This window comes from Rhinoderma darwinii, chromosome 4 (genome assembly GCF_050947455.1).
Source record: "Rhinoderma darwinii isolate aRhiDar2 chromosome 4, aRhiDar2.hap1, whole genome shotgun sequence".
Taxonomy (NCBI): Eukaryota; Metazoa; Chordata; class Amphibia; order Anura; family Rhinodermatidae; genus Rhinoderma; species Rhinoderma darwinii.
In genome coordinates, this window is record NC_134690.1 from 243,316,196 (window position 1) to 243,460,374 (window position 144,179).

The window sequence follows — 144,179 nt, forward strand, 5'->3', positions numbered from 1 at the left end:
TCAAAGTTATTAACCTTCTCTGTTGGCAAATGAACAGCTCTCATAATGGGCTCTCCAAATAGCAAGAATAATAACAATGAAAACATCAACCATATTAAAAAGATTTCTAGACAAACAGAAGGCACCGAGCACAGCCAGCATGCCTCCAAAGCCATCAGTCAAATTATGATTGGCTTTCAAACCCGTCTAGGTCATATTATGTCTCCTTTATTAGTGTTTAAGGTCACCAGGAGACATGCAAGTGCATCCTTTATCAGGAAGTGTAACATGTCTCTGGAGTGAAATATTTGGCTTTTAGCTGAGGCTGTGGTGGTGACTCGGAAATCCAGGGAAGTGAGTTAAATAGAGACAGGCTCCAGGCGCCACACAGCCTCACAGCAGATAGAATGCTTCAAATAATAGAGGTTTTCCTGCCATTCTCGATATTATGCTATATTATATCAGATTGGCCGAATGGACTTGTGTGGTGTTCCAATATTATCCTGAGTTCCGTAAAATGACTACACCCACGTCAGGGAAATTTGTAAGGGAGTAAATAAATGCACACCTACCTTCCTTTGGGAAGTACATCACTCTTATGTAACGAAACTACTTTTTTATTTTTTTAAATAAAGTGATATCTTGTACAAATGACAGCTATTTCAGTAATAAATCGGCTAAAAGTATTCACGCAAGTTCTGTATCCTGCTGGAAAGAATTATTGTCCTCAATACTAATAATGGTTGTTTCATGACTAGGAAGCCTACAGCTCCCAAGAAAACGCTGATGGGCATCCATTAAAGGTATTGTAATATGTCTCACATCATAGAGAAGCTCTTATTAATACACATGGCATTAGTGAAAGTTTGATGGCCCTGTTTGGCTTCTTACCCTGGGCTCTCCACACTATGACTTAGTCTGCTCCTTCAGAAAAAGGCTGTGGTTTTACCACTTATTTTGTGCAACTAATATTTTAGTTGATTGCCCATGGTGTAGCATACAACCAAGGCCCCTCTGCCTTATAGAGGGGCAGTAGTAAAGACTAGCTACCTACGAGACTCCACGCCTAGGATGCCCACTCTTAACACTAATGGTGCAGATGGTTCATACAGTATGTAACAGCCCTACCTACCTCTCTTATTTTTTATTATTATTATTATTATTATTATTTCATTATCTGTACTTTCAGTTCGGGTCATGCCACCATTGTTTCACCTGCCACCGGAGTGTGTTTCACTTTCTGTGTAGGTCTCGAGGCAAGCAAATGTAGTTTAAAGCGTACCTAACTTTTCAGGTGACTTTTCAGAATTTTCTGGCATATGTGTGTACATGAGGAATAACACTATTTCTGGCCATTGTATGACTTGTATTCTGCATTTCAAAGAATTTTTCTCTATCGCTAATTCTCTAATTCTTAGGTGTCTCTGAGATCATGGTCCAGGCCTAATGACTATCATGTCTTCCATATACAGCACACATAGAAGTTAAGAATCCTGCTCTGCTATTTCTATCTGCCAAATATTCTGTATATAGAAGTTGCAGTCGCATGGAGGAAATTATACAGAAGTAATGAGCAGTGTATCTAAGAATCCAGCACTGGGGTAACATATAACTTACCAGGAAGCTGCAGCATCTGTCTGTGTCCTTTTCACTCAGCTCTCTCCTTCTGCTACCCTCCCGCCTCCATAGACTTGTATTGGCAGCATGTCTGTGTCTTTATCTCTCTGCTCTCTCCTCCTGCTATCCCCTCCCCTCTCCATATAAAGTTATAGCAGGCAGTGAAGAGACACCCCCCACCTTCTGCAGCACGTCAATTCTACTCTGTAACTAGGGACGGATTTTGTTTGACAACAGGGGTTGTTCAGCAGAGTATAGGAAGGGAGACACCTAGTGGCAGTAACTTCACACAGTATTTGCATGGTTAAAACTAAACTTTAACAGTAAGTAAATTACAAAGTTGATCTATGAGAGATATACAATTAGATTAACACAGGACCGGTGTTAGGATAGATGGTGCCCCGTGTGAAATTAGCTTTCGGCGCCCCACCCCATCATAAAAAAAATGCGATAAAAAAGTATAATGCCCCCCCCCCCACAGTATAATGCCCCTTTAGTGCCCCCATATATAATAATTAATGTTTAATAATATATATTATAACCCCTTCAAGGACACAGTATTTTGTTCTCTAATTGTGCCCACACAGTATTATGCCCTGTAAGTACCACACACAGTATATTGCCCCCTGTAGTGCCCCTACACCATATAATGTCCGCTTAGTGGCTTCCACACAGTATATTGCCCACCTCCCCTGGCTGCCACACACAGCCCTCATTGCAGATAGTCCCCCCTGTAGATTGTGCCATATAGCCTCCCTGTAGACAGTGCCATAATTCCCCACCTCCTCCTTGTAGACAGTGCCATACATCCCCCACCTCCCCCTTGTAGATCGTGCCATACAGCCCCCATCTCCCTCATGTAGACAGTTCCATACAGCTCCCCACCTCCCCCTTGTAGATAGTGCCCCCAAACAAAACAAAAATCTTTATTCACCTAGTCCCCGTTCCCACGACAAACTGAGCTGCTCCACGATGGGATCCTTGCGTAGGCCGGCATGTAGCCTAGAGTTTGCCAACCTTTTCAGACTCGAGGCACCCCTGGAGAAAAAAAAAATTCCTCAGGGCACCCGTACCAAAAATTGTTTTGAGAAAGACATAGAACAGCTAAGAACAAGCACTACACTCTTAGGGTATGTTCACACAGCGTTTTTTGTAATGCAGAAAAAATCTGCCTCAAAATTCCTTCAGGAATTTGGAGGCAGATTTTGAATTGACAGCATTATTTGACTTTTGTTATTTGCGTTTTTTTTTAAGCAGTTGAAGCTAAGGCAAAAGACGCAGGCAAAAAAGCCTCCTATTAATTTTAATTGGAGGTCAGAGGTGTAAACCACTTGAAGACCATCAGCCCCCCCCACTCACAGTAAAATGACCATCATTGAAAATTACCATCATGACCAAACTGAAACAAATTGAAACCATAGGTTTCCATTTGCATCACCATTGATTTCAATGGTGACGGATCCAGTGCAAATGGTTTGCTTTTGTCCCCGTTGTGTAAGGGTTCCGTTGTTTTGACTAAATGAATAGCACAATCGACTAGGGTATGGAGTCCATTAAAATTACGGAACCCTTGCACCACGGTGACAAATGGAAACTATTTGCAAGGGATCCATCAACATTGAATTCAATGGTGATGCAAATGAACCTATGGTTTCCATATGTTTCAGTTTGGATTCCGTTCATGGTTTCCCTGACGGAAAGCTCAGACGGAAATCATTAATGGAGTCCCGACGCAGATGTGAACGAAGGCCGCTATCAAAGCAACCTGGGCTTCCATAACACCTCAGCAGTGCCACAGGCTGATCGCCTCCATGCCACGCCGCATTGATGCTGTAATTCATGCAAAGGGAGCCCCAACCAAGTATTGAGTGCATATACTGTACATACTTTTCAGTAGTACAACATTTCGGTATTAAAAATCATTTTTTAAATTTGACATACAGTGGAGGAAATAAGTATTTGATCCCTTGCTGTTTTTGTAAGTTTGCCCACTGTCAAAGTCATGAACAGCCTAGAATTTTTAAAACCATTGGTAACACATTACGCCATTGTAAAGGATCTGCCAGGCACAGCTTCGGGGTTAACTCCCAGAACTAATCAGTCAGCACCTGAGAATACATCCCTGAGACTGACTCCTGCTTCCACCATTCAGGCTGGCAGGCTTAGGAGTGGGAGAGCCTATCGTAACCTGGCCAGACTCAGCTAGCTCCCGCCCTCGGTCTATTTAAGCCTGCACTTCCTGTCCCTCGGTGCTTGTGATTCTTTCCTTGTGGTTTCCTGGCCCAGCTACAGCTCCTGCTATTTTTGATCCTGCTCCATACAGACCCTGGCTTACCGACTACTCTTCTGCTTTTCGTTTTGTACCTCGCACACTCCTGGCTTGACTCGGCTCGTTCACCACTCTGGTTGCTCACGGTGTTGCCGTGGGCAACGGCCCCTTTTCCTTGCTTGTGTTCCTTTGTATGTTTGTCGTGTTTGTCGTGCACTTACTGAGCGCAGGGACCGCCGCCCAGTTGTACCCCGTCGCCTAGGGCGGGTCGTTGCAAGTAGGCAGGGACAGAGTGGCGGGTAGATTAGGGCTCACTTGTCCGTCTCCCTACCCCCTGCCATTACAGCCGTAATGGATTAAAATCCTGCAGTGCCCGCAAGGTCCCCCTGCTCAAGAAGGCACATGTACAGGCCCGTCTGAAGTTTGCAAATGAACATCTGGATGATTCTGAGAGTGATTGGGAGAAGGGGCTGTGGTCAGATAAGACTAAAATTTAGCTCTTTGGCATTAACTCAACTCGCCGTGTTTGGAGGAAGAGAAATGCTGCCTATGACCCAAAGAACACCGACCCCACTGTCAAGCATGGAGGTGGAAACATTATGTTTTGGGGGTGTTTCTCTGCTAAGGGCACAGGACTACTTCACCGCATCAATGGGAGAATGGATGGAGCCATGTACCGTCAAATCCTGAGTGACAACCTCCTTCCCTCCACCAGGACATTAAAAATGGCTCGTGGCTGGGTCTTCCAGCACGACAATGACCCGAAACATACAGCCAAGGCAACAAAGGAGTGGCTCAAAAAGAAGCACATTAAGGTCATGGAGTGGCCTAGCCAGTCTCCAGACCTTAATCCCATCGAAAACTTATGGAGGGAGCTGAAGATCCGAGTTGCCAAGCTACAGCCTCGAAATCCTAATGATTTACAGATGATCTGCAAAGAGGAGTGGGCCAAAATTCCATCTAACATGTGTGCAAACCTCATCATCAACTACTAAAAACGTCTGACTGCTGTGCTTGACAACAAGGGTTTTGCCCCCAAGTATTAAGTCTTGTTTGCCAAAGGGATCAAATACTTATTTCTCTGTGCACAATGCAAATAAATATATATAATTTTGACAATGTGATTTTCTGTTTTTTTTTAAATATAATCTATCTCTCACTGGTAAAATCAACCTAGCCTAAAAATTCTAGACTGTTCATGTCTTTGACAGTGGGAAAACTTACAAAATCAGCAAGGGATCAAATACTTATTTCCTTCACTGTATATAATATTCTAATTTTCTGAGAGACTAAATTTTGGGTTTTCATTAACTGTTAGCCATAATCTTCAGCATTAAAGGAAAAAATGCTGGAAATAGAACACTCTGTGTGTAATGAATCTAAATAATATGAGTTTCACTTTTTGAATTATATTACTGAAATAAATTAACTTTTTGATGATATTCTAATTCATTAAGAAGGGCTAGTATGTGCTTGTGTCTGTATATATGGGTCTGTATGTGTATATGTGCTAGTGTGTGTATATATTTGCATGTATGGCTATATATTTAACTTTATGTATTTGTGTATGTCCCATTATGTGTGTGTGTGTGTGTGTGTGTGTGTGTGTATACATGCTTTGTATGTGTGTGAGTGTGTGTGTGTGTGTGTGTGTGTGTATGTGTATGTGTATGTATATATATATATATATATATATATAATTTGCCTGTATGTCTAAATATCTTCCATTATGTATGTACAGTCAGGGGCGTAGCTAGGGGGGGGGCAAGCGGGGCATGTGCCCCGGGCGCAGTTCATAGGGGGGCGCCAGCGCCCCCTCCTCCTGCACTATAATTGTACCTGTGTCGCAAGGACACAGGTACAATTAGAAGCAATGAATGACCGGGCACGTTGCGTGCCCGGCCATTCAGCGCCTCTCCACGAATGAAGCGACTGGTACCTTTTGTACCAGTGACGCTTCCATCGATGAAAGGCGCTGACTGACTGGCAGGGAAAGTCATCCTGCCCAGCCAATCAGCGCCTTTCATAGAAGCCGCGTTCAACCCCCAGGAGACCTGCGCAGAAGAGAGCAGGTCTCCATGGCTGCCGGACGGCGTGGGAGCGGGAATAAGGTGAGTTTGAATTTTATTTTATTTTTTTAATTGTAATAGAAGTGCGTGGCTGTATCTGCGGGGGGGACTTTGTCTACACGGGGGACTTTACGGGGGTGTCTATCTACAGGGGGACTATATCTACAGGGCTGGGCTATATACAGGGGGACTATATCTACAGGGCTGGGCTATATACAGGGGGACTATATCTGCTGGGCTATATACAGGGGGACTATATCTGCTGGGCTATATACAGGGGGACTATATCTACAGGGAGGCTATATACAGGGGAACTATATCTATAGGGGGGCTATATACAGGGGGACTATGTCTACAGGGGTGGGCTATATACAGGGGGTCTATATCTGCTGGGCTATATACAGGGGGACTATATCTACAGGGGGGCTATATACAGGGGGACTATATCTACAGGGGGCTATATACAGGGGGACTATATCTACAGGGGGACTATATCTACAGGGGGGCTATATACAGGGGGGCTATATTCTGGAGTGGGCTGTCTATAGAGCACCATATACAGCGGTGGGCTATATAGTATATAGCGCCCTGTAGATATAGCCCACCCGTGTATATGGTGCTCCATAGATAGCCCACCCCAGTATATAGCCTCCCCTGTAGATATAGTCGCCCTGTATATAGCCCAGCCCTGTAGATATAGCCCCCTGTAGATATATTCCCCCGGTATATAGCCCACCCCTGTATATAGCCCCCCTATGTATAGCCCACCCCTGTAGATATAGCCCAGCCCTGTGTATAGCCCAGCCCTGTAGATATGGTCCCCCTGTAGATATGGTCCCCCTGTAGATATAGTCCCTCTGTAGATATAGCCCACCCCTGTATATAGTCCCCCTGTAGATATAGCCCACCCCTGTATATAGTATCCCACAAATAGCTCCCCCCTATAGTGCTCCACAGAAAGCCCACCCCTGTATATAGCCCCCTTGTACATATAGTCCACCCCTGTATATAGTGCTCCACAGATAGCCCACCCTTGTATATAGTATATACAGGGGTGGGCTATCTGTGGAGCACTATATACAGGGGTGGACTATATAGACAAGGGGGGCTATATACAGGGGTGGGCTATCTGTGAAACACTATATACAGGGGTGGACTATATGTGGAGCACTATATACAGGGGTGGACTATATGTACAGGGGTGGACTATATGTGGAGCACTATCTACAGGGGTGGGCTATATCTACAGGGGGGCTACATACAGGGTTGGGCTATCTGTAGAGCTCTATATACAGGGGTGGGCTATATCTACAGGGGGCTATATACAGGGGTGGGCTATCTGTAGAGCACTATAGGGGGAGTTATTTGTGGGACACTATATACAGGGGTGGTCTATATGGGGGCACTATCTACAGGGGCTCTATGGCAGGCACTATCTACAGGGGGCTCTATGGCAGGCACTATCTACAGGGGGCACAGTGTGTGTGTGGGACACGGTGTATGGTGCTATTATAATTAGAGGTGCAGTGTATGGCGCTATTATATTTAGGGGCGTAGTGTGTGGTATAATGATAACTTTATATTGATTTATAGGTGCAGAAATGTTGGAAAAGTGAGAAGCTGAAGACATGTGAGTGGCAAACTGCAGAAATGGACCGGGAGAAGTCATCATAGAGGTCTTGACCGGATGGAGAAAAAGAACTAGAATCTGAGACGTCACCGGTGAGTCACTTAATGTAAATGTTTATTCTGCCTCTAATCAGCACTGTAGTCACTGTGTGATCTGCAGCGAGATGATGGGTGGTGTGATTATGATAGGATTTATTTTTTGTGAAATGGCATCTCCCAGCATATCCTTATCATTGTTTGGGCCATGCTGGGAGCTGTAGTTTTACGCCGTACACACCTATACGGCAGGGGTTGCACTAAATTGAGCTGTATTTGTGCTGGTGTTGCATATATGTAGTGAGCTTGCTTCTGGGGCTGTATATATGTAGTGAGCTTGGTTCTGGTGTTGTGTATAGAACCATATTGCTTGTGAAATGTACAAATAATTTTATGCTCGCGTTACATAAAAAGAAATGACACGTCAATTGGTAGAGAAAACAAACACGGCGAGGGGGAAGGAGATTTCGGGAAAGAGGTTGGGGGGGGGCGCCAAACTGAATCTTTGCCCCGGGTGCTGGAGAACCTAGCTACCCCTCTGGTACAGTATATATGTTCCAGTATGTGTGTGTCTATATATGTGATTCATTTTTGGTTAGTGGAGGGAGGCAATAGAGAGTCCCGCACAGGTCGCCATCCAACCTAAGACCTGCCCTGATTATATATGTAAAGTTTGTTTTACAATTTATAAAATTTAGAGGGGTACAAATAATAGCAGTATAATTCAAGCAATCTAAGCACAACAAATTCATGCTTTTAGGTCTGTAATCCTGACATATTATGGACTCACCAGTGGAAATAAATCTGAGGACCCACTTTCCACTTTTAACTGAATCACAATCTCTGTTATCATTGCACATACATGAAATATCATTGGAAAGAAGTAATAGGATATTGTATTTCAGCATAGTAATAAACTTGACCAGCAAGTTATCCAAATCACTTCTCAGCATCAAATGGCTTTTATGCTGCTGGACCTGTAGAAGCTTGGTCATAGCTGAGTTAATACCATGGCCGCCAGTCTATCCCCTTGCCTTCCGATAGACCAATCCGACTGTGCTGTTAGCCCTATAACTATACTATAAGGGATCCCTATTTCTAGAGCAGTGTTTTGCATTCATGCTATCATGAAAAGTTCCAGTTAATCTATACTACTTTCTAATAACCGCATAAGGTCCCATAATGCTGCATGTATATCACTACATGGCTGCATTCAAGCAGAATGATTCATGATATAAAAAGATTTCGGCCTCACAGACAAAAGGGGAATATGTTTGCTTGCTTCAGTTCTATCTAGTTTATCAGCATTTCTGAAAATCCCTGAAATAACATATCACTTTTCCATCTAATGTGGAACCGTGCCACAGCTTTATGACAGGAGGTTTTGAAGTGAATGAGTGGATAAAATAACTGCAAAAATTCTACTAGTTCACATCAGAGATAAAGATACTGATAATCTCAAACGTATTTAAAGATTGGTAATAACTAATTATCCTGTTTATTCCATTTATATATAATCATGATATACAGGGTGGGCTATTTATATGGATACACCTAAATAAAATGGGAATGGTTGGTGCTATTAACTTCCTGTTTGTGGCACATTAGTATATGGGAGGGGGGAAACTTTTCAAGCTGGGTGTTGACGATGGCGGCCATTTTGAAGTCGGCCATTTTGTATCCAACTTTAGTTTTTTCAATGGGAAGAGGGTCATGTGACACATCAAACTTATCGAGAATTTCACAAGAAAAACAATGGTGTGCTTGGTTTTAACGTTACTTTATTATTTCATGAGTTATTGACACGTTTCTGACCACTTACAAAATGTGTTCAAAGTGCTGCCCATTGTGTTGGAAAGTCAATGCAACCCTCTTCTCCCACTCTTCACACACTGATAGCAACACCGCAGAAGAAATGCCTCCCAATCTGACCCCCTTAGACTTTTATCTTTGGGGTCTGAAGGCAATTGTCTATGCTGTGAAGATACGAGATGTGCAGCAACTGAAACTACGGATACTGGAAGCCTGTGCTAGCATTTCTTCTGTGGTGTTGCTATCAGTGTGTGAAGAGTGGGAGAAGAGGGTTGCATTGACAATCCAACACAATGGGCAGCACTTTGAAGACATTTTATAAGTGGTCAGAAACTTGTAAATAACTCATGAAAGAGTACTGGAGGGAGCCTTGGACCATCTTGCTGTCCACAATCTTGGCCACCTCGAATTCCACCCCCTCAGGGGTGAGGACGGCAACAGGAGGTCTCCTCGAGGGAGACAAGGACGGGGAGCAGCGTTTAAGGAGGGAGGCATGAAACACGTCGTGTATACGAAAAGACGTGGGTAACTCCAGTCGGAAGGAGACAGGATTGAGGACCTCAATGACCTTATACGGCCCAATAAACCGGGGAGCAAACTTCTTGGACGGAACCTTGAGACGCAAGTTCCTAGACGACAACCACACCAGATCCCCGACCATAAACAGGGGGTTAGCAGAACGTTTTCTATCAGCCTGAGTTTTTGTACACTCTGGGACGCCTCTAGGTTCTTCTGAACCTGGGCCCAGACTGTGAACAGTTCCCGATGAACGACCTCTACCTCGGGACTGTTGGAACTACCAGGTGAAATGGAGGAGAACCGTGGATTAAACCCAAAATTACAGAAAAAGGGGGAGACCCCTGACGAGTTACTGACCCGGTTATTAAGGGAAAATTCGGCGAGGGGAATGAATGAGACCCAATCATATTGACAGTCAGAGACAAAACACCTTAAATATTGTTCTAGAGATTGATTAGTCCTCTCAGTTTGGCCATTGGTTTCAGGATGGAAGGCAGAGGAGAAGGACAGATCAATCTCCAACTTCATACAGAAGGCTCTCCAAAACAATGAAACAAATTGTACCCCTCTGTCCGAAACAATATTGACAGGGACCCCATGGAGACGCAGGATGTGTTTGACAAACAAGGTAGCCAACGTCTTGGCGTTGGGTAGTTTCTTGAGGGGCACAAAGTGGCACATCTTACTGAAGCGGTCTACTGCCACCCACACCACCGACTTGCCTTGGGATGGAGGCAAATCGGTGATAAAATCCATGGAGATATGTGTCCAAGGTCTCTGGGGAATGGGCAACGAATGCAGTAAGCCCACTGGTCGGGACCTGGGAGTCTTGGACCTAGCACAAACCTCACAAGCGGCGACGTAGGCCTTAACGTCTTTAGGCAACCCAGGCCACCAATAGTTTCTAGTAATGAGGTGTTTGGTACCCAGGATGCCTGGATGACCAGATAGTGCGGAGTCATGATTTTCCCTAAGTACCCTTAGCCGGAATTGCAGGGGAACAAACAGCTTGTTCTCAGGAAGGTTCCCGGGAGCTGAACCTTGATCAGCAGCAATTTCAGAGACTAAATCAGAATCGATCGAGGAAATGATTATACCTGGAGGCAAAATACAAGCAGGATCTTCCTCCGAAGGAGGGCTGGCCATGAAGCTACGCGACAGTGCATCAGCCTTAATATTTTTAGACCCAGCCCTATAGGTAACCAAAAAATTGAATCTGGTAAAAAATAACGCCCATCGAGCTTGTCTCGGGTTTAGCCTCCGGGCAGATTCTAGGAAAACCAGATTCTTGTGGTCGGTAAGGACCGTTACCTGGTGCCTAGCCCCCTCCAGGAAGTGGCGCCACTCTTCAAATGCCCATTTAATGGCTAAGAGTTCGCGGTTGCCAATATCATAGTTACTCTCAGTGGGCGAAAACTTCCTGGAGAAGTAGGCACAGGGGCGGAGATGGGTGAGGGACCTGGTACCCTGGGACAAGACAGCCCCCACTCCCACCTCAGATGCGTCAACTTCCATGATAAATGGCTCCATTTGGTTGGGCTGAACCAGCACCGGGGCCGAGATAAAGCACCTCTTAAGGACCTCAAAAGCCTGGACAGCCTCAGGAGGCCAGTGGAGGAGATCAGCTCCTTTGCGAGTGAGGTCCGTAAGAGGCTTAGCGATGACCGAGAAGTTAGCAATAAATCTCTTGTAATAATTAGCGAACCCCAAAAAACACTGTAACGCCTTCAGGGAGGCAGGTTGGACCCATTCCGCCACAGCCTGAACCTTGGCGGGGTCCATGCGGAATTCATGAGGAGTGAGGATTTGACCCAAAAATGGTATTTCCTGTACCCCAAACACACATTTTTCGGTTTTGGCAAACAGTTTGTTTTCCCGAAGGACCTGGAGCACCTTCCTGACATGCTCAATGTGGGAGGACCAGTCCTTGGAAAACACCAGTATGTCATCAAGGTACACTACAAGAAATATCCCCAGGTAATTTCTCAAAATCTCATTTATGAAATTCTGGAAGACCGCAGGGGCATTACACAACCCAAAGGGCATGACGAGGTATTCGAAATGGCCTTCGGGCGTGTTAAACGCAGTCTTCCACTCATCCCCCTCTTTGATGCGGATAAGGTTATACGCCCCCCGTAGATCCAACTTAGAGAACCATTGGGCCCCCTGAACCTGATTGAAGAGATCAGGAATCAAAGGAAGGGGATACTGGTTCCTTACCGTGACCTTATTCAGGCTACGGTAGTCAATGCATGGCCTAAGACCACCATCCTTCTTCCCTACGAAGAAGAAGCCAGCACCTACCGGAGAAGTAGAGGGACGAATGTAACCCTTGGCCAGGCATTCCTGGATATACTCTCTCATGGCTTCACGTTCGGGACAAGAAAGATTAAATATCCTACCCTTAGGAAGCTTAGCTCCTGGTACCAATTCGATAGCGCAATCGTATTCTCTATGAGGAGGTAACACTTCGGAGGCCTCCTTAGACAAAACATCAGCGAAGTCCTGAACAAACTCGGGTAGCGTGTTCGCCTCCTCAGGGGGAGAAATAGAATTAACAGAAAAACATGAGGTAAAACATTCATTACCCCATTTGGTTAGCTCCCCAGTATTCCAGTCAAACGTGGGATTATGCAACTGCAACCAGGGAAGGCCTAGAACCAAATCGTACGATAATCCCTGCATCAACAGTACAGAGCACTGCTCCAAATGCATGGAGCCAACAAGGAGTTCAAAAACAGGGGTATGCTGTGTAAAATAACCATTAGCAAGAGGAGTGGAGTCGATACCCACTACCGGGACAGGTTTAGGCAAATCAATCAGAGGCATAGCAAGAGACATAGCAAATTCCACAGACATGATATTAGTAGAGGACCCTGAATCCACGAAGGCACTGCCGGTAGCAGACCTACCACCAAAAGAGACCTGAAAGGGAAGCAAGATCTTAGTACGTTTCCTATTTAAGGGAAATACCTGTGCGCCCAAGTGACCTCCCCGATGATCACTTAGGCGCGGAAGTTCTCTGGCTGCATTCTTACGCTTAGGACAGTTGTTCACTTGATGCTTGTCATCCCCACAGTAGAAGCAGAGACCATTCTTCCTGCGGAATTCTCTACGTTGTTGGGGGGACACGGAGGCCCCGAGTTGCATAGGTATCTCTGAGTCTTTTGGGGAGGAACGAAGCAACGGAACTTCGGGAGGCATCATGGGGGAGTCGGAGGAGAAAACACATAAACGTTCACGTTGTCGTTCCCTGAGACGTCGGTCAAGTCGTACCGCTAAAGCCATAACCTGGTCTAGGGAGTCAGAAGAGGGATAGCTAACTAGCAGGTCTTTCAGGGCATTCGACAGACCCAACCTAAACTGGCACCTTAAGGCAGGGTCATTCCACCGAGAAGCTACGCACCACTTCCTAAAGTCAGAACAATACTCCTCAACAGGTCTCTTACCCTGACGTAAGGTCACCAGCTGACTCTCGGCAAAGGCAGTCCTGTCAGTCTCGTCATAAATAAGTCCGAGAGCAGAAAATAAACAATCAACGGAGGAAAGTTCAGGGGCGTCAGGAGCCAAGGAGAAGGCCCACTCTTGGGGCCCTTCCTGGAGCCGGGACATAATTATACCCACCCGCTGGCTCTCAGAACCTGAGGAATGAGGCTTTAAACGAAAGTAAAGCCTACAACTCTCCCGAAAGGAGAGAAAAGCCCTCCGGTCCCCTGAGAACCGGTCGGGCAACTTGAGGTGGGGTTCAAGAGGTGAGGTGAGGGGAACTACCAAGGTAGCATCAGGCTGGTTGACCCTCTGAGCCAGGGCCTGGACCTGTAGGGAGAGACCCTGCATTTGCTGAGCCAGGGTCTCACGGGGGTCCATAGTGGTGTCAGGGACCAGGGTAGACTAGGTATGGGCTTGTGATTATGTAATGACGGGGGGTAGGGAAACGGACAAGTGAGCCCTAGTCTACCCACCACTGTCCCTGCCTACTTGCAACGACCCGCCCTAGGCGACGGGGTACAACTGGGCGGCGGTGCCTGCGCTCAGTAAGTGCACGACAAACACGACAAACATACAAGGGAATACAAGCAAGGGAAAGGGGCAGTTGCCCACGGCAACACCGTGAGCAACCAGAGTGGTGAACGAGCCGAGTCAAGCCAGGAGTGTGCGAGGTACCAAACGAAGAGCAGAAGAGTAGTCAGTAAGCCAGGGTCTGTATGGAGCAGGATCAAAATAGAAGGAGCTGTAGCTGGGCCAGGAAACCACACGAAAAGAATCACAAGCACAGAGGGACAGGAAGGGCAGGCTTAAATAGACCGAGGGCGGGAGCTAGCTGAGTCTGGCCAGGTTGCGATAGGCTCTCCCACTCCTAAGCCTGCCAGCCTGAGTGGTGGAAGCTGGAGTCAGTCTCAGGGATGTAGATTCAGGTGCTGACTGATTAATTATGGAAGTTAACCCCGAAGCTGTGCCTGGCAGATCCTTTACATAGTATTTTGAAGCCTCCTGTACCTCCCTTTAAATCAAGGGTTACATTTTCAGATTGTTCAACTTGAAGGGGCCACAATAAAATTTTGATGCCATAGATATAACAAACCTATGTTGAGTATGTTTAGTGTTCAGTTCAATGGGCAATAGTAATACAGAACTTAAAGGGGTATTCCACCAAACACAGCCTTATCTCATTCAATCTTGTATGGAAAATAAATATTGATATTATTAATAATAGTAAAAGTTTCATGCCATTTAGACTTTGTTCACACCAGCGTTTTTTCTCACTATTCGGATTTATTGTTTTTCTGGAAACAGGTATTGAAATGTTTCCAATAACGGCCTCATTGATTTCAACAAGATTTTTCTAAAGGCAGACAAGATCGATTAACATCCATCCTGCCAAATTTACGGTAGTTTTTTGGTGGCTAAAATAGTGAAGTCTGCTAATTTTTTCTACAGGTGAGGAAAAACTACAAAAAAAGGGAAATCTCATATTACGTTATTCTTACCGTCTAAGTCAATGGAGTGAAAGATCCTAACAAAAGGCATCCATTGCCTTCCATATCATCTTTTTATGCTTTTCACTTGCCTGCATTGTGAAGCTTGGAAGTTTGATATGATACAACTTTCTAAAGGGTTTCCTCCTCGCCATTGTATGCTTAAGTACAGATGTTAGAAAACATATTTAACCCCTTCCTGCCGCAACCAATTGAAATTTTTTAATTTTTTGTTGTTTCCTCCCCGCTTTCTAAAAGCCATAACTTTTTTATCTTTTCATCGACATAGCCATATGCTTGCTTTTTGCGGGACAAGTTGTAGTTTTTCATGTCACAAATTATTGCACCATATAATGTACTGGAAAACTGAAACAAAAATCTTTGTGGGGTCAAATGGGCAAAAAACTCAGATTGAGACATATTTTGGGGAGTTTAGTTTTTGCGGCGTTCATTGTACGGTGAAAAAAATAGATATTCACTTTATTCTATTGGTTGATAGGGTTACGGTGATACAAAATTTCTATACCACTTTTATAAATAAAAAAACAATTTGTTAAAAAATAAAATTGTTTTGTGTCGCCACATTCCATTCTGAGAGTAATAACTTTTTAATTTTTCCACGGATTGAGCGGTGTGAGGGTTTATTTTTTCAGGTAGAGCTGTAGTATTTATTGATACTATTTTGGGGTACATGCAACTTCTTGATCACTTATTATTCTATTATTTAAAGGGACCTAAGGTCACCAAAAACAAGCAATTTGGGCTTTTTTTTTATTTTTACAGCGTTCACCGAGCGGGTTAATTAACATTATATTGTAATAGTTTCGACTTTTACGGATGCGGCGATACTAGTTATGTTAACTTTCATTACTTTAGGGAAAAAAATGTGAAAAGTTTTTTTTTATTTAACTTTTAATACTACTGAAAACTTTATTTAATCCCCCTAGGGGACTTTTAACAGCAATCGTAAGATTACTGGTACAATACACTGCAATATTAATGTATTGCAGTATATTGTCAATTTTACAGGCTTCTGTTAGGCCCCGCTGAGGCAGGGCTTAGCCTAGGCAGACAAAAGGCAGTCCTGGGGGTCTTCATTAGGCCCCCGGGCTGCCATGACAACTATCGGCACCCTGCCCCCTCCTTTTAACGCCTCAGATGCTGCGATCACGACTGACCACAGCATTTAAGGGGTTAAACGGCCAGGAGCAACGTGATCGCTCTTCCTGGCCTTCAGGCCTTATTCCCACGAACGTTGAACACGTCTATGTGACGGCCGTCAAACGGACCTATGCAATTCAATGGAGCCATTCAGACATGCAGTGTTATTCATGTAGCGTGTTTCCCTTGCGTGAATCTCACTGCATGTCCTATTCTTGTGCGTTTTTTGCGGATCACGTAACCTTTGAAGTCAACGGGTGTGTGAAAATCACGGACAGCACACAGATGCACGTCCGTGCGCTGTCTGTGATTCACACACCTGTTCCTCGAAATGCAGAGAAAAAATAAATAAATATGCACCAACACTGACATCAGCAACTGATGCCACACGGAACAAACACTGGCGGCACACGGAACTGAAACGCATGAAAATTTTTTCCGTTTTTTGTGGACGTAAAATGGAAACGCTCGTGTGAATCTAGCCCTAGTTTCGGGAGTCAGCTGTAATGTACAGCTGACACCCGGAGCGTATGGAGCGGGCTCAGAACGTGAGCCTGCTCCATACATCACACCCCCCCCCCCACACTATGACGTACCTGGCACGTCATTTTGAAGGAAAGGGTTACATTAATCTTGGGGCATTAGATAATAATGCTAATTATTTTTTTTGGTTGCTTTGAATTCTCAATTCTAACGCCTTTAGATCTATACTTTAGGCCCGAGTAAGGTTAGAGCTAGATTTCGACATGGGATGCAATACTGTAGCATTACATAGCAACTTTACATCCAACAACAAACACTTAAAATGCAGGGTGGCCACCAAACAGTGAGACATTGAAGCCCTGTTTCAGTATTCTGGTATCACAGTTGGGACAAGTGATAAACATAAGTAGGTTGTCCTAGGGCTGCACAAATGGAACTATGTACCCAAAAGATACATGCTACTGATGCTACTATGACAATACCATGCTGGTTCTATGTCTAATATTAAGATAATTCAAGACGTACACACTGTACACTGTGATCGACCTTTCTCCTTTGAGCTACAGAGAAGGGCTTCGTAGCCGCATGCCTGCTTTAAACCATGTTATATATGCATATAATGTCTTACCATTTAGAAACTTCTCTTATTACAGCGGCCCACTATGTACACCATAGTGATTACATGCAGGGTTTGAACATATCACAGACACCCTTTGGGATTACAGACATCTCATTGTACTTTCACCTTCTCCATATAGACCACAATGCTGTAATTCCCAAATTATACAGACTTCCTGTCTGTAATGTTAACTAAAGCATATGGCTTTTCAGAAGCTAGTGACTTTGATTAACTGTTTGAAGAAATAATAATTTAAAAAAAACATAAAACAAGCTGTTTCACATCATATCATTTTAATGGCGTTTGAAAGAAGAAAATCAGACTTCAGAACCCAAAATGTCTCAAGAGAGTGTTTGGTCAAATTAAATCGCTTGAATTCATCCCACCCATATGAGCTTGTTTGACATCCCATTCCAGAACCAGGGTTGTTAAATTGTTGTTGGGTCCTCTTTTACGACTATAAAGGCCTCCACTCTTATGGGAAGGTTTTCCTCAAGATTTAGGAGTGGGTCTGTGGGAATGTGTGCCCATTCAGCCAGAAAAGCATTTGTAAGGTCCGACACTGATGTTGAACAAGATGATCTGGCTCACAATCGGTATTCCAATTCGATGGGATTGAGGTCATGGCTCTGTGCAGGCCACTCAAGTTCCTCCACACCAAACTCATTAAACCCTGTCTTTATGGCTCTCACTTTGTGCACTGGGGCACAGTCATGCCCAGGAAAGAGCCTTCTCTAAACTGGAACAAAGTTGGAAAAATACAATTATCGAAAATCTCTTGGTACGCAGTAGCATAAACATGAACCTTTGCTGGAAATAAAGAGCCTAGACCTTTATCCCTCCTCCACCAAATTTTATAGAAGCCACTATGCATTCCGGTAGGTAGCATTCTCCTGGCATCTACTAAACCCAGATTCATGCATCATCCCAGTGATGGCGTGCTATACACCATTTCACCTGCCGCGTGGCAGTTTTTACCTGCCACACACTTTAGCACACGGCAGCCCCGTTTTGTGAGTTTGTGTGGTCTAAAGTTTCATGGCTGAGCTTTTGATACTCCTAAATGCTTCCACTTCACAATAATAGCACTTACATTCGACTGGGACGGATCCAGCAGATCAGAAATGAGGTTGAAATATTTGGAAAAGGTTTCTATATTTATATATTTACTGATAAGAGGTTTTTTTCGGGAATTATCTGCCGAAGTATTTAAAAAATACAGAAGAGCAGCCAGAGAAATTCAAACAGCATTGGTAGAGGAATAGTTTGGAATAAAAACTCATAACTGCTTTGATTAATTTTAAATAAAAAACAAAGAATTTTAAATGATGTTACAAGTGATTATGTATCAATAGAATCTAACTAAAAAAAAAGTATTTATTAAGAGTAATCCTAAAGATAAATTGCTAGAATATAAAAACATTTTAGTCTCATTTTAGTTTTTTGCTGATTTTGACATGGAAACCACGTTGGAATCAGCGCCATAAGGCTATGTTCACACTGAGTATTTTGCCGAGTTTTTTGACGCGGAAACCGCGTCGCAAAACTCGGCAAAAACGGCCCGAGAACGCCTCCCATTGATTTCAATGGGAGGCGTCGGCGTCTTTTTCCCGCGAGCAGTAAAACTGCCTCGCGGGAAAAAGAAGCGACATGCCCTATCTTCGGGCGCTTCCGCCTCTGACCTCCCATTGACTTCAATGGGAGGCAGAGAAAGCGTATTTCGCTCTGTTTTATGCCCGCGGCGCTCAATGGCCGCGGGCGAAAAACGGCGCGAAAATCGCTGCGAAAATCGGCGTGCAGGGAGAGGAAAATCTGCCTCAAAGTTCCAAACGGAATTTTGAGGCAGATATTCCTCCCCCAAAATACTCCGTGTGAACATAGCCTAAAACGTCCAAATCACCCCCCTTTGATTTCAATGGGAGGCAGAGGCGTTTTTTTCCTGGGTGGCTGTTAGCTGCTCACGGGATAAAAAGCAGCATGTCCTTTCTTGCTGCGATTTCCGCCTCTGACCTACCTTTGAAATCAATGGGAGGCAGAAAAAACCTACGAAGCTTGATTCAAAGCGTTTTTTCGCGCTGTTTTTTGGCTGCAGTCCTTGCATTAGCTTCAATGGAAATATGTAAAAAAAAAAAAAAAAACGCTGAAAAATACATGCAGGCAGGTCAAACTCTTGAATGAATTCTGAGGAAGATCTTTTCAGTGCAAAAAACTGTGTGGACAGGGCCTTAAGGTCTTATTCATGGCTGAATACAAATAGAATACTATGTTTTTTTCATGACGTGGTAATGCTTTTTTTCTGTATCATATATAAATGAATGTGATGAAGTATTATTAATCAAGTGGCATTGGACAGAGGCACTATTACACTATTTTTCCACATGTATCAGTGAACTATGGTGAAAATTAGCAAGCTATAAAGTGAGTGAAGCAGTTAAGAGTTTTTCTTAGAGGCTGAAAGAAGGAAAAACAGGCATAGAACAGCGTTGTGTTGGGAGGAGGGTAAGAAAATGAGACTGCTGCTGTTGTTTTCATTGTGCGCCTTCTAATCAGAGAGAGTAAGAACAATAATGCATGTAATGCTGATTTTGGAACGTGTCCATGCAGCTTTTCCCAGGCTAGGCAGCCTTGGGAACCACTGATAGTGTGGCACACCAGGGGCATAGCCTCAATCACCAAGCATAGGGCAGGGCAGCCTTTTCTGTGGGTAAAATATGTGAAGGATGACAAGAATCTTCCCAGCATGAGAAGTGCAAAGAAACCAAACACATTCTAACTATCATACTGCAATAAAATGTGTCTATAGAAAGATATCCTAAGGATCACAAGACAAGTCACCGAGACTTTAATAATCTTGTGAATAATCTGTGAAAAAACAGATTGCGTATGTAAGGACAACGTTGGTCTCATTTATTCATGTTCACTGATAGTGACTCATTTAATGTATTCAATACATAGATAATAACACGGACTATAAAACTTACAGCCAAATGTCTATTTTAGACTTTGTTATATTTTACTAACAATAAAGGGATCTGTTTTGGTTGGTACTACTTCTGTATTAACACTTCCCATCTCGTATTAATACTTCATCATTTATACAACTTCTTTTAGGGCTGATGCACATGTATGTGGTACAGATCTGTAAAACAACACTAATGCTATCCCATGAAGGTTTCCGTACCAGTCTGTATGGAAAAAAAAATATTTGGCATGCACCATCAGATGCCATATTTTCCACACTTAGAATTCAAATGCGTCAGACATATGGGATTTGTGTTTACTGATTTCTGAGAAACATTGTACTAGTTCTATATGAAAGCTGCTTTTATACCTAAACTACAGAAACATCAAAGGGGAAATCATCTTGTTAAAATTATTCCGTGCTCATACAGAACAAATGTGGTATGACATGGAATTGTAGTGGTGCAATTTGATAACCAGTACAAGCCCATATGGTACCGTATTATTCATACATTCATGTACAGGCCTTAAAGTGAAACCCCAGTTTGAGCTACTTTAAAGGTTATATTAGACTTCTACATAAATCGTAAGGCTGGGTTCACACTACCTATTTTCAGACGTAAACGAGGCGTATTATGCCTCGTTTTACGTCTGAAAATACGGCTACAATACGTCGGCAAACATCTGCCCATTCATTTGAATGGGTTTGCCGACGTACTGTGCCGACGACCTGTCATTTACGCGTCGTCGTTTGACAGCTGTCAAACGACGACGCGTAAATTGACTGCCTCAGCAAAGAAGTGCAGGACACTTCTTTGCAACGTAATTTGAGCCGTTCTTCATTGAAGTCAATGAAGAGCAGCTCAAGATTTACGAGCGTCACAGACGCCTAGCATAATACGAGGAGGAGCATTTACGTCTGAAACGAGGCAGCTGTTTTCTCCTGAAAACAGTCTGTCTTTTCAGACGTAAAAGACAGTTCTCGTGTGCACATACCCTTATTCTCAAAAAGCAATCTGATAATAACTAGCAGGTTAGCGGGAAATTACAGATTCCATATATTTTATCATTAGGAGCTATCAATATATAGTGCCTTGTGAAAGTATTCACCCCTATTGGTGTATTTTCTGTTGCTTTACAAGCTTGAATTAAAATATATTTTGGGGGGTTTGTACCGTTTGATTTACACAACATGCCTACCACTTTGAAGGTGCAAAATATTTTTTACTGTGAAACAGACAATAATTAAGACAAAAAACAGAGAACTTTAAGGATGGGTTCACACGACCTATTTTCAGGCGTAAACGAGGCTTTTTACGCCTCGAATTACGCCTGAAAACACAGCTCAAATACGTCAGCAAACATCTGCCCATTCATTTCAATGGGTTTGCCGATGTACTGTGCCGACGAACTGTAATTTTATGCGTCGCTGTCAAAAGATGGCGCGTAAAATAACAGCGTCGTCAAAGAACTGCAGGACACTTCTTGGGACGTAATTTGAGCAGTTTTTCATTGACTTCAATGAAGAACAGCTCCAAATTACGGCCGTTATTGACGCCTCGCAAAATGCGAGTACGAGCAATTACGTCTGAAATTCAGGAGCTGTTTTCTCCTGAAAACAGCTCCGTAATTTCAGCCGTAATTGTTGTTTTCGTGTGCACATACCCTAATGTGTATAAATATCTACCTCTTAAAAGGCTATATAAACCCTTGTAGAATTTTTAATTCAATTAAATGTATGTGTAATGTGTTATGTGTTATAAACATTTTTCAAATTGCCATTTATTTAAAATGTTATTTTCTTTTTAAGATGTAAGCTGAATCCGTCAGTCAGCTGGAACGACGGCTCAAGTGACAGCGGTTCCTGTGTGCCTCTAACATGAACACGTTGCGGCATTTGAGAAAATCTGCATCAAAATCGTAGATAAACGCAGGTAATTTTGCAGAAATTTTTTAAATTTTGATGCAGAAACAGGTGGGGATTATCTGCTGCGGATTTTGCTTCATTTTTCTTTTTATAAACTTCTCAGATACAGTTATGAGACGCAAGATAAATTGACATGCTGCAGATTTTAAAGTCTGCAATGCAAGTCAAATTATGTTCAGAAAAATGTAACAACATGTAGATGAGATTACTTGAAATCAAATGTTCTGTGCTGGTACTGTATTACGCTGCAAAATTGCTGCAAGAAAATCTGCGTGTCAAATTCACACGTAATAGGCATACCGATAGTGAACTTAGATGTGATCAGTATTAGGGTTATCCTGTGTGTTAGAGGCACACAGAAGCCGCTGTCAGCCGAGTTGTTCGTCCAGCTATCTCACTGATTTGGCTTGCAGCGCTGCTTTGCAGCTTCTAAATATAGTGCATACATAGAAGCTGCGTCGCATAATGTAAATACAATTTTTAATAAATGTAAATTTGTAATATGTTTAAAAACACATAACACATACATTTAATTTATAAAATGCTACAAAGGTTTACATAGCATCGAAAGTCAATACTTTGTGGAGCCACCTTGTGCTGCAATGCAGATGCAAGTCTCTAGGGGTATGTCTCCATTACTTAGCACATCTAGATACTGTGATTTTTGCCCATTCTTCCAGTCATAACTGCTCCAACTCCTTTAAGTTAGATGGGTTGTGTTGATGTACATCAGTCTTCAAGTCACACCACAAATTCTCAATTTGATTGAGGTTGAGGCTTTGACTAGGCCATTCCCAGACATTTACATGTCTCTCTTTAAAGGGAACCTGTCACCAGCATTTCACCTATTGAACTTTACTTCTCCCTCACTGGCCGCTGCTATAAAAAGTTCATTGCCGTTATCCCCGCTCCTAAACTCCTCTTCCGACTGTAAATATCGGTCTGCAAATGTTTTGCGCCTTTTATTGTAATTATGCGGTGTCCCTTTGTGCGCACACACCAAAAGAGGACATCAATGCACAAGCGCAGGATTTTGTGTGCTGGGGGAAGGCGAGGAGCTGTCAATCAAAAGTAAGGAGGCGAAGTAAACTTGGAAAGACTTGAGGAATGAAGATATGACTCTTTCCAAACGAAGATTTGACTCTTTTCAAATGAAGATCTGACTCTTTTCTGCTCATTAGCATACGGTGTGGGAACACTAAAAAGCTGAATACTAAAGCTACAGAGCCGACTAAGAAGACAATTTTAGGTTATATAGAAATGATTTTTCACCCACTACCACCAGGTATAGTCGGTTTAATAGGTGAAATGCTGGTGACAGGTTCCCTTTAAACCACTCCAGTAAAGCTTTAGCAGTGTGTTTAGGGTCATTGTCCTGCTGGAAGGTGAACCTCCATCCCAGTCTCAAATCTCTGGCAGACTGAAACAGGTTTTCTGCATTAATTGCCCTGCATTTACTGCCATTCATCTTTCTTTCAATCCCGACCAGTTTTCCAGTCCCTGCCATTGAAAAGCATTCCCACAGCATTATGCTGCCACCCAGGGCTGGCGTCAGCACCCGGCGAACCTGGGCAAGTGCCCTTGGGGGGCCCACCCGGGTGCTGTCGCTGCCGTCGTCACGGCATCACTGTCCATATATGTCGGGAGGAGAGAAGGAGTCCCAGGCAAAGCGCTAGCGGCTCTGCTCCGGGACTCTGTCTCTGGGGATGCCCCTGACATCACTGTCCATATATGGACAGTGATGTCAGGAAGAGAGAAGGAGTGGTGGAGACCCTGACATCACCGTCCATAGCTGGAGTACCGGAGCAGAGCCTTTACTAGCGCTTTGCCTGGGACTTCAGCTCTACTCCAGACATCACTATCCATATATGGACAGTGATGTCAGGAGCAGAGCAGGAGACCCAGGCAGAGTGCTAGTAGTTCTCTGCCCAAGACTATGGCTCTAGGGTTACCCCTGACAACACTGTCCATATATGGACAGTGACGTGAGGGGTTTCTCCTGAAGCGGAGTCCCCAGCCAGAACATCGGCAATGCTCTGTCTGGGGATTCCAGTCCTAGAGGGAACCCCAAAGGAGCTACCTACAGGTGAGAAGGAATACTTATCATACACTTGATCACTTTATAATATAGCCATTTATTCACTAGGCTACTTGCAATTTGTAACTGTCTTGCCTGCTTTCTGACTTCCAGTAAATGGGGCTGGGTTGTTGGAGGAAACAGAATTTCGGTGGAGATGGAATGTTCTGCTGATACAAGCACATGGGAAACACTGGCACTCCCATACATGATAATGTGAGGTGGCAGATATATTTTTGACATACAATTTATACACTTGCTTGCAACTTTCCTCCTTCTACTAAAGCTATTTCCTGTGCTTTTCATTCATTACATACAGCCATAAGTGTGATAAGGGCAGTGCCTCTATTTTCTTTCCTTCGCAAGTATGAACTACATGCAGGACAGAACCATTAATACCATATTTATATCATCATCCCAACGTTTACCAAGGTCATATAAAGACAATTAGACAACATTCATAAGGACTTATCCTATATTGACGGTAAAGATCACAGGAATTGTTTTCCTTTTCTTTGTCGCCGCATTCCAAGAACCATAACGGTTTTATTTTTCTTTGACGCTGCTGTATTAAGGCTAATTTTTTTGTGGGAGACGTTGTAATGTTCAATGGCACCACTATTGGATACACATAGCTTATTGATCAACTTTATTTTTTGGTGGTGAAATGGAAAAAAACATCAATTCCTGTAATTTTTTTCTTTAATTTATGCCATTCACCGTTCGGCATAAATAAAAGAAAATCTTTTTTCTATTGGTCGGTACGAATATGGCGATATTAAAGAGGCTCTGTCACAAGATTTTGCAACCCCTATCTGCTATTGCAGCAGATAGGCGCTGCAATGTAGATTACAGTAACGTTTTTATTTTTAAAAAAACGAGCATTTTTGGCCATTTTTGTATTTATGCAAATGAGGCTTGCAAAAGTACAACTGGGCGTGTTGAAAAGTAAAAGTACAACTGGGCGTGTATTATGTGCGTACATCGGGGCGTGTTTACTACTTTTACTAGCTGGGCGTTGTGTATAGAAGTACAAATACTAGGGTGACCCTAGCAGTTGGCAGATATGTATTAAATATAGAAAAAAGAAAAAAAGAAAAAAAGAAAAAAAGGCACATTTGGTTTTTTGTGTATAGAAGTGTCATCCACTTCTCTTCACAACGCCCAGCTTCTGGCAGTGCAGACACAGCCGTGTTCTCCAGAGATCACGCTGTGTCGTCACTCACAGGTCCTGCATCGTGTCAGACGAGCGAGGACACCGGCACCAGAGGCTACAGATGATTCTGCAGCAGCATCGGCGTTTGCAGGTAAGTCGATGTAGCTACTTACCTGCAAATGCTGATGCTGCTGCAGAATCAACTGTAGCCTCTGATGCCGACGCGATGCAGGACCTGTGAGTGACGTCAAAGATCTGCACTGCCAGAAGCTGGGCGTTCTGAAGAGAAGTGGATGATACTTCTCATCAGAACACCCAGCTAGTAAAAGTAGTAAACACGCCCTTGTACTTTTACTTTTCAACACGCCCAGTTGTACTTTTGCAAGCCTCATTTGCATAAATACGAAAATGGTCATAACTTGGCCAAAAATGCTCGTTTTAAAAAAATAAAAACGTTACTGTAATCTACATTGCAGCGCCGATCTGCTGCAATAGCAGATAGGGGTTGCAAAATCTGGTGACAGAGCCTCTTTAACCCCTTCCCTCTTTAGCCACTTTTGACCTTCCTGACAGAGCCTCATTTTTCAAATCTGACATGTGTCACTTTATGTGGTAATAACTCCGGAATGCTTTCACCTATCCAAGCGATTCTGAGATTGTTTTCTCGTGACACATTGGACTTTATGTTACTGGCAAAATTTGCTCGATATGTTCAGTATTTAATTGTGAAAAACACCAAAAATTAGCGAAAAATTGCAAAAATTAGCATTTTTCTCAATTTAAATGTATCTGCTTGTAAGACAGGCAGTTATACCACACAAAATTGTTGCTAATTAACATCACCCATATGTCTACTTTAGATTGGCATCGTTTTTTGAACATCCTTTTATTTTTCTATGACCTCACAAGGCTTAGAACTTTAGCAGCAATTTCTCACATTTTCAAGAAAATTTCAAAAGGCTATTTTTACAGGGGCCAGTTCAGTTGTGAAGTGGTTTTGAGGGCCTTATATATTAGAAACCCCAAAAAAGTCACCCCATTTTAAAAACTTCACCCCTCAAAGTATTCAAAACAGCATTTAGAAAATGTCTTAACCCTTTACACATTTCACAGGAATTAAAGCAAAGTAGAGGTGAAATTTACAAGTTTCATATTTTTCTGCAGAAATACATTTTTAATACAATTTTTTTTATAAAACAGAAGGTTTTACCAGAGAAATGCAACTCAATATTTGTTGCACAGTTTCTGCAGTTTTAGGAAATATCCCACATGTGGCCGTAGCGTGCTACTGGACTTAAGCACCGGCCTCAGAAGCAAAGGAGCACCTAGTGGATTTTGGGGCCTTATTTTTGTTAGAATAAATTTTAGGCACCATGTCAGGTTTGAAGGGCTCTTGCGGTGCCAAAACAGTCAAAATCAACCAAAAGTGACCCCATCTGGGAAACTAGACACCTCAAGGAAATTATCTAGGGGTGTAGTGAGCATTTTGACCGCACAGGTTTTTTACAGAAATTATTGGAAGTAGGCCGTGAAAATTAAAATCAACATTTCTTCAAAGAAAATGTAGGTTTAGCGATTTTTTTTCTCATTTCCACAAGGACTAAAGGAGAAAAAGCACCGCAAAATTTGTAAAGCAATTTCTCCCGAGTAAAACAATACCTCACATGTGGTAATAAACGGTTGTTTGGAGACACGGCGTGGCTGAGAAGGGAAAGAGCGCTATTTGGCTTTTGGAGTTCACATTTAGCAGGAATGGTTTGCGGAGGCCATGTCACATTTACAAAGCCCCTGAGGTGACAAAACAGTGGAAACCCCAAACAAGTGACCCCATTTTGGAAACTATACCCCTTGAGGAAATTATCTAGGGGTATAGTGAGCATTTTGACCCCACAGGTTTTTTGCAGAAATTTTTGCAAGTAGGCTGTGAAAATGAAAATCTACATTTTTTCAAATAAAATGTAGGTTTAGCTAATTTTTTTTCATTTCCACAAGGACTAAAGGAGAAAAAGCACCATAAAATTTGTAAAGAAATTTCTCCCGAGTAAAACAATACCCCACATGTGGTAATAAACGGCTGTTTGGACACACGGCGAGGCTGAGAAGGGAAAGAGCGCTATTTGGCTTTTGGAGTTCACATTTAGCAGGAATGGTTTTCGGAGGCCATGTCACATTTACAAAGCCCCTGAGGGGATAAAACAGTGGAAACCCCCCACAAGTGACCCCATTTTGGAAACTACACCCATTGAGGAAATTATCTAGGGGTATAGTGAGCGATTTGACACCACAGTTTTTTTGCAGAAATTATTGGAAGTAGGCCCTGAAAATAATAATCTACATTTTTTCAAAGAAAATGTAGGTTTAGCTAATTTTTTCTCATTTCCAGAAGGACTGAAGGAGAAAAAGCACCACAAAATTTGTAAAGCAATTTCTCCCGAGTAAAACAATACCCCACATGTGGTAATAAACGGCTGTTTAGACACACGGCAGGGCTTAGAAGGGAAAGAGCACTATTTGGCTTTTTGAGATCACATTTAGCAGGAATGGTTTGCGGAGGCCAGGTCACATTTGCAAAGCCCCTGAGGGGACAAAACAATGAAAACGCCCAAAAAGGGACTCCATTTAGGAAACTACACCTCTTGAGGAATGCATCTAGGGGTGTAGTGAGCATTTTGACCCCACAGATGTTTCATAGAATTTATTAGAATTAGGCAGTGAAAATAAAAACAATCCTTTTTCTTCAATAAGACGTAGCTTTAGCGCAAATTTTTTCATTTTCTCAACAAATAAAGGAAAAAAAGAACCCAACATTTGTAAAGCTATTTCTCCCGAGTACGGCAATACCCTATATGTGGTCATAAACTGCTGTTTGGGCAAACCGCAGGGCTCAGATGGGAAGGACCGCCATTTGGAGTGCAGATGTTGCTGGATTGGTTTCTGGGCACCTGTGGGCCCAAAACAGTGGAAACCCCCCAGAAGTGACCCCATTTTGGAAACTACACCCCTCAATGCATTTACCTAGGGGTGTAGTAAGCATTTTAACCCTGCAGGTGTTTTGTAGAAATTAGTGTGCGCTCAATGTTGCAGAGTGAAAATGGGATTTTTTTCCATAGATATGCCAATATGTGGTGCCCGGCTTGTGCCACCATAACAAGACAGCTCTCTAATTATTATGCGGTGTTTCCCGGTTTTAGAAACACCCTACATGGGGCACTAATCTTTTGTCTGGACATATGACAGGGCTCAGAAGTGAAGAGTACCATGCGGAGTGGAGGCCTAATTTGGCGATTTACAAAGTATTGGTTCACAACTGCAGAGGCTCAGATGTGAAATAATAAAAAGAAACCCCTGATAAGTGACCCCCACTATGGAACTGCACCCCTCAAGGCATTTATTAAGGGGTGTAGTGAGCATTTTCAACCCACAGGTCTTTTCCATAAATGAATGCGCTGTGGATGGTGCAAATTAAAAATGTATATTTTTCCCTACATATGCCATTCAGTGGCAAATATGTCATGCCCAGCTTATGACGCTGGAGACACACACCCCAAAAATTGTTAAAAGGGTTCTCCCGGGTATGACGATGCCATATATGTTGAAGGAAACTGCTGTTTGGGGACGCTGCAGGGTTCAGGGCCGAGGGAGCACCATTTGGCTTTTGGAGAGCGGATTTTGCTTGGTACTATATTTGTTTGAGTATTGCTGGTGTTTTATAATGTGGGGGTACATGTAAGCGGGGCGGAGTATATAAGGGGCATAGTCAGGTGGTATAAAAAAAAATAATAATCCATAGATGTGTGTTACGCTGTGAAGCAATCCTTTCTGCACAGGCCGGTGTCGCACTGATAAATGGTGTCATTTCTTATCCCCCTTTTGGTCCACACTCCGCGCCTTTGTAGTTTGGGGAATTTTGCTGGGAAGTGTTGTCCTGGTATAATACGGGCACCGTCGCTTCCAGCGGATATGTTTGGGCTCTCCCCTTCCTGGTTCCCTAATTTTAGGTCCTTGATAAATCGCCTCTTGAAACAGAAGAAATGTTCCCCTCGGGCACAACTGCATATTTTTTTATTTCCTGACTTATTGGAGCCATAACTAATTTTATATTTCATAGACGTAGCGGTATGAGGGCTGGTTTGTTGCGGGACGAGCTGTAGTTATTATTGGTACCATTTTGGGGTACATGTGACTTTTTGATCACCTTTTATCCTATTTTTTGGGATGCCAGGTAAACAAAAAAACGCAATTCTGGCACAGCTTTTTTCGGTTTTTTTACACAGCGTTCACCATGCGTTATAAATTACATGTTAACTTTATTCTGCGGGTCAGTACGATTCCGGCGATACCTAATTTATAGCACTTTTTTATGTTTTACAACTTTTTGCACAATAAAATTACTTTTGTAAAAAGAATGTATTTTTTCTGTCGCCAAGTTGTGAGAACCATAACTTTTTAATTTTTTTGTCAACAGAGCTGTATGAGGGCTTGTTTTTTGCGGGACGAGCTATAGTTTTTATAGGTACCATTTTTGGATACGTGCGACTTTTTGATCACTTTTTATTGTAATATTTGTAGGGCAAAGTGACCAAAAAACAGAAACTCTGGTAACGTTTTTTACGGGGTTTTTTTACGCTGTTCACCGCGTGCAATAAATAATATAATATTTTGATACCTCCGGTCGTTACGGTCGTGGCGATACTAAATACATATGGTTTATTATTATTTTTCAATAGTAAAGGACTTGATAAGAGTAAAAGGGGGATTGTGTTTTATTTGATTACTTGAAACTTTTATTGTTTTCAAACTTTTATTTTTTGCACTTTTTTTTACACTTTTTTATACTTTTTTTACACTTTTTCTCAAGTCCCACTAGGGGACTTGAAGGTCCAACGGTCAGATTTATTTTTTTCTAATACATTGCACTACCTATGTAGTGCAATGTATTAGATCTGTCAGTCATTCACTGACAGCAAGCCGTTTAGGCTTCGCCTCCCGGCGGGGCCTAAATCGGCTTCCGTAATGGCAGAGCAGGAGACCATTGTGTCTCCTGTTGCCATAACAGCAGTCGCCAGTCCCGATTGCCTGTCAGGGCTGGCGATCTGCTAGTAACCGCTACGATGCAGCAATCGCTTTCGATTGCTGCATCGAAGGGGTTAATGGCAGGGATCGGAGCTAGCTCCGGTTCCTGCCGTTACAGGTGGATGTCAGCTGTACAGTACAGCTGACCTCCACCGCTGATGACGCCGGATCAGCTCCTGACCCGGCGCCATCTTGCCGGCAGCTACGGAAGCCGATCAGGCTCCGCCGCCGGGCGGATCTTGACCGGCTTCGGTGCTAGGCAGACCGGGAGGCCAGTATTAGGCCTCCGGTTGCCATTGCAGCCACCGGAACCCCGGCAATTTCATTGCTGGGGCTCCGATGAGCTGCAAACACCTTAAGTGCAGCGATCGCGTTTGAGCGCTGCACTTAAGGGGTTAATGGCGGGGATCGAAGCTAATTTCGGTCCCCGCCGTTACAGTCGGATGTCAGCTGTAAGATACAGCTGAGATCCGGTGATGATGGCACCGGCTCAGCTTCTGAGCCGGTGCCAAACGTTTGACGTACATGTACGGCATTTTGCGGGAAGTCAATGCTTTCCATGACGTACATGTACGTCAAATGACACACACACACACACACACACACACACACACACACACACACACTTTTGATGCAGTTTGTTGCCAAACACAGGGGTGGACACAAAAGGAAGGAGATGCATCAGTATTTTCTTTATACATTTCATTCCCTTGAGTCCACTTCTGGCTTTGGTTAAAAAAACTGAGCCATAAAGACATATCTTTTTTTCAATGTATCGGTATAAATGCTTGTTTTTTGAAGGTCGAGTCATATTTTTAATGGAAAAATTTGGGCTGCATAGGACTTATTAGTGAAAGGAATTTTTTTAACACAAACAAACAACTTTTTATGAAAAATAATGTTTTGATTTTGGAAAGACCTATCACTTCCTGTGAAACCTCATGAATAAGGCCTCTTGCACACGGCCGTAGCCGTGTGTATGGTCCGTGGTTACGGCACGGACGGGCCGCAGACTGTCACCAGCATTTGCGGGCCATGCTCACATTAAAAAGTATAGGAGCACGGTCTGTAAATTCAAAAAATAGGACGTCCTGTTTTTTGCGGGTCATTTCTACGGCCTGGACACTTACCTGTAAATATACGGGAAGGTGTCCGTGGCCCATAGATATGAATAAATCAGTATTTTTATCTGCAACTACGGATCCGTAATTGCGGATAAAAATTACGGTTGTATGCAGGGGCGTAGCTAAAGGCTCAAAGGCCCTGGTGCAAGAATTCAGCTTGGGCCCCCCTACCCCTTCCCAACAGCACCAGACCCCTGCACACGCCTATGCCCAGCCGCCTTGCCTGACAGACCCCATGAATGCCTCCCCAGTATAATGCTCCCCATAGCGGAACCCACAGTATAATGCCCCATAGCTTCCCCCACGCAGTATAATGCCCCCATAGCTACCCCCACAGTATATTGCCACCCACAGCTGCCCCATACAGTATAATGCCCCCATACCGTATAATGCACTATATACAATATAATACCCCATACATTATAAAGCCCCCTAAAGCTGTCCCATACAGTATAAAGCCCCCCATAGCTGTCCCATACAGTATAATGCCCCACATACAGTATAATGCCCCCCATAGCTGCCCCATACAGTATAATGCCCTCCATAGCTGCCACATACAGTATAATGCCCCCATACAGTATAATGCCCCTATAGCTGCCCCATACAGTATAAGGCCCCCCATAGCTCTCCCATACAGTATAATGACCCTCTCAGCTGTCCTCTACAGTATAATGCCCCCCTATATAGTATAATGCCCTCTCAGCAGCTACCATATGAGCCCCCCTCCCATACCCAGTATAATGCCCCCATATGTACGTACCTCATAGAAAAATGATAACATAATTACTTACCTATCCCCATTCTTACGACGGGTGGAGAATCCTTCTCTTCCGGTCTGTGCTGTGAGTGACTCGGTGCAGACAGGCGCGATGAAGTCACTACATCGCATCTGCCTGCGCCGAGCCGCTTGCGGCACAGTGAATGCTGGAGCTTAGGGGCCCGGTCGCAATTGCGACCGTTGCGACCCCTATAGCTGTACCACTGGTCGTATGCATGAGGCCAAAGAGAGCAATATATAAAACCTTTCTCAAACTTTTAGGGAAAAAAATCTTCTCTGATTTATTGGTAAAAGCTTTGGCCCAGTCACAGGGGAGGATTTATGAAGGGCTTTACGCCGGTTTTCTGACATCAAAGGGTCGCAAATTACGACGTATGCCTTATTTGCACAATTATTTCTGACATTATGCCACTGTGACCTGCAACTCAGAAAAAAAATTTCCGCTAAAAAGTGGGTGGGGCTTAGCTCAATGGACGGGGTCATCCGCAGCTTGACAAATTTGCTATAATTTAAACTAGAAATTGCCACAAATTATAGTGAAAATCGACGCCAGCTTTTGCTGACATAGATTTCACTTTGTGGCATACGGACAGAGGTGTACAGTACACCACTTAAAAAAAATTGTCGCATCTTACTCCTGCAACCTTCAGACTAAGGGTAAATTCACACGCAGCATAAATACTGCAGATTATCCGCAACGGATTTAGTTGCGGAAAATCTGCAGCATAACACAGTAGCAGCAAAGTGGATGAGATTTGAATAAATCTCATTCACATGCTGCGTAAATGATGAGCAGAAAAAACGCTCAGGAATTGACCTGTGGTGCGTTTTTCTTAATCTGCAGCATGTCAATTGTATTTGCGTAATCGCTGCTAATTTTGTTGCAAGTTTTCCCCATTGAATTTAATGGGGAGGCAAACCCGCAACAAATAGCAGATGTTGCAATTCCGGCGCAAATATTGCTACTTAGAACTGAAATAAAATCTTATTCTTACCCAGAATTTTGTGCTTCGTCCAGGCCGGCCTTCTAGGATGACGTTTTATGCCAATTATAGGCTGCAGCGGCTCCATTGGATGAAATGTCAACCCAGGAGGCCGGCCTGCAGGATGGCAGAGGGACGCATCGCCATGGCTATGTAAGTATGAAACTTTTTGTTTATGTACAGTTTTCCGAAGCGGACATTCCATCTGAAAAACTGAACCACAATTTGGTGTGGTTTTTCGGACGGAATTTCCTGTGGCACCCAGGGCGGATAAGCTGTGTGCTTTTACGCAGCGTATCCGTCCTGTATGGAAGATTGGCCAGTAAAACGCCATTGGTGGTGGCAGCAGGGCCGGCTCCAGGTTTTTGTGGGCCCTTGGGCGACACAGACTTAGTTGGCCCCTTTGCGGTGGAACTCACGGCGGCAGTAAAATGGCAGAAAACGTCACTTTTTTGCCCCCCACCATGTTCGGTGCAGCTGTCAAATAGCCTGTTAGTGGCCGCACGTTAATGCGGGTAAACCGTCCCTTTATCTTCAAAATCGTGCGGCCATGAATTAATACACTCTTTATGCCCGCACGATTTTGCAAGTTACCCCCCTATTCATTCTCTATGGCAGTGCCGGAAAAAGCCGGAACTGCACTCGGCTATCTCTGTCGCTCCCATAGAGAATGAATGGAGTGGCAGTGCGCATGAGCAGCCTGCCGCTTGGTTCAAACGTGGGGTTCGGGCAACTTTGGGCTCCCTGTTCTCGTAGACGGTGGGGGTCCGAGCTGTCGGACACCCACCGATCAGCAAGTTACCCCTTAGCCTACGGATAGGTGGTAACTTGTTGTAACAGGAATACCCCTTAACAAGGTATTTGACAGCCACGCCTAACATAGAGCCAGCACGGTTGTTGGCCGCGTCACGACTGTGTCCGGGCCGCTCCGTGTGGCCCTACCCTTAGTACATTTTCCCCAAAGTCTCAGGAGATTAAGGGCTTGTCCACACGTAACAGAATTTCTGCAGAAAAATGCTACGGAATTAAAATTATGCAGATGAATTTCTGGACAGAATTTTTCTGCAGCGTGTGGATGACATTTGTTAAATCACACCCACTTTGCTGCTACTGTATTCCACTGCATATTTTCCGTACGGACAATATGCAGCAATTCTGTTCTGTGTGGACAAGCCCTTATATTGCTCTGTGGGACTTCCTACTCTATACTGGAAGAGTCCACTATGAGGGGAGGGGGACTGTGAGTGTGCAGCATTTGTGCACAGAGGACTGCTGCTATCTTACTTCATGCTGGATGTTAGCAGCATTGTAATATGGATTCCTATGTATTATGGAGGAGGAGAAGACTAGAAGAAGCCAGACCTCCCAACCGTCCCAAATTCATAGTCCTGGATTCCGGGCTGTGTCCCGCTGTCGGGGGCAGCCGGGGGTATCTCCGTCTGTCAACTGTATCTCCTCAGAACGCAGATACAGTTAAATCCAATTCTGAAGCAGGGAACCATTAGCTCCCTGCTTCAGAATTAGTTCATAGTGGAGGAGCAGATGGAGCTCTTCCGCTCGCCAAGGACTCCCCGGGCACAGCACTACTTTAAGCGGGGTGCTCGGGGAAGCCCTTAACATTACTCTCATATATGGACAGTAACTATTCCTTAAGTGGAATCCCCGTTGCCGATGATCTGGCAGGGGATTCCGCGCCTATGGGAAACCCCTGAAGTTACTGTCCATATATCAACATTGACATCAGGGGCTCCTGAAGCATAATCCCCAGCCAGAGTTGGCAATGGGGATTCCGCTCCACGAGTAGCCACTGACGTCACTGTCCATGTATGGACAGGGACATCAGGGCTTCCCTCAAGGTTCGGAATCCACGCCTTATGATCTGGCTGGGGATTCCGCTCCTAGAGGGAGTCCCTATGGTCCTATCTACAGGGGGGACTGGCACTGTCCACATGGACACTGTGGCACTATCTACAGGGGACACTGTGACGCTATGTACATGGGCACTATCTACATGGCCACTGTGTAACTATCTACAGGGGCACTGGCACTAGGGGCAGCTAAGGGGGCATTATACTGTATGAGGGCAGCTATGGGAGCATTATGCTGTATGCGGGAATTTGTTTGGCCATTAAACTGCATGGGGCATCTGTATTGGCATTATACTGCATGGGAGAATCTGTGTGGGCATTATACTGTATAGGGGCATCCGTGTGGTCATTATACTGTATGGGGGCATCTGTGTTGGCTTTATACTGTATGGGTGCATCTATGGGGCAGTATACTGTAAGGTGGCAGCTATGGGGGCATTATACCGTATGGTGGCAGCTAGAGGGCTTTATACTGTGTAGGGCAGCTATTTGGTATTATACTGTGTGGGAGGCACTATGGGAGCATGATACAGTGTGGGCTGAACCGGGTGTGTATGGGCGGGGATTGGATGGGATTAGAGGCATGGCTTAAAAGAAAAAAAAATTTACGCTACGCGTGTGCCGCATCGGTTGTCCCTTTTTGTGATACTTGAAAGTTGGGAGGTATGGAAGAAGCAGCACAAGCAAAAGAGGTAAATCCTGTCACAGATTTCATCTCAGTGATGGCTGCTCGTTCTGGGTGCATGCAGTGAGAGCAGGGGCGGATTAAGGGTACCATGGGCCCCGGGCCCTTTTTCAAGTCTGGGCCCCCCCCTCCCCCCGAACTCTGAAGACAGAGCTTTGAAGACGCTGTACCGTATATATTTGCATATTTCTGTTTAGGCGGCCGCAGATCTGCCACGGTTTTGAATTAGCTGTAAAAGCAGAATGAGCCATACAGAAGAGAAAAAGCTGAATATTTTGAGACATTAAAGAGGCTCTGTCACCAGATTTTGCAACCCCTATCTCCTATTGCAGCAGATCGGCGCTGCAATGTAGATAAGAGTAACGTTTTTGTTTTTTTAAAACGAGCATTTTTGGCCAAGTTATGACCATTTTTATATTTATGCAAATGAGGCTTTCTTAAGTACAACTGGGCGTGTTTAAAGTTATGTACAAGTGGGCGTTTATTGTGTATGTACATCTGGGCGTTTTTACTTCTTTTACTAGCTGGGCGTTGTGAATAGAAGTGTATGATGCTGACGAATCAGCATCATCCACTTCTCTTCGTTAACACCCAGCTTCTGGCAGTGCACAGACACACAGCGTGTTCTCGAGAGATCACGCTGTGACGTCACTTCCTGCCCCAGGTCCTGCATCGTGTCGGACGAGCGAGGACACATCGGCACCAGGCGACAGAGGCTACATCGACTTACCTGCAAACGCTGATGCTGCTGCAGAGTCAACTGTAGCCTCTGTCGCCTGGTGCCGATGTGTCCTCGCTCGTCCGACACGATGCAGGACCTGGGGCAGGAAGTGACGTCACAGCGTGATCTCTCGAGAACGCGCTGTGTGTCTGTGCACTGCCAGAAGCTGGGTGTTAACGAAGAGAAGTGGATGATGCTGATTCGTCAGCATCATACACTTCTATTCACAACGCCCAGCTAGTAAAAGAAGTAAAAACGCCCAGATGTACATACACAATACACGCCCACTTGTACATAACTTTAAACACGCCCAGTTGTACTTTAGAAAGCCTCATTTGCATAAATATAAAAATGGTCATAACTTGGCCAAAAATGCTCGTTTTTTAAAAAAAAACGTTACTCTTATTTACATTGCAGCGCCGATCTGCTGCAATAGGAGATAGGGGTTTCAAAATCTGGTGACAGAGCCTCTTTAAAGTGGTCAGGAGCTTTATAACTTTTTTATTTTTGCGTCAATGGAGTGGTGTGTGAAGGATTATTTTTTTGCAGGAGGAGTTGTCGTTTTTATTGCCACCATTTAGAATACTATATAATGGGTGAATTGGAAAAAACTGAGATTCCTCCATTGTTTGTTGGGTTTAGTTTTTACTGCATATTTACCTTCTCAGACCCAGAACCAAGCTCAGGACATATATGCAGCAACAGAACCGAGCCTAGTACATATATACCACACCAGAACAAAGCTCAATACATATGTACCACACAGAACAAAGCTCAGTACATATATACAGCCCCAGAACCAAGCTCAGTACAAATATACAGATCCAGAACCAAGCTCAGTATATATATGCAGCAAAAGAACCGAGCTCAGTACATATATACAGCACCAGAACAAATACAGTTCAGTACAGAGATCATTTGCAAATTCAGTTTAACCCCTGTTGTATAAATTTGGACGACATAAAACAACAGCTCCCAGTATAGCCTGAACAATGGTTAGGTTATGCTGGGAGTTTCTATTTAACAAAAAAGAATGCTACCATCCGTCATCTCACTGCAGATCATACAGTGACTACCGTACTGATCAGTCACAGGGAGAATAAACATTTACATTGACTGACTCACAGGTGATGTCTCAGATTATTTTTCGTTCTTTTTCTCTTTTTTTTCCATCCAGTCCAGACTTCTTACGGGCCTGGCCCATTGCTGCAGTTTACAGTTCAGATTTCTTCAGCTCCTCACTTTTCCAACATTTCCGCACCTATAAATTAAGATTACATTTCTCATGATGCCACACTCTATGCTTCTAAATATAATAGTATCATAAACTGTGTCCCTGAATATAATAGTACTATACACTGTACTCCTGAATATAATAGTACTATACACTGTACTCCTGAATATAATAGTACTATACACTGTGCTCCTGAATAAATATAATAGTACTCTACACTGTGCTCCTGTATATAATAGAACTATACACTGTGCTCCTGAATATAATAGTACTATACACTGTAATCCTGAATATAATAGTACTATACACTGTACTCCTGAATATAATAGTACTACACACTGTGCCCCTGAATATAATACTACCATACACTGTGCTCCTGAATATAATAGTACTATAGACTGTGCTCCTGAATATAATACTACCATACACTGTGCCCCTGAATTTAATAGTACTATACACTATACTCCTGAATATAATAGTACTATACACTGTGCTCCTGAATATAATAGTACTATAGACTGTGCTCCTGAATATAATACTACCATACACTGTGCCCCTGAATTTAATAGTACTATACACTATACTCCTGAATATAATAGTACTATACACTGTACTCCTGAATATAATAGTACTATACACTGTGCCCTGAATATAATATTACTATACACTGTGCTCCTGAATATAATACTACCATACACTGTGCCCCTGAATTTAATAGTACTATACACTATACTCCTGAATATAATAGTACTATACACTGTACTGCTGAATATAATAGTACTATACACTGTGCCCTGAATATAATACTGCCATACACTGCGCCCCTGAAAATAATAGTATTATACACTGTGCCCCTGAATTAAATTGTGTCAAACACTGTAAAGAAAAACACCACACACACTAACAATGCCCCTTGTAGATAGCGACAGTCACAATGCCCCCTGTAGATAGTGCCAGTTGCAATGCCCTCTGTAGAAAATGCCCTTTGTAGATGGCGCCAGTTACAATGCCCTTTTTAGATAATGTCCCCCGTAGATAGCGCTAGTTACAATGCCCTCTGTAGATAATGTCCCCTGTAGATTGTGCCAGTTACAATGCCTTATGTAGATAACGTCCCCTGTAGATTGTGCCAGTTACAATGCCCTATGTAGATAACGTCCCCTGTAGATTGTGCCAGTTGCAATGCCCTAAGTAGATAATGACCCCTGTAGATTGTGCCAATTACAATGCCCTCTGTAGATAATGCCTCCTGTAGATTGTACCAGTTACAATGCCGTAAGTAGATAATGACTCCTGTAGACAGCGCCACTTACAATGTCCTTTGTAGATAATGCCTCCAGCATCTATTACACCCAAAGCTGCCCTTCCTCTAGCGATGCAGGACTGGTCAGAGACCAGACGGCGTCATCCAGAGTAATGGCGCAGTCGGCGTGATGCGCCGACTATGTCATTAGTAAAGCGCCGAATGTGAGGAAGGGAACGGATAGTTCCCTGTCTCGCCAGCGCTACCTTAAGCAATTGTATCCGCATCCTAAATATGCGGATATAATTGGGTGAGAGGTCCCACTTCACTCCGGTTCTCTGAATCGGCTGTAAATTTAACAGCCAGTACGGGAGAACCAGGACGAACAGGGCCCCCTTCCAGCCTCGGGCCCCGGGCACTTGCCCAGATTACCCTCATTATAATCCACCCCTGAGTGAGAGACTCAGATTAACCCTTTAAAAGCAGCTGTCTCCTCCTCCTCCTGTAGCTGGTCTGCATAATACACAGGGAAATCTTATTACATGGCTGATAAAATAAAAAATAATTTGTATGAAGTTCAGGCTGCTGGCTGAAGGTGAGGAAACCTTTCAACCGATTTGCTTTTCGGCTGATTCGTCACCTATTACGATGCATCAGGGAAATTATTTTTCCAGGTTTCAGATTTGCTATTGGCGAATTTATGTGAAAAATAGAGGAATCGATTTTCCCATTATATTCTATGGACCAACAAACTGACAAAACAGGCAAATTAATTGCCTCACCTCGTATTCTGACCAGAGCTGAGCACACTGCTCCACATTGCCATTCATATTATACCGTATAGAATCAGCTCATCCCCCTCATAGTTGGTAACTTCCAGAGAAAGAGAGAATCTCATCAGATTTGGATCTCATTCTGTTAAAATGAAAGTAAAATCTGTGTCCTGTAATAATGAGAGAAGTCAGCTGTTCTGCTAATGATATGTATACAAAAAATTATTATCATTTTATTTACTGTCCCTTTTTGTGTTTTTCTCAGAAATTACATATCCTCTTTAACCCCTTTGTGACAAGCCTATTTTAGGCCTTAACCTTCAGGACACAGCCTGTTTTGGCCTTAAAGACGAAGCCGATTTTTTTAAATCTGACGTGTCACTTTATGTGGTAATAACTTTGGAATGCTTTTACCTATCCAAACGATTCTCAGATTGTTTTCTCGTGACATATTGTACTTTATGCTAGTGGAAACATTTGGTCGATAAATTCAATATTTATTTGTGAAAAACACCAAAATTTAGAGAAAATGTACAAAAAAAATTCTAGATTTAAATGTATCTGCTTGTAAAACAGATAGTAATACCGCACAAAATAGTTACTGTTTCACATATCCCATATGTCTACTTTATGTTGGCATAGTGGTTTTGAATGTTCTTTTCTATTTCTAGGACGTTACAAGGCTTAGAACTTTAGCAGCAATTTCTCACAAATGCAAGAAAATTTCAAAAGTCTATTTTTTCAGGGACCAGTTCAGTGGCTTAGAGGGGCCCATACAATACAAACCCCCATAAATCACCCTATTTTAAAGACTGACCCCCTCAAAGTATTCAAAACAGCATTAAGAAAGTTTCTTAACTCTTTAGGCGTTTCACAAGAATTAAAGCAAAGTAGGGGTGAAATTTCCAAATTTCATTTTTTTTGCAGAAATTCATATTTAAGCATTTTTTTCCCCTGTAACACAGAGCCTTTTACCAGAGAAACGCAACTCAATATTTATTGCCCAGATTCTGCAGTTTTTAGAACTATCCCACATGTGGCCCTAGTGTGCTACTGGACTGAAACACAGGCCTCAGGAGCAGGGGCGTAACTAGGAAAGACTGGGCCCCATAGCAAACTTTTGACTGGGGCCCCCCCCCCTCTGCTGGGTATCACACAACCCCCCCCCTTGTAGATAGTGCCTCCCTATAGATTCCACCACACAGCGCCCCCCTATAGATAGCACCATACACAGCCCCCTGTAGATAACGCCATACAGCCCCCTCTGTAGATAACGCCATACAGACCCCCTCTGTAGATAACGCCATACAGCCCCCTCTGTAGATTACACCATACAGACCCCCCCCCCAAAAAAAAACGGCCTATAGTTTGTCCTACAAAAGACATGCATCCCCTATCCACAGGATAGGGGATACATGTGTGATCGCTGGCAGCGATAAGGAGAACGGGGGACCGAAAGTCCCCCGAAGTTCTCCATGACTAACCTCGGACTTCCGGCGTCTGTGCAGTTCAATAAAAATGAAAGGAGCGCTGGTCACGCATGCGCACAAGCACGACCGGTGCGCAAGTCATTTCCATGGAGCTGCAGACAGACTACGGAAGTCCGAGGTTTGTCATGGAGAACTTAGGGGGGACTTTCGGTCCCCCGTTCTCCTCATCGCTGGGCGTCCCAGCGATCCCACATGTATCCCCTATCCTGTGGTTAGGGGATGCATGTCTTTTGTAGGAACAACCCCTTCAGTGGCGTCGTGCTGTAGCAGCCATATCGGCTGCTAGCGGAGCCTGCGGCCATGGGAGGGGCCGTGCCGGCGGGTGGCACGGGCCCCCTCATGCTGCAGGCCCCGTAGAAGTCGCTACGGCTGCTATAGCGGTAGTTACGCCACTGCGCATAGGTTTGTACGGCGTAAAACTACAGCTCCCAGCATGGCCGAAACAATGATAAGGATATGCTGGGAGATGCGGTTTCACCAAAAAAAATCATACCACCATCATCTCGCTGCAGATCATACAGTGACTACAATACTGATTAGAGGCAGAATAAACATTTACATTAAGTGACTCACCGGTGACGTCTCAGATTCTAGTTCTTTTCTTCTCCCTCCGGTTCAGACATCTATGATGGATTTCTCCCGGCCATGACCCATTTCTGCAGTTTTCCGATTAGATGTCTTCAGCTTCTCACTTTTAAAACATTTCTGCACCTGTAAACAAAGTTAAAATTCTCAACACATCTAAATATAACTGTCACACACACACACAGACACACCGTGCCCCCTGTAGATAGTGACCTACATAGAAGCCCCTGTAGATAGTGCCCACATATGGACTCCAGAGCTGCAAGGCAATAGTGCTAACCACTGAGCCACCGTGCTGCCCTACATATAGCTTCCCCTATAGTTAGTGCTCCACGTATAGCCCACCTCTGTAGATATTGTCCCACATATAGCCCACCCCTGTAGACTGTGCACTACATATAGCCCCCCCTGTAGACTGTGCACTACATATAGCCACCCTGTTGCTAGTGCCCCACAGGTAACCCACCCCTGTATATAGTGTCCCACACATAGCCCACCCCTATAGAAAGTACCCTAAAAAATAGCTCCCCTATAGATAGTGCTCTACATATAGCCCACCCCTGTATAGTGTCTCACATATACTGTCCCACATACAGACCTCCCCTGTAGCTAGTGCCACACATATAGACCCCCCCTGTATATAGTGGCCCACATATAGACCCCCCTGTAGCTACTGCCCCACATATAGACCCCCCTGTAGCTACTGCCCCACATATAGACCCCCCTATATATAATAGCCCACATAAAGACGACCCCCCCCTGTAGATAGACCCCCCACTATAGATAATGCCATTCACATTTTTATGAGGAAAAAAATATATAAAGTTGACATACTCACATTCTCCGGTTCCCACGCTGTTCACTGGCGATGCAGACATGCTCTCTTCTGAGCATGTCTGCAGGAGCTGAATGAGCGTCCTTCAATGACGCTGATTGGCGGGGCAGAATGACTTGCCCCGCCAATCAGCACCTTCCAAGCATGGAAGCGGCGCGATGATGTCATCGCGCCGCTAGCCAATCAGTGTCATTGTAAGGCACTGGATGGTCAGGCACGGAACATGCCCGGCCATTCAGTGCTAATACATGTATTTGGCTTCCGCTAGCACCGGGGCCCCCTCCGGTGCTAGCGACACCTACAGGCATGAGAGTGCCTGTGTAAGGCTCGGTGGCGCGGGCCCCACAGTAGCGGTGCTACCCCTGTAAGTAGCGGTGCTACCCCTGTAGCAGCCATAACGGCTGCTAGCGGCGCCACCGGGCATTTGGGAGGGCGTGTCGGCTGGCGGCACGGGCCCCCTCAAGCCCCGGGCCCCGTAGCAGCCGCTACTGCTGCTACCGCGGTAGTTACGCCACTGCTCAGAAGCAAAGGAGTACCTAGAGGATTTTGGGGCCTTCTTTTTATTAGAATATATTTTAGGCACCATGTCAGGTTTGAAGAGGTCTTGTGAAGCCAAAACAGTGAAAATACTCCCAAAAAGACACCATTTGGCAAACTACACCCCTCAAAGAATTTATCAAGGGGTATAGTGAGCATTTTGACTCACAGGTTTTTTGCTGAATTTAGTGGAATGAGGCCGTGAAAATGAAAATCAAATTTTTTTTCAATAAAACGTAGAAATGTAACATTTTTACAAAGTATGAAGGACAAAAAACACCACAACATTTGAAAAGCAATTTCTCCCAATTACGGGAATACCCCATATGTGGTAATAAACTGCTGTTTGGACACAAGACAGGGCTCAGAAGGGAAGGAGCGCCATTTGGCTTTTGGAGCTCGAGTTTTGCTGCAATGGTTTTCAGGTGAGATGTCACATTTGCAAAGCCCCTTGGGTCCAAAACAGTGGAAACCCCACAAAAGTGACCCCATTTGGGAAACTACACCCTCAAGGAATTTATTGAAGGGTATAGTAAGCTTTTTGATCGCACAGCTATTTTGCTGACTTTACTCGAATTAGGCAGTGAAAGTTGAAATCTATGTTTTTTTTCTAATAAAATGAAGTTTTAGCTCAGATTTTTCCATTTTCACAATAAATAATGTAGAAAAAGCACCCCAAAATTCGTAAAGCACACTCTTCTTAGCACAGAAATACCCCAGGTACGCTTTGAACCAATCCTTTATGCACAGGCCTGGTTTATTGGGTATTATACAAAATATCTGCGCTCCAGTATTGCCTAATCTTTAAAGAGGCTCTGTCACCAGATTCTCAAATCCCTATCTCCTATTGCATGTGATCGGCGCTGCAATGTAGATAACAGTAAAGTTTTTTGTTTTTTTTTAAACGTTCATTTTTGGCCAAGTTATGAGCTATTTTATATATATGCAAATGAGGTTTGAAATGGACAACTGGGCGTTTTTTTTTTCGTTATGTCCAACTGGGCGTGTATTGTGTTTTTAACTGGGCGTGTTTACGTGTATGACGCTAACCAATCAGTGACCAGCCAGCATCATACACTCATCTCCATTGATTTACACAGGAGCGATGTGCAGCCACATAAACAGAGATTAACGTTAATCAAGTGTCCTGATAATGAACACACATGATCATCCAGCCTGGACGTCATGTGTATTCAGAATCCTGACACTTCTGACTCTTTTCTTTGAGATTTCTAGCAAGGGAAACGAAATCTCGCGAGATTACGGAGGTAAACGAGATTTCGTTTCCCTTGCTAGAAATCTCAAAGAAAAGATTCAGAAGTGTCAGGATTCTGAATACACATGACGTCCAGGCTGGATGATCATGTGTATTCATTATCAGGACACTTGATTAACGTTAATCTCTGTTTATGTGGCTGCACATCGCTGCTGTGTAAATCAATGGAGATGAGTGTATGACGCTGACTGGTCACTGATTGGTCAGCGTCATACACGTAAACACGCCCAGTTAAAAATACAATACACGCCCAAAAATCAGCAATTCTAGCACTGTTTTGTTTCTTCTTTTTTTACAGTGTTCACCGTGCAGTATAAAAAACATATTAACTTTATTCTGAGAGTCAATACGATTACAGCAATACCAAATTTATATAATTTTTTTTACGTTTTACTACTTTCCCACAATAACAATACAATACTTTTGTAAAAAAAATGTAAAAAAATCATGTTTTAGTGTCGCCATATTCTGACAGCCATAACTTTTTTATTTTTCAGTTGGTATCGCTATGGGAGGGCTTGTTTTTTGCGTGAACTGTAGTTTCTGTGGCAACCATTTTGGGGTACTTGCGACTTTTTGATCACTTTTTATTACATTTTTTCTGAGATAAGGTGACCAAAAAAAGAAATTCTGTCAGTTTTTCATGTAATTTTTTTACGGTGTTCACCGTGCGGTAAAAATAAAGTGATCAGGGAAACAGGGCGATTATTGTTTTTATTACTTAAAACGTTTTATTTATTTATTTTTCTTAAAAAAAAATTGTTTTACACTTACTTGGGGACTTGAAGATTTGATCTTCTGATCCCCTGTACAATACACTGCACTACCTTGTATCCGCCATCGTTTTGCAGTTTTTTTTTTACGGCGTTCACCTTGCGGTTTAAATTACATATTAACTTTAATGTTTGGGTCATTACGGTCACGCCTATACCATATACCTGTACTTTTGTTTCTTTATTTTACACTTTTACTAAATAAAACCACTTATTAATGATTTTTTTTTTTACTGTAAACCTTATTAATAATTTTTATTTAACACTTATTACTTATTTTTTTTTGTTTCACTAGGGGACTTCACTATGCGATCTTTTGTTCGCAGCTATAATGCTTTGATATACCTAGTATACCAAAGCATTATTGCCTATCAGTATAAAGAAGACAGGCAATCTATTAGGCCCCATGCACACGAACATGCTTTTGCGGCTGCAATTCCCCTGAAAATCCACGGGAGAATTGCGGCCCCATTCATTCCTATGGGCCCATGCACACGACCGTGGTTTCCACGGTCCATGCATGGCCCAGGAGCCTGGACCGCAGAACACGGCCATAATAAGACATGTCCATGCTTTCTGCGGTCCAGGCTCATAGGAAATAATGGACGTGGCCATGTGCACGGCCCGCGATTTGTGGGCGGCTCGTGGGTGTCACTCCGCGGCCAGCTGACCCGAAAATCACGGCCGTGCACATGGCTACGGTCGTGTGCATGAGGCCTAAGGATGTGCCTCTGGCACGGCCTAATAGGTATATAGCCAGGGTAGGCCTGGAGGCCTTTGTTAGGCCCCCGGCTGCCATGGCACCCCATCATAGGTCCGCGATTGTATTTGCAGGCCGCCAATGAATGACAGAGGTAGCCCCCTCACTCTGTAAACTTCTTAAATGCTGCGGTCGCTATTGACCACAGCATTTAAGTGGTTAAACGGCCGCGATCGAAGTAAACTTCGATCGCTACCGTTGGAGCAGGAGCCTGGTTGTCAATAGACAGCCGAGCACCCGCTCCAGCCTGCACGGGGCACCCGTGCAGGACTTAGACTAGGCTGCCGTGAAAAGTTGGCGGCCTAGCCTAAGGGGTAAAAGCTCTCAAACCTATGTAGCATTAGTCAGAGATGTCTAACACAACATTGAAAGCAAAGAAACATTCACATCAATTTGCGAAGAATGTTGTGTCAGAGATTCTCATTGATGAAAACTCTGAGTGGTGCCAAAGGGGTTTGGGTGCTCTACAAGTTTACAGATCCAATGATGTGATCTTCTGGCGCGTCTCTAAAGTATGTAAAAAAAAAACAAAAAAACTGCATTTTCCCTTTTAGTTCTGACAAACACTCCCATTGTGTCTCTGCCCTCAGATCAGTGCCAAATCAGTACCAGTTTCACCCTTATCTGAAGACCTAAGTAATGAGATGCAGACTGGTTGCCTCTCTGACAACCACATTAAATAGGTTTTGGATGTTGGGTTAAGTATGCCTAGCCATTTATAGTACAGTATATGCTTTGCTTATTATTTCTGCAGCTCAATAAGCACAAACATCCAGGAATCAATGTACTAAACTCAGTTTTTGGCTGATTTGTCAGTGACTCTAGTGTATACTAGCATCTATACATTTTCATGTATACAATGATAGCTATTGCAAGTTAGAGGTCCGCAGTCTTTCTTATTTTTTGAGCCACATTAACTGGTTCAGGTCTGGGCTATTGTGATCCTTCAGGTCCAGACACCGTTTAGCCATTTTTAGCATGCGTTAGTTAAACACCTATAACTTTTTTATTTGTTGGGCTAGCGACGTGATTTTTGCGATGTTTTTTTCTGTAGACAATGCAGGTTTATTTTTTTATAATTTTTATACACATCTTTTTTTCTATTTTAGAATTTTGAGGCTTAAAGTTTGAAAATAATAGTAAAAAAATAAGCTTTTTTTACATTTTAGCTATGTTTTTCTGGTAATAACATAGTTTTACCCTAAAATAGACCTTTTATTTGTGATCTTCTTTGTCTACCGTAAATTTTAATATATTACACGTCTATTTTAGGGTAATTGGTCAGTGCTAGCGTAACGATAATGATTGGCGGGTGGAACATTTTTCTTGGGGAGGGTAGTTTATGTGTATTTATTATTAATTTTTTCTGCACTTTATTTTACTTTAATTTTTTTATTATTATGGTCTGTCCCTGAAAGGTCAGAAAAGACCTTTGAGGGACTTAATTGTATTTTTTACTTTCTTCTTTGGCACCATGTATTTCAACTGTAATTGGAGCTCCACAGAAAATCAGCCCTCTCATATTGACTGTTGTCAGTAATAGGGAAGTGCTGGGTCTAGTAAGACCCAGCAGCAGTCTGCCACTAACGGCACCTGGCGATCATGTGACCAGTCACATGATCACCGGGACCAATAGGGACAGCGGCGCTGCCTCCATTCATATACACAGCCGCTCAATGAGTGCTGTGTAGAAGAAATCAGAGAAGATAGAAGCAGCGAAAGCTGCTTCTATCTCCTCCTCAGGGTCCCCAGCAGTCACTGACTGTAGGACACCCAACATTCAGCTGCTCGATTGCTCGGGCAGCAAGCTAAAACCCGCGCCGTATATAGTCTACGGCGCAAGTTTTAAGGACCCCAACCGCCGGCCGTAAATATACAGCCAGCAGTTGGGAACCGGTTAAACTCAGGGACTTGATCAGGAGTCACATTATTATATGTAACAATTCAGCAAAGTCGGCCGTTTCTACAAGTGGATATTAGCATTCTTCAGTTGGCGAGGCCTGTAGTGTTTAATGACAACCACACTGCAAATTTCTTGCACTTTAAACCCTTAAGAACGCAGCCTAGTTTTGGCCTTAAGCCTCTTTTTTTTAGGTAGCAGTTCATTTCTGAAGTTGCTTTGAGGGGCCTATATATTAGAAACCCCCATAAAACACCACATTTTAGAAACTAGACACCTCAACGTATTAAAAACAACATTTATAAAGTTTATTAACTCTTTAGGTGTTTCACAGGAATTTAAAGCAAAGTAGAGGTGAAATTTACAAATGTGTTTTTGTCAGAAAATCTTTTTATTCAATTTTTTTCTGTAAAACAGAAAGTTTTACCAGAGAAACGCAACTCAATACTTATTGCCCAGATTCTGCCGTTTTTAGACATATTCCACATGTGGCCCTAGTGCGGTAATGGACTGAAGCACAGGCCTCCGAAGCAAACGAGCACCTAGAGGATTTTGAGGCCTCCTTTTTATTCGGCACCATGTCTGGTTTGAAGAGGTCTTGTGGTGCCAAAACAGTGGAAACTCCCCAACTGTGACCCTATTTGGCAAATAACACCCCTCAAGGAATTTGTCGAGGGGTATAGTAAGCATTTAGACCCCACAGGTTTTTTGTTGTATTTTGTGGAATTAGGCTGTGCAATTGAAAATCACATGTTTCCGATAAAAGGTACAAATTTTACATTTTTACAAGGAATAAAGGAGAAAAAGGACACCAACATTTGTAAAGCATTTTCTCCCGATTATGGCAATACCCCACATGTGGTCACAAATTTTTCTGGTTGGACACACGGCAGGGCTCAGAAAGGAAGGAGCGCTATATGGCATGTAGATTTTGCTGGATTGTTTTTTGGGCGCCATGTCGCATTTGCAGAGCTTCTGAGGTACCAGAACAGGGGAAACCCCTTAACCCCTTCCCGCTCCTGGACGTACTATTAGGTCATGATAGCTGTATTGTTCGCGCTCCATGACCTAATAGTACGCCTCGGGAGTAACGGCCGTTTCGGCCGTCCTCCCGACACATACAGGAGCTGTGACAGCTGCTGTCTCGTACAGCAGCTGTCACAGCTCTCCTACAGCGGGGACCGATCGCTGTGTCCCCGCTGATTAACCCCTTAAAAGCCGCGTTCTATAGAGATCGCGACTTTTTACGGGTTAAGCTGCCATCGCCGGCCTGCTACACGATAGCGGCCGGCGATGGTGACTATGGCAACCGGACACCAAACAATGGCGTCCGGCTATGCCATAGACGGAAGCCTAGTGGGTCCTGATAAAGTCAGGACCCACTATGCTTGCTGTCAGTGAGTAGCTGACAGTTCTAATACACTGCACTACGCATGTTTTAAAAGTATTAAAAGTAAAAATCCCCCTTTTTACCTTATCAGTCATTTATTATTAATAAAAATATATAAACAAACAAAAAACTATACATAATTGGTATTGCCGCGTCCGTAACGGCCTGAACTACAAAATTATTTCGTTATTTATCCCGCACGGTGAACGCCGTAAAAGAAAATAATAATAAACCGTACCACAATCACAATTGTTTGGTCACTTCACCTCGCAAAAAATGGAATAACAAGAGATCAAAAAGTCGCATGTACCTTTATTGATTGAGAAATAAAAAAGTTCTGGCGCTTAGAATAAGGTAACACAAAAAGTGAATGATTTTTTACAAAAAGTATTTTATTGTGCAAACGCCATAAGACATAAAAAAAAACTATAAACATAGGGTATCGCCATAATCGTATCGCCCCGCTGAATAAAGTGAACATGACATTTATAGCGCACGGTGAACGCTGTAAAAAAAATAGAATAAAAAAACAATAGTAGAATTGCTGTTTTTTAGTCACCACGCCACCTAAAACTAGAATAAAAACTGATCAAAAAGCAGAATGCACCCCAAGAAAACTACAATGGATTCCTCAAGGGGTCTACTTTCCAAATTGGGGTCACTTTTGGGGGGTTTCCAATGTTTTGGCACCACAAGACCTCTTCAAACCGGACATGGTGCCTAACAAAAAAGAGGCCTCAAAATTCACTAGGTGCTCCTTTGCTTCAGTCCATTACTGCACTAGGGCCACATGTGGGATATTTCTCAAAACTGCAGAATCTGGGCAATAAGTATTGAGTTGCGTTTCTCTGATAAATCCTTTTGTGTTATAAAAAAATGGTATAAAGAGGATTTTCTGACAAAAAAAAAAAATGTAAATTTCACCTCTACTTTGCTCTCAATTCCCGTGAAACACCTAAAGGGTTCACAAACTTTCTAAATGCTGTTGTGAATACTTTGAGGGGGTCTAGTTTCTAAAATGGTGTGTTTCATAGGGGTTTCTAATATATGGGCCCCTCAAAGCAACTTCAGAACTGAGCTGGAACCTAAAAAAATAAATAAATGAGGCAATACTTCATTTCTTACATTATACTGCTAATGAGCCGTGCCCACCCCGAGATGACCCCAGTTTTGACCGTTTGTGTAAACGGAGACCCCTATTAGACCGTTTCAGTGCCCGGTTTTCCCAAGCATTCACCCCCGAGAAGTGTATTTCTATTGATGAGTCCCTGGTACATTTTAAAGGGAGGGTTCAATTCCGTGAGTACCTGCCGGGTAAGAGGGCAAGGTATGGCGTGAAGATGTATAAGCTATGTGAGAGTGCATCAGGGTATACCTACAGATTTAGGATATATGAAGGAAAGGCCACCCCCAAACCAGACTGCATCCTGGACTACAATAGGTACATGGGAGGGGTGGACTTGTCAGATCAAGTCCTGAAGCCCTTCAGCGCCATGCGGTGTGCTATAAGAAGCTGGCCGTTCACCTCATACAGATGGCATTGTACAATGCGTATGTGCTACATCGATGTGCAGGCCAGAGGGGAACTTTCCTGGAATATCAAGAGGTGATTATCAAGAACCTAATCTTTAGGGACCAAGAAGGGGGGGGCACCCAGTACTTCTGGAAGCGGGGCCACACGCATTGTACCAGGGCGGCAACACTTTCCAGGAGAAGTTCCCCAAACTGGCAAGAAGGGAAAAAGTCAAAAGAGGTGCAAAGTCTGCTATAAGAGGGCGATAAGGGATGACACAATATATCAATGTGACACGTGTCCCGAATAACCAGAGCTCTGTATGAAAGAGTGTTTTAAAATTTATCATACATCCCTTGGTTTATAATTTACCCCAATTTTACTTACCCTGATGTACTCCGCACAGCTTATCCCCCCCTCGTCTTTCCCCTCTGGGCCCTGCTGTGTGCCCAGGCAGCTGATAACAGCCACATGTAGGGTATTGCCATACCCGAGAGAACCCACATTACAGTTTATCGGGTGTAGATCTCCGGTCAAAATGCTCACTACACCTCTAGATGAATGCCTTAAGGGTGTAGTTTTTAAAACGGGGTCACTTCTTGCGGGTTTCAACTGTTCTGGTACCTCAGGGGCTTCTGCATACATGACTTCGCACCAGAAAATCCCCAGTAGGCCAAATGGTGGTCCTTTCCTTCTGAGCCCTCCCATGGGCCCAATAGGCTGTTTATCACCACAAATAGGGTATTGCAGCACTCAGGACAAATTGGGCAACAAAATGGAGTATTTTATTTCTTGTGAAAATAAGAATTTTTGAGCTGAAACTCCATATTATTGGAAAAAATAATTTTGTTTTAATTCCCAGCCCAATTCAAATAAGTTCTGTGAAGAAACTATGGCGTCTAAATGGTCACATTACCCATAAATGAATTCCTTGAGGGGTGTAGTTTCCAAAATGGGGTCACTTCTGGTGGGTTTCCATTGCTTTGATACCTCTGGGGCTCTGTAAATGCGACACGGCACCCGAAAACCAAACCAGCAAAATCTGCACTGCAAAGAACACACAGCGCTCCTTCCCTTCTGAGGCCTCCCATGGGCCCAAACGGCAGTCTATCGCCACAAATAGGGTTTTTTTGCACTCAGGAGAAATTGGGCAACAAAATGGGGTATTTTGTTCCCTGTGAAAATAAGAAATTTTGATAAAAAATTACATCTTAGTGGAAAAAATGACATTTTTTTCAATTCACAGTCCAATTCAAATAGGTGCTGTGAAAAAACTGTGCGGTCAAAATTGTAACAACAACCATATTTGAATTCCTTGAGGGGTGTAATTTCCAAAATGGGGTCACTTCTGGTGGGTTTCCATTGCTTTGATACCTCTGAGGCTCTGCAAATGTGACATGGCACCCGAAAACCAATCCAGCAAAATCTGGACTCCAACAAATACATAGCGCTCCTTTCCTTCTGAGCCCTCCCATGGGCCCAAACGGCAGTTTATCACCACAAATGGGGTATTGCCGCACTAAGGACAAATTGGGCAACAAAATGGGGTATTTTGTTCCCTGTGAAAATAAGAAATTTTGATCACAAATGACTTTTTATTGGAAAAAATGACATTTTTTTCATTTCACAGCCCAATTCAAATACGTGCTGTGAAAAAACTGTGCGGTCAAAATGGTAACAACAACCATAAATGAATTCCTTGAGGGGTGTAGTTTCCAAAATGGGGTCACTATTGGGGGATTCCTACTGTTTTGGCAACTCTACACCTTTTCAAACCTGGCATGCTGCCTAAAATATATTCTAATAAAAAAGAGGCCTCAAAATGCACTAGGTGCTTCTTTGCTTCTAGGGCTTGTGTTTATTTCCACGAGCGCACTAGAGCCACATATGGGACATTTCTAAAAACTGCAGAATCTGGACAATACATATTTAGTAGTGTTTCTCTGGTAAAACCTTCTGTGTTACAGAAAAAAAAAATTAATAAAATTGAAATTCAGCAAGAAAAATGAAATTTGCAAATTTCACCTCCACTTTGCTTTAATTCCTGTGAAATGCCTGAAGGGTTAAAAAAGATTCTAAATGCTGTTTTGAATACTTTGAGGGGTCTAGTTTTTAAAATGGGGTGTTTTATCAGGGTTTCTAATACATAGGCCCCTCAAAGCCACTTTAGAACTGAAGAGGTACCTTAAAAAAAAGGCTTTTGAAATTTTCTTAAAAATATGAGAAATTTCTGTTTATGTTCTAGGCCTTGTAACGTCCAAGAAAAATAAAAGAATGTTCAAAAAACGATGCCAATCTAAAGTAGACATATGGGAAATGTGAACTAGTAACTATTTTGGGTGGTATAACCGTCTGTTTTACAAGCAGATGCATTTAAATTCTGAAAAATGCAATTTTTTCAAAATTTTCGCAAAATTTTGCAATTTTTCACCAATAAACACTGAATATATCGACCAAATTTTACCACGAACATGAAGCCCAATGTGTCAGAAGAAAACAATCTCAGAATCGCTTGGATAGATTTAAGCATTCCGACGTTATTACCACATAAAGTGAAATATGTCAGATTTGAAAAATGGGCTCTGAGCCTTAAAGGGAATGTGTTGCCAGCAAAACATGTTTTGTTTTTTTTAGTTAAACAATTAGTGTGTAGGTGAATAAACATTGTTCTAATTTTTTTTATTTTTTTCACGAGTCAGGAAATATTATAAATTGGATTCAATTTATAATATTTCCCAGCACTGGTCACTAGATGGAGCACTTCCCAAAATTGCAGCATTGCATGTGGTAAAGCAACCACATTGCTTTATGCTGCAAAATTGGGAAAAAATCCCTCGCTCTAGTGAGCTCTCAGAATCCCCCCCTCCTTTATCCTGGCTAGTGCCGGGAGAAACGAGGGGTTTGAACGGTCTAACCTCCTACACTGTGTGTCGCCATTTTTTGAGCTAACACACAGTGTAGAAGGTTTACATACACTAGTAAAACACACTGAAACACGAACATACATAGAAATCACTTACCTGCTCCAGTCGCCGCCGCTCCCTCCGGTCCGTCCGCTCCGTCTGCTGCCGCTGCTCCATGTGCACAAGTCCGGAAGCCGCGACCGGAAGTAGTAATCTTACTGCCCGGCCGCGACTTCCGGTCCACAGGAAAATGGCGCCGGACGGCGCGCATTTCAAATCGGACTGTGTGGGAGCGGCGCATGCGCCGTTCCCACACACACGGCGTACACCAAAGTGGATGGAACGGGCCCCGTTCGCAGTCCCTATGGGACTGGAGCTGCCGTATTCCATGTCTGTATGTGTCGTTAATCGACACATACAGAAATGGAAAAAAAAATGGCAGCCCCCATAGAGAAGAAAAAGTGTAAAAATAGAAAAAAGTAACACACAAACACACAAATAAATATAAAAGTTTTTAATAAAACCCTAACATAAAACTGATATAAAAAAAAAAATGTTGGTGACACTGTTCCTTTAAGGCCAAAACTAGGCTGCGTCCTTAAGGGGTTAAAAGTGATCCCATTTTGGAAACTAGACCCCTTGAGGAATTAATTGTCGTTTTCATGGGGTGCATGCAATTTTTTTTATTTGTTTTTATTCTATTTTTTAAGAGGCGTGGTCAAAAAACAGCAATTCTAATATTGTTTTTTATGAAATTTTTTTTTACAGCATTCACCGTGCGCTATAACTTACATATTCACTTTATTCTGCGGGGCGACACCATTACGGCGATACCATATGTTTATAGTTTTTTTTATGTCTTATGGCTTTTGCACAATAAAATATTTTTATAAAAAATCATTTATTTTTTGTAGAGCCATAACTTTTTGATTTTTCCATCAAGAAAGCTGTGTAAGGACTTGTTTTTTGCAAACTGTAGTTTCGATCAGTACCATTTTTAGGTACATGCGACTTTTTTTATCTCTTTTTATTCCATATTTTGGGAGGTGAAGTGACCAAAAAATTGTGATTCTGGTACGGTTTATTATTATTTTCTTTTATGGTGTTCATCGCGCGGGATAAATAACTAAATAGTTTTGTAGTTCAAGCCGTTACGAACCCGCTGATACTAATTATGTATAGTTTATTTGTTTCATTTTTTTAAAATAATAATAATAATAAAGGACTGATAAGGGAAAATGGGGATTTTTACTCTTAAACTTTTATTTTTTTATTTTTACACAACTTTTTTTAACTTTTTATTTTGTCACACTAGGGGACTTGAAGGCAGGAGGCCCTGATCGCTATTCTAATACACTACACTACATGCTTAGTGCAGTGTATTAGAACTGTCAGCTACTCGCTTACAGCAAGCATAGTGGGTCCGGACTTTGTCAGGACACACTAGGCTTCCGTAGATGGCATAGCCAGAGGCCATTGATAGACCTCCGGTTGCCATAGCAATCATTGCCGACCGCTATCATGTAGTGGGCCGACGATGGTGGTTTAACCCCTAAGAAGCCACGATCGCTATTGAACGTTGCTTCTAAGGGGTTAATCAGCGGAGACACCGCTATCGGTCCCCGCTGAAGGAGCTGCGGCAACTGCTCTACGAGATAGCTGTTGTCACAGCTCCTGTATGTGCTGAGAGGACGGACGAAATGGCCGATCCTCCAGTGACGTACTATTCGGTCATGGAGCGCGAACGATACACTTACCATGACCTAATAGTATGTCAAGGAGCGGGAAGGTATTAACTGGTTCAGGTCTGGGCTATTTTGAGCCTTCAGCATAAGACCCCGTTTAGCCATATTTCGCACGCATTAGTTAAACGGCTATAACTTTTTTATTTGTTTGGCTAGCAACATAATTTTTGCAATGTTTTTTTCGTAGACAATGCAGGTTTTGTTTTGTTCTATCATTTTACTACACATTTTTTGCTATTTTAGAATTTTTGGGCTTAACGTTTGAAAATAATAGTAAAAAATATTTTTACTTTTCAGCTGTTTTTCTGGTAAAAATTTAATCTTACCCATAAAATAGAGCTTGTATTTGTGATCGTCATTGTCTAGACTAAATTTTGATATATTACATGTGTATGTTAGGGTAATTGGGTCTGGGCCAGCATTAGGACAATAACCAAAGAAGTCATGGGCATCAATTGGTTTTTGCCCTTGCCCAATATATGACATAGTACTTGGAACAATTTAATTTATTTTGCATTATTCTTAAGGGGTATTTAGGTTGTCGCCCGTATTGGTTGTGCAGCATTAGGGCGGATTTACACGAACGTGTGCGTTTTCCACGCGCAAAAAACGCTGCGATTTGCGCGCGTGGCAGGTGCGTGACAGCTTCGTGTGTCATGTTCATATGGATGCGCGGCTGCGTGCTTTTCACGCAGCCGCCATCATTATGACACTCCGTTTGGATGTTTGTAAACAGAAAAGCACATGGTGCTTTTCTGTTTACATTCATTCTTTTACTGCTGTTGCGCGAATAACGCGCGTCCCACAGAAGTGCTTCCGTGTGGTGCGCGTGATTTTCACGCACCCATTGAAGTCATGCGAAAAACACTCAAATATAGAACATGTCGCGAGTTTTACGCAGCGTACTCACGCTGCGCAAAACTCACGGACTGTCTGCACTGCCCCATAGACTTGCATAGGTCCGTGCGACCCGCGTGAAAACCACGAGGGTTGCACGGACGTATAGCACGCTCGTGTAAATCCGCCCTTAGGACAAAGATTGGTGGGGGGGACTGTTTTTTTGGGCGGGTATTTTATGTGTAATTATTATTACTTTTTTTGCACTTTGTTTAACTTTTATTTTATTATTATTATTATTATTATGGTCTGTCTCTCAAAGGTCAGAAAAGACCTTTGGGGGACTTTGTTTTTCAATCTTTTCCGCTTTAAAAAACCAAAAGTCAGGGTATATGCACACGTAGTGTTTTCAGTCGTTTTTCCGGCCTTAAACGTCCCGAAAAACGGCTGAAAAATCCAAAGCAGAACACCTCAAAACATCTGCCCATTGATTTCAATGGGAAAAACGGCGTTCTGTCCCGACGGGGCACTTTTTACACGGCCGTTTGGAAAAACGGCCGCGTAAAAAAAAAAACCCGAAAAGGAAGTGCATGTCACAGCTCCATATTTTCAGATGTTTTTGATTTTGTGTGTGCACATACCGGGACCAATATAGCCAGCGGTGCTGCTGCTGCCTCTATTTATATACACAGCGCTCATTGAGCGTTGTGTACAAGCAGGGGCGTAGCTAAAGGCTCATGGGCCCTGATGCAAATGTTCTTATTGAGCCCCCCCCCCCCAAAAAAAAACTCCTCATGGCCGATGGTCCGCAGCTTTCAGCTGCATCGCTGGGTCTCCTAAGTGACCCAACAATGCAGCACTAGCAGCCGGGGGCGTCACTAAGGCAGGGTTCACACACCCTATTTACGGACGTAATTCGTGCGTTTTAGCATTGAATTACGACCGAAAATGCGGCTCAAAAGCGCTGGCAAACATCTGCCCATTCATGTGAATGGGTCTTACGATGTTCTGTGCCTGTGACTTCTTCAGACGTAAATGGAGCCGTTTTCCATGGACTCCATAGAAAAACAGCTCCAATTACGTCCGTAATGGACGCAGCAAAAGACGCCTGCACATGACATTACGGCTGAAATTACGGAGCTGTTTTCTCCTGAAAACAGCACCGTAATTTCAGCCGTAACAGACGCTGCCATGTGAACATAACCTCAGGGCTTAAAATGTCAGGGGAAATAGCCCCAATACATATGTCTCCGCCCAAAAAAAAATGTGTGTATAGGAGACAGCATAGCATATCTATAGCACTACGACCCTATCAACTATGGATAGGATTAGATACATTGGCTCAGCAGACAGTATCACACATAATAGGATTAGATACAGTGGCTGAGCAGACAGTATCACACATGATAGGATTAGATACATTGGCTCAGCAGACAGTATCACACATGATAGGATTAGATACAGTGGCTGAGCAGACAGTATCCCATATGATAGGATTAGATACAGTGGCTGAGCAGACAGTATCACACATGATAGGATTAGATGCAGTGGCCCAGCAGACAGTATCACACATGATAGTCTTAGATACAATGACTCAGCAGACAGTATCACACATGATAGGATTAGAGATAAGGCCCAGCAGACAGTATCACACATGATAGGATTAGATACAGTGGCTGAGCGGACAGTATCACACATGATAGGATTAGATACAGTGGCTCAGAAGGCAGTATCACACATGATAGGATTAGATACTGTGGCTCAGCAGACAGTATCACACATGATAGGATTAGATACAGTGGCTGAGCAGACACTATCACACATGATCGGATTAGATACAGTGGCTCGGAAGGCAGTATCACACATGATAGGATTAGATACAATGGCCCAGCAGACAGTATCACACATGATCGGATTAGATACAGTGGCTCAGCAGACAGTATCACACATGATAGGATTAGATACAGTGGCTCAACAGACAGTATCACACATGATACGATTAGATACAGGGCCCAGCAGACAGTAACACACATGATTGGATTAGATACAGGGCTCAGCTCGCTGACATTGCGGCTCCAGCGCTGGACCCAGGAAAGGTAAGAATAATAATTTTGCTTCTTTATGTGTTACTGATTATTTTTGTGTGTTTGTGTTTTTTTACAGGTTTGGTTGTTGGACTTCGGATACGAGGACAACTTCAATGACAGCGTTTTTTTATTCTCAATAAAATGGTTAATGAGGGTTGTGTTTTTTTATTTCAATAAAATATTTTTTCTATGTGCTTGTATCTTTTTAAACTTTATTATCACCGCCTTATTAATGACCGCCGGCTGATTGACAACCTCCATTACTAAGGCGGGGCTTAATGTTAGCAGGTGCAGAGGCTAACACTAACCCCCATTATTACCCCGGTACCCACTGCCACCAGGGATGCTGGGAAGAGCCGGGTACGAACCAGTACCCGTCCATCTGTAGTGACGGGCAGGCACCAGGGTGGCCGCAGGCTGGTAGTATTAGGCTGGGGAAGGCCAAAAATAGTGGCCCCTACCACCCTGGTAATGCTGCCTGCTGCTGCTGTGTTGTATCTGGCTGGTTATGAAAATTAGGGGGGACCCCACATCGTTCTTTCTAATTATTATTTTTTTTTTAAATGACGTGGGGTCCCCCCCATTTTTCATAACCAGCCAGATACAATAAAGCAGCAGCAGCCTAGTATTACCAGGACGGGAAGGGCCACTGTATCTGGCCTTTCCCCTCCTGACAATACCAGCTTGCGGCCGCCCCAGTGACCCACCATCACTACAGATGGTCAGGTACTGGATCGTACCCGGCTCTTCCCAGCACCCCGGGTGGCGGTGGGTACCGGGGTAATAAAGGGGGTTAGTGTTAGCCTCTGCACCGGCTAACACTAAGCCCCGCCTTAGTAATGGATGCTGTCAATCAGCCGGCGGTCATTACTAAGGCGGTAGTAATATAGTTTAAAAAAAACCACAAAGACATAGAAAAAATATTTTATTGAAATAAAAAAAAAACCCACACAACCCTCATTAAACATTTTATTGATAATAAAAAAAAAGCCGTCACCGAAGTAGTCCTGGAATCCGACGTAGTTCAACGACTGAACATGTAAGAAAACACAAGAAAAACGATTAGTAACACATGTGATAGGCTTAGATACAGGGCCCATGTGTGATACTGTCTGTGGGACCCTGTATCTAAGCCTACCATAAGGTAGGTTTAAATACAGGGTCCAGCAGACAGTAATCTTATACAGTATAAGATTACTGTGTGCTGGACCCTGTATCTAAACCTACAGTGTGGTAGGCTTATATACAGGGCCCATCAGACAGGATCACACATGGGCCATGTATCTAAGCCTACCATGTGATTGGCTTAGATACAGGGCCCAGCAGACAGCATCACACAATCTGTGATCCTGTCTCATGGGCCCCCTAAGCCTGCTACATCGTAGGCTTAGGGGTTGTGCAGTCCCTAAACATTGATGGCCTATCCTCAGGATAGGCCATCAATAGCTGATGTGTCTCCCGGGACCCGCAAATCAGCTGTTTTGAAGGGGCCGCAGCACTCGTACGAGAGCTGCTTCCCCTTCATTTCACTACTCGCCGACACCGATTCACAGTGTGACCGGAATGAAGTGACCGGAATGAAGGGGAGCAGCTCTCGTACGAGTGCTGCGGCCCCTTCAAAACAGCTGATTGGCGGGTCCCGGGAGACGGACCCCGCCAGTCAGGGCTACTAATCTTACCTTCATCTTCAGCCGTGGCGGGAGTTCTGTCGTCTCGATGCTGTGCGCGGCGCATAGCGCTGTGACGTCATGCGCTGCGCACAGCGCTTGACGTCAGGACCTCCGCTGCGATCCGGAACCAGGAAGGTAAGTAAAGTCTGTTACTATAGTAACAGGGGCCCGCGGCCCGAGTTACTATAGTAACTTTTTATTGATTTGATGCGGGGGGCTGTGGGCCCCCCTGGCTTCGCGGCCCGGTCGCAATTGCGACCGCTGCGACCCCTATAGCTACGCCAGTGTGTACAAGTGATCAGAGAAGATAGAATCAGCGAAAGCTGCTTCTATCTTCTCCTCATGGTTCCCAGCAGTCACTGACAGCCGGAGACCCGACATTCAGCTGCAGCAAGCTAAAACCCATGCCATAACTACTCTATGGCGTGAGTTTTAACCCCTTTAGGACACAGCCTGTTTTGGCCTTGTGGACACAGATGATTTTTTCAAATCTGTCACTTTATGTGGTAATAACTCTGGAATGCTTTTACCTATCCAAGCGATTCTGAGATTGGTTTCTCGTGACATATTGTACTTTATGTTAGTGAAAAAATTTGGTCGAGAGATTCAATATTTATTTGTGAAAAACTTCAAATTTTAGCAAAAATTTGAATTTTTCTAAATTTAAACGTATCTGCTTGCAAAACAGATAGTAATACCACACAAAATAGTTACTAGTTAACATCCCCCATATGTCTACTTTATGTTTGCATCGGTTTTTTTCACATCCTTTTATTTTTCTAGGACGTTACAAGGCTTAGAATTTTAGCAGCAATTTCTTATATTTTCAAAAAAATTTCAATAGGCCATTTTTTCAGGGACCAGTTCAATTCTGAAGTGGCTTTGAGGGCCTTCTATATTAGAAAGTCCCCATAAATCACCCCATTTTGAAAACTGCACCCCTCAAGGTATTCAAAAACACATTCAGAAAGTATTTTAACCCTTTAGGCGTTTCACAGGAATTAAGACAAAGTAGAGGTGAAATTTACAAATTTCATTTTTTTTGCCGAAATTCATTTGTAATAAAAGAAAATCTTTAAAACCGGAGGTTGTACCAGAGAAATGCAACTCAATATTTATTGCCCAGATGCTGCAGTTTTTATAAATATCCAACATGTGGCCCTAGTGTCCTAATGGACTGAAACACAGGCCTCAGAAGCAAAGGAGCACCTAGTGGATTTTGGGGCCTTCTTTTTTTGGAAATATATTTTAGGCAACATGTCAGGTTTGAAGAGGTCTTGTGGAAACCCCGCTATTTCGGACCGGGGTCTGCCGATATGCTAGAAACTCCTAAAATTTGGCGATTGCAACCGATCCCTGAATTTAAGGGGTTAATAAGCCGAAATTAGCTGCAAAGGACCGCTGGCTGGCAAGAGTGGAGTGTCAGCTGTCGGTGACAGCTGACCTCCTGGTTCCCGGTGCACGCTGTCCACGACCGTGTGCACCGGAAACAACTCAGTAACTATATGTCCTCGTGCGGGAAGTAACCTCCTGCAACGACGTACAGTTACTTACTCGTGCGGGTAGGGGTTAAGGACCTCGACCGCTGGACGTTTATATACAGCCGGCGGTCTGGAAACTGTTAATGTGTCTAGTTATAAATGGAATATACTCAGGGATATCATGTAGTGTAGGGGAATAAAACCTTTCCTACTCCTCCTCATACTTCTCTACATGTTTTATTCTGCCTGGTGGCAATATTTAAACTGTGTGCACACATACAGTGTTGATGCAGTTTTTTTAGGCAAAGCCAGGAGTGGATACAAAGGGAAGGAAAAGTATGTAAGGAAAGTCTAAAACTTTTCCTCTATTTTTTACCCAATCCTGTGTTTACACTAATAAGTTCAAAGGTGCCCCTACCATTTAACTATTTTCAATTTTCCCTACGGTAAGGGAGGAAATCCACGCCAGAAAAGTTGCAAATGCTGAAAAAGTCATTCCTCTGGATAAGTCTACTGGGTAATATGGATTATATTATTTACCTAACCAGTTATATCTGTTTAAAGGGGCTAATACACCGCTGTTAATATTGTTCTTTTCGAATTTTAACCCCTTTAGGACTGAGCCTGTTTTGGCCTTGAGGATGAAGCCGATTTTTTCAAATCTGACATGTGTCACTTTATGTGGTAATAACTTTGGAATGCTTTTATGTATCCAAGTGATTCTGAGACTGTTTTCTCGTGACATATTGTACTTTATGTTAGTAAAAAATTTGGTTGATATATTCAATATTTATGTGTGGAAAAACACCAAAATTTAGAGAAAATGTGCAAACATTAGCATTTTTCTAAATTGAAATGTATCTGCTTGTAAGACAGATAGTAAGAGTGCACACACAAATTAAAAAAAGTCTGAAAATCTATTTTCAAGGGAAAACAGCTCCTGATTTTCAGACGTTTTTTTATTCAAAGTCGCGTTTTTTCGCTGCATTTTTAACGGCCTTTTTTTAGCTGTTTTTAACGGCTCCAAAAACGGCTGAAGAAGTGGCATGCATTTTTTTTTCGCTGCCGTTTTTTTTACACAGCCATTTTTAAAAACGGCCGCGTAAAAAACGCCCCGTCGTAACAAAACGCCATTTTTCCAATTGAAATCAATGAGCAGATGTTTGGAGGCGTTCTGCTTCCGGTTTTTAAGCTGTTTTTCGGGACGTTTGCATCATTTTTTGAACATTCTTTTGTTTTTCTATGACGTTACCAAGATATAGAGAAAATTAGCAAAAAATAGCATTTTTCTAAATTTAAATGTATCTACTTGTAAAACAGATAGTAATACCACACAAAATACTTACTAGTTTATATTTCCCATAGGTCTACTTTATGTTTGCATCATTTTTTGAACATTCTTTTATTTTTCTAGGACGTTACAAGGCTTAGAACTTTAGCAGCAATTTCTCATATTTTCAAGAAAATTTCAAAAGCCTATTTTTTCAGGGACCAGTTCAGTTCGGAAGTGGCTTTGAGGGCCTTTCATATTAGAAAGTCCCTAGAAATCACCACATTTTGAAAACTGCACCCCTCAAAGTATTCAAAACAGCATTCAGAACGTGTTTTAACCCTTTTGGCGTTTCTCAGGAATTAAAGCCAAGTAGAGGTGATATTGACAAATGTAATTTTTTTTTGCCAAAATTCATTTGTAATAAAAAAAAATCTGGAACACAGAAGGTTTTACCCGAGAAATGCAACTCAATATTTATTGCCCTGATTCTGCAGTTTTTAGAAATATCCCACATGTGGCCCTAGTGTCCTAATGGACTGAAACACAGGTCTCTAAAGCAAACGAGCACCTAGTGGATTTTGGGGCCTCCTTTTTTTTTAAATATATTCTAGGCACCATGTCAGGTTTGAAGAGGTCTTGTGGTGCCAAAACAGTAAAAAAAAACAACAAAAGTCACCCCATTTTAGAAACTACACCCCTCAAGGAATTTATCTAGCGGTATAGTAAGCATTTTGACCACACAGTTTTTTTTTGCTAAATGTACATTATTTGAATTAGTCTGTGAAGATGAAAATCTACATTTTTCTGAAAAAACGTAGATATTTACAAGGAATAAAGGAGAAAAAACACCATAACATTAGTAAAGCAATTTCTCTCGATTAAGGCAATACTCCATATGTGGTAATAAACTTCTGTTTGGACACACAGCAGGGCTCAGAAGAGAAGGTGCGTCATTTGGATTTTGGAGCGCTGATTTTGCTGGAATAGTTTTTCGTGCCATGTCAGCTTTGCAGTGCATTGGAGGGATCAAAACAGTGAAAACTCCCCAAAAGTGACCCCATTTTGGAAACTACACCCCTCAAGGAATTTTTCTAGGGGTATAGTTAGCAGATTGACCCCACATTTATTTTTCCTGAATTCAATGGAATTAGTCTGGGAAGATGAAAATCTACTTTTTTTCTGAAAAAGCTTAGAAATGTTTAATTTTTACAAGGAATAAAGGAGAAAAAGCTCCCCAACATTTGTAAAGCAATTTCTCCCGATTACGGCAATACGCCCTATGTGGAAATAAACTTCTGTTTGGACACATCAGGGCTTAGAAGTGAAGGAGCGCCATTTGGCTTTTGGAGCTCAAATTTAGCTGAAATGGTTTTTGGGTGTCATGTCGCATTTGCAAAGCCCCTGAGGGACCAAAACAGTGGAAACCCCCCAAAGTGGCCCCATTTGGGAAAGTACACTACTTAAGGAACCTATCTAGGGGTATAGTGAGCATTTAGACCCCACAGGTCTTTTTCAGAATTTATTAGAATTAGGCTGTGAAAATGAATATCAACATTATTTCAACTAAAATGTTGATATTTGTCATTTTGACAAAGAATAAAGGAGGAAAAAGCAACACAACATTTGTAAAGCAATTTCTCCCGAGTATGGCAATACTCCACATGTGGTCATAAATGTTTTTTTATTAGAAATTAATTAACCCTTTCCGGACTGATCCATTTTTTGCTTTTTCTTTTTAGTTTTTTCCTCCCCGCTTTCCAAGAGCTATAACTTAAATTTTTCCATCAATAGAGTGGTGTGCGGGCTTATTTCTTGCGGGAGTAGTTGTAGTTTCTAGTGACACCATTTAACCCCTTCCCGCACCTTGACGTTAATGCACGTCAATGTGAGCAGTCACTTTGCGCACCTTGACGTGCAGTAACGTCAGTGCTTTGACAGTTAACCGCCGCGCGGCGCTACACCACAGCGGCGGTTAACTGTGCAGGGTGTCTGCCCTGCATTCCCCGTTGCCGATCAGCGGCCCATCGCCGCTGATTTCGGCAGTTAACCCCTTAATTGCGGCGTTCGATTTTGAACGCCACAATTAAGGTGTTTAGCGTCGATCGGCAGCCCCCACGTGAAATTACGGGGGCTGGCGATGGTACCCATGGCAACCGGACACCAGACAATGGCTTCGGGGCTGCCATTTACAGAAGCCTATGAGGACCACCCGGAGGGTGGTCGTCGTAGGCTTCCTGTCAGTGTGACTGTTACGTCACAATGACAGTTGGAATGCATTACACTATGTGTGTAGTGTAATGTATTCCAGCAGCGATCAGAGCTGCAAGTCTAAGTGTCCCCTAGTGGGACAAGTGAAAAAAGTAAAAAAAAGAATAAAAATGTTTTAAAAAAAGTGTAAAAATAAAAGTTATAAGTGATATAAACAAGAACTGCTTTTTTTCCTATAATAAGTCTTTTATTATAGGAAAAAAAATGAACACGTAAAAAAAAAGTACACATATTTGGTATCACCGCGTTCGTAACGACCCCAACTATAAAACTATAATATTATTTTTCCCGCACGGGGAACACCGCAAAAAAAATAAACGGAAAAACAATGCCAGAATCACTATTTTTTGGTCACCACCCCTCCCAAAATATACAATAAAAAGTGATCAAAAAGTCGCATGTACGCCAAAATAGTACCGATACAAACTACAACCCATCCCGCAAAAAACAAGCCCCTTTTTTGACTGAAAAATAAAAAACTTATGGCTCTCAGAATATGGTGACACAAAAAATAAATTATTTTCTAAATAAGTTATTTTATTGCACAAATGCTGCAAAACATAAAAAAAAACGATATACATATGGTATCGCCGTAATCGTACCGACCCGCAGAATAAAATATAATGTTCATTTATAGCCCAGGGTGAACGCTGTAAAAAAATAAATAAAAATCATTGTCAGAATTGATGGTTTTTGGTCACCTGGCTTGCTGAAAAATGGAATAAAAAATTATCAAAAAAATGGCATGTACCCCAAAATGGTACCAATGAAATCTACAGATTGTCCCGCAAAGAATAAGCCCTCACACGGCTCCGGTGGTGAAAAAATAAAAAAAGTTCTGGCTCCCAGAATATGGCGATGCAAAATGTGCAGTATTCCAAAAGCGGATAAGATCAGGCGCCATTTATAAGTGCCACAAAGGCCACATATCTGCGGATTATTATTTATTTACCGCATTATTATACCCTCTTATTATGCCTCTGATGTACTCTGCCCAGTCTACATTTGCCCCCACATTATAAACTGAAATACCAGCAAAACGCAAGAGCTACTACCAAGCAAAATCTGCGCTCCAAAAGCCAAATGCCGCTCCCTCCCTTCTGAGCCCTACAGCGTGCCCAAACAGCCGTTTACGTCCACCGATATGGCATCGCCATGCCCGGGAGAACCCGGTTAAAATTTTATGAGGTATTTGTGGCACAAACTGGGCACAACATATAGTGCACTAAAATGGCATGTCAGTGGAAAATTGTAATTTTCACTCCACCATCCGCTGCGCATTAAACTCTTCGCGCACCATGACTTAATAGCATGTCGTGGTGTGGGGGGTGATATATGGAGCGTCTCACGTGCTGAGCCCGCGCCATACGCTGAGGGTGTCAGCTGTGTATTACAGCTGATACCCGGGACTAATGGACAGAAACAGCGAACACGCTGTTACAGGTGCCTGTAAAAATGACAATATACTGCAATACATTAGTATTGCAGTGTATTCTACCAGTGATCTAACGATTGCTGGTTCAAGTCTCCTAGGGGGACTAATAAAATGTGTAAAAACAAAAGTTAAATAGTTATTATTAGTGGAAAAAATTAAATAAATATTTAAAGTCCAAAAAGAAACCCTTATGTAAAAAAATTAAAAAAATACACAAAATTGGTATCGCTGCGTCCATAAAAGTCCAAGCTATTACAATATACCATTATTGAACTCGCACGGTGAACGCCGTGAAAAATAAAGAATTTTAAACGGCAGTTTTTTGGTCACTTTCGCTCTACCAAAAAATTTAATAAAAAGTGCTCAAAAAGTCTTATGTACTAAAAAATGGTACCAATAAAAACTACAGCTCGTCCCGCAAAAAATAAGTCCTCACAGCACTCTATTGACGGAAAAATAAAAAAGTTGTGGCTCTCGGAATGCGGGGAGGAAAAACGAAAAAGAAAAAGCAAAACATTGTTCAGTTCGGAAAGGGTTAATTACTTTCTAATGAAAAAAACATTTATGACCACATGTGGGATATAGCCGTACTCGGGAGAAATTGCTTTACAAATGTTGGGGTGCATTTTCCCCTTTATCCTTTGTGAAATTGAAAAAATGCAACATTTTATTAGAAATAATGTTGATATTAATTTTCACAGCCTAATTCTAATAAATTCTGCAAAAGACGTGTGGGGCCTAAATGCTCACTATACCCCTAGATAGATTCCTTAAGTGGTGTCGTTTCTCAAATGGGGTTACTTTTGGGGGGCTTCCACTGTTTCGGTCTCTCAGTGGCTTTGCAAATTCGACATGACACCCAAAAACTATTCCAGCTAAATTTGAGCTCCAAAAGCCAAATAGCGCTCCTTCCCTTCTAAGCCCCGGTGTGGGTCCAAACAGCAGTTTATTACCACATAAGGGGTATTTACATAATCAGGAGAAATTGCTTTACAAATGCTGGGGTGCTTTTTCTCCTTTATTCCTTGTAAAAATTAAAAATGTCTAAGTTCTTACAGAAAAAAAGTAGACTAATTCCAATCAATTCAGCAAAACAACTGTGGGGTCAAAATGCTAACTTTACCCTAGAAAAATTCCTTGAGGGGTGTAGTTTCAAAAATGGGGTGACTATTGGGGGGGTTTGCACAGTTTTCATCCCTCCAGTGCATTTCAAACGCGACACTGAAAACTATTCCAGCAAAATCAGAAATCCAAAATCCAAATGGTGCTCCTTCTCTTCTGAGGCCTGCTGTGGGTCCAAACAGCAGTTTATTACCACATATGGGGTATTGCTATAATCGGAAGAAATTGCTTTACATATGTTGGGGTGTTTTTTCTACTTTATTCCTTGCAAAAATTAAAAAATGTCTATGTTTTTTCACAAAAAAAGCAGATTTTCATCTTCAAATACTAATTCAAATAAATTTAACAAAAATACTGTGGGTTCAAAATCCTAACTATACCCATAGATAAATTCCTTGAGGGGTATTGTTCCCGAAATGGGGTCACTTTTGGGGGGTTTCCACTGTTTTGGCACCACAAGACCTCTTCAAACCTGACATGGTGCCTAAAATATATTCTAAAAAAAGGAGGCCCCAAAATCCACTAGGTGCTTCTTTGCTTCTGAGGCCTGTGTTTCAGTCCATTACCGCACTAGGGCCACATGTGGGATATTTCTAAAAAACTGCAGAATCTGGGCAAAAAATATTGAGTTGCATTTCTTGGGTAAAACCTTCTGTGGTACAGAAAAAATTTATTACAAATGAATTTTCCCCCAAAAAAAATTGCATTTGTCAATTTCACCTCTACTTTGCTTTAATTCCTGTGAAACACCTAAAGGGTTAAAACACTTTCTGAATGCTGTTTTGAATACTTTGAGGGGTGCAATTTTCAAAATGTGGTGATTTCTAGGGACTTTATAATATGAAAGGCCCTCAAAGCCACTTCAGAACTGAACTGGTCCCTGAAAAAATAGGCTTTTGAAATTTTCTTGAAAATATGAGAAATTGCTGCTAAAGTTCTAAGCCTTGTAACGTCCTAGAAAAATAAAAGAATGTTCAAAAAATGATGTGAACACAAAATAGACCTATGGGAAATATAAACTAGTAAGTATTTTGTGTGGTATTACTATCTGTTTTACAAGTAGATACATTTAAATTTAGAAAAATGCTAATTTTTGCAAATTTTCTCTATATCTTGGTGTTTTTTACAAATAAATATTAAATTTATCGACCAAATTTTTTCCCTAACATAAAGTACAATATGTCAAGAGAAAACAATCTCAGAATCACTTGGATAGGTAAAAGCATTCCGAAGTTATTACCACATAAAGTGACACATGTCAGATTTGAAAAATCGGCTTCGTCCTGAAGGCCAAAACAGGCTCAGTCCAGAAGGGGTTAAAGTACCATTTACTGTACTGGGAAACTGAAAATAAAATCCTTTGCAGGTAGAAATTGGAAAAAAACTGCGATTCCTCCATTGTTTTTTTTGGTTTTGCGACTCAATACAATTACAGTGATACCAAATTTATATAGTTTTTTTTATATTTTACTACTTTAAAAACTATTTGTTAAAAAAAAATTGTTTTGTTTCACCACATCCCGAGAGGCATAACTTTTTTTATTTTTTTTTAGTCGATTGAGAGGTGTGAGGGCTTATTTTTTGCGGGACGAGCTGTAGTTTTTTTTACCCTTTTTTGGTACAAACAACTTTTTGAATATTTTTTATTCAATTTTGTTTTAGAGCTAAGGTAACCAAAAAACTGCGATTTTGGCAGTTTAAATTCTTTATTTTTTACGGCGTTCACCATTGAGTTAAATAATGGTATATTGTAATAGTTTGGACTTTTACGGAAGCAGCGATACCAATTTTCTGTTTCTTTACATTACTTTAGAGAAAAAATGGGAAAAGGGTTGTTTTTTGGACTTTAAATATTATTTAAATATTTTTCACTAATAATAACTTTATTTACTTTTTTTTTTTACACATTTTATTAGTCCTCCTAGAGGACTTGAACCAGCGATCATTAGATCGCTGGTACAATACACTGCAATACTAATGTATTGCAGTATATTGTTATTTTTACAGGCTCCTGTAACAGTGCGATCGTTGTTCCTGTCCGTTAGCCCCTTGTGTCAGCTGTAATACACAGCCGACACCCGCAGCGTATGGCACGAGCTCAGTGTGTGAGCCTGCTCCATACATTACCCCCTGCACCCCCCGCGAAGGGGTTAATGTGCAGCGGATGGTGCGGAGTGAAAATTACAATTTTCCACTGACATGCCATTTTAGTGCACAATATGTTGTGCTCAGTTTGTGCCACTGAAGACAAATACCTCATAAAATATTAATCGGGTTCTCCCGGGTATGGCGATGCCATATCTGTGGACGTAAACTGCTGTTTGGGTACGCTGCAGGGTGCAGAAGGTAGGGAGTGCCATTTGGCTTTTGGAGCGCAGATTTAGCTTGGTGGTTGTTCTGTGTGGAGCTTTACTGGTATTTCAGTTTATAATGTGGGGGCATATGTAAGCTGTGCAGAGTACATCAGGGCATAAGCAGCGGGTATAATAATGGGGTAAATAAATAATAATCCGCAGGTATGTGCCCGGTGTCGCACTAATAAATGGTGCCCAATCTTGTCCGCTTTTGGAACACTTTGCACATTTTGCATCGCCATATACTGAGAGCCAGAACTTCATTTTTTCACCACCGGAGCGGTGTGAGTGCTTATTTGTTGCGGGACAATCTGTAGTTTTCATTGGTACCATTTTGGGGTACATGCGATTCTTTTGATCACTTTTTATTCAATTTTTTGGCAAGCAGGGTGTCCAAAAACCATCAATTCTGACAATGTTTTTTATTCTTTTTTTTGCTTTTTTTTTTACGACATTCACCGTGGGCTATAAATGACAATTTTACTTTATTTTGCGAGTCAATACAATTACGGCGATACCATATGTATATACGGTTTTTATGTTTGCACAATAAAATCACTGTTTTTATTTAAAAAAATTATGTTTTGTGTCACCATATTCTGAGAGCCATAACTTTTTTATTTTTCAGTCAAAAAACCTGTGTAAGTACTTGTTTTTTGCGGGACGGGTTGTAGTTTTTATTGGTACTATTTTGGGGTACATGTGACTTTTTGATCACCGTGCAGGAAAAATACTCCTGCCTTTTTCTGACGGTGAGTGACGTCAAAGCAGAGCGGAGAGTGGCAGCAGTAGGGCCGGCTACCTCTACCGCTCTCCGCTCTGGCGGCATTGTGGCACAAAGTATAAGGGGATTGTGTTGTGCTACCTACAGGGGGACTGTGTGTGGAGCTATCTACAGGGGGGCTGTGTGTGGAGCTATCTACAGGGGGGCTGTGTGTGGAGCAATCTACAGGGGGGCTCTGGTGGATGATTTTTCCATTGACCGGTAGCAGAGTTACACAACTGGAAAAAAAAATCCCCATCATGTAACTCTGCTACCTGTCAATTGAAAAGTCATCCACCACAGGGTCTCCCTCTTGACTTTCATTGGTCTCAGCCTTTTGGTTTGTCCTGCAGCTGCCGCTGTGATGAGGAAATTTTATACCCAAGATAGGAGAAGTAACACAAAGACGACATAACCGGATCCATAATATCTGTGATATCCAGACAGTCTAGAGATCCGCAGTGAGAACGTGCGCTTGTTAGGGCATGGCCCCACGTGGCGGTTTTCCTCCGCAGCTGTCCGCATCAATGCCGCACAGAATCTGCGTTGCAGATTCTGCGGCGGATCTGCCCAAAATGTGCAGTAAATTGATGCGGATTAGCTGCTGCGTACTGCGGTAAAAGTGCTCCCCTTCTCTCTATCAGTGCAGGATAGAGAGAAGGGACAGCACTTTCCCTAGTGAAAGTAAAAGAATTTCATACTTACCGGCCGTTGTCTTGGTGACGCGTCCCTCTTTCGGCATCCAGCCCGACCTCCCTGGATGACACGGCAGTCCATGTGACCGCTGCAGCCTGTGATTGGCTGCAGCCGTCACTTAGACTGAAACTTCATCCTGGGAAGCCGGACTGGAGACAGAAGCAGGGAGTTCTCGGTAAGTATGAACTTCTATTTTTTTTACAGGTTGCTGTATATTGGGATCGGTAGTCACTGTCCAGGGTGCAGAAACAGTTACTGCCGATCGCTTAACTCTTTCAGCACCCTGGACAGTGACTATTTACTGACGTCTCCTAGCAACGCTCCCGTAATTACGGGAGCCCCATTGACTTCCTCAGTCTGGCTGTAGACCTAGAAATACATAGGTCCAGCCAGAATGAAGAAATGTCATGTCAAAAAAGCAAGACGCATCCGCAGCACACATAACATGTGCATGACATCTGCGGACTTCATTGCGGAATTTAGAATCTCCATTGAAGTCAATGGAGAACTTCCGCAATGAGTCCGCAACCAGTCCGCCACTGGTCCGCAACATCCATTGTATGCTGCGGACACCAAATTCCGCACCGCAGCCTATGCTCCGCAGCGGAATTTTCAGCCTCGTCTAAACGAAGCCTACTAAAAAAAAGTGGGAGGCAATGAAGAAACGGGTCCGCTGCGGATTAATGCTGCGGAGTGTCCGCAGCGGAATTCAAGAGCAATTCCGCCACGTGGGGCTTTGCCCTTATTTGCAGAAGGATCTGGCCGTAATTTGATGTGTTGATGCGGGATATTGGGCGTGGTTATGGGCGTGGCTGAAAATGTCCCTTTTTTCCGAATTCAAAAGTTGGGAGGTATGGTTAAGGCAGAGTGCCGTGTTGGTGCCTGACCTGGCACATGCCCCATCAGCCCCCTCCCCCAATTATGCCCCTGCGACTGCGTATTGACAGACTGTATATTTTGCAAAATAATGTCCCCTGCTGTCAGGGAAGGATGAAGTCTAGGCAAAGTTCTCACCTAGACTCATGGATGAGTCACATCTCTTGTCACATGACATATTATTTCTACTTTTAAAGGGGAAATCTAGTCAAAATGATCTTCTGATATATTATAAATACAGATACATGACACCGCTCCTTGATTTCAATTAATGAAAATCTGACACAACATTCTAGGCAAGGGAAAGGAACATTGATTTAAATGGTAGTTTGCTTACAATATTGGGGGAGATTCAAGAAAACTGTCTAATAGAAAAAATGGATTTGTTGCACACACAGCAACCAATCACTGCACAGCTTTCATTTTCCAAAAGAACATTTTATGGGTCTATAATAGAGCCCTCTCATTCTGGAAATGAGTGGAGGTACACAATCACAGACTTCACCAATGTAATCTTCTCACGTGTATATCCATATCAGAAAAAGGTCTTACTTTACTGTACTTTCCCCTTAAATGTTGCCTACTGTGGACTAAGCATAGCTGCAGCATGGGTGTCAGTTTACTTCTCTGGTGGGGGGGGGGGGGGGGGTTAGAAAGCATGACACATTTTATGACCTTGGTAAAGTTGTGTCATAAAAAATACCAGTTACTTGTGCTGTAATATAGAAAACATACTGCAAAGCTGATCGACCAGAATGTGTCTCTATTAATCATCTGTGGGATCACTTAAACAAACGATGCCACCAGCAACATGCCAGATTAAACTGGCAGATTAGGGAGGAAATAAAAAAAATAAACTACAGACTGGGCTTGCGCAAATTGACAAATGATTGACCAAATCCAGCTGATCATGCCATACCAGGGGTCTCAAACACGCGGAGCCGCATGCAGCCCCTGAGTCTGTCACCTGCGGCCCGCAGAGCACCAAAGCTCACTCAGGAGAGGAGAGGCAGGTGGAAGGAGGAGTTCTTCTTCATGACGTCACACTGGAGCGTAGTCCCTTTCCCATGCTGCTGGATCGTTGGTGGTAGATGAGGAACGATAACACAGCCCCCTGTAGATAGTGCAACTTTCCCCTGTAGATAGCACACCACAAACACCACACCCTGTTGACAGCGCTACAACCCCCTGTAGTTAGTTCCATTTGGGCTCCATCTGGGAGTAGAATCCCCAGCCAGAGCGTTTTTGACGCTCTGGCCGGGTATTCCTCTGCTAGAGGAGCCTGTGATGTCACTATCCATATATGGACAGTGACGTCGGGTGCTCCTCCTGGACTGGAATCCCCGGCCAGAGCGTTGCCAGATATTCTGGCAGGATATTCCGCTCCTTAGAGAGAGCCCTGATGTCACCGTCCATATATGGACAGTGACGTCAAGGGCTCTTCCAGGAGAGGAATCCCCAGCCAGGGCATCGGCTATGGGGGGGGGGTGGCACTATCTATAGCGGGGGGTGTGTGTGGCACAATCTACAAAGGTGTGTGTGTGTGTGTGTATGTCGCACTATCTACAAAGGGGTGTGTGTAGCACTATCTACAAGGTGGTGTGTGTCACTATCTACAAGAGGGTTTGTGTGGCACTATCTACAGAGGGCATTGTGGAATTATCTACAGAGTGCACTGTGGCATTATCTACAGAGGGCACTGTGGCACTATCAACAGAGGGATCAGTGGCACTATCTACAGAGGGCACCGTGGCATTATCTCCAGAGGGCGCTGTGGCATTAGCTACAGAGGGCACTGTGGCATTAGCTACAGAGGGCAATGTGGCACTATCTACAGAGGGCACTGTGGCACTATCTAAAAAGGGGCTGCCCAATCTTGACATTCTTGGGTTTGCCAAATGCTGCCAACTGTGCAGCCAGTCTGCATTTAGCGAAACTTAAACTGGAAAACTGGATTGTTAAAATAAGCACGTGGAGTAAACTTGCAAATTTCCAGTAAGCGTAAAACCTAGCGGTATTATTATAGTAATGTAGTATTGTTATAGTAATGTAGTATTTTTATGGTAATTTGGTATTATTATATCATATATTATGAACGTTTTCGGACACATTTAGGCCTTCATTAGATAATTCTATATAAAACAGAACAGAAAAAAATAATAGTATAGAACACTTTTATGTCACATAGTCATGTATAAAGAAATATACACCAAAAATCAGCGTTATCAAAAGATCATATATATATATATATATACATATATATATATATATATATATATATATATATATATATATATATATATATATATAATAGATACGTGAATACAAATCGAACATCACCATAGATAATATGTTATAAATCACATACAATGTATATTAATGTATTAATTGTGACATACATCTCTACTATTTCCAATCGAATGGCCAGAGAAATACAAAATATATGCTTAGTTCTATCATAAATAGAAGCAGATTTCCAGACGTTCTGATCTGTATAAGAAACTTAGGTATAAGAAAGAACAATATATCTTGGAGGCTACCCCAAGATGTATAATATAAGGAGGACAAAAAAAAGTCATCTTACCGGATTGCTCAGGTACAAAATATAATAAACAAATCTCTAGTACTCGGTATAACGCTCTCCTTCGCAACATCCGTTGCTGTGTTAAATGGCGCCAAGTCAAACATGAATACAGCGTGTATTTAAGGACTTTTAACCTCACGTGACCAAAGGCGCTGCTGACACGCAGGGATCATGTGATCTTGCCAAAGTAAGGCTTGGATGTATTGTTACATCATCTGTATCAGGTGGATCACATGATAATCATATGCTATGTGTTAAATAACAGTATGATGCTGGAGCAAATTATAAATGAATATTGTTCAAGTTCCCAACAATGCAGCAAAATGACAGGGATTTCCTCCAAGATCTGTAGAAATTTAATTCTTATCGTATATGTCAAATATAAACGAAAAAAAGAGAAGTCTTATTATAAATCAGTTTTTACTATCTAATATATATATATATATATATATATATGTATATATGTATATATATATATATATATATATATATATATATATGAAATGAAGGGAAAAAAATCCATTAATATTATTACATTGAAATGATCAATAATTAAAAGCTGCAGTCCACAGTACCCAAGTAGATACCCACTCAAATGAAACTATGTAAATCATACTCTCTATTTAAACCTTTAGGTTCCAATGATTGCATCGTATGGATCCAGAAAGCTTCTCTCATTTTCAATTTCTCCCTATGATCACCCCCTCTCCTAGGAACAGATATTTGTTCTAATACTTGAAACTTTAGTCGGGCTACATTATGACCCAATGTGTGAAAATGATGAGGTAATGGTAATATCAAATTCGATTTAGTCGGTAGTCTCCCCAACATATACGAGACCGCATGGACACTCCACAACATAAACAACATATGAAGAATCACATGTAAAATTGCCCTTGATAGGATTGCCTGATAATCGATGAAAAACTGTATCTCCCTTTGTAACGTTAGTGCATTGGGCACAATGTAAACATGGGAAAGTAACCATTTTCTTGGTTTTAAAAAACTGTTGGCGAGAAACCACAGTTCTTGAGTCCACATCCGCACGTACCAATTTGTCTCGTAAATTCTGAGGACGTCGGAAACAAGGTAAGAAAGGTTTTTTAAAAGCTTCTATTATAGGATAACCCGTACCCTTGGTCACGTGAGGTTAGAAGTCCTTAAATACACGCTGTATTCATGTTTGACTTGGCGGCGTTTAACACAGCAACGGACGTTGCGTAGGACAGCGTTATACCAAGTCATAGTGATTTGTTCATTATATTTTGTTCCTGAGCAATCCGGTAAGATTACTTTTAACAGCCTATTAGTAACACCCGTGCTATTGGAGCGGGCTGCCCTGCATGCAATACCAAACACTAGCACACCATGCTCTCCCAGCATTATAAGACCTGGCAGCATCCTGAAAAAAGTATATACAGTATGAGTAACCATGAAAAAACATGGGGTACTGGATGTCATTTTGGCCAAAAAAAACACTAAGCTCGCAACCCTCGTCAAGGGTCCTCACTCCTCAGTCTTGCGAGTTTCTAACTGGAACTTTTCGTTCCTAAAACGAAGTATAGTAGTATGTAGTATTATTATAGTAATGTAGTATTATTATAGTAATGTAGTATTATTATAATAATGTAGTATTATTATAGCAATGTAGTATTGTTATAGTAATGTAGTATTATTATGGTACTGTATTATTGTAGTAATCTAGTATTATTATTATTATTATTATTATTATTATAATAATGTAATATTGTTATAGTAATGTAGTTTTAATATAGTAACGTAGTATTATAGTAATGTAGTATTATTATAGTAATGTAGTATTTTTATAGTAATGTAGTATTGTTGTAGTAGTGTAGTATTATTATGGTACTGTATTATTGTAGTAATCTAGTATTATTATTATTATTATTATTATAATAATGTAATATTGTTATAGTAATGTAGTTTTATTATAGTAATGTAGTATTATTAGCACTAGTAGTAGTTCAAATATCAAAATGATTAACAATAATTTTGTATTGTATCAAATTTGAAAGTAATGCGGCCCGTCAACTTCACATTTTTTCTATGTGCCGTCCATTTACACGGCCGAGTTTGATACCCTTGTGACATACACTTTTATTTTCACCCGACCACAGCCCAAAAAAATCCAACATGCCTGATCACATTTCTGGCAGACAGCAGTCTGCCATCTGCCGTCGCGAACCATCGTTCATGTATAATTTTTAACCAATGGTTGGTCGGAGTGGCCAAAATCTGCCATTTCAGCCGACAATTATCTTATCTTTAAAGTGACTACAGATAGCATAAACATTTACAATGTGCAGGTGAAGATTACATACAAGCACTATGCAAGACATTTTTTCAATTTTTGACAACTGGCATGTTAAAGGAGTTTGCAGCCTGATCACATTGCATTTGACTATCTTGATAAAACAGTGCTAGAGTTCTAGGCATATAGCAGTTTCTTTATAGTTCTATGAAGATCAGATGTTATTAGAAGTGTCATAACTATTCCCTATTGGAAATTTAGAATTCCCACACCCTTGTTTGCGTGCACATAATTCCCAATACAGACCATTTTACCAATAGCTTGATTGTGTTTAGTTGTTTCTGAGTTTAACATTGTCCTTTGCCCATACTAACATTTCCTCTATATGTTACAATTTCCCGTTACATACCAACTATGCCATTCTATTGTGTTATATTATTCATCGCTTATGAGTTTCATTCTATTTTTATCTGAAACACTAGGAAATGCCTGCTGCCACTACAATATTGTAACACTGCAAGCCATAAGTCAGTAATTTAAAGGGGGTATTAAAGATGTTTTATGTAAATATGAAACGCTTACGCCTCATGCACACGACCGCGTGCGCCGTCCGAGTCCCATCAGTGATCTGAGGAAAGATAGGACGTTCTATCTTTCCTTGGATTGGAGACTCAGAGCATTTTCCACGGACCCGATTCACTCGCTAAAGTGAATGGGTCCGTGAAGACTATCGGGTGCCACTCGGATGCCGTCAAAAACGGCCCGAGTGGCACAACGATCGTGTGTATGAGGCATTAGATGCAAAAAAAACCCTGTAATTATATTGCTGCTCAAGCAAGTTCACAGCTCATAACAGTATATATAGCTTCGTCTTGTAATGAGCTGTGCAACTGTTATCAGGACAGGCCTGTTTGCTTTCACTGATAGCAAGCAGAGATTTTGAAAATAATTAGGAACACAAAGAATATTGGAAAACTGCTTCATTTTTTATTGCAAAATGAAAAAGTTAATTTACATAATACTAGAAGAACATTCTAAAGGGGTTATCCGGGTTAATTTTATTTTTTTTACAGATGACTGCAGATGTCCTTGAATAAAAAAATAATCAGTACTCACCTATTCTTTACCCCAGTGGTCCAGCGCCGAATCTACGGCAGTCCACCCAGTGTTTGTAACCGCTGCAGCCAATCAGAGGGCCCAATGGTCATGTGTGATATTTCTGTCATAAACGCTCAGAATTGGGTACCATGTCGTGCTCCCCCGAGGTGTCTGTTGTTTTGACGCTGCCTGTAGTGCTACTTTTCCTGTCAAATTTGACCGAATCTGCCATGGAGGCTCTGAACGCTGCCTCTGACGCAGATGTTAGGATAGCCTAATGCTGTACCTTTTCGCATTATAGCCTGGAAATTTCTGTATTTTGGAACTTGTTGCCGGTAGCACTTTTGAGTGTATTGTGTATGCCGACATCACAGACCCAAGTGGTTCCCTAACTTCATAGCAAAATTGTATTATAGTCCATATTACAAAGTGTAATCACTAAATTCCCTGCAGTCCCATATGGTTGTTAAACAAAGCAAATATTAGAATAATACAACATAAAGGCTTGTTATGCAATTTTCTAATATATTCAAAGTATTAGAACTTAACAGTAAAATATTGCATGCCTTTTACAGTACACAGCGAACAAAAAAGTAGATGTTGGAGGGGGTGCTATTCTTTTTGTCTACTAAACATACATGTGAAATTGCTGCAATGCCCTTTTATGCATGTTGTACAGAGCTGCAGGAGAACATGGTGCCTTAGATGAGCAACAGCAGTAAACCTCTGCTGTTATTAAAGGGGTATTCCAATTTCAGCAGATGAATGCTTGATTAAAAGTTATACAATTTTCCAATTTACTTTCTGTATTAATTCATCAAGATTTTCAAGATCTCTGCTGGTTGTTATTCAGCAGGAACATTCATGGTTTACTTCCAGTAAATAAAATTCTGTCCATGGTCATGTGATGGACACACAGGTGCTGGGATCGTTAGAAGACACAGCTCTGATACACATACTGTAACTGTAACGATCCCAACACCTGTGTGTTCATCACATGACCATGGACAGAATTGTATCCACTGGAAGTAAATAATGAATGTTCCTTCTGAATACCAACAAGTAGAAATCTTGAAAACCGTGAGGAATTAATACAGAAAGCATATTGGAAAATTGTATAACTTCTTATTATACAGCAAACGTTACATTAATTTGCTAAAACCAGACAACCTCTTTAGCCTTTACAGCCTTGCAAATGTTAAATAGACATAATATTAAAAACGTTAGATTTTGTCATTCCAGAGGCATGAGCCCTGAAACTATAATTTGCTTCATTACTCCGTCAGCTACGACCCTTTGCTCTACAGCATTAGAAGCTCAAGTGCCTGCAAAAGTAAAATTTGTTTGGATCAGAGTTTTCTTTAGTACCGTCTGTGTGACTGCTTCCTCCCATGACTATCACACGGTGATTGAGTTACACAAAGCTGACAGAAGCCTTGGGAAATGGAAGATCCCAGAGGCAGCAGGCTCAGGATGCGGCAAGCATCAACACCACAGCATGAACGGCACATTGAAGAGACCCCAGAGTGTTGGAATCTCTTCCATATTTTCACAGCTGTTTCAGACAGCAGCAACCCTGACTGTACATACATATTGTTCACAGAGAAAGAGGCTACCTACTGTATGGCAGGCAAGTAAACAACCAGCTGTCAGAGCTTACACAACCAGTAAGACATTCACAGCAGCTTTGTAAAAGGAGTAATCCTGGGTCCGTTGAGAGATGAGAGGTAGCATCCATTACTCATCTTTCCATTGTGTCTGACACTTCACTTTCATATATTGCCATAGTTTTTTGATGACTTTTTGAAAAGTTGGAGATTGGAGTCTATTACCTGATTATATGTCTGGAGTATACTTTACCAATAGAGGGAGACCCCTAATCTCAGGACCCCCGGCTCCAATTTAGGAAAAAGCTCAGAACAGTATCCATTATAGATCTCAGCACTGGAAGACTAGTGCCAATATTGAATAGAATAGACACCATAAATGGCCTTTGATTTACCTAAAATATCGTACTTCACTTTCCCTATAGTGAATATATGCACTGACATGAAAAAACTGTTGATAGTGGGAAAAGGGTGGGGAGATAGTATCCAATGGCAGATCATCAATGGATGTTTTGGGCGGCTGACTGGGGCCCGAGGCTCCCGGGGACCCATGGCCGCCCCAAGTACAATGCGTTTTTGCTGCGATTTTGACGCGAATCGTGGCAAAAACCGCGACAACACAGCATTGTGTATGTTCTGTAAAGGACCTGCAGACATAAAGGTCACATGACCTTACGTCTGCAGTTCTTGTTACTGATTAGAGACCTGCTGGTCACATGACCACTGGTCCTACAACAGCAGCAAGAGAGAAGTCTGTGAGGTGAGCTGCTAGGTAAGTATAAGGGGATCATGGATTTGTTTAAGGGGTCTGGGGTATGTGTTTAGGGATCTGTATTTAGGGGGTCTGGCCTGGGGACTGTATTTAGGGGGTCTGGTCTGGGGTCTGTATTAGTTTAAGGGATCTGTATTTAAGGGGTCGGAATTAGTTTAAGGGGTCTGGGGGTCTGTATTTAGGAGGTCTGGCGTCTGTATTTAGGGGGTCTGTATTTAGGGGTATGAATATAGGGGGTCTGTATTTGTTTAGTGGGTCTGGTCTGGGGTCTATTCAAGGGGTCTGGTCTGGGGTCTGTATTTAGGAGGTCTGGGGTCTGTATTAGTTTAAGGGGTCTGTATTTAGGGGGTCTGGTCTGGGGGTCTGTATTTAGGAGTCTGGTCTGAGGTCTGTATTTAGGAGGTCTCAGGTCTGTATATTTAGGGGGTCTGGTCTGGTGTCTTTATTTAGGGGTCTGATCTGAGGTCTGTATATTTAGGGAGTCTGGTCCGGGGTTTGTATTTAGGAGGTATGGGGTCTGTATATTTAGGGGGTCTGGTGTCTGTATATTTAGGGGATCTGGTCTTGGCTCTGTATTAGTTTATGGGGGTCTGTATTTAGGGCGTCTGTATTCGTTTAGTGGGTCTGGTCTGGGGTCTGTATTCAAGGAGTCTGGTCTGGGGTCTGTATTTAGGAGGTCTGGGGTCTGTATTAGTTTAAGGGGTCTGTATTTAGGGTGTCTGGTCTGGGGTCTGTATTTAGGGGTCTGGTCTGAGGTCTGTATTTAGGAGGTCTCAGGTCTGTATATTTACAGGTCTGGTCTGGGGTCTGTATTTAGGGGTCTGATCTGGGGTCTGTATATTTAGGGGGTCTGGTCTGGGGTCTGTATTTAGGAGGTCTGGGGTCTGTATATTTAGGGGGTCTGGTGTCTGTATATTTAGGGGATCTGGTCTGGGCTTTGTATTAGTTTATGGTGGTCTGTATTTAGGGGGTCTGGGTTCTGTATTAGTTTAGGGTGTCAGGTATGGGGTCTGTATTAGTTTATGGGGTCTGTATTTAGGAGGCCTGGTCTGGGGTCTGTATTAGTTTAGGGGGTCTGGTCTGGGGAATGTATTAGTTTAGGAAGTCAGGTCTGGGGTCTGTATTTAGGGGGTCAGGTCTGGGGTCTGTATTTAGGGGTCTGGTCCGAGGTCTGTATTTAGGGTGCTTGTTCTGGGGTCTGTATTTATTTAGGGTGCTTGTTCTGGGGTCTGTATTTGCTTAAGGGGGTTTGGTTTGGGGACGGCAGTAGTTTAGAAGGTCTGGGGTCTGTATGCATTCTAATTTATTAGTCTGAGTAAAAGGTGTTGTCCGGGCACATCGAAAGGTCATCAGTATGAAAAACCGGTCCGTGCCCGGACAACCCCTTTAATGTATGGTCCTGGGCCTTGGTGTCTGAATTTTTGTATTTCTATAGAGGCTGGAAATGGCTGCAGAAGCGAAGAGCAAAGATGTCTGAACAAGAGCAGTTGCCATACTGGTCTGTGTCAGATGGAGAAGAAAAGAGAACGACTCCCATCAGAGAAGACATCACTTGTGAGTCACAGGATCTATAGAGGATCTGTCCACTCTACTGACATGTCTGTTGTAGGAAATCCTTGCATTCCACCTAAAGTCTTTGTGTACCCAGGACTATAGACAAATGCGTGTTACCATTCCCATTGTCAGGAGGATGTGTCCCTACACAGTCTTATACTGTCAGCATGTAGGGACACAGCCCTTTGACAAGAGGAATCATAACACCAATTTGTCAATGCTCACTCAAAAAGGTGGTGTTCACTATAGACACGTCAGAGCGGCGGTGGGGAAGGGGGGCCCAAGTTTGTGAAACAGCAAAGGGCATATGGTCTACTTAGTCCGCCACTGATAGTATCCCCCAAAGGCAAATATTATATATGCGCTTAAGATGTAGGTTTAATTAGATTTTAAAGAAAATATGTAAATCTATAAACAAACATTTGTGATATACTTTCATTAGACTTTCAGCTTTGCTTGTCTCCTGCCCAGAGAACTAAAAACTATAAAAATCAGATGACTGTGGCCTGGCTGTATAGTCCTAGTCTTTTCCATTTTGTAGAATGAACCTTAATAACAGTTGTGTAGTCTGCAAAAGCTGACATTTGAGGGCAGACAGGACTATTGGCAAGGGCCTCCATTTCCTAAAGAGACCTTGAGAACAGGACCCTCAGCTGCAACTTAAAGTGGCCATCTAGGAAAAAGCTGAAAAAACAGTTATACTTATTCATATTTTTTTTTTCTGTAAGGTCACTTTAATAGCAGAGCAGAAAAACATTCCACTCCACTGTCAGTTCAAGTTTTCAGGAGGTAGATCACTCACACTGAGCTCTCTGTTTGACCATGGAGATAACTGTGTGGTCCCCTCTGTGTCCTTTCCTGCACTAATCTACAGTATATTGCTAGTACAGTTCAGGGAAGAAAAGCTGGGCGATCAGCCTGAGAGAGGGAACAAAGCAGGATATTGCTGGAGCCTAGATAGGTAAATAAGCAATGTCTCTAGACCACCAGGGACTTTACCATTAACCCCCTCAACTATCCAAGACCAAAAGGGATATCATTATTAACACCTTCACAACCCTAGGCAACTATAGATGTCTCCATGAATCCCTTCACCACCCTAGGCCACCAGGCATGTCACCATTAATTTATTGGCTACACTAGAACACCAGATATATTACCATCTGTCCTTTTACTACGCTAGGCAACCAATGATGTTACCATTCTACTAAAAACCACCCAGTATTATGTAGCAGTATATATGTGATATTGTTTGGCCATTAATTTGTTCTGGCCACTTTATGGTATAATTATGCTGGTGCTGTATGGCAGTATTAGTAAGATACTGTATATTATTTAGGTGCTAAATGGAGGTATTGGTGTATTATTATATGCTGGTATATCTGCAATAAATTGCACTATTTTGTAGGCAATATATGGTGATATACTGTGGGCAGTGGCGGATTAAGAAGAGTATAGGCCCTGGGCAGTTCCCCAAACTTGGGCCCCCTTTCCCACCACCACTCTGCCTTGTCTATAGTGAACACCACCTTTCTGTGCGAGCATTTGACAAATGGGGGTTACGATTCCCCTTGAAAAATGGCTATGTCACTACATACTGACAGTTTCTAACCATTGCTGACAGTACCAAACTGTGTAGGGACACATCTTCTTGACAATGGGAACGGTAACACGCATTTGTCTATTAGTCCTGGGTACACAAAGACTTTATGTGAAATACAAGAATTTCCTACAATAGACATGTCAGGAGAGTGGACAGATCCTCTATAAATCCAGTGACTCACTAGTGAGGTTTTCTCTGATGGGAGTCCTTTTCTTTTCTTTTCTCCTCCGTCTGACTCAGACCGCTATGGCGACTTCTCCTGATGACTGCAGCGTTTCCTCATAAGAAATCTTTCCCCCTCGTATCTGCTGCCATTTCCAGACTAGAAACTCAAAAATTAAGGCCCAGGCGCATACATTAAAGGGGTTGTCTGGGTACGGACCAGTTTTTCATACTGATTACCTATCCACAGGATAGTTTATCAGTATATGATTGGTGCGGGTCCAAAACCCAGACCCCGCACTGATCATCTGTCGTGGCTGCCTCCATGCACCGAATGTTGCGTAGTGTTCAGTGCCCGTAGTGCTGGAAGCAGATGCCTCCATACACTGCATAGCGGCCGTGCTGCAGAACTTCAACTCTGCTTCTATTCACTTGAATAGGAGCAGAGCTGCAGTAATGCAGTACACCCGATAAACTGTGACCAGATTCATCTGCTTCCCGCACGGATATCCGGTACCCGGAGGCAGCTGGAGCAGGTGATCAGTGCAAGGTCTGGGTGTCAGACCCCCACTGATCATATACTGATGACCTATCCTTTGAATAGGTCATCAGTATGAAAAGAAATATCCCAGAACAGACCATGGAATACATAGAGACCCCAGACCTTCTAAACTATTGCAGTTCCCAGACCAGACCCCACCTAAACAAATACAGATTCCCAGAACAAGCATCCTAAATAAATACATACCCTTGATAAGACCACCTAAATACAGACCTCGGACCAGACCCCAAAATACAGACCCCAGACCTGACTCGCTAAACTAATAGTGATCCCAGACCTGACTCTATAATCTCATACAGACTCCAGTCCCCTAAATAGAGACCCCAGACCAGACCCCCTAAACTAATACAGAACCCAGACCCCCTAAATATAGACCTGACCCCTAAACTAATAATGACCCCAGACCTGACTCCCTAAACTAATACAGACCCCCAGATCAGAACCCTAAACTGATACATACCCAGACCAGACCCCCCTAAATATAGACCCCAAACCTGACCCCCTAAACTAATACAGACCACAGACCCCTAAATACAGACCACAGACCAGACCCCCTAAATACAGACCCTAGACCACCTAAATACATACCCCTTAAACTAATCCATCTCCCTTATACTTACATAGCAGCTCATTCTTCTCTCTGGAGATTTTCTGCTGTTCTAGGACCTGTGGTCATGTGGCCTGCACATCACTAAACAGTAGCAAGAACTGCAGGCATAAGGTCATGTGACCTTATGTCTGCAGGTCCTTTTGCAGGAAGTAGACAATACAGTTCTATTGCGGTTTTTGCCACGATTCATGGCAAAAACGTGACAAAACTGCAATGTATTTTGGGCGGTCATGGGCCCCCGGGAGCCTTGGACCCCAGATGGCCTCCCAAAACACCCCTATTATGATCTGCCATTGACTGTGCGTACTGTATGGTAGCATTATGTGGGTTCTATGTGGGTGCTATTTGTACAGTGTATTGAGATATTTGGGCACAGAATGGCAGTATTGCTTGTGTGCTGTATTGGAGCTTTATAGACCCATAGAATAAAGGCATCATGTTATTTCTGTTTCTTGGTGAACAGCGTAAATGTAAAAAGTGCAAAGAAAATAATACTGGAATTGCTGTCTTTTTCCATCTTCACCAAAAAAGCTAATAAAAGTTAATCAATAATCTATATGTACCCCAAAATGGTTATATTACAACATCCCGCAAAATACAAACCCCCCTAGAGTTACATAAACGGAGCAGTAAAGAAAAAAAAAAAAGTTATGGCTTTCGGAATACGAAAACAGATGCTTCGTCCTAAAGACCAAAAATATGCTGGTCCTAAAGGGGTTAAATTGCCATATTCCAAGAGGCTGCAATAGGAACAAACTCCTACATATGGACGTTTTATTCATACTCTTCAAGAAATTAGGATTGGATTTAAAAAGTACAGTAATTTAATTTTGTTTAAACAATAAGGCCACATGCACAAGACCGTAGATTTCATCCGTAATTGAGGACCGTAATTACGGTCCGCAATTACAGGCCCATTCATTTCTATTGACCACGGACACCTTCTCGTATATTTGCAGGAAAGGTGTCCGGGCCGTAGAAAGCCTCCACAAAGATAGGACATGTCCTATCTTTTGCTTTTTTTGGACCGTGCTCCCATACTTTATATGGGAGCATGGCCCGGAAATGCGGGTGGCTGTCCGTCGCCACCCGTGCCCATAATCACGGACCGTGACTAAGGGCATGGCCGTGTGCATGAGGCCTAACTCCATTTCAAATATTACTTGATTTACTGTTTTAGATTTTATGCATACTGAAGATATTTTCCTGATGCCATCACATGCAGCCGTGTAGCTATTTCTTCACGTTTGACTTTGATTTCAAATAAGAGATTATTCCCTTTTTAAGTCTTACCATTTAACATTGTACACTGCAACACTTGTTTAAGGGGGGTCTGCACCTCATGCCAGTCAGCTTTACATAGGGCCTTGTGCATAATGTAAACCTATAGAAGTGCCCCTCTTGTGTCACAGCCCAGAAGAAAGCATGAAATCTCTCCCCACACAGTATGGTAATTGTGAATGTCAGCTGTGGAGACGGATTCATTCACACTGCCAGGCAACTTCATCAAGAGGACATAAGAGCTCTAGGAAAAAGCTGCCAGTGACTGAGAATGAGTTTGTCTCTGCAGCCGACATTTAGCATTTACACACAGCGAGGAGAGAGAGCGTTCATACTGCCCCACGGAAACCCAACTAATCTCAGTAATGACAAGTTTGCCTTAGACCAGTTAAATACACAGCGTGTAGCGGGATTTCTGTGGCATATCTTTGCAGCTTTTTTTCAATAAAATATGAAAATGTACATAGCATTGTGGTTTGCGGCATTTTGGTGACCTTTTTAGGTCAGTGGTGTTCAGCATGCTCAAGGTATAGCGTTTTATCTGGCGTTTTTCTCCATAGGTTGCTCTATAGAACTTCAAAAACGCTTGTACAAAATGACACAAATTAAAAAAAAACGAATTTAAAAAAAACTCAAACTGCAGGCATTTTTTACATCCTTTTTAAAATGCAACAAAAAGCACACTGTGAAGAAGGCCTTAGGGTATTTCCACACACGGCAGTTTTATTGCAGAAATTGCAGTAAATGTAAATCAGTTCCATACATCTGAGTGGTGGTTTTTCTGTAGCATTTCAATGGATTTCCGCAAGCCCTATTCAGAGCATTGGGGCAATTGCAAACATTTCTACAACAAATCTGTGCCATGTAAATATACCCTTAGGGCACGTTCAGACGTGGCAGAATTTTTCCACTGCAAATGTTGGTGCAGATTTGTGGCAATTACGCAATGAATCTGCACCAACATTTGCATATTTGACAGGTGATTCAGACTTTGCAGAAATCAGAGCGGACTTGCCACAGATTTCAGTTTTTGCATTGCTGCGGTCTGAAAATGCTGCACCGCAGCCTATGTTCCGCAGAGGAGTTTTCCGCAACGTCTGCACGAAGTTAACTAAAAAGGTGTTGAAACCAATGGACAAACTGTCTACTGCGGATTTCCACTGTGGACTGTCCGCAGCGGAATTCAACATCAATTCCGGCATGTCTGAATGTCCCCTTAAAGTGAAGCTCTGGGAACTGCAAAAATGTTATTTCAAATTAACTGTTAACAAGGGTCTAGCTATAGGGAGTACAGAGGTAGCAGTCACAACCGTGCCCTGATGCTTGAGGGGTCCCAAAGGCACCTCTGCCACATAAAAAGACATTAATATTATAAATTGCATATGGCAAGTGAAGAATTTGGTGGAAATCCCTCCCCAGTAACAGTGTCCTATAATCTGTAGATATTTTAAGGTGACCATACAGATTATATGACAATCTAATGTGCATGAGCAGTAGCGGATCATCATAGGGACTTTTGAGGCTCCCAGGGGGCCCATAGCCACCCAAAGTACATTAAAGTTTTGTCACGTATTTTGCCGCAGATTGCGTCAAAATACGATTGTTGAGTTGTGTATGTCCTGCAGATGACCTTATGTTTGCAATTCTTGTTACTGTTAGGAGACCTGCAGGTCACATGACCATGTAGACAGGTCCTAGCACCTCAGCAAGACTCCATAGAGAAGACTTTGAGCTGCTATGTAAGTATAAGGGCGATGGATTAGTTTAAGGGGTCTTACTCTGTATTTAGGGGGTCTGATCTGGGGTCTGTACTTAGGGGCTCTGGTCTGGGGTCTGTTTTCGTTTAAGGGGTCTGGGGTTTGTATTTAGAGGGTCTGGTCTGGGGTCTGTATTCGCATAGTTGCCTAAAGTCCCGAATTTGACGGGACTGTCTTGAATTTACAGAGACAATCCCAGCAAATTACTATCCTGGACCATGTCCCAGTAACTTGATCTGGTGAATGCCGTATTCAATTGTATCTGCTTCCTCAGGATGCAACTAAAATTTAATACTATAGCAGAGAATGGAGCCTGCTCCCTGCTCTGCCATTCACTAGGCTACAGGCCACATTAGGCCTGCAGTCTATAAAACACTGGGACAGGATACCTGCGCATGCCAGTGTGATTACATAAATGCATAGCGCTGGTCTACTCAGGATCCTGTCTCAGTGCCTCATAGGCTGCAGGACTGTGGAGCTCCGTTCTTCGCAGGAACAGGACTAGGTGAGTGTAAGTTTTTTTATTTGTTTGGGGAGCACCTGGGCACTATCTACATGGGGGCTGTGCAGCACTATCTACAGGGGAGGCTGTGTAGCACTATCTACAGGGGCGCTGTGAGGCACTATTTACAGGAGGGCTATGTGGCACTATCTATAAAGCGGGTAGTGTGGCACTATCTACATATAAAGGGGGGAGTGCGGCATTATCTACAAGGGGGGTGTGTGGCTCTATCTACAAGGGGGTGGCACTATCTACAAGGGGATGGTGTGGCACTATCTACAGGGCTCTGTGTGTGACACAATCTACAGAGGGCACTGTGACACTACCTAAATCGTGTGTGTGGCACTATCTATAGGGATGCTGTGTGGCACTATCTATAGGGGGCCTGTGTGGCACTATCTAAAGGGGGTGGCACTATCTAGAGGGGGCATGTGTCACTATCTACAGGGCACACTGGCATTATCTACAGGAAGCAGAGTGTGGCACTATCTACTGGGTGTAGTATGGGGCACCATCTACAAGGGGCACTAAGTGTGGCACTATCTACGCTGGTTTTTACACTACCAGTAGTGGTCAGCACATATCGCCTAGCCCCAGTGATAAAGTGAGGCATCACCTGCCTGTGTACAACCAGAAACCAGAAAGATATACTGGCCACCATTGTAGTTATCAACCAAACTAGTGCAGACATTTTTGTTTGTTTGTTTGTATGCAGAAATTCTGGGAAGAAAGTCGCTCCCCATTAGCCACACCCACCTGATAAACTACGCGCCATACGACATACCCACCAGATAAGCCTCACCCTTAGTGTCCCTGTAAAATAAATTCAAATGTTTACAACTATGGTATTTAGGGGGTCTGGAGTCTGTATTAGTTTAGGGGGTCTGGTCTCGGGTCTGTATTAGTTCAGGGAGTCAGGTCTGGGGTCATTATTATTTTAGAGGGTCAGGTCTGGAGTCTATTTTAGGGTCTGGTCTAAGGTCTGTATTTATTTAGGGTGCTTGATCTGGGGTCTGTATTTGTTTAGGGGGTCTGGTCTGGGGACTTTAATAGTTTAGAAGTTCTGGGGTCTGTATTTATTATGGGGTCCGAATTTATTGGTCTGAGTTAAAGGGGTTGTCTTGGCAAGAACCTGTTTTTCATACTGATGACCTATCCACAGGATATGTCATCAGTATATGATTGGTGGGGGTCCGACATCAGCTGCTCCAGCTGCCTCTGGGCACTGACTGTCCGTGCCGAAAGCAGATGGCTCCGTTCACAATATAGCGGCAGAGCTGCTGTACTGCGGCTCTGCTCCTATTCAAGTGAATATTAGTAGAGTTGCAGTTCTGCAGCACGGCCACTATATAATGTACAAAGCCATCTGCTTCCGGCACTCCAGGGACTGAACACTGCATAACATCTCGTGCCCGGAGGCAGCCAGAACAGCTGACCGGTGTGGGGTCCGGTTGTCGGACCCCCAACGATTATATACTGATGACCTGTCATGTGAATAGGTCATCAGTATAAAAAACTTTTCCTTGCCCAGACAACCCCTTTAATGTGTGGGCCTGGGGTCTGAATTTGCTTAGGGATCTGGTCTGGGGTATGGAACAATTTAAGGGGTTTGGTGTCTTTGTGTTGTATTTTTGTGTTTTTTATAGAGGCTGTAAATAGCTGCACAAGCGAGGGTCAAAGATGTCTCATCAAGAAACTCTACAAAGTCGTCATAACTGTCTGTGTTAGATGAAGAAGAAAAGAGAAGAGAACTATTCCCATCAGAGAAGACGTCACCTGTGAGTCACTGAATTTATAGAGGATCCTGACATGTCTGGTATAGGAAATTCTTGTATTCCACATAAAATCTTTGTGTAGTCCAGGACTAATAGACAAATGGGTGTTACCATTCTCATTGTCAGGAGGATGTGTCCCTACACAGTGTGATGCTGTCAGCGATGGTTGGAGAATGTCAGTATGTAGAAACAAAGCCCTTTGTCAAGGGGAATCGTAATACCCATTTGTCAACGCGCTCACAGAAAGGTGGTGTTCACTATAGACACGGCATGTCAGAGCGGTGGTGGAAAAGGGGGCCCAAGTTTGAGGAACAGCCCATGGCCTATGGTCTACTTTATATGCCACTGTGCACGAGGCAGCCCAGACTTGATGACAACCATCTACCATTTTAGGTTATAATATACCCAATCCTTTGGGAGATATGCCTCTGTCCCAGGTGTGTAGCACTCCTTATCCCTTAACAGATTAAACGAAACTCTGACTTTTAGCAATGTATGTATGCAACATTATATATATACAGTGAAGGAAATAAGTATTTGATCCCTTGCTGATTTTGTAAGTTTGCCCACTGTCAAAGACATGAACAGTCTAGAATTTTTAGGCTAGGTTAATTTTACCAATGAGAGATAGATTATATATAAAAAAAAAAAAACAGAAAATCACATTGTCAAAATTATATATATTTATTTGCATTGTGCACAGAGAAATAAGTATTTGATCCCTTTGGCAAACAAGACTTAATACTTGGTGGCAAAACCCTTGTTGGCAAACACAGCAGTCAGACGTTTTTTGTAGTTGATGATGAGGTTTGCACACATGTTAGATGGAATTTTGGCCCACTCCTCTTTGTAGATCATCGGTAAATCATTAAGATTTCGAGGCTGTCGCTTGGCAACTCGGATCTTCAGCTCCCTCCATAAGTTTTCAATGGGATTAAGGTCTGGAGACTGGCTAGGCCACTCCATGACCTTAATGTGCTTCTTTTTGAGCCACTCCTTTGTTGCCTTGGCTGTATGTTTCGGGTAATTGTCGTGCTGGAAGACCCAGCCGCAAGCCATTTTTAATGTCCTGGTGGAGGGAAAGAGGTTGTCACTCAGGATTTGACGGTACATGGCTCCATCCATTCTCCCATTGATGCGGTGAAGTAGTCCTGTGCCCTTAGCAGAGAAACACCCCCAAAACATAATGTTTCCACCTCCATGCCTGACAGTGGGGACAGTGTTCTTTGGGTCATAGGCAGCATTTCTCTTCCTCCAAACACGGCGAGTTGAGTTAATGCCAAAGAGCTCAATTTTAGTCTCATCTGACCACAGCACCTTCTCCCAATCACTCTCAGAATCATCCAGATGTTCATTTGCAAACTTCAGATGGGCCTGTACAGTGCCTTCTTGAGCAGGGGGACCTTGCGGGCACTGCAGGATTTTAATCCATTACGGCGTAATGTGTTACCAATGGTTTTCTTGGTGACTGTGGTCCCAGCTGCCTTGAGATCATTAACAAGTTCCCCCCGTGTAGTTTTCGGCTGAGCTCTCACCTTCCTCAGGATCAAGGATACCCCACGAGGTGAGATTTTGCATGGAGCCCCAGATCGATGTCGATTGACAGTCATTTTGTGCACAATGCAAATAAATATATATAATTTTGACTATGTGATTTTCTTTTTTTTTTTATATATATATAATCTATCTCTCACTGGTAAAATCAACCTAGCCTAAAAATTCTAGACTGTTCATGTCTTTGACAGTGGGCAAACTTACAAAATCGGCAAGGGATCAAATACTTATTTCCTTCACTGTATATATGTATATATATATATATATATATATATATATATATATATATATAAAATGAGAAAAAGAATAATGCAGCACAGCGACAGCAGTGGGTGCAGGCATCCTAGGTTGAGGTTAGGAACCCTTGTTAGTGAAATCCCCAAAAAATGAAGAGGCAGCACTCCAAAGAAATTGGTGAAAAAAGTGGTGTGTTTATTCACGCCAGGTAGGCAACGTTTCGATCCGTCTCTATAGGATCTTTGTCAAGCCATTTGTTCATTTTTTTGGTATATTATATATATATATACATATATATATATATATATATATATATATATACATATATATATATATATATATATGTATATAAAATTGTAAAAGCTGTATAATCCCCTCTTCTGCCACAAATTAAAGTGTTTATTATATTGTTGGAGATACCACAGAGTCCTAAGACTTTCTAGAGTGCCTGAGAAGTAATGGAGGGAACTCGAATATGGATGTGTCTCTTATACCCTTCCTTTAGCAGTCCATATCATGGTAATCTGCAGTTATCAGTGAATAATCATTCATTTAAAGGGAACCTGTCACCAGCATTTCACCTATTAACTTTACTTATCCCTCACTGGCTGCTGCTATCAAAAGTTCATTGCCGTTATCCCCTCTCCTAAACTCCTCCTCCGACTGTAAATAACGGTCTGCAAACATTTTGCGCCTTTTATCATAATAATCCAGTGTCCCTTTGTGCACACACCAGAAGAGGACATCAATGCACAAGTGCAGGATTTTGTGTGCTGGGGGAAGGCGAGGAGCTGTCAATCAAAAGTAAGGAGGCGGGGTAAACTCGGAAAGGCTTGAGGAATGAAGATTTGACTCTTTTCAAATGAAGATTTGACTCTTTTCAAACAAAGATATTACTCTTTTCTGCTCATTAGCATACGATGTGGGAACACTAAAAGACTGAATACTAAAGCTACAGAGCCGACTAAGCAGACAATTATACGTTATATAGAAATTATTTTTCACCCACTACCGCCAGATATTTCTGGTTTAATTGGTGAAATGCTGGTGACAGGTTCCATTTAAGTGTCCCCTGTTGCTCCATTCCCCACCAATCCATCGTGTTCTTATTTATACAGGGAAATACTTATTTGTAAAAATGTAAAGGCAGAACATTGATTTTTTTGTTGTTGCTTCCCCCTCAATGCCAACCTAGGCCGCCACCTTCTCAGCCGCCCCTTGTCCCGCCCCTGCATACAAAAGATGATTTAACAAAACTAGTGCGAAGGAAAAGTGAGTTGCCCATAGCATTCTATCAGATTTCTGATTTCATATACCATATGCCCTCTGAAAATTAGATCTGAATGTTGGAGTAAGATGCGACACATTTATTAAGAGGCAAACGCCTCTTACTAAATGTGTCTCATCTTTCGGCAGACCGTGTGCTGTGTGCCATCCTTTCCCCCGCATTGGCCATAAAATGTAAAAAAAAAATACATTCAGTACTCACTTCACTGCTCCTCTTCTCCCCTCCATGTCCCCTCAGCATTCCAGCGCAGTTCATACAAGGTCCTGATGCCGAGCAGTATCAGGGCCTAATATGTGTCACGGCACCTACTGTCATCAGTGCTGTGTGGCATAGAACGTCCTGACGCTGCTCAGCATCAGTACGTTGCACGACCTGCGGCATGCTGAGGGAACCCAAAGGGGACAAGAGGAGCGGTGAGGAGCATTTTTTTTTCAAATTTAGCTCTCTGTTGGAGGAGTAGCAATTTGGGCCCTTTTGCGACTTTTCTACGCCAGAAAATTGGCGTAGAAAGGTTGATAATTTACCCCATGGTGTTTGATATGTCCACCATATTCCCAAAACACATTTTTAAACATTATCTCGTGCAACCAAATACAGCACATGAAATCTCCATTTTATATCCCTTCATACAAACAGTCTTGGTGTCATTTGATGACAGTGTTGTCTCCATCTCAAGCATGATTTTCACATACTCTCCTAACTAATGACGCTAATAAAATGGTTATATATGCATCTGTTATTCCCATCTAATTATTTAACCCTCTACAAAGCAACCATCCATTAACCAAATTGGCACCATGTTAATCCATTTACAATGGCACTATGAATTTGCTTTTACTTGATAATTATTGAAGTAATGTTGTTTCTCTGAGCCAGTCATTGCACTCGGTGTGTGTTTCCTTTAGGAAGCCATTAAACATTCTGCTTCCTACCTATAAAGCCTTCATGATACTCCGTTCTGCAATCTCTTTTGTAATATCTGTTATTTTTCTATTAAACCACTTTCTCTTATTCATAGACACAGTTTTTGATGCAGTTTTTCTTTTCCGCAAAACATTGGACGTGACCCAAAAGAGAGAAATACAGGTGTTTCCTTTATACTTTTACTTCCTTTTCGACCCACACCTGTGTTTAGCTATAAAGAAAAAGTGCATCATAAACTGCATGTGGGAATCCAGCCTTACATATTAAATAGAGTAAATGGAGTTCCCCTTTTAACTCATCACCACAGAGATGTTGTCAATATGTACAGCATATCATCATTGTAGTGATGGAGACCAACAGGAAACAATGGGATTTTTGGCACAATAGGATTGTTGCGTTTTTTTCTTTTAGGCCATAAACAGTTGACAGAAGATTGTTTTTAAAGCTGGAAACCCGCCAGCAAGAAATGCTGAGAGATTTCTCAAAAACATGTATTCTGGGTTTAAAATGGATCACCTTTACAAAATAATTCTTGAAAAAACAAGTTTTTCTATTCTTCATTGATTGATAACCATGGAAAGGTTTAGCTGAGGGGAATGCATACTGACTTCAGACCCTCCTTACTTGGCCAAACATACCTGATAAACGTCATTGAGAAGATAGATTTCTGAATGACAAGCACTAAAAATATTCAACTTATCATTGTGCTATGAAGATGTTTCCCTCTATTGCGCCACATCAGAATTCTGCCTATATTATTTCCTGAATAATGAACCAACCAAAATCATGACATATTAAAAGCAGATGGACCTAAATGGTCAAAGCTTAAAGAGGCTCTGTCACCAGATTTTGCAACCCCTATCTCCTATTGCAGCAGATAGGCGCTGCAATGTAGATTACAGTAACGTTTTTATTTTTAAAAAACAAGCATTTTTGGTCAAGTTATGACCATTTTTGTATTTATGCAAATGAGGCTTGCAAAAGTACAACTGGGCGTGTTTACAGTAAAAGTACAACTGGGCGTGTATTATGTGTGTACATCGGGGCGTTTTTACTTCTTTTACTAGCTGGGCGTTAGGAATGGGAGTGTATGATGCTGACGAATCAGCATCATCCACTTCTGTTCGTTAACGCCCAGCTTCTGGCAGTGCACAGACACAGCATGTTCTCGAGAGATCACGCTGTGATGTCACTCACTTCCTGCCCCAGGTCCTGCATCGTGTCGGACGAGCGAGGACACATCGGCACCAGAGGCTACAGTTGATTCTGCAGCAGCATCAGCGTTTGCAGGTAAGTAGCTACATCGACTTACCTGCAAACGCCGAGGCTGCTGCAGAATCAACTGTAGCCTCTGGTGCCGATGTGTCCTCGCTCGTCCGACACGATGCAGGACCTGTGAGTGACGACACAGCGTGATCTCTCGAGAACACGCTGTGTCTGCACTGCCAGAAGCTGGGCGTTCTGAAGAGAAGTGGATGATACTTCTCGTCAGAACGCCCAGCTAGTAAAAGAAGTAAACACGCCCCGATGTAACACACATAATACACGCCCAGTTGTACTTTTACTTTAAACACGCCCAGTTGGACTTTAGCATGCCTCATTTGCATAAATACAAAAATGGTCATAACTTGGCCAAAAATGCTCGTTTTTTAAAAATAAAAACGTTACTCTTATCTCCATTGCAGCGCCGATCTGCTGCAATAGCAGATAGGGGTTGCAAAATCTGGTGACAGAGCCTCTTTAACTGTAATTTTAGTTTCTGTAACAGCTAGCAATACTTTGTGAACTTTACGTTACATTATGTCAGTCAGAATATCCAAATCATGCTAAAACCTTTAGAATTTTGGAGTATTTGAAGTTCTCTAAACCCAACAGATATACCCATAGTTAACTTCCAAGGAGATGGGAAAATGGTAATGGATAGCTTCTAGGGCCACAAAGAAAGATAGATAGATAGATAGATAGATAGATAGATAGATAGATAGATAGATAGATAGATAGATAGATAGATAGATAGATAGATAGATAGATAGATAGATAGATAGATAGATAGATAGATAGATAGATAGATAGATAGATAGTCTGCATTTGCAAGAGGAACATCTTAAATTCTATCTCATCTACATCTGTACTTCATCTAGATTTAAATAGCATTTTCTAAAATCACAGACCCAAGGAATCAGTAAATGGCAGCACTATGGTAAGGTTAAGAAAAAAATATATTTTATTTACTTGTCTCCTAACATAAAGAAGAGTGGTCACCACAACACTTCAGTCCTGCTACTGGAAACTTTTAGATCTGTTGGAATCTTCTTTAACCCCTTGCCGCAATTTCACGTACAGTTACGTCATGGGAGATGGCCCTTTCCCGCATCTCCACGTAACTGTACGTGAAACAGATGGAGCTGGCTCAGGAGCTGAGCCAGCGACATCACCGCCGGTTGACAGCTGTATGTTACAGCTGGCACCCTGAGGTATCGGCCAGGACCGGAGCTAGCCTCCGATCCGACCGATTAACCCCTCACATGCTGCGTTCAATAGAGATCGCAGCATGTGAGGAGTTTATAGCCACCGGCGCCCGAGCAACGTGATCGCTGGGTTGCCGGTGGCTGCAAAGGCGATCGGAGGGCTAATACTTACCTCCCGGTCCGCCAGTAACGGAATCCTCCTATGCCCCGTCGTCGGCGGGGCCCAGGAGGCTTCCGGTACCATCGGCAAGATGGCGCCGGCTCAGCTTCCGGCTCAGAAGCTGAGCCGGCGTCATCAGCAGTGGGTGTCCGCTGTATGTTACAGCGGACACCCCGATCTATCGGCAAGAACCGGAGCTAGCTCCGATTCCTGCCATTAACCCCTTCAATGCAGCGATTCAATGCAATCGCTGCATCAAAGTGGTTTGTATGCAATCGGCAGCCTTGCCATGCGATGGCAAGGCTGGCGACTGCTACTATGGCAACAGGATGCCTAACAACGGCTTCCTATCTGCCATTACGTTAGCCGATTAGGCCCCGCCCGGAGGCGGAGCCTGATCGGCTTGCTGTCAGTGAACAACTGACAGTTCTAATACATTGTACTGCATAGGTAGTGCAATGTATTAGAACATCAAAAAAACTGTTGGACCTTCAAGTCCCCTAGTGGGACTAAAGAAAAGTGTAAAAAAAAAGTGTAAAAAAAGTAAAAATAAAAGTTGTCAAAAATACAATAAAAGTTTCAAATAATAACACAAAACACAATCGCCCTTTTTCCCTTATCAAGTCATTTATTATTGAAAAAAATAATAAAGCCATACATATTTGGTATCGCTACGACCGTAACGACCTGAACTATAAAAATATTATGTTATTTATTCCGCACAGTGAATGCCGTAAAAAAAATAACTACAAAATACTGAAATAATTGCTATTTTTTGGTCACTTTGTCTTCCAAAAATTGAAATAAAAAGTGATCAAAAAGTCGCATGTACCTAAAAATGGTACCTATAAAAACTATGACTCGAAAAATTTTAAACCGTTATGGCTCTCACAACTTGGCGACAGAAAAAATCCATTCTCTTTACAAAAGTTATTTTATTGTGCAAAAAGTTGTAAAACATAAAAAGTGCTATAAATTAGGTATCACCGGAATCGGACTGACCCGCAGAATAAAGATAACATGTAATTTATAATGCATGGTGAACGCTGTATAAAAATAACAAAAAAAAAAATATGCCAGAATTGCTGTTTTTTGGTCACCTTGCCTCCCAAAAAAAAAGGATAACAAGTGATCAAAAAGTCGCATGTACCCCAAAATGGTACCAATAAAAACTACAGCTCGTCTCACAACAAACCAGCCCTCATACCACTACATCTATGAAAAAATAAAATTAGTCAAGGCACCAAAAAGTCAGGAAATAAAAATATGCAGTTGTGCCGGCTCGAGGGGAACATTTCTTCTGTTTCAAGTGGCGAATTATCAAGGCCCCTAAAATTAGGGAACCAGGAAGGGGAGGGCCCAAACATATGTGCTGGAAGTGAGGGTGCCCGTATTATACCAGGACAACACTTTCCCAGCAAAATTCCCCAAACTTCAAAGGTGCGGAGTGCGGACCAAAAGGGGAATAAGTAAAGACCATTTATTAGTGCGACACCGGCCTGTGCAGAAAGCATTGTGTCACAGCGTAACACACATCTATGGATCATTTTTATTTAATTTTTTACCCCACTATACCACCTGACTATGCCCCTTATATACTCCGCCCGCCTAACATGTACCCCCACATTATAAACGGAAACACCAGTAAGACTCCAAACAAAACTACTACAAGCAAAATCCACGCTCCAAAAGCCAAATGGCGCTACCTCCCTTCTGAACCCTACAGTGTGCCCAAACAGCAGTTTACTTCCACATATATTACATCGGCATACCCGGAAGAACCCTTTTAACAATTTTTGGGGTGTGTGTCTCCAGTGGCACAAGCTGGGCGCCACATATTGGCATATCTATTGAAAAACCATTTTCACTCTGCAACATCGCGTGCACACCAATTTCTGCCAATCACCTGTGGGGTTAATATGCTCACTACACCCCTAGGTGAATACCTTGAGGGGTGTAGTTTCCAAAATGGGGTCACTTCTGGGGGGATCCACTGTTTTGGTCCCACAGGGACTTTGCAAATGCGACATAGCGACCAGAAACCAATCCAGCAAAATCTGTACTCCAAAAGCCAAATGGCGCTCCTTCCCTTCTAAGCCCTACTCTGTGCCTAAACAGCAGTTTATGACCACATATGTGGTATTGCAGTACACAGGAGAAGTTGCTTTACAAGAGTTGGGGTGCTTTTTTTCATTTATTTGTTGAGAATATGAAACATTTTCAGCTAAAACTACGTCTTATTGAAGAAAAAGGATTTTTTTTATTTTCACTGCCCAATTCTAATAAAATCTATGAAACACCTGTGGGGTCAAAATGCTCACTACACCCCTAGATGAATTCCTCAAGGGGTGTAGTTTCGTGAATCGAGTCACTTTTGGGGAGTTTCCACTGTACTGGTACCTTAGGAGCTTTGCAAAAGTGACATGGTGTCAAGAAACCAATCCAGCAAAATCTGTGCTCCAAAAGCCAAACGGCACTCCTTGTCTTCTGATCCTTGCCGTATGGCCAAACAGCAGTTTATGACCACAAATTGGGTATTGCCGTACTCCAGAGAAGTTGCTTTACAAATTTTGGGGTTCTTTTATTCCTTTATTTGTTGAGAAAATGAAAAATGTTGAGCTAAAGCTACGTCTTATTGGAAAAAAAGGATTTTTTTTATCTTCACTGCCCAATTCTAATAAAATCTATGAAACCCCTGTGGGTTCAAAATGCTCACTACACCCCTACATGGATTCTTCAAGGGGTGTAGTTTCCTAAATGGAGTCACTTTTTTGGTGTTTTCACTGTTTTGTCCCCTCAGGGGCTTTGCAAATGCGACGTGGTCTCCCCAAACCATTCCTGCTAAATTTGAGCTCCAAAAGACAAATGGCGCTCTTTCCCTTCTAAGCTCCGCCGTGTGTCCAAACAGCCGTTTATGACCACATGCGGGGTATTGTTTAACTCGGGAGAAATTGCTTTACAAAAGTAGTGGTGCATTTTCTCCTTGTGGAAATTAGAAACAATTAGCTAAACCTACATTTTCTTTGAAAGAATGTAGATTTTAATTTTCACGGCCTACTTCCAATAATTTCTGCAAAACATCTGCAGGGTCAAAATGCTCACTATACCCCTAGATAATTTCCTCAAAGGACATAGTTTCCAAAATGGGGTCACTTTTGGGGGATTTCCACTGTTTTGGTGCCGCAAGAGCCTTTCAAACCCGACATGGAGCCTAAAATATTTTCTAATAAAAAGGAGGCCCCAAAATCCTCTAGGTGTTCCTTTGCTTCTGAGGCCTGTGCTTCAGTCAATAAGTGCCCTAGGGCCACATGTGGGGTATTTCTAAAATTTGCAGAATCTGGGCAATAGATATTGAGTTGCGTTTCTCTGGTAAAACTTTCTGTGTTACAAAAAAAATAGATGAAAAATGAATTTGTGCAAAAAAAAAAAGAAATTTGAACATTTCACATCTACTTTGCCTTAATTCCTGTGAAACATCTAAAGGGTTAAGAAACTTTCTAAATGCTGTTTTGAATACTTTGAGGGGTGAAGTTTTTAAAATGGGGTGACTTTTTGGAGGTTTCTAATATATAAGGCCCTAAAATCCACTTCACAACTGAACTGGTCCCTGTAAAAATAGCCTTTTGAAATTTTCTTGAAAATGTGAGAAATTGCTGCTAAAGTTCTAAGCCTTGTGATGTCATAGAAAAATAAAAGGATGTTCAAAAAACGATGGCAATTTAAAGTAGACATATGGGTGATGTTAATTAGCAACAATTTTGTGTGGTATTACTATCTGTCTTACAAGCAGATACATTTAAATTTAGAAAAATGCTAATTTTTGCAATTTTTCGCTAAATTTTGGTGTTTTTCACAATTAAATACTTAATGTATCGAGCAAATTTTGCCAGTAACATAAAGTCCAATGTGTCCCGAGAAAACAATCTCAGAATCGCTTGGATAGGTAAAAGCATTCCGACGTTATTACCACATAAAGTGAAACATGTCAGATTTGAAAAAATTGGCTGTGTCCTGAAGGCCAAAACAGGCTGTGTCTTGAAGGGGTTAATGGCATATAAGCATGAGGTATAAATGTATTATTTTTTACTTCATCTTTAGAAGTACCATAGGCAACTGAGGTAGTTAAAAATATAAACCTATAAACTCTAGAAATTAAAACAACCACCATAAATTGTAGAACATGTAACATGTCATTTTCTAACCACAGAAAAAGGTTGCTGCTCCCTCCTCCTGTTATTCCCTCCCCTCTCCATAGACTTCTATTAGCATGCAGTGAAGTGACACACAACCCCACTTTCTGCGGCCCGTCAATTCTACTTTGTAACCAGGGATGTATTTTGCTTGACAACAGGGAGTGGACAGCAAATTACAGCAAGGGAGACCAGGGCAGCCATCAGGAATTTCTGGGCCCCATACAGCCAAGATGTCTGGGCTCCCCTTCCATTACCGGGGGGTGGGCAACGGAAATTGTGGCACTCACGTTTGTACGTTATACGCATTAACTGATTTTGGTGATGATGTAAATTACAGTGAAGGAAACCATGGAGCAGGCAGTGACCGGTTAATGCTCGGGATTTTGATCTATTTAGCCAAAACGTATCCAACTGTATTGCATACATCGCACGGGGAATGGCCCAGGGGAAACTCCTGAAGTCACTGTCCATGAACAGGGCTGGAGCCTTCTACTAGTGCTTTGCCCAGGGACTATGGCGCTGTTCCAGATGTCCATATACGTAAAGTGACGTCCGAAGATTTGTAAAGCCTGAGTACACGGCCGGAGCGTCGGCAACACTCTGGCCAGGGATTCCGGCCCTGGAGAATCCCCTGACGTCACTTTACATATATGGACAGTGATGTCAGGAGCTTTCCCAGGTATAAAGTCCACGGTTAGAGTGCTTGTTATTCTCTGCCTGGGGACTCCGGAATAGCAAAGTCTACTACGCTATTCCATCGTTCAAAAATAAGGTAAATCGACGTCTGCCAGCCCGACGGAGGCTAAAAGGACATAATGGAGCCCTGTGAATTATCGTCTACGTTGTTTATAGTGTACGTTAGGAGATTTCCTGACGTACGCGATAAACTTAGGGCAACAACATGATGTTAAGGGGCCTTAAAGAGGCTCTGTCACCAGATTTTGCAACCCCTATCTGCTATTGCAGCAGATCGGCGCTGCAATGGAGATAAGAGTAACGTTTTTATTTTTTAAAAACGAGCATTTTTGGCCAAGTTATGACCATTTTTGTATTTATGCAAATGAGGTTTGCTAAAGTCCAACTGGGCGTGTTTAAAGTTAAAGTACAACTGGGCGTGTATTGTGTATGTACATCTGGGCGTGTTTACTTCTTTTACTAGCTGGCTGTTCTGACGAGAAGTATCATCCACTTCTCTTCAGAACGCCCAGCTTCTGGCAGTGCAGACACAGCGTGTTCTCGAGAGATCACGCTGTGTCGTCAATCACAGGTCCTGCATCGTGTCGGACGAGCGAGGACACATCGGCACCAGAGGCTACAGTTGATTCTGCAGCAGCGATGTAGTCGATGTAGCTACTTACCTGCAAACGCTGATGCTGCTGTAGAATCAACTGTAGCCTCTGGTGCCGATGTGGCCGACACGATGCAGGACCTGGGGCAGGAAGTGAGTGACGTCACAGCGTGATCTCTCGAGAACACGCTGTGTGTCTGCACTGCCAGAAGCTGGGTGGTAACGAACAGAAGTGGATGATGCTGATTCGTCAGCATCATACACTCCCATTCCTAACGCCCAGCTAGTAAAAGAAGTAAAAATGCCCCGATGTACACACATAATACACGCCCAGTTGTACTTTTACTGTAAACACGCCCAGTTGTACTTTTGCAAGCCTCATTTGCATAAATACAAAAATGGTCATAACTTGACCAAAAATGCTCGTTTTTTAAAAATAAAAACGTTACTGTAATCTACATTGCAGCGCCTATCTGCTGCAATAGCAGATAGGGGTTGCAAAATCTGGTGACAGAGCCTCTTTAAGGGAGGGGGAAGCGCTTGTGAGGATGTAAGGAGAACTAATGCTCAGTTCTTACGTTGCCATTAAAGTTCAATGTGTTTTTCCACAGCAAAAATCTGAGGCTTTCCTTTTGATTTCTGACGCAGATGTGCCACAAGCGAGAATAAGGCCCTGTTCACACAGAGTTTTTTTGCTACATTTTTTGCAGCGGAAACCGCATTGGAAACTGCGGCAAAAAACATCCAAAATAGCCTCCTATTGGTTTTAACGGGAGGCGAAGGTGTTTTTTTTCCTGCGAGCGGAAAAAAACGCTCACGAGAAAAAGAAGCGACATGCCTTTTCTTCAGCCATTTCCGTCTCTGACCTCCCATTGACATCAATGGGAGGCAGAGAAAGCCTGAAGAAATATCGAGGCAGATTTTTCTGCCTCCAGAATACTGTGTGAACAAAGCCTAAGTCCCATTGTCATTCAAAGTTGCTTATCCTCAGCTTTTCCATGTAATATAAGTCGTATGCTACTTATTGCTGTGCTGGATTTCTTTTCATGGTGCGGACAAAAATACACATGGAAAATTTTTCGCAGCATGTGAACTGGGTTGCGGAAACCTCATATGCTTGGGATGCAGAATCATAGGCATGTCATCGGAATCCGTATCAAATCCAACCTGCGTGAACGGGGCCTTAGGCCTGATTTACACGAGCGTGTGCGTTTTGCGCGCGCAAAAAACGCTGCGTTTTGCGCGCGCAAAAGGCACTTGGCAGCTCCGTGTGTCATCCGTGTATGATGCGCGGCTGCGTGATTTTCGCGCAGCCGCCATCATAGAGATGAGGCTAGTCGACGTCCGTCACTGTCCAAGGTGCTGAAAGAGCTAACTGATCGGCAGTAACTCTTTCAGCACCCTCGACAGTGAATGCCGAACACAATATACACCAACCTGTGAATAAAAAAAGACTTTCATACTTACCAAGAACTTCCTGCTTCCCCCAGTCCGGGCTCCCGGCCGTTGCCTTGGTGACGCGTCCCTCTCTTGTCATCCGGCCCCACCTCCCAGGATGACGCCGCAGTCCATGAGACCGCTGCAGCCTGTGATTGGCTGCAGCCTGTGCTTGGCCTGTGATTGGCTGCAGCTGTCACTTGGACTTAACTGTCATCCCGGGAGGTCGGACCGGAGTTATCGGTAAGTCAGAACGTCTTTTTTTTTTTACAGGTTCATGGATTTTCGGAGCGGAAGTCACTGTCCATGGTGCTGAACCAGTTTAACGCTTTCAGCACCGTGGACAGTGACTGTCTCCTGACGTCGCGTACCCGAACATTTTTTACCGGTTTCGGTCAAAACGAGTTTGGCCGAACCCGGTGAAGTTCGGTGCGCTCATCTCGAATTTGACACTCCGTTTGGATGTTTGTAAACAGAAAAGCACGTGGTGCTTTTCTGTTTACATTCAGGAGTTTGACAGCTCTTGCGCGAATCACGCAGTTCGCACGGAAGTGCTTCCGTGCGGCATGCGTGGTTTTCACGCACCCATTGACTTCAATGGGTGCGTGAGTGCGCGAAAAACGCACGATTATAGAACATGTCGTGAGTTTTTTTCTGCGCACACGCGCTGAGCGCAATTCACGCATCGTCTAAACTGCCCCATTGACTAATATAGGTGCGTACGACATGCGTGCAAAGCACGCGCGTCGCACGCGCGTATATTACGTTCGTGTAAATGAGGCCTTAGGGTGAGTTAAAAAAATCTCTGTTAGGCCAAATGCACACGATACTTATTACGTGCAAATTTGTCATGGGTATCTTCGTGCGGCAAATCCGCAGTGTAATACAGGACCAGCAAAGTAAATGATGAAAGAAATATCAGCTACATGTCGCATTTTCTGCACAAAAATTTACCTGCGGTGCGTATTTGAAAATATGCTACATGTCAATTTATCTTGCGTTTCCACAGCTAATTGTTTCTAACTAGTTTAAAAAATAAAAAATAAATCTGCAGCATAAAACCTGTACCTATTTTCGCATCAAAATGTAAAAGACGCACCTGAAAAAACGCACTATTAGGTGCATATTTTACCTGCGCAATTACCTGCGGTTTTGATGCAGATTTTGTGCACCAAATTCCTCAATGTGTGCGTTACAGAATTTGCTGGGGATTTACAGCAAGTTAATCCTTTACATTCTAAAGGATGAAATACAGTACAATTCTGCAACATTAGGGTATGTTCACACTTCTTATTTTCTGGCGTTTTTCGGGCAAGTAAAGGGCCGAAAAACTGCAGAAACTTCAGAAGCAGAAATAATATCCGCCTCCAAATATCTGCCCATTGATTTCAATGGGAAAAATGGCGTTCTGTCCCGATGGGCCGGTTTTTTACGCAGCCGTTTTGAAAAAAGGCCGCTTAAAAAAACGGCCGCGAAAAAGTAGTGCATGTCACTTCTTCAGACGTTTCTGGAGCCGTTTTTCATTGACTATAGAAAAACAGCTCCAAAACAGCCTGAAAGCATCATTGTGAGAATATAGCCTAACAGCACTATTTTTTCATGTTTTGTATCCTTTTTTTTATGCAATTTTCATAATCGTGGCACAAATCACGAAGTTTTGCCATGATTTTTATATAATCGCGGCAAAACTGCGCCATTTTTGCCACGATTGCAAAAGTCGCGGCAAAAAAAACCGCTAGGAAAACGAAAAAAAAAACAAAAAAACATTTTAACATACTTTATACATTCTACAAATGGGGTCAGGAGGAATGGGAAGCAGGATGCAGAGGGGGAAACACTCACCAACCTGCAGGTCCGGTCGGCTGTGTAGAAGAGCTGGCTGGGGGGCGGGATCTCCACACGGAGCTACTGCACATGCTGCATCTTCCCCGTCCAGTTTGTGAAGGTATGCAGGGGGGGCCCATGACCGTTGCTAGGGGGGCGCGACTGTTGCTAGGGCGGGGCTGCGAGCGTTCCGAGTGGGGGCCCACAAGCATTGCAAGGGGGGCCCGCGCGCGTTTCGAGGTGGGCTGACAGTCTGAGGGTGGCCACGACAGCCCAGCGGGCCCCTTTTCTTCATCCATGTGGCCGGGCCCCTGACGGGAGTACTACTAGTACTACCCTGATGGTGGCCCCGAGGGAGACACCTATGGCCGTAACTTCACACAGAATTTTAAATGATAAAACAACTACATTTTAACAGCAAGTAAATGGCAAAGTTGATATATCAGGTATACTATTAGATTGGCATAAGTTGTTTGAAATGTTAGTGTCCATTTAAACACAGCCTTAGTACATGCATTTAGAAGTGAAAACTAAAAGAATTACATTTGGATGCATCTATTGTTAATTTAAACCAAGTTTACATTGTTTTATGCATCCCTGTCCAGAATTTAGCAAAGCCAATATTTTGGTAAACCATACATTAAAATAGCCTGGATTGTTTATTAACGCCTTCACTGTCAAGATAACCACATCTGAGGCAGCCACCTGGATCTCATATTATTTATGACTATTGTTCTCTCTCTCTCTCTTGCACAGGCCACACTCCATTTCAGATTGCAAGAGCGTCTAACGTGAGGGACATGAAATGGGAATGCCATGTGCTTAAAATTAACATTAGCTAAATTGAGTTGCCACTGTCTTTTATAAAAGTTTATATGTTTTTCCATCCAATATATATCTAAAGCATTCCTAAATATCAGCTGGCATTTTCTTTTAACCATAATAATCATGCATATTATATCCGTTTGTACCAAGGTTTAGCAGCTGTTGTGTGTTAGTATTTTTTGTGATCTTATATGAATCAGATAGCTCTTATTTTTGTTAGCTTAACTCCTTCTTTTCTGCTTAACTACTTAAATGAGCAGAGATGGCTTTTCTCTAGAGATGGGTGGATCTCGTTTCTCTATATCTGAAAGCACCAGGATTTTAAATTTTTCCTTAGAATCTTTATGACTGAAGGTTCCAAATCAAACTGGTTTTGAATATATAAGTCAAGGTCACATTGCCTACAACTAAGGGTATGTGCACACACACTAATTACGTCCGTGATTGACGGACGTATTTCGGCCGCAAGTCCCGGACCGAACACAGTGCAGGGAGCCGGGCTCCTAGCATCATAGTTATGTACGATGCTAGGAGTCTCTGCCTCGCTGCAGGACAACTGTCCCGTACTGTAATCATGTTTTCAGTACGTGACAGTGGTCCTGCAGCGAGGCAGAGACTCCTACAACTGGATTAATGAATTTATTTATTATCTCATAATTAACTTAAGACATATTTCCGTAACAATCATATCAACAATTCTAGTAGGTCTGTAAAAATTGTACTTAATTTATAGGAAAATCTTTAGCAGCTTTCGTAACTGATATTTTAAAGTCTATGGTTACTTTTCCTGACCTAACTCCACCATGGTTTTGTGAATTATATAACCGTTCTGAATGCTTAATGAAATTTGGAAATGGATGTGGACTATAGTAGAACTCGCGGCCATGTTCCCTTGTGTCTACCATAATGGCCCTAAAATATTGCAGAGATGTTTTTCTACATTTGACAAATACTTTAGTTACAAAGGTGAAACTAGTAAAATCCCAACTCAGAAAAAAATACAATCTTATACTTACCCAGAATTCTGTGCTGCCTCGACCAGGCCGGCTTCCTGAAAAGACGTTTCATACCATGTGACTGCTGTAGCCAATCACAGGCTGCAGTGATCACATAGGATAAAACGTCATCCCAGGATGCCAGGCTGCAGGATGTCAGAGAATAAGTATGAAACGTTTTCTTTTTTTTTTTTTTTACGTGCAGTTTTCCAAGGCAGACATTCTGGCCGAAAAACTGCACCAAAATTTGGTGATGTTTTTTGGCTGGAATTCCGTGTGACGACCAGGACAGATATTCTGTGTGCTTTTATCCACCCTGCAAGAACATACCCTTAAGCTGCACCACAACCATTGAGTAGAAACAGTGGCAAAAAAAATAAAAGGCAAAGCCACATTTTAGTGCTTGTGGTTTTGTCACAGTTTTTTTCATGATCACTCTCGCAGTTTCTTTGAAACAATACCAGGAAATGTTCATGGATCTTTATCTAGAGTAAACCACAATTGCCATACTGCATGTAAAAGTCAATGTGAAAGAAAAACACAGCAAAATAGTGACAGATAGGACATGCTGCAGTTTTAAAAAACAGCAACAAGCCCTAAAAAACACTCAGTTTCAAACACAATGTGTGAATGATATTTTCAAAAATCCTAGTAACTTACATCTAACATCTGGACATTACATTTTCCCACTGTAGTTAAAAAAACCTCTATGTGGGAACTAGGCCTTATAGATGACCTGGATGAATTTATGAGTGTATGACATGACCCTTTATACATGTCCCAGTGGTCTAGCTAGGACTTTAGTAGAGGGGGTGCAAAACACATCTGTAGCGCTAACCCACACATTAGTGGCCTCCACACAGTATAATACCCTTATAGCGGCCCCCACACAGGATAATGCCCCTATAGCTTCTCCCACACAGGATAATGCCCCTATGGTTTCCCTCCACACAGAATAATGCTCCCATAGCTGCCCCCACACAGTATAATGACCCCCACACAGTATAATGCCCCTATAGCTGTTCCCATACAGTATAATGCCCCTATAGTGCCTCCCACACTGTATAATACCCCATAGCTGCCCCCATACAATATAACGCCCCTATAGCTGCCCTTACACAGTATAATGCCCCTATTACTGCTCTCCACGCAGTATAATGCCCCATAACTGGTCCGATACAGTATAATGCCCCAATAGTTCCTCCCCCACAGTATAATGCCCCCATTTCTGCTGCCACACAGTATAATGCCCCAATAGCTGCCCCATACAATATAATGCTCCCATAGCTGCCCACATACAGTATAATGCCCCCATAGCAGCCTTCATACAGTATAAAGCCCCCACAGCTGCCCCATACTGTATAATGCCCCATACAGTATAATGCCCTATAGCTGCCCCATACAGTATAATGCTCCAGAGCTGCCCCATACAATATTATGCCACCATAGCTGCCTCCATACAGTATAATGCCCCATTGTTGCCCCCATACAGTATAATGTCCCATAGCTGCCCCATACAGTATAATGCTCCATAGCTGCCCCATACAGTAAAATTTCCCCATACAGTATAATTGCCCCATTGTGGCCCCTCATACCTACTATAATGCCCCTTTAGTTGCCACTACACAGTATAATGCCCCATTGTGCCTAATAATAAAATAAATATTAACCTATCCCCGTTCCCACGACGAGTGGTGAAGACATGTCTGCTCCTCCACTTTGTGCAGTGTGTGGCTCTGCGCAGACAGGCGCGATGACATCACTACATCGTGCCTGTCTGTGTTGAGCCGCTCACAGCTGAAGCTGGCATTACATGGCCAGTGAATGCTGGAGCAAGGAGCAGTCAGCTTCTTGCTCCAGCATTGCATTCAAATGTATCTGCATCCTGGGGATGCAGATACAGTTGAAACCAGGGCACGCCACCACTGGGGGACCGGCCCTGGGCCCCACCATTTTGGTGGGCATGGTGCCACCGCCCCCTTTCCCCCCCCCCCCCCGCTAGTTACACTACTAACATGTCTGTCTGTAGCACAGTGAGAGGTGTAACCCTCTTTTCCCACGCAATTGCTTCTTTAATCATGTTGTCCAAGAGTATAACTATGCAAAAAAAACAGATACTGTATATTAAAATAATTTTCAGATAATTACAACCAGATAATGGCTCAATAAACTGATTATCATCATAATTTGAATCATTCAAAGATAGAGTAAATATTTTTCTATAGACATGTATTTATATTGTATTAAAGGTTAACTACAAACATTTTTAGGTTACAATAAATGTCCAAAAATTCTTAGCTGAGACAGTTAAAGAAGATCAATGCCAAGTCTACGACATATGGTAGAAATTAATATATCATTTTGTTTTACCTTCATCTCTTTACAAAATTCTAATAGATAAAGTATTGAAAAGAATGTGCTGGCAGAAGGCACATTGTAATATACTCAACTGTGGCCCTCACTGTCAGAACTATTTGGAGATATCATATGGAAACGCTTCTTATTGGGTGGAAACAAACCCACAATTTAAGAGCAACTTGATCAGCATTTATCTCACATTTCATGCAGATGCACAGGAAAAACAGGGTCAGATACTCCCCAAAACACATCCAGATTTCATATAGATCTCTTGTTGCCTACAATGGCATTCCATCAATAAACCAAAATATATTAAAATATCTTGTATTAAACAAAAATACTGATTCAAGTCGAACAGAACGCATATAAATTAATAATAATATTGCTTAAATGGGTTGTCCAGATTTCATTTATTTTTGTATTCATGTATAGAATAGGAAATGATAACGTTTTCTAATATACAAGTATTAGAAATTCTGTTCACCTACCTTTCTTATAACAGTGCGGTAGGCCCTTGTCTCTTCACAGTAGAATGGTATAGTCCACAGATTAGTCCTGTGTAATGCATTGAAAAATCTCCACCAAACGTGGATTATATTATATTATATTAATTAGGGATTATATTCCACTTTTTTACCGATTTACCTATTTTCTGGAAACAAGTGATAGATTATTAGACTTTCTATTTCATCAGATGTCAGATTAAAAGGAATTTCACAGTATTTACTTGCTACATGGAAAGTACAGCCTGGCTATTTTAATAAAGTGGCAAAACATCTTGGATTACGTCAATTGATAAGGGAGGGTTAACAGAGTTCTTTGACCACTTGTTTTAATTAAAAAAAAGGCATCCAATAACTTAACATGTTAAATCCAAAATATGAAATCAAAGAATGAAAAGGAATGGAATGATTTAGCTCATCTTCAAGCACTGATCCTAATTGCAAACACTGATGTCTTGAAGATAGATGAGAAACATAGGACAGTGTACAAGAGTAGCATCTTCTTTAAAAGCTAAAACTTAAAGTGAAGCTCCACTTTGGTGATTATAATGTGCAATTGCATGTCTGACAATTTAAAAGTTATAGCATATTATAATGGTATTATTAAGACTGGTCTCTCTACAAGCAGGAGTGATCTCACAATAAGCAAGAGGGCTGCAGAGAATTTAAAGGGAAGGTGTCACGAAAAAAAAAATGATATGTTTTTGCTTTTTAGTGTTATTAAAATAAATTTTATTTATTTGTGTTTTTGTGTTTTACTTTTTTATTTCTTTTACTGCTCTATGGGGGCTGCCATTTTTTTTTCATCTCTGTATGTGTCAATTAACGACACATACAGAGATGGAATACGGCACATACATCCCCATAGTGAATGCGAACGGGAGCCGTTCCATTCAATATAGCGTACGCCGTCTGTGTGGGAACGGCGCATGCGCCGCTCCCACACTGTCCAAAAGGAAAGTCTTCGGCCGAGCGACATCCGGCGCCATTTTCATGTGGACTGGAAGCCGCGGCCGGACAGTAAGATGACGACTTCCGGTCGCGGCTTCCGTCCATATGTTCAGAAGCAAGGACTAGGAGCGGAGGGAGCGGAGGCAGCGGCGGCGGCAGGAGCAGGTAAGTTATGTTTGTGTATGTTCGTGTTATACTGTGTGATTACCACTGTATCTAATAGGAGGTTTGAACATTCAACCCCCTCCTTTCTCCTGGCACTAGCCAGGAGAAAGGACGGGGGATTGAGTGAGGTCGCTAGAGCGAGTGTGTTTTCTCCAATTTTGCAGCATAAAGCAATGAGGTTGCTTTACCACATGCCAATGCTGCAATTTTGGGAATTGCTCCCTCTAGTGACCAGCACATGGAAATGTTATAAATTAGAATCTAATTTATAATATTTCCTGACTTGTGAAAAAATTTAAAAAATTAAAAAAATGAGAACAATGTGTAAAACATTTATATACTAACAGTTTAACTAAAAATATATCTATATTTTTCTAGCGACACATTCCCTTTGACTTTCCCCATGCTTGTCCTGCAGGACCCATCAGCATTATGCAGGCACCATTTATGACAGAAACATGAAAACACCACAAATACAGGAAACGACTGACTAAGACTGGTGAGAGCAATACGGACAATCAGCACAGAAGCACTTTATTGTTAATCCCATTTATTGCGTAGTGCACTTATTTTCACTAGGCAATCTGAGTAAATTTGGCCTTATTTGTGACAGAGAGCACAGGAAAAGAGCTGAAAATATCTACATATCAACACGTAGCTTTTGTGACAGGGTGACACATAGTTCTCCATAGCTGCTCTAGTGGCCAGCTATTGCTTCAACTTTCGTTTTCTAGAAAGAAGGGCAGGACTGCAGCACACACCGCTGCTCTGGCAAGTGGAATACAGAGCACATGAATGAAACCGGAACATTTATAAGCGCAAATTATAAAAGCTAAATAGTTTTTTTGGGCAGATATCAATTTTAACCAAACTTTAAACAATCTAGTAATCTAGCTGAATTATACTGTTCTTTTTCTTTTAAATGGGTATTAGTTTCCTCAAACTTTGTTTGATTGTGTACTATTATTTTTATTTAACAGTACTGTACAAAATATAGAGAATACACATAAGTATTAAAATATACTATATGTGCAATATTAACATGAACACCGATGGCTACCTGGTAATGGTTATGCATACCAGTAAAATTATTTATTCTATTATTATAAGAATATATATATATATATATATATATATATATATAAATAAATATATATATCTATATATCTATATATATATATATATATATATATATATTTATATATATATATATATATATATATATATATATATATATATATATATATATATATATATATATATATATATATATATATTTATATACGTAAGTTAGCTCACAGGATCGCCATCTCCAGGGTCAAAATGGTTGACACACTTAAGAATTTTCACTCCAACACGGTGGATTTGGTTTAAAACTGGCCGCAACCAGCCTTTATTGTCTTCATACATGAAAGGCGGTTTTACAAAACAGTTCAAAATAAACCCTAGGCCGTCCAGCCTCTAACTAAACATATAGCTTCCCTAGCTTTCAGGGTGAAAGGCCTTCTTCCCAGCACTTCACAAAAAATGTGTTCTTACCTGAATTTCTGACTCCCACAGGCTGGCAATGCCTGTCTTCCTCAGACTGGGAGCCATGTGTGAATAAATCACACCTTTCTTAACACCTTAAAGGGAATGTGTTGCCAGAAAAACATTATTTTTTTTTTTAATTAAACATTTAGTGTGTAGGTGATTAAACATTGTTCAAATTTTTTTTATTTTTTTCACGAGTCAGGAAATCTTATAAATTAATTCTAATTTATAATATTTCCCATTGCTGGTCACTAGATGGAGCTATTCCCGAAATTGCAGCATTGCAAAATTGGGTAAAGAGCCCTCGCTCTAGTGAGCTCTCAGCATCCCCCCCTCCTTTATCCTGGCTAGTGCCGGGATAAACGAAGGGGTTTGAACGGTCTAACCTCCTACACTGTGTGTCGCCATTTTTTGAGCTAACACACAGTGTAGTAGGTTTACATACAGTAGTAAACGTACACAAACACGAACATACATTGAAATCTCTTACCTGCTCCTGCCGCCGCGGCTCCCTCCGGCCCGTCCGCTCCGTCTGCTGCCGCTGGTCCAAGTGCACAAGTCCGGAAGCCGCGACCGGAAGTAGTAATATTACTGTCCGGCCGCGACTTCCGGTCCACAGGAAAATGGCGCCGGACGGCGCCAATTTCAAGTTGGACTGTGTGGGAGCGGCGCATGTGCAGTTCCCACACAGACGGCGTACATAGAAGTGGATGGGACGGGACCCGTTCGCAGTCTCTATGGGACTGTGGCTGCCGTATTCCATGTCTGTATGTGTCGTTAATCGACACATACAGAAATGGAACAAAAAATGGCAGCCCCCATAGGGAAGAAAAAGTGTAAAAATAAGAAAAAGTAAAACACAAACACACAAATAAATATAAACGTTTTTAATAAAGCACTAACATCTCTAACATATTAAAAAAAAAATTAAGGATGCAGCCTTGTTTTGGCCTTAAGGCTCAGAGCCTATTTTTCAAATCTGACATATTTCACTTTATGTGGTAATAACGTCGGAATGCTTAAACCTATCCAAGCGATTCTGAGATTGTTTTCTCGTGACACATTGGGCTTTATGTTAGTGGTAAAATTTGGACGATATATTCAGTGATTATTGGTGAAAATTTGCAAAATTTAGGGAAAATTTATAAAAAATAGCATTTTTCAGAATTTAAATGCATCTGCTTGTAAAACAGACGGTTATACCACTCAAAATAGTTACTAGTTCACATTTCCCATATGTCTACTTTAGATTGGCATCATTTTTTGAACATTATTTTATTTTTCTTGGACGTTACAAGGCTTAGAACATAAACAGTAATTTCTCTTTTTTTTAAGAAAATTTCAAAAGCCTTTTTTTTAAGGTACCTCTTCAGTTCTGAAGTGGCTTTGAGGGGCCTATGTATTAGAAACCCCCATAAAACACCCCATTTTAAAAACTAAACCCCTCAAAGTATTCAAAACAGCATTTAGAAAGTTTTTTAACCCTTCAGGCATTTCACAGGAATTGAAGCAAAGTGGAGGTGAAATTTGCAAATTTAATTTTTCTTGCTGAATTTCAATTTTATTCAATTTTTTTTGTGTAACACGGAAGGTTTTACCAGAGAAACACTACTAAATATGTATTGTCCAGATTCTGCACTTTTTAAAAATGTCCCACATGTTGCTCTACTGCGCTCCTGGAATAAAACACAAGCCCTAGAAGCAAAGAAGCACCTAGTGCATTTTGAGGCCCCTTTTTTATTAGAATATATTTTAGGCAGCATGCCGGGTTTGAAGAGGTGTTGAGGTGCCAAAACAGTAGGAATCCCCCAATAGTGACCCCATTTTGGAAACTAAACCCCTCAAGGAATTAATTTATGGCTGTTGTTATCATTTTGACCACACAGTTTTTTCACAGCACCTATTTTAATAAGATGTAATTTATGATCAAAATTTCCTATTTTCACAGGGAATAAAATACCCCATTTTGTTGCCCAATTTGTCCTGAGTGCGGCAATACCCCATTTGTGGTGATAACCTGCCGTTTGGGCCAATAGGAGGGCTCAGAAGGAAAGGAGCGCTATGTGTTTGTTGGAGTCCAGATTTTGCTGGATTGGCTTTCGGGTGCCATGTCGCATTTGCAGAGCCCCAGAGGTATCAAAGCAATGGAAACCCACCAGAAGTGACCCCATTTTGGAAACTACACCCCTCAAGGAATTCATTTATGGGTGTTGTGACCATTTTTACTACACAGTTTTTTCACAGAACTTATTTGAATTGGGCTGGGAATTAAAACAAAATTATTTTTTCCAATAATATGTAGTTTTGGCAAAAAATTTCTAATTTTCACAAGAAATAAAATACCCCATTCTGTTGCCCAATTTGTCCTGAATGCGGCAGTACCCCATTTGTGGTGATAAACCGCCGTTTGGGCCCATGGGAGGGCTCAGAAGGAAAGGACCACCATTTGGCCTACTGGGGATTTTTTGGTGCAAAGTCATGTATGCAGAAGCCCCTGAGGTACCAGTACAGTTGAAACCCCCAAGAAGTGACCCCGTTTTAAAAACTACACCCTTGAGGCATTCATCTAGAGGTGTAGTGAGCATTTTGACCGGAGACATACACCCCATAAACTGTAATGTGGGTACTCATGGGTATGGCAATACCCTCAATGTGGCTGTTATCAGCTGCCTGGGCACGCAGCAGGGCTCAGAGGGGAAAGACGAGGGGGGATAAGCTGTGCGGAGTGCATCAGGGTAAGTAAAACTGGGGTAGATTAAAAATCATGGGATGTATGATACATTTTGAAGCACTCATTCATACGGAGCCTTAGTTTTTCGGGACACGTGTCACATTGATATATTGTGTCCTTCCTTATCCCCCTCTTATAGCAGACTTTGTACCTCTTTTGACTTTTTCCTTTCTTGCCAGTTTGGGGAACTTCTCCTGGAAAGTGTTGCCCTGGTACGATGCGTGTGGCCTCGCCTCCAGAAGTACTGGGTGCCCCCCCCTTCTTGGTCCATAAAAATTAGTTTCTTGATAACCACCTATTGAAATTCCAGGAAAGTTCCCCTCTGGCCTGTACATCGTTGTAGCACGTACGCGTTGTACAATGCCATCTGTATGATGTGCCCGGTCAGCTTCTTACACCACACCGCATGGCGCTGTAGGGCTTCAGGACTTGATCTAACAAGTCCACCCCTCCCATGTACCTATTGTAGCCCAGGATGCAGTCTGGGTTGGGGTCTCTGTACTGGTACCTCGTACAGGTACATGGGTACTGGTGTGGCATCTCTCCTGTCCTTGTACTTGACACACAATATGTTGCTGCTAGATTGTGCCCTGCTCTCACCCCTTCTGAGCATTTGCCCTGCAGAGTCTTAGGGAGGCCTCTCAGATTTCTTCTAGCAGTGCCGCATGACTTCTGGGAGTGAGGCAGTTGAAGAGTGGGACGCTGGTATAAAAATTATCCAGGTAGAGGTGGTAACCCTGGTCCAGCAGTGGGTGCACCAAATCCCACACAATTTTTGCATTAACTCCCAGTAAGGGGGGGGGGCATTCTGGGGGCTGAATACTGGTGTCCTTCCCTTCATATATCCTAAATCTGTAGGTATACCCTGATGCACTCTCGCACAGCTTATACATCTTCACGCCATACCTTGCCCTCTTACACGGCAGGTACTGGCAGAATTGAACCCTCCTTTTAAAATGTACCAAGGACTCATCAATAGAAATACACTTCTCGGGGGTGTATGCTTGGGAAAACCGGGCACTGAAACGGTCTAATAGGGGTCTCCATTTATACAAACGGTCAAAACTGGGGTCATCTCGGGGTGGGCACGGCTCATTATCAGTATAATGTAAGAAGCGAAGTATTGCCTCATTTATTTATTTTTTTTAGGTTCCAGTTCAGTTCTGAAGTTGCTTTGAGGGGCCCATATATTAGAAACCCCTATCAAACACCCCATTTTAGAAACTAGACCCCTCAAAGTATTCACAACAGCATATACAAAGTTTATGAACCCTTTAGGTGTTTCACAGGAATTTAGAGCAAAGTAGAGGTGAAATCTACTTTTTTTTTTTGTCAGAAAATCCTTTTTATACCATTTTTTTTTATAACACAAAAGGTTTTGCCAGAGAAACGCAACTTAGTACTTATTACCCAGATTCTGCAGATTTGAGAAATATCTCACATGTGGCCCTAGTGCGGTAATGGACTGAAGCACCGGCCTCCGAAGCAAAGGAGCACCTAGTGGATTTCGAGGCCTCTTTTTATTAGGCAACATGTCCGGTTTGAAGAGGTCTTGTGGTGCCAAAACATTGTAAACCCCCCAAAAGTGACCCCAATTTGGAAACTAGACCCCTTGAGGAATCCATTGTAGTTTTCTTGGGGTGCATGCGGCTTTTTGATCAGTTTTTATTCTATTTTTAGGTGGCGTAGTGACTAAAAAACAGCAATTCTACTATTGTTTTTTTATTCTTTTTTTTTACAGCGTTCACCGTGCTCTATAAATAAAATATTCACTTTATTCTGCGGGGCGATACGATTACGGCGATACCAGATGTTTATAGTTTTTTTTTAGGTCTTATGGCGTTTGCACAATAAAATACGTTTTGTAAAAAATCATTTACTTTTTCTGTTACCTTACTCTAAGAGCCATAACCTTTTTATTTTTCCACCAATAAAGCCGTGCGAGGACTTATTTTTTGCGTAACGAACTGTAGTTTCGATCAGTACCATTTTTAGGTACATGCGACTTCTTGATCTCTTTTTATTCCATTTTTTGGGAGGTGAAGTGACCAAAGAATTGTGATTCTGTTACGGTTTATTATTATTTTCGTTTACGGCGTTCACCGCGCAGGATAAATAATAAAATAATTTTGTAGTTCAGGCCGTTACGGACGCGGCGATACCAATTATGTATAGTTTATTTGTTTGTTTATATATTTTTATTAATAATAAAGGACTGATAAAGGAAAAGGGAGGATTTTTACTTTTATTACATTTAAATCTTTTATTTTCTTATTTTTACACATCTTTTTTTAACTTTTTTTTTACTTTTTTACTTTGTCCCACTAGGGGACTTGAGGGCAGGAGGCCCTGATCGCTATTCTAATACACTGCACTACATGCGTAGTGCAGTGTATTAGAGCTGTCAGCTACTCACTGACAGCAAGCATAGTAGGTCCTGGCTTTGTCAGGACCCACTAGACTTCCGTCGATGGCATAGCCGGACGCCATTGTTTGGTGTCCGGTTGCCATAGTCACCATCGCCGGCCGCTATCGTGTAGCAGGCCGGCGATGGCAGCTTAACCCCTAAAAAGCCGTGATCGCTATTGAACACGGCTTTTCAGGGGTTAATCAGCGGGGACACAGCGATCGGTCCCCGCTGTAGGAGCTGTGACAGCCGCTGTACGAGACAGCGGCTGTCACAGCTCCTGTATGTGTCGGGAGGACGGCCGAAACGGCCATTACTCCCGAGACGTACTATTCCGTCATGGAGCGCGAACAGGGAGCTTTCCATGACGTAATAGTACGTCACTGAGCGTTAAGGGGTTAAAGGAGTCCTGACAGCTGGCAGCTAATGAGACTTATAAGGCAGCCCAAACCCTGGACTCTGTTGAAGACGGATATATATTTAGAGTACTGTGCAAAAGTTTTAGGCAGTTGTGGAAAAATGCTGCAAAGTAAGAATGCTTTCAAAAATAGAAATGTTAATAGTTTTTTTTAATCATTTGACAGAATACAAAGTTAATGAACAGAATATAAATCTAAATCAAATCAATATTTGGTGTGACCACCCTTTGCCTTCAAAAACAACAATTCTTGTAGGTACACTTGCATACGGTTTTTGAAGGAACTCGGCATGGAGGTTGTTCCAAACATATTGGAGAACTTAGATCTTCTGTAGATGTAGGCTTCCTAAATCCTTCTGTCTCTACATGTAATCACATGGAGTACCACACTCAAATTCAGTGAGCACTTTAGGATGACCCATTCTTTCACAAATGTTTTTAAGGGCAGACTGCCTGACTAGGGGCTGGATTTTATACACCTGTGGCAATGGCACTAAATATAACACCTGAATTCAATGATTAGGAGGTGTGTCCTTGTGTCTATATAGTGTGTGTATATATATATATATATATATATATATATATATATATATATATATATATATTGTAGCAGTTTGGGGAATGTAGATAGGCAAAGAAAAACCTCTCGGCACAGTATTCTTGTTTATCCAGGACTTTACAAGTTTTATTTCTCTTTCAATTAGGGAAATCCAATAAACATAACGGTAGCTTGTCTCATCAGCATACACAAAGGTTAGAATACCAAGAATCGTTTCACGTAACAAAAGTCCATGTATAACTCACACAGTCCAACCCTTTTCAGGGGTTAGCTCTCACCCCTCTGTAAATGTCAGAGCTGGTCAGTAGCAAAACCAGTCTTCACTTTCTCTGCTTCCTCTCTCTCTCTGACACACACACCCAGCAGTGTTTAGTTAATTACCCTCCACCTGTGTGGAGGGAAGACCCTATGTTAACCCCTTAGTAGGAGTCTAGGAATATATCTCCGTTGGCAGATTAACCCCCTCAACCTGCTACACATCCCCCCCCCCCTTTGATCCAGGCCGCAGGACTGGACACTTACTTCTACCAGGCAGTGTATCCTTGAGAGCAGTGGCGTAACTACCGCCGTAGCAGCAGTAGCGGCTGCTACGGGTGTGGTGGCCCGTGGGTGGCGGGGAATGCAGGAACCCAAAATGGTGGATACTGGGCTCTCTGTCTTGTGTCACGGTGGTATTTTGCCTTGCAGGCCTTCCCACCTCCCAGGGACACACACACACAGTGATGAGGGGGTTGCACAAGATGATGATGATGACTGTTGTTTCCCCCGGGGCACTCCCTTGGTGGCTGACTCCTGTCTGGTGTTATTTGGGGTGCCCTTGGTGTAGAGTGCAAATAGAAGACAGGAGACGGTGGTGGCAGTTAATCAGGAGAGCTTGCAGCACACTTTTACTTTTCAAGATGGAGATTGTACAATACAAATATGTCATCCAAATTCAGCTCAATCAGTGTAGCCCAATGCTAAATGCAGGAGTGCTATTATCTCTCTACTCACAGTCTCTCTTTCTGGACTCTTCTGGCTCCTTGAGCTGTTATTCCAATAAATCTCTTTAGGCCTGTCTTTCTCTGTAATCCGAAAATGGCTGAACTCAGGAGCACCTTCACTGTGCTTCCTGCTGCATCCACTCCTAGCTCACCACTGCCCTGACTCACTCTAACCACTCCCTAATTAACTCCTCCCAGCTTCTGTTACATTATAGAAAACCACTCCGCATAGGCTGAAACACAATGTCATAACATTTCTGAACCTGTAGATGGCAGCATAACACAACACATGAAGACAAACATAGTTTTCATAGTAGTGCTCCTGTGGGACACTACATACACCCCCTCTTTAAATAAAGCCGTCCTCGGCGTCCGACTCTCCAGGCGGCAGGTTAACCTAAAACAAAGGTTAATCACAATTGCAATAATAAACTAAGAGTCCATACAGTCTCTGAGGAATATGAGGATATAATGCTGAACAGGGAAAATGTCCAAGAGTCCTTGTCATATGAACTGGGGAAAATGAAGGGCTTGTTACCCAATTGGGATGCAAACAATACAATGTCTCTGGTGAAGGATAATCCAAAAATGAAGTCTCAGATTCAACAGTTCAATCTTGATATCGAGCTGGCATCTTACCTCGGGTAGCTCTATCAGATCTCCTCAGGGGCTCCTCTATAGCAATTTCAGGGTCCCTGGATTCCTCTGGACCAGGCCGGAACTCGGATGACGAGGTCACTTGGTCTTCGCCGGGATCAAGAACAGTTCTTGGAACAAAAATAGACAGCCAAGGTTGGAACAGCCAATCAAGAGGGGACATACTAGTTGTTGGCGGTAGCGGTTCAGCTGCAGGAGATTTCTCAGTTGTCTGTGGTTCTGCGGGTACCTCTTCCTTTAGGCAGAGCTTGAGACGATTACGGTGGACGACTTGGGAATCTCGGCCTTCGCGCACAATCTCATAGACATCAGTCCCAGGGTGCGGGATGGACTTAATTGTGTATGGTTCTTTCTGCCACTTGCTGTCCAACTTACTTGAACGATGGTTGTTTTTCAGCCACACACGGTCTCCAATTTGGAAGGGTTCTGCTTCGGCCTTTTGATCAAAACCTGCTTGTTGCCTTTGACGAGCATCTTCCATCCGTCTTTCCACAATCTCGTTGGCTTCAGCCAGGCGACGCTGGTGATCACTCACCCACTCTGTGTTTGGCAGGGGGTTGATAGTATCTGGAACTTCGACATCCATGGCCAAGTCCGAAGGCAATTTGCCCTGACGCCCAAACAGGAGATAGTAAGGAGTGTACCCTGTGGAGCAGTGCACAGTGTTGTTATACAGGTACACCAATTCTGTCAGGAGAGTCGGCCAATCAGCCCTCTTCTGGGACGGAACAGTTCTTAACATCCCAATAAGAGTCTGGTTCATCTTTTCACATAAGCCATTACCTTGGGGATGATAAGCGGTAGTTCTCAGCTTCTGACAGCCATAGAGGGAACACAACTCGTGGAACAGTTGAGACTCAAATGCGGAACCACGATCAGTCAGGATCTTGTCCGGACAGCCATAGGGGAGTACGAAATTCTTCCAAAAGATGGCAGCGGTGGTCTTGGCAGTCAGGTCTTTCACTGGCATAGCTACCACGAACTTCGTATAGTGGTCAATTATAGTTATAGCATAAGTATACCCAGCGCGGCTTGGTTCAAACTTGACATGGTCAATGGCTACCAGTTCCAGCGGTCTATGACTGATGATGGGGTGAAGTGGGGCTCTCTGGTCATGACGCTCTCCTCGGCTCTGAGCACAGGTGGGACATTCTCGGCACCACTTCTCTATGTCGTCTCTCATGCCAATCCAGTAAAATCGTCGGCGTATGGTATCTTCCGTTTTATGAACCCCAAAGTGTCCCGATCTGTCATGGTAGGCTTCCAAGATGGATTTGGAATCTCGCCGGGGTACCACAATTTGATGTAGACGCTCACCCGTTACTGGATCCAGGGCAGTCCTCTGTAGTAGACCTCTGGACACGAAAAGTCGATTCCTCAGTCTCCATAGACAAATTAATTCCTGATCAGCTTGACCTCTACGTATTCGGTCCGGAGTCCTCTTCTGAAGAAGGGAAGTCTGCAATTCCTGTAGGTTTCTACTCTCCCGTTGGAATCTAGCCCACTGTCTGGAATCTTGGGAGCAGTCAGGAACATTTGGTTGCGGATGTTCGTTTCGCTTCCTCTGAGCGATCACCGAATTCTGGGTTGCAAACTGGGCATAGAATGTAGGCATCTCTACCTCTTCCCATTCATCATTACATCGGACCAGTTCTTCACCCACAGGCAAACGGGATAAGGCATCGGCATTCACGTTGGACGCACCAGTCCGGTACTTGATCACAAACTGATAATTCGCCAGTCTGGATGCCCATCGCTGTTCAAGAGCTCCCAGTCGCGCTGTATCCAAGTGGGCCAGCGGATTATTATCCGTGAAGACGATGAAGGGTGTTGCAGCCAGGTAATCTTTAAATTTTTCGGTCACTGCCCACACAAGGGCCAGGAATTCCAGCTTAAAGGAACTATAATTCTGGTCGTTCCGTTCAGCGCCTCGAAGACCTCTGCTGGCATAAGCGATGACTCTCTCTTTCTGGTCCTGTACCTGCGACAGGACGGCCCCCAATCCCTTCTGGCTGGCATCAGTATACAGCCTAAAGGGTTGGTTGTAGTCAGGATATCCCAGGATAGGTGGTTCGGTTAACAGCTGCTTCAGCTTCTGGAAAGCGGCTTCATGGGCTTCAGCCCACTCAATCGGGATCCTTCTCTTCATAGCTTCCTTGGAGTGACCTCTTAACAATCCCTGGAGGGGTTCTGCAATCTGGGCAAAGTGTGGGATGAACCGTCTATAATACCCTGCAAATCCCAAGAAACTTCTCACCTCCTTGACTGTGGTAGGGGCTGGCCAGCTCTTTACTGCTGCTACTTTGCCTGGATCAGGAACCACTCCTTCTGCACTCACGACATGGCCTAAGTAATGGACTTCCGGCTTCAGGAGATGACACTTGGAGGGTTTCACTTTCAGGCCATATTTGATGAGGGTTTTGAGGACTTCTGCCAGGTGCTGTAGGTGTTCCTCATAAGTCTTTGAGTAGATGATTACGTCGTCCAGGTACAAGAGGACGGTCTCGAAGTTTTGGTGACCCAGGCAGCGTTCCATCAGCCTCTGGAAGGTTCCCGGGGCATTGCATAGCCCAAAGGGCATACAATTAAACTCGAACAACCCCATGGGAGTAGTGAAAGCAGTCTTTTCCCTATCTTCGGGAGCCATAGGTACCTGCCAATACCCGCTGGTCAAATCCAGAGTTGAGAAGTAGGCAGCAGACCCCAAAGCAGTCAGGGATTCTTCAATGCGTGGCAGGGGATACGCATCCTTGTGAGTGATATTATTGATTTTGCGGTAGTCCACGCAGAATCTAATGTTGCCATCCTTCTTTTTCACCAGGACTAGGGGTGCAGCCCATGGACTGTAGCTCTCCCGAATCACATCTGCGTCCTTCATCTCCCGAATCATTTTCTTCACTGGCTGGTACATGGCTGGTGGAAGGGGACGGTACCTTTCTTTGATGGGTGGATGGACGCCTGTAGGGATGGTGTGCTCAATGATAGTAGCCTTCCCAAAATCCATAGGATGTTTACTGAAGGCTTGTTGATTGTCTTTGGCCACCATCAGGGCTCCTTCGATCTCCTCTTCGGTAGTATTAGCATCGCCAACATGGATCTCGGTCCACCAGGGTTTTGTTGTCATCTCAGGGGTAACTTGATTCTGGGTAGCTTGCTGGAACACTGTAGTCTCAGGGCTCCAGACATCTTGGAAGAAGACCTGTGAGAGCTTAGCAACTGGACGGTATTTACTCAGTACCACAGCCGTATCACCAATGTTCAGGAGGCGAATAGGTACCCTCCCATTAGAAACAGTCACTAGACTTCTGGCTGCTAGCACGGTCGGATGATCTTCCAGAAGAAGAGGTTCCACAAGGGCCTGGTAATCTTGACCTTGCAAACCTGGACGAGCTCGACACCACAGAATGGTTTCCGTCTCTGGTTCCAGAGTCACTGGTTGTGAGTCCATGATGCGGGCACGGCAGATCTCACCCTTTTCATTCGTGAACCTCTGTTGGGCATTCAAGAGACGGATAGCATGCTGAATTGCATTTTGATTGGAGACAGGGACTGTAGAAAGTGCTCGGTGTAGGGCATCTAGCATCTCTTCATAGCAATTCCTAAGAACATTCATGCCCAGCACCACTGGTGGAAAGTCATCATCCCAGACGTTCACTACAATTACGCCTTGCTGGGGCAGTTCAGTTTCTCCCATCTGGATCGTGGGTTCCCAGTAGCCCCGATGGGGTATCGATTGTCCATTACTGGCTACAATGTTAAGCCACGTGTCTGGGGGTTGTATCAGCTGGTCGAGGTCCCAGTACTTCTCAAACCAACTTCTCTGCAGAGTGGTGACTTGAGAGCCAGTGTCCAGTAAGGCCGACAGTGGGATCCCATTTAGGTGGATCGTAATCACTGGACACTGCCCAATGTACCGGGGAATCCATTCTGGTGTTGTGGGACCTATTGGTCTTCCTCCCGAGGGGCGGTCCTCTGCCTCGGGGGATTGTCGTTTAACTGACGACATTCTCTTTCAATATGGCCAGCTCTTTGACACCTACGACAAATGGGTCTTCCGGTGGTATCAAATCTGTCAGAAGAGCGTCTACCCCAATTCCGGTAACTTCCCCCTTCTGATCGGTTACTGAACCTGTTACTGGAGTAGCGGCGGCTTTCTTTCTGGCGTTGCTCCATATCTTCCATTTTCTGGCACATTTTACTGAGGCTCTTGGTGAGGACAGCAATTTGGTCCCTCAGTTCACCAACTGGATCTTGAGCTTGCATGTGAGCACACTGAGCTAGTGCAACTTGACTTCCCGCTGCTGTAGGATGATCTACTTGCGACTCCGTAGGAGTCTCTATGGAATAGGGGAAAACTTTGGCTTGAACCGCTGCGGCTTCAGTCCCCAGGATTCTAATTGCGAGCTCTTTAAAGTCCAAGAAGATACAGCTTGGGTTCTGGGAGGCCAACATTCTGAGCTGACTTTTAAGAGCTTCAGATGCAGCTCCTTCAACAAACTGCTCCCTTAAGGCCTTGTCAGCCTCTGCAGCATCTAAGGGTTCTACTTGCATAATTGCCCGCTGGGCCTCCTGCAGGGATAAAGCAAAGTCTCTCAATGACTCACCGGGCTGCTGCTTCTTTCCAAAGAATCTCATCTTGAGCTCTGCCACAGTCCTTACTTCAAATGTGGCACGCAATCTGTCCAGTATCTGTTCCACTGTTTTTTTCTCTGTTCTGGGCCAGGATTTCACTTCTCTTAATGCTGCGCCCTCTAGTTGTCCTATCAATATCTCAACCCTCTGGTCTGTTGAGACAGGATACAAACGGAACATGGACAGCATCTTCTCTTTGAATTCCCTCAGGGAATGAACTTCGCCTTTGTAGCGAGGAAGCCATGGTGCTCCAAAGTAATAGGGCATAGTGAGTGGCATCACTTGCGCTGTTGGAGGTGACCCACTGGGGCTTGGAGAGCCGTTATCTCCGTCGTCAGACATTTTCTGCAATAAGTCCTACAGTAACCCCTAGCAACGGGTGTTCAATTTCAGGCTATGCACTAAGCCTCTTTTCCGGATATCTTTTCCGGTGTCTCTACACTGTTAACTGCCACTTTTTACTTTAAATCTCATTTACTGGCCTATTCAGGCACTCACCAGCTTTCTCTTAGCTGCTCCGCTGTTTTCGCGGGTTCTGTTGCGCAGCTCCTTGCCACTTCCAATATGGCGGCGACTTGGCGGGAAACTTTTATTCCGGCTGTAGCGAAATGTCTGTAACTCTGCTCCGGCTGCGATAATCTGGCTCCGGCTGTGGCGCATCAGCGCTGACTTAGTTCATAAGGCACAGAGGCCATAGACATCCTGTTCGTGACGCCAAAATTATATGTGGTGGCCCGTGGGTGGCGGGGAATGCAGGAACCCAAAATGGTGGATACTGGGCTCTCTGTCTTGTGTCACGGTGGTATTTTGCCTTGCAGGCCTTCCCACCTCCCAGGGACACACACACACAGTGATGAGGGGGTTGCACAAGATGATGATGATGACTGTTGTTTCCCCCGGGGCACTCCCTTGGTGGCTGACTCCTGTCTGGTGTTATTTGGGGTGCCCTTGGTGTAGAGTGCAAATAGAAGACAGGAGACGGTGGTGGCAGTTAATCAGGAGAGCTTGCAGCACACTTTTACTTTTCAAGATGGAGATTGTACAATACAAATATGTCATCCAAATTCAGCTCAATCAGTGTAGCCCAATGCTAAATGCAGGAGTGCTATTATCTCTCTACTCACAGTCTCTCTTTCTGGACTCTTCTGGCTCCTTGAGCTGTTATTCCAATAAATCTCTTTAGGCCTGTCTTTCTCTGTAATCCGAAAATGGCTGAACTCAGGAGCACCTTCACTGTGCTTCCTGCTGCATCCACTCCTAGCTCACCACTGCCCTGACTCACTCTAACCACTCCCTAATTAACTCCTCCCAGCTTCTGTTACATTATAGAAAACCACTCCGCATAGGCTGAAACACAATGTCATAACATTTCTGAACCTGTAGATGGCAGCATAACACAACACATGAAGACAAACATAGTTTTCATAGTAGTGCTCCTGTGGGACACTACACGGGGCCCGCGGCATGAGGGGGCCCATGTCGCCCGCCGGCACGGGCCCCCACCATGGCCGGAGGCTCCGCTAGCAGCCGCTATGGCTGCTACAGCGGGACGCCACTGAACAGTACGGCAGAGCAGGGAGGTATCTCCCTGCTCTGCCATTAAGCAAAAGACATGTATCCCCTATCCACAGGATAGGGGATACATGTATGATCACTGGCAGCGATAGGGAGAACGGGGGACTGAAAGTCCCCTGAAGTTCTCCATCACAAACCTCGGACATCCGGGGTCTGTGTTGGCAGCTCCGTAGAAATGAATGGAGCGCCGGTCCCGCTTGTGCGCATGCGTGACCAGCGCTCCATTCATTTCTACAGAGCTGCGCAGACGCCGGAAGTCAGAGGTTAGTCATGGAGAACTTCAGGGGGACTTTCGGTCCCCCGTTCTCCCTATCGCTGCCAGCGATCACACATGTCTCCCCTATCCTGTGGATAGGGGATACATGTCTTTTATTAGGACACACTGTAGGTCGAATTTTTTTTGGAGGGGGGATGCTGTATGGCGTTCCCTACAGGGGGGGGCTGTATGGCGTTCCCTACAGGGGGGGGGCTGTATGGCGTTCCCTACAGGGGGGGCACGCTGTATGGCGTTCCCTACAGGGGGGGCTGTATGGCGTTCCCTACAGGGGGGGGCTGTATGCCGTTCCCTACAGGGGGGGGCTGTATGGCGTTCGATACAGGGGGGGCTGTATGGCGTTCCCTACAGGGGGGGCTGTATGGCGTTCCCTACAGGGGGGGCTGTATGGCGTTCCCTACAGGGGGGCTGTATGGCGTTCCCTACAGGGGGGGCTGTATGGCGTTCCCTACAGACCCCCCTGTAGGGAACGCCATACAGACTCCCTGTAGGTAACGCCATACAGTCCCCCCTGTAGATAGCGCCATACAGCCCCCCTGTAGATAGCGCCATACAGCCCCCCTGTAGATAGCGCCATACAGCCCCCCTGTAGATAGCGCCATACAGCCCCCCTGTAGATAGCGCCATACAGCCCCCCCCTGTAGGGAACGCCATACAGTCCCCCCGTAGATAACGCCATACAGTCCCCCCGTAGATAACGCCATACAGTCCCCCCGTAGATAACGCCATACAGTCCCCCCGTAGATAACGCCATACAGTCCCCCCGTAGATAACGCCATACAGTCCCCCCGTAGATAACGCCATACAGTCCCCCCGTAGATAACGCCATACAGTCCCCCCATAGATAACGCCATACAGTCCCCCCGTAGATAACGCCATACAGTCCCCCCGTAGATAACGCCATACAGTCCCCCCGTAGATAACGCCATACAGCCCCCTCGTAGATCGCGCCATACAGCCCCCTCTGTAGATATCTACAGGGGGGGCTGTATGGCGTTATCTACAGGGGGGTTGTATGGCGTTATCTACAGGGGGGCTGTATGGCGTTATCTACAGGGGGGCTGTATGGCGTTATCTACAGGGGGGCTGTATGGCGTTATCTACAGGGGGGTTGTATGGCGTTATCTACAGGGGGGCTGTATGGCGTTATCTACAGTGGGGCTGTATGGCGTTATCTACAGGGGGCTGTATGGCGTTATCTACAGGGGGGCTGTGGGGCTGTATGGCGTTGTCTACAGGGGGGCTGTATGGCGTTATCAAAAGGGGGGGTTTGTAAAAAAGGCACTATCTACAAGGGGGGGGTTGTGTGACACCCAGGGGAGGGGGGGCCCCAGTCAAAAGTTTGCTATGGGGCCCAGTCTTTCCTAGTTACGCCCCTGCTTGAGATGGCATTCGCATTCTGATGTCTTCCCCTGGCCCTGTGCTCTACTTTAAACTTATACTCCTCTTGTTTTTGGGGTTGGGACAAGGTAGCCGCCACTTTCACTTTGTTTATCTCATTGTCACCACCTTTTTTGGGCACTATCCCTGTGGACAATGACTCCCTTTCCTTCTAGGGCTTATTCAGGTTGACATGATAAACTTGATATTGTTTTCTTTTAGATGCCTGAAACACTTTATAATTCACTGGGCCGATTTACTCTATAATTTTAAAGGGTCCCTGCAACTTAGCTAGAAACTTGCTCTCGAACGTTGCAGTGAGCACTAACACACGGTCACCAGGGCTGAACTCACGGATTTTAGCAGGTTGATTGTATACCCTGCACTGAGCTTCCTGTGATTGGAGCAAGTGCTGTCTGACTTATTATGGCCTGCATTCTGTCCTGCATCTGGGACACATGTTCCACCACAGTTTTATAAGGACTGACCTCTTGTTCCCAGGCTTCTTTAACCACATCCAGCAGTCCACATGGATGCCGACCGTAGACCAGTTCAAACAGTGAGAACCCAGTGGAGCCCTGTGGTACTTCACGGATAGCAAAAAGTAAATAAGGCAACAGCATGTCCCAATCTCGTCCATCTTTCTCCACCACCTTTTTAACGTGCCTTTGAGGGTCTTGTTAAACCTCTCAACCAGGCCATCTGTGTATGGGTGGTAGACAGAAGTGCGCAACTGTCTAATCTTAAACAATTTACACAATTCTTTCATTATTTGTTACATAAATGGGGTACCTTGGTCAGTCAGAAGTTCCTTTGGTAAGCCTGTTCTAGTAAATACCTGAAATAACTCTCTTGCAATTACTTTTGAAGAGGAGTTCCTCAATGGTATAGCCTCTGGGTACCGAGTTGCATAATTCAGAATCACCAGGATATACTGGTGCCCTCTGGCCGATTTGACCAGGGGACCCACGAGATCCATCGCTATGCGCTCAAATGGGCTCTCAATGATTGGGAGTGGGACTAAGGGACTCCAGAAATGAGGCATTGGGGTGCTCAGCTGGCAGGTAGGACAGGCACCACAGAAGTCTTTCACTTCTCGATATACTCTGGGCCAGAAGAACTGCTGCAAGATGCACTCCTGTGTTTTTTCCACCCCTAAATGTCCTCCTAAAACATGTGTGTGGGCAAGTTCCAGGACCTTGTGCCTGCAAGTTTGGGGCACCACTAACTGTTCAGTAACCTCCTCGTTAGCCTTATCCACTCTATACAATAGATCATTGACCAGCACAAAATATGGATACTGCATATTTCCCTCAGGCTCCTGAGCCACACCATTCACAATTTTTACATTTTCAAATGCTTTTTTTAGACTTGGGTCTCTCAACTGAGCAGGGCTAAAATTTGTCCTAGAAATTCCCAAGTCAGGGATTTCCTGCTCAGAGAGTGAATCCTTATCTGTCAGTGTCTTTTCCAACAGTAGCCAGAATTTTGGAAAGTCACAGCCGAGAATAAGTTAATGTACCAATCCAGGTACCACCCCCACATCGCAGGTAACAGTTACACTAGAGGTTTCCACAGAGACCTGCGCAAAGGGGTACTCTTTTGTGTCTCCATGTACACACTGTGCCGCCATTTTTTTTCCAGGGTGCACCACCTTATGGAGAATGGTAGCTCGGAGTAAGGTGACCGCGCTGCCTGTGTCAAGAAGGGGTATGACGTGCTGGCCATTCACCAAAGCCTCACAAATCCGCCGTTGGTCCAGTGCCCTTGCAGGGCCCACAGAGGCGACAAACAGTGACTGGCGTATGGCCATAGTACAGTCCATGGGTTCCTCAGCTTCTGGGCATTGGGCTGCAATATGCCCAACTTCATGACATCTTCAGCAGCGGAGCCTAGGAAGGTGTTGGGGTGGGATGACCCTGAGCTATGGGCCTGTAGTGGATGGATAAACTTGAGGAGCAGCAAACCTTGAAATCCTAGGTTTCTCCAGAACGCTTCCTAGTACTGGGGCCACCCGAGTATGCTTCCGTGGTAAGCGAAATTCTGCCTTTTTCCCAGTACGTCTCTCCGTCACTGTATGTCTCTCCAGGGCAGAGATCACTTGATCAGAGGTCTGGGAATCCATTTGCATCACCTAACATTGTAAATCCCTGGAGAGTGCGCAAAACAGGCGTTCAGTGATGATCCGATCCACCACCTCCTGCGGAGACAACCTCTCTGGTTCAAGCCATTTTTTGATCAGATTTCTCAGGTCATGCACCTGGGAGGCTTATTGGCATCATATTGCCACTGGTGTACCCTTTGGGCACGAACCATCAAAGAAACACCCAGCCGTGCGAGTATGTTGGCTTTAAGCAACACATAGTCCTTTCCATTTTCTTCAGACAACACACAATAACCTTTTAGCGGCTCACCTGCTTTTAACGGCGCTAGAACTTCAGCCCACTCAGACAGGGCCAGCCTTAGGGGTGCACGAGCTGTGCGAGCGCACAGGGCGCTGCACCCTCCCAGCATGTAGGGGGCGCCACTGGGCTCTGCCTCTACTCTGTGCTCTGTTCTTAGTAACACAAACGGAGTAAATAAGAGCCGAAGAGCAGAGGAGGAAGCTCCGCCCACAGCCCGTCCTGCACGAAGCCTATGATACTGTCAGCAAGGAGACATGGTAAGTTTCTATGTGTGTCTGCATGTGCATACAGTATGGGTGTCTGTGTGTGTATACAGTATGTGTGTCTGTGTGTGTGTGTGTGTGTGTATACAGTATGTGTGTCTATACAGTATGTGTATCTGTGTGTGTATACAGTATGTGTCTGTGTGTGTGTGTGTGTGTGTGTGTGTGTGTGTGTGTGTGTGTGTGTGTATACAGTAAGTGTGTCTGTATACAGTATGTGTCTGTGTGTATACAGTATGTGTGTCAGTGTGTATATACAGTATGTGTGTCTGTGTTTGTATACAGTATGTGTCTGTGTGTATACAGTATGTTTTTCTGTGTGTGTGTGTGTGTGTGTGTGTGTGTGCGTGCGTGTGTGTGTGTGTACAGCATGTGTCTGTGTGTGTGTGTATATATATAATATGTGTGTCTGTGTGTATACAGTATGTGTGTCTGTGTGTGAATACAGTATGTGTGTGTGTGTGTGTGTGTGTGTGTGTGTGTGTGTGTGTGTGTGTGTGTGTATATAGTATATGTCTGTGTGTGTATACTGTATGTGTGTATACAGTATGTGTGTCTGTGTGTGCATACAGTATGTGTGTCTGTGTGTGTATACAGTATGTGTGTCTGTGTGTGTATAAAGTATGTGTCTCTGTGTGTGTATACAGTATGTGTGTCTGTGTGTGTGTGTATACAGTATGTGTATTTGTGTGTATACAGTATGTGTGTATACAGTATGTGTGTGTGTATACAGTATGTGTGTTTGTGTGTGTATACAGTGTGTGTCTGTGTGTGTATACAGTATGTGTCCCTGTGTGTGTATACAGTATGTGTCTCTGTGTCTGCATGTGTTTATGTCTCTTTGTAAAAGTGTGTGTTCAATATTAAAGTAGAACAGATAAAACAAAGATATCTGTGCTGCCTCCTATATACCCGGCTGCCCCTATATACCCTGCTGCCCCCTATATACCCTGTTGTCCCTATATACCCTGCTGCCCCTATATACACTGTTGCCCCCTATAGATCCTACTGCCCCTAAATATCCTGCTGCCCCTATATATCCTGCTGCCCCTTATATGACCTGCTGCCCCTTATATACCCTGCTGCCCCTTATATACACTGCTGCCCCCTATAGATCCTACTTCCCCCTATATATCCTGCTGTCCCTTATATACCTTGTTGCTGCTTATATACCCTGCTGCCTCCTATATACCCTGTAGCCCCTTATATACCCTGCTGCCCCTATATACCCTGCCACCCCTATATACCCTGTGCCTGTCACTTCTTCAGACGTAAATGGAGCCGTTTTCCATGGACTCCATGGAAAAACAGCTCCAATTATGTCCGTAATGGACGCAGCGAAAGACGCCTGCACATGTGATTACGGCTGAAATTACGGTGCTGTTTTCAGGAGAAAACAGCACCGTAATTTCAGCCGTAACGGACGCTGCCGTGTGAACATACCCTTATCACTGTGTTATCTGTGGTGTTACATAGAACTGCAGGTAATGTCTACTACATGGTCTGTACTCAGTTATTACTGTATGTTATCTGTGGTGTTACATAGGACTGCAGGTAACACTACTACATTATCTGTACTGTGTATATATGTGCCTGTGTGGGTACATATGGGTCTGTATGTGAATGTGTCTTTGTGTTTGTATATATGTGCCTTTTATGTATATGTATATGTTCCTGTCTGTGTATTTATCTGCCGGTGTGTGTGTGTGTGTGTGTGTGTGTGTGTGTGTGTGTGTGTGTGTGTGTGTGTGTGTGTGTGTGTATATATGTGTCTGTACGTCTATATATTTACCTGTAGGAATGAATTCCAGATGTGTGTATGTATATTTGCATGTATGACAACATGTAGAAAAGAAGACAGCACGGCACTCACCATTTGCAAAAGGTTTCTCTTTATTCCAATATTGAGGCAGGCAACACAGGATGAAAAGACAACAGAGCCGACCGTTTCATGTCCTTCAGACGCTTTATCAAGGCATCTTGATGCTGTTGTCTTTTTAATCCCATGTTGCCTGCCTCAATCTTGGAATAAAGAGAAACCTTTTGCAAATGGTGAGTACCGTGCTGTCTTCTTTTCTACATGTTGTCATTTGCTGAAACTAACTTCAACATGCACTGAGCACCGCCAGACAAAGGCTGTCGAACCACAGGTCCCAGCGAGCTGAAGCACAGTCTGTGTCATTGTAAGCTAAGGCAGTGCCAACCATTTTTTATTTCTACATGTTGCACAGTATATTTGCATGTATGTCTAAATATCTGTCTTTATGTATGTACAGTATATATGTTCCAGTATGTGTGTGTCTATATATGTGGTTCATTTTTGGATTGTTTAGGGGACGGCAATAGAGAGTCCCGCACAGGGCACCATCCAACCTAAGGCCGGCCCTCACTGAGACCCCGGCAAATGTTCCCTTTCTGCAGTACGTTCAAACAGGGAAAGGTAGGCCTCGACATCCTCTCCTTCCACCATCCGTTGCATTGCCCTCTACACGACTTTCTTGGGTTACTCTGGGCAACGGTCTGAGAGGAGGCCTGTTGGACAGTCCCAGTTAGTTGTAATGCCGCCAGTTGCTGCATGAGCAGATTGTTGGTTTGATGTTGGGCCTGCTTGGCCTCAGCATGAGCTTGTTGTTGCTGCACATTGGCTTGTACCAAGTGCTGGATTAACTCCTCCATGTTGGCGGATGGTCTGGACATCAGGGTAGCAGCTTTCACCCAGGACATATATTCACTGCTGGCTCTTGAAAGTATTTATTTCTGTTGTTGCTCCTAGCAACCAAGAACTAGCGCAGACAGGGTGCCAGCGTTCTCCACCATAAGTAGCCGTTTGGGGAATGTAGATAGGCAAAGAGACACTCTCAGCAAAGTATTCTTGTTTAAACAGGACTTTAGAAGCTTTATTTCTATTTCAATCAAGGAAATCCAATAAACACAACGGTAGCTTGTCTCATCAGCATACACAAAGGTTAGAATAGCAAGAAACGTTTCACGTAACAAAAGTCCAGGTATAAAGCACACAGTCCAGCCCTTTGCAGGGGTTAGCTCTCACCCCTCTGTAAAAAACCCTCAACCTGTTATATATATATATATATATATATATATATATATATATATATATATATACTCCTATAAGACGCGTATATGTTGCTTAAAGTTATCTATACCGTAAGGACACTGTAGACATGACTCTTAAAACTCTCTGTCTTCACTTGACCTCCTCTTGACCCATGCTATTGAATGCAGCAAGCATGTTGATTCTTTATCTATAAGTGGCTCAAAATATATTTTTAAAAGCTGTGGCCACTTCAGAGAGTAATTCAACACAACGTGATGTCTGATGGAGCACACTGGGTCCACATTGTGACGAAATGCTACATGATGTGTTTGTTGTGACTAATGTCATTTGCAGGTGTTGGTTTGGCAGATACAATAAGGCAATTAGTCTGTGGCCATTCTTACTATGTATTTTAATAACAGTTATAAAAGTTGAGAAACATAAAGTATTAACTTAAGGTGCGCATACACATTAGACGAACATTGGTCGAATATGCCGATTTCTGATGCTTATCTAATTTGTATAGGAGTGTCCTGACTGCTGTCTCGGGAAAAAAGGATTGGGCATGTAGGATTTCAACAAGCCCTATCGTTTTCATGAGAGGTAAGGATTTTGATTTTACGTCTTTCAACGTGTGGTAAAAATGACGTTAGCTCCATACTATCCCCCTCCGACTGTGAAGTACATGTACGTCAAATGTCGGTAAAGGGTGAAGAATATGTGATGGGATTTAACCCCTTCCCGCATTTTCACGTACATGCACATCGGGGAATGCGGCTGGTTAGCGCATTCCCACATGCATGTACGTGATGCAGTTAAACTGTCACAGCGCCGCGGGACGAGGTGACAGTTCACTGCAAACTGCTGTCTGAGACAGCTTAGCAACAGATCTAGCCAGCAGGGGACCAATCACAGTGGTCTCATGTCGGCGATCGCTGTAATTGGTCTGTCAGTGCAGACAGACCAATCACAGTGGAGTGACGTAGGCAGGACTTGTTTTTCTATAGTCTTCGGCTCTGACCTCCTCTGTTGGTTTTGAGAGGAAATCAGAGACTGATTCTAAATTAGTTTATGAAAGAAATATACCCCCTGTGCTGACCAGTCACCCACTGTGCTGACCAGTCACCCCCTGTGCTGACCAGTCACCTCCTGTGCCCCATCAGCACATCCCTGCGCCCCATCAGCACATCCTTATGCCCCATCAACACCCCAGTGTGCCCCCTCAGCACCCCAGTACGCCCCATCAGAACCCCAGTGTGCCACATCAGCACCCCAGTGTGCCCAATCAGCACCCCAGTGTGTCCCATCACCCCATCAGTATCCTCTGTTGCCTAGTGACAGACATCACTGAATCAGTTCAGTCAGCCAGACTGCGTGTGAAACCCCTTTGGTGGGTTTTTCTGTGTTTTTTTGTTCTTGTAAAATACTATAAAAAAAAAAACTATAAAAAAAAGTTTCTTAGTGAGCGACAGGGATAGTAAATTAGTTAGGGATCGTATCAGACTAGCTTGTTAAAGTGTACGTGGTGTAAGGTTAGGTAGGGTCAGAGCTAGTTAAAAATAATTTAGGGTATTAGGTAGGGCTTATTAGGGTTAGAGGTTCAGGGAGTTAAAAACAACGTTATTAGTTACAATGACAAAGCGGGTGTTCACTGCTGAAGAGGTGTACTCCTTATTCTGAGTCAGAGTCTGACAGTAGAGATGAGGTGACATTTTTGATGTCGTCATCTTCAAGTGACACATCTAGTGATGAACCCCCCAGAAGACGTTCTATGGCTAGTGTGCAAGCACAACCAAATTCAGATGCCCCTGCATGGATTGCCCCTGATAATTATGTGCCCCAGATGCCTGAATTTACTGCCACGCCAGACACCAACGTGGACACTACTGGATTTAGAGAGATACATTTTTTTTAAATATTTTTCTCTGATGAATTCATTTGTCTTATGGCACAGCAGACAAATATTTATTTATTACCCGCAATCCCAACAGGCTCTCAGCCGAAACGTACGTCGGGTGTGACGTCAGACAGCTCAAATCTATGGGTAAGTTGCTTATACTATATATCCACATATACTTTTTATGTAACCATTTGTTTGGGTCTGGTGCTGATTGCATCTTTGCCTTCAAATGATTACTCAGACCTGGGACTCTGCATATTATCTAGAACACATTACATGTCTCCTGGGTTTATATATTGTATACACTATGTAGAGCACTGAATGTGCTTTCATGGTTGCAGTTACTCCAAGCCTTACTCATGATACTTCCAAAACACATATATGTTTATTTATTATCCAACTATTGACAACTGTCTGGACTCATCTGCTTCACACTGTGGTAATCATCTTTGATTTTAATGTGTGTGTTTTTTATATTTTGTACCAATAAAATTATATATTTTATCAGTATAAGCGTGGTTTTGACTATATTTTTAGATTTTTATCCCAACAGTTATTATGCCAGGCCCCAAATATGGACCCCTACCAACACAAATGAAATACAGAAATTTTGGGGCCTACTACTTAACATGGGCATTACAAAAAAGCCCAATATTTGCTCCTATTGGAGCACTGATATGCTACACCATTGCCCACTTTACCGTCTCACCATGCCTAGGTCTCGTTTTGAGATCCTGCTACGGTTCCTGCATTACAACAATAATGAGGAATGCCCACCCACAAATGACCCCAGTTTTGACAGACTGTTTAAAATTAGAACTGCAGTGAACCACTACAATTCCAAATTTAGAGAGATTTACACCCCACAAAAATGCATTGCAGTGGACAAATCCTTGGTGCATTTCAAGGCAGGCTGCACTTCCGCCAGTACCTGCCCAACAAAAGGTCTAGGTATGGCGTGAAGCTGTATAAAGTGTGTGAAAGCGTGTCCGGATACAATTTTAAATTCAGAATCTATGAGGGAAAAGATTCGGCAATAGAGCCCCCAGACTGTCCCCCTGTCCTAAGAATAAGTGGGAAGATAGTATGGGATATGCTGCACCCCTTACTGGACCAGGGATACCATCTATATATTGACAACTTTTATAATAGTGTCCCCCTTTTGAAGTGCCATGCTGCTGGTGGAACTGCAGCATGCGGCACAATTAGGAGAAACCAAAAGGGTCTCCCCAAGGACTTTGTAGATTATACAGTACGCCGAGGGAAAAGCAGGGCTGTTTGCAGCGACAATTTGCTGCTGTTCAAATACAAGGACAAGCGTGATGTCCTTGTATTGACCACTCTCTATGCAGACCGATCCAGCCCAGTCCCAGGAACCACAGAGCAGACTATCAAGGGAGGGGTGGATCTTTCGGACCCGGTTCTGCAGCCCTACAATGCCCTCAGAAAATCAAGAACCTGGTATAAAAAAATTGTCTGTATACCTGACACAAGTGGCACTATATAATTCTTTTGTTCTGTATAAAAGTGCAGGCCATAGGGGGACTTTTCTTGATTTTCAAGAAAAAAATATTAAAACTTAGATTTTTGGAGACCGGGGAGGGCAGCAGTGGAAGCAGCAGTGCTTCTGGAATAGTGGGCTCAAGAATAGTTTATGGGCAGCATTTCCCTGGCATACTTCCCCCCCCCCCCACTGAAAAGAAAAGGAGGCCCCAAAGGAGGTGTCAAGTGTGCACGATGAGGGGCATTAGGAAAGACACCACTCACTACTGTGAGACCTGCCCCTCTAAACCGGGCCTCTGCATTGGAGAGTGCTTTTAAATATACCACACCTCTGTTCATTTTAATTAAGTCCCCTTTCTTCCTGCCTTCTCCTATCGCCTGGGTATTTACTTTCTAAAATTTATTTTATTTCCCATTTTGTCCCAATTGACATTTAGAAAAAAAAAAGCTACCAAATAAAACTAAAAATTCCCACTATACCCCTAGATGAATACCTTGAAAGTAAAAATTTTATTCAAGGAGGCATTTCATGAATTTTCTAAATGTTCTGGCACACGTGTTGCATAAAAATCTTACGAGTAAAAAGTGGGCCCTAAAAACCTCCTGGCACTCCTTCAATTCTGAGTTCTGATGTGCAATCCTGACATCCCTGCAAAACCACTAAATAGAACCAAAAATTTCCATTATACCCCTAGATGAATATCTTGAAGCACAGGAGAAAAGGCACACTAAATCTTAAGGCCTCAATATTTGTAGGGTCTAAATACTCACTACACACCTAGATAAAAAGCATAAGGGGTATAGCTTTCAAAATGTGACCCTATGTTGTCACTGAAATGGCATATCTTTTTTTTTTTCTAAATGTAAGATGACCTGTAATCACTATATCCTGCTGCACAAACCTCAATTTGTTTTACTGTTTTGTGAAATGGGCATATTTTTTTTATTTGGAGGATCTCTAATAAACGAGCTGTTCCATTTCAATACACCTTGGGCTTTGCTACAGTTTTATTCGGGTTTTTACTGGAACTCTTAGGCTGGGTTCACACGAATTATTTTCAGGCGTATACAAGGCGTATTATGCCTCGATTTACGCCTGAAAAAATACGGCTCCAATACGTCGGCAAACATCTGCCCATTTATTTGAATGGGTTTGCCGACGTACTGTGCCGACGACCTGTAATTTACGCGCCGTCGTTTGACAGCTGTCAAACGACGACGCGTAAAATGACTGCCTCGTCAAAGAAATGCAGGGCACTTCTTTGGACGTAATTTGAGCCGTTTTTCATTGAATTCAATGAAGAACAGCTCTAAATTACGGCCGTCAATGACGCCTCACAAAATGCGAGGACGAGCAAATACGTCTGAAATTACAGAGCTGTTTTCTCCTGAAAACAGCTCCGTAATTTCCAACGTAAATGCAGTTTACGTGTGCACATACCCTAACACCCGACAATACTTCTAGCGATACTGACATTATTTTGGGGACTAGTGAACCTTTATTGTTCCTATAGATCAGGGGTCAGGAACCTATGGCTCGCGAGCCAGATATGGCTCTTTTGATGGCCGTATCTGGCTCGCAGACAGGGCTCCTACCCAGTGGCGTAACTACCGCGGTAGCAGCAGTAGCGGCTGCTACGGGGCCCGGGGCTTGAGGGGGCCCGTGCCGCCAGCCGACACGCCCTCCCAAATGCCCGGTGGCGCCGCTAGCAGCCGTTATGGCTGCTACAGGGGTAGCACCGCTACTGTGGGGCCCGCGCCGCCGAGCCTTACACAGGCACTCTCATGCCTGTAGGTGTCGCTAGCACCGGAGGGGGCCCCGGTGCTAGCGGCAGCCAAATACATGTATTAGCGCTGAATGGCCGGGCATGTTCCGTGCCTGACCATCCAGTGCCTTACAATGACACTGATTGGCTAGCGGCGCGATGACATCATCGCGCCGCTTCCATGCTTGGAAGGTGCTGATTGGCGGGGCAAGTCATTCTGCCCCGCCAATCAGCGTCATTGAAGGACGCTCATTCAGCTCCTGCAGACATGCTCAGAAGAGAGCATGTCTGCATCGCCAGTGAACAGCGTGGGAACCGGAGAATGTGAGTATGTCAACTTTATATATTTTTTTCCTCAGAAAAATGTGAATGGCATTATCTATAGTGGGGGGGGGGTCTATCTACAGGGGGGGGGTCGTCTTTATGTGGGCTATTATATATAGGGGGGTCTATATGTGGGGCAGTAGCTACAGGGGGGTCTATATGTGGGGCAGTAGCTACAGGGGGGTCTATATGTGGGGGTGTGGGCCACTATCTACAGGGGTGGGCTATATGTAGAGCACTATCTATAGGGGAGCTATTTTTTAGGGTACTTTCTATAGGGGTGGGCTATGTGTGGGACACTATATACAGGGGTGGGTTACCTGTGGGGCACTAGCAACAGGGTGGCTATATGTAGTGCACAGTCTACAGGGGTGGGCTATATGTGGGACAATATCTACAGAGGTGGGCTATACGTGGAGCACTAACTATAGGGGAAGCTATATGTAGGGCAGCACGGTGGCTCAGTGGTTAGCACTATTGCCTTGCAGCTCTGGAGTCCATATGTGGGCACTATCTACAGGGGCTTCTATGTAGGTCACTATCTACAGGGGGCACTATCTACAGGGGGCACTATCTACAGGGGGCACGGTGTGTGTGTGTGTGTGTGTGTGTGTGTGTGTGTGTGTGTGTGTGTGTGTGTGTGTGTGAGACAGTTATATTTAGATGTGTTGAGAATTGTAACTTTGTTTACAGGTGCAGAAATGTTTTAAAAGTGAGAAGCTGAAGACATCTAAACGGAAAACTGCAGAAGTGGGTCATGGCCGGGAGAAATCCATCATAGATGTCTGAACCGGAGGGAGAAGAAAAGAACTAGAATCTGAGACGTCACCGGTGAGTCACTTAATGTAAATGTTTATTCTGCCTCTAATCAGTAATGTAGTCACTGTATGATCTGCAGCGAGATGATGGTGGTATGTTTTTTTTTGTGAAACCGCATCTCCCAGCATATCCTTATCATTGTTTCGGCCATGCTGGGAGCTGTAGTTTTACGCCGTACAAACCTATGCGCAGTGGCGTAAATACCGCTATAGCAGCCGTAGCGTCCCCTAGTGAAGCGGCATCTGCCTCCTCCCTTGTGTCTCCCTTGGACGTTCCAGAAACCCCTGGCTGTGCTGCTGCTTTGAATGTGAACATTATAACATGGAAATTGTTACACAGCCTCATGGTCAGCAGCAGTGAGCTGCATCAATAAAGGGGCTGTGTAATACAGTGTGTCCCACCAACCCCCCCTTCCCACTTCACCCCTGAAAATAATCCCACATAATCCATTATATAGCCCCCCCCAAAAAAATAAAAATAAATATGGCCTTAAAAAACATCTGCCACCCATATTACACTCTTGGGGGCTTTAAATTAATCTCTTGTGGGCATAAGAAACTGATTTAAAGGACCACTATCAGGGCAAAGATCTGTCAATGGCCCTTTAAACATATTGTACGGCTCTCGCGGAATTATATTTCAAAATATGTGGCGTTTACGGCTCTCTTAGCCAAAAAGGTTCCTGACCCCTGCTATAGATGGTTTTGGACACTGTCCCTTTATATATTCTGTAGGCGATTGGTTGTTGTACGCATAGCGGTTCCTACCTTGCCGGGCAGGGGTCTGTTATGATGTACCACGACGCTTGGCACGTTCGTCCCTTATATAGGGATTGATGAGGCTAAAGAGACGTTGTACGACCAGTCACTATAAAAAATAAGATGTCATCATAGCCCTACAGGTGTTTTTTTTATCTCGTGTACAAACTCGAGTTTGCCACATAGTTGGATACATTTTCCTCCATTTTTTTTTTAAATATATTGCCTTTCACTCCAGAACAGTTGATTTTTCCCACTATAATTTATTATATATCAGACTAGAATGCTGTTCACAACGGTATCAGAATGACACAAATGTGGGACAATTGCTTTGTTAGCAAGACATAGTCAAACAGGCAAATGCATTTTTCAGGACATGCCTCCTTTATGAGAACATAGTGGTCAGCATGCTCACTACACTCCTGAATAGCTTAAGGTGTGTAGTTTTAAGAATGGGTAATTTCTTGGGAGTTTCTATCGTTCTGTCAGTTCAAAGCCTCTCCAAATGGTGTCCTGAAAGCTACCAGGTGTTCTGTTTCTTTTGAGCCCTGCCGTGTGTCCAGGCAGCGCATTAAGGCCACAATGGGGGTATTTTTAAACACAGGAGAAACAGGGTGATAGATTTTGTTTTGTTTTTCTTCATTCTCATGGTCGTTTTACAAAGAAATCGGTCTTCAAAGTGATACTTTTATGAAAAAAGTGAAATGTAATTTTTTTCCACCTGCTATGCATTAAATTAGTAAAAAACTGTGGGGTCAAAATACTCACTACACCCCTAGATAAATACCTTAATGGGTCTAGTTTTCTAAATGGGGTCGTTTATGGGGAGTTTCTATCGTTCTGGCAGCTCAAAGTCTCTCCAAATGTACAGTGGGGCCTAAAACATTTTCAAGCAAAATATAAGTCCTGAAAACCTCCGGTTTTGGGCCCTGCCGTGTGTCCAGGCAACGCATTAGGGCCACAATGGGGGTATTTTTGAAAACAGGAGAAACAGGGTGATAGATTCTGAGGTGTGTTTCTTCATTTTCATGGTCGCTTTACAAGAAATCTGTCTTTAAAATGACACATTTGTGAAAAAATGTAATTATATTTTTTTACGTCTGCTTTGCATGAATTCTTACAAAAAAATCTGTGGGGTCAAAACACTTACAACACCCCTTAATAAATACCTTAAGGGATGTAGTTTTCAAAATGGGGGCAATTGTGGGGGTTTTCATCATTCTGACACCTATGAGCCTCTGAAAACCTGGCTTGGTGCAGGAAAACAAAATGTACTTCAAAATTTATAAAATTATTATTAAATTTGTAAGTCTTCTAAATTGCTCAAAAATTATTATTTTTTTCAAAAGTGCTGCCAAAATAGAGTAACGAAATGGAAATATATATTTAATTTAAAAAAATTGTACAGTATGTATGTACACTACCGTTCAAAAGTTTGGGGTCACCCAGACAATTTTGTGTTTTCCATGAAAACTCACACTTATATTTATCAAATGAGTTGCAAGGTTAGAAATAATGATTTTTATTTGAAATAATAATTTTCTCCTTCAAACTTTGCTTTCGTCAAAGAATGCTCCATTTGCAGCAATTACAGCATTGTCATTCTAGATGTTAATTTGCTGAGGTAATTGGGAGAAATTTCACCCCATGCTTCCAGAAGCCCCTCCCACAAGTTGGATTGGCTTGATGGGCACTTCTTGCGTACCATACGGTCAAGCTGCTCCCACAACAGCTCTATGGGGTTGAGATCTGGTGACTGCGCTGGCCACTCCATTACAGATAGAATACCAGCTGCCTGTTCTTCCCTAAATAGTTCTTGCATAATTTGGAGGTGTGCTTTGGGTCATTGTCCTGTTGTAGGATGAAATTGGCTCCAATCAAGCACTGTCCACACGGTATGGCATGGCGCTGCAAAATGTAGCAATAGCCTTCCTTATTCAAAATCCCTTTTACCTTGTACAAATCTCCTACTTTACCAGCAGCAAAACAACCCCAGACCATCACATTACCTCCACCATGCTTGACAGATGGCGTCAGGCACTCTACCAGCATCTTTTCAGTTGTTCTGCGTCTCACAAATGTTCTTCTGTGTGATCCAAACACCTCAAACTTCGATTCGTCTGTCCATAACACTTTTTTCCAATCTTCCACTGTCCAATGTCTGTGGGCTTTTGCCCATATTAATCTTTTGCTTTTATTAGCCAGTCTCAGATATGGCTTTTTCTTTGCCACTCTGCCATGAAGACCAGCATCTCGGAGTCGCTTCTTCACTGTAGACGTTGACACTGGCATTTTGTGGGTACTATTTAATGAAGCTGCCAGTTGAGGACCTGTGAGGCGTCTATTTCTCAAACTAGAGATTCTAATGTACTTGTCTTGTTGCTCAGTTATGCAGCGGGGCCTCCCACTTCTCTTTCTACTCTGGTTAGAGCCTGTGTGTGCTGTCCTCTGAAGGGAGTAGTACACACCGTTGTAGGAAATCTTCAGTTTCTTGGCAATTTCTTGCATGGAATAGCCTTCTTTTTAAGAAAACAAGAATAGATTGTCCAGTTTCACACGAAAGCTCTCTTTTTCTAGCCATTTTGAG